The sequence below is a fragment of the Hydra vulgaris genome, chromosome 11 (genome assembly GCF_038396675.1).
Source record: "Hydra vulgaris chromosome 11, alternate assembly HydraT2T_AEP".
Classification (NCBI taxonomy): Eukaryota; Metazoa; Cnidaria; class Hydrozoa; order Anthoathecata; family Hydridae; genus Hydra; species Hydra vulgaris.
This window is the reverse complement of record NC_088930.1, coordinates 26359935-26493477: the sequence shown is the minus strand read 5'-3', so window position 1 is coordinate 26493477 and position 133543 is coordinate 26359935. Positions and strand designations below refer to the sequence as shown.

The 133543-nt window shown below is 27.4% G+C and overlaps 1 protein-coding gene and 3 long non-coding RNA genes across 5 annotated transcripts; 2 read left to right on the top strand and 2 right to left on the bottom strand.

The window, feature by feature from the left end:
* Window positions 1-1754: 1754 nt before the first annotated feature.
* On the bottom strand, window positions 1755-25314 carry LOC136087544 (uncharacterized). Its single transcript, XR_010641862.1, has 2 exons — window positions 24932-25314; window positions 1755-1841 (listed from the first exon to the last, which is right to left on the bottom strand). It is a non-coding gene; the product is annotated as an uncharacterized LOC136087544 (long non-coding RNA).
* A 26768-nt stretch (window positions 25315-52082) lies between these two features.
* On the top strand, window positions 52083-96770 carry LOC100213067 (peroxisomal trans-2-enoyl-CoA reductase). Of its 2 annotated transcripts, none has more exons than XR_010641861.1 (7): window positions 52083-52570; window positions 60287-60452; window positions 70688-70769; window positions 71142-71238; window positions 80679-80823; window positions 87093-87207; window positions 96684-96770. XR_010641861.1 is itself a non-coding variant. In XM_065810605.1 (7 exons), exons 1-7 carry the CDS (start codon window positions 52325-52327, stop codon window positions 96743-96745), a joined length of 876 nt encoding a protein of 291 aa, XP_065666677.1. In that variant the 5' UTR covers window positions 52083-52324; the 3' UTR covers window positions 96746-96770. The 2 variants fall into 2 exon arrangements, 1 of the variants encoding a protein (XP_065666677.1); XM_065810605.1 differs by having other exon boundaries at window positions 80679-80786.
* Window positions 96771-106171: 9401 nt separating this feature from the next.
* On the bottom strand, window positions 106172-116514 carry LOC124814131 (uncharacterized). Its single transcript, XR_010641643.1, has 3 exons — window positions 116422-116514; window positions 116040-116284; window positions 106172-106302 (listed from the first exon to the last, which is right to left on the bottom strand). It is a non-coding gene; the product is annotated as an uncharacterized LOC124814131 (long non-coding RNA).
* A 2425-nt stretch (window positions 116515-118939) lies between these two features.
* LOC124813480 (uncharacterized) lies at window positions 118940-125287 on the top strand. The gene is made up of 3 exons (XR_010641642.1): window positions 118940-119073; window positions 120929-121167; window positions 125130-125287. It is a non-coding gene; the product is annotated as an uncharacterized LOC124813480 (long non-coding RNA).
* The last annotated feature ends 8256 nt before the right edge of the window (window positions 125288-133543 follow it).

Sequence of the window (133543 nt, the reverse complement as noted above, 5' to 3'; positions counted from 1 at the left end):
TAAACTTAAAACAATGCCGATGACTACTGTTACTAAGGACAGTTTTAGATCCGGCAGTCTTATGGTTGTCCTTCCTGCATTATATTTAGATATCAAACAATTTTTAATTTTTTCACAACAATTTCTCCACTGCATATTAAAAGAATGAGGGTCTACAGAAACAAGCATATCAAGTTTTACAAAAATATAGCTTCATTTCATTCTCAAAAATATCGATCGCACAATTTCATTTGTATGAAATTATTTTGTTACTACAATATATGCGTCATTTTCAATGCTACAACAAAGGTATCATTTTTTCCCTATAAAATAATGATTTATAGTGCGTGCGTGTGCGTGTGTGCGCGCGCGTGTGCGTATGTGCGCGCGCGCGTGTGTGTGAAATTCAAATTTATTTATACAAGTTTTTTTTTCTGGTTATATAAATATAAGTTTGAAAAAAAAAAGATTTTTGCATGTAAATTGTAAATATTGCCATCAATTAAAGTTCAATAGCTAATAATTATTCTGTCGTAATTAATGCAACAAGTGATAATTTCCGATCTATATATATATATATATATATATATATATATATATATATATATATATATATATATATATATATATATATATATATATATATATATATATATATATATATATATATATATATATATATATATATATATATATATATATATATATATATATATATATATATATATATATATATAGGAGTATTTTTAATATTATTCAACCTTCAAAAAAAACTAATATTTAAAAAATCTAAAAAATCAAATCAAAAAATCAACGATTAAAGTGTATTGGTTTACTATGAGGTTGTTTAAATAACAAGATGAAGTATTTTAAATATGATATGCATTATTTAGCAAAATTGAAAAGTTACTCAACAAGAAATGATAATTCTCAATATGAGGATGTTATTTTTGCATTTAAATTTATATATATATTTTTAGTTTAGGTAAAAAAAAATTTAAATTATTTATATCTTTTAACGGTTTATTTTTAATAGAAAAAGAGCATTGTTAGTTTTATTTTTAAGCAATTTTTTTTTTTTGAAATAAAAAACTAAAGAAGTAACACATTGTTAAATAAATTGTAATATTATTGGTATTTTTTAGAGTTTAATTCATGTAGAAAATTGAAAAAACGCTGTCGACGATTTTTTAAGATCACTTGGGTTTTAAAATCACAAAAAAAAGTGACTTTTTTTTAAAAAACAACGAAGTTTTAGTTATTAGTTCAGTTTAGATGAAAAACTTATTTTAATTTTAAAAGTATATTTTAGACAGTATATTCTATATAGAAAATATATACCAGAGCCGTGGCTAAGCTTCCCCACAACCCCAATAAGCGGAGGAGGCTGCAAATTTAGGGAGCCCATTCACAAATGTAGGCATTTGGCTATATTTGTGAATGTACACCCTAGCTATAACTCACGAACCATATAAAATATATGGTTCGTGAGTTATAGTTGCTCAATGTAGGAATTATGACGTCATAGTTTTTGAATAAATATTTTTTCTATGAAATCATAAGCATGATATATCGTTAGAAATATAATGCTAAGTAAAATAGTTTGTAATTTATAATGGAAAAAAGTTAGTACTGGATCAAGGAGAGACTAGGTGTGAGGGAGGGGTTATAGCCCCAGCCCTTTATACTTTGTGGTTTCAAATTTTAATATTATTAGGTCCTTTTTTTTAGACTTTTTTTATACTTAAGTGCAACTTTGCTATAAAAAAGACAACTTTTATCAAGATAGAGATTTTTTTATAGTTTTCTCCTTCATCACTGATGTTATTGTTTTCATGTTCCTCCTCAATGTCTAACTTTACCTAAATTAAAATAAGATATCAAATAAGAACAAAAGAACAAAACTGCAAAACAAAAACTATTCATTCAAACTGTACATAATTTTAATAAAAAAAGTCATAAAAATAAAAAAAACTAATACTGCCATCCTAAAACAATTATTATTCTATATTTATGACTAAAATTAAAAAAATATATATTTTTTTTTAAATAGCTCAAGACTATATTTTACTGAGCATTACATTATATTTCTAAAAGTAAATCATGCTTACAATTTGAAGGAGAAAAAAAATTTCGAGAACTATGTCATCATAATTCTTACTTTGAGTAGCTCATAAAAAAGCTCATATAACTCATGAACCGTACGTTTTTAAACTTTGCGTAAGCAAACATTCTACTTGGCATTAAATTATCTTTTAAATGTGATATATAACTAATAATTTTGGTGATATAAAAAAATTAGTCAATTTGCCCAATTTTGTATTTGAAAAATAGGCCCAAAATGGCATTTCCTGTTCTCAAAAATACTAGGCTTCTTTTTTTTTTCATTGCTGTTATCCTAACTAATCTATGCGCAGAAGCCTAACTATATACGACTTTTTTTCAGGTATGGGGGCGTTTTCAACTAATTGCACCATAGCAACATCTTAAGAGCCGTTGTCTGAGAAATCTAGGCAAAGTCTAGAAGTGATGTCTTCAAAATGTCTTCATTTTCAGATATTTTGTAAAAAACAATTAAAGTAAGTCTTTAGTAAATTTTTTTGGAAAAATTATTATTTATTCCAGAGATATTATGTCCCAAAATTTGGCCCATTTTGTGAAAATATTTGCGCAAGTAGTGCAATTGCTACTTTGTGGAGCAATTTTAGCAACATGAATATAACAGATACATTTCATTTAAATTTTTCTTCTAATCTGGGTAGATTTCTACAGTAAAAGTAAAAATTCAACATGGTTACGTTTTTGGTTGTCTAGAAATCATGGTCCGAAACCACTAAATTTGAAATTTTACCCTAACTTTGAGCTCTAATATCTTTTAAGGCCATTACTTGCACGTAGTTTTCTTAGATATTTTTGAAAGGCACTAGAACATACATTGATTATATGGAACACAAATCATGTGCATGCAAGGACCTGGGGAGAAGTAACCTGCCAAAAGTCACTTTTTGCGTTCAACGTGTCTTGATAAATTACCCATAACAACCGTGGCCTTAGGTCTGCCATAAACAGTGTAAGTTATTTAATTTTCTTAAACATGCATCTTTCAATATCTGAAAAAAAATCCATGTGTTTGAATGATAAAAAGCCTACAGAAGTCCAAGAAGTAGCCTTATTTCGTTAAATTTTTGCTAAAAATTTACCCTAGTAACGGTATAGATATGCTTCGCAACGGCTACTTTACAACTTAAATAATTAGTACTGTAATTAAAATTTTTGATATAATACATTTTATAACGGAACTGTACATGAGCACTTAACAAAAACTAGTTTTAAGTAAATTAAATTAAAGTAAATTAGTTTAGGTAAATGGTCAATTAAGAAAAAAAGTCTATTTCACTGCCCTCTATAGATGACAGTAAATCCTTGTTGATGTACTCTGTCAAACTCTTGCCAAAGTTAGAAATGATTTTCATTGTTTAAAAAACCCTTATACTAAGTCAGATAACCCATCAACTTATCATGGCAACTTCTACTGAGAAGCCATTTACAAAGTTTGCAAAGCAAAATAATTCTTTCTTAAAAGGTATGATTACAATAAGCTGTCATGTGGAAAAGATCAATGTGACAGAGAGTCAGCAGGAGCGAAATGTGTCATAAGAAGTTTTGTTGATGCTGGAAACAATTTTTTGACTGCAGAAGATATTTATGAGGCTCTTCATAATGGCAAAGGAATTCAACATGTTGATGTCGCTGAAGTTACAATAGACTCCAAAGCGTCTACTTTATCGGGATCAAATCTAATTCTCAACATAAACAGTTATCATTATTTTCAATGTTTCTCTGGTCACATGATAATATAGAGATACCTCCGAATTATTAAAGGTAAAAGATGGAACTATACTAATGTGACATTCCATTTTTCAGTTCAAATTGTTAAGCGCTATAATTCAAATTGCAAAAGTTATATTGCACCATCAGTTTCCAAAACAACGTGTTAAAAGAAGTGTTAACACTCTTAGGTTTTGTACACAAATTGGTTGTGCTGAATAATTTTATGATACTGAATTATTAACAGAACACATGCTTTAAGAATATCACACTTCTCGATCTGTGGCAAAATCTATGGTAGACAGGGCGAGCCTTTCCTATGTCAACAAAATGAACCTAAATTCGAGCCTTAATTCTTCTGATCACCTGCTATTTTCCCATTCTATCATTAAACAAGGGATTGAAGACTTCACAAACATCACTGGATAGGCGTTACCAAAAAGAAAAATATTTAGAAGCTCTTCAAAGCAAAAAACATTGCTAATGCAGATCTTTATGGCTGGAGAAGAACGTGGAAAGAAAATGAATCTAGAGCAAGTTCACCAGCTGCTGTAGACAATTTTAAAGCCAACTAAACAACTCAACAAACTTAATCATTATTCATTTTGCTATTTTGAGATCTATTGCGTTGAAATACAAAATTATTAGTTAATTAACTATATTAATTAATTTCAAGGAAAAGTTAGGAAGCAGCAATGATTAGACGTTACTTTGTCTTTACCTCAACCATTAGGTGAATAATGATGACATATATGCTTCTTGTATGGAATATTCTGCTGCAGCTGGAAAGAACTGCTTCAAGTGGCCAACTAAAAAAAAATACCCTCTAATATTTATCTCTTCACGTTGGTTGTAGAATTGATGCACCAACACCAACTAATCAAAGACGAGATTATTCTCTCTCAAAAGACAATATTGACAACGTGCAAATTCAGATTGGCAATTAATAAACTTCTTAAAATTTTTTATTTGTTTATAGTTCTTAGAAAACTGTATTTCTCATCAATTTTAAATGGAAAACAAGTTAGTCTTAAAGTTTAATGATTCTTTCTTTCATTGACAAAGTTAAAAAACTAGTTTATATCAAGTGTTCATGTACAATTTCGTTATAAAAATGCAATCTATCTAAATTTTTAATTACAATACTAATTATTAAAGTTGTAAAGTAGGCGTAGCTAAGCATATCTATACCGTTACTAGGGTATTTTTTTAGTAAAAATTTAACGAAATAAGGCTACTTCTTGAACTTCTTTTTTCATCCGAGCACATGGATTTTTTTTCAGATATTGAAAGATGCATGTTTAAGAAAATTAAATAACTTACACTGTTTATGGCAGACCTAAGGCCACGGTTGTTATGGGTAATTTATCAAGACGCGTTGAACGCAAAAAGTGACTTTTGGCAGGTTACTTCTCCCCAGGTCCTTGCATGCACATGATTTGTGTTCCATATAATCAATGTATGTCCTAGTGCCTTTCAAAAATACCTAAGAAAACTACGTGCAAATAATGGCCTTAAAAGATATTAGAGCTCAAAATTAGGGTAAAATTTCAAATTTAGTGGTTTCGGACCATGATTTCTAGACAACCAAAAACGTAACCATGTTGAATTTTTACTTTTACTGTAGAAATCTACCCAGATTAGAAGAAAAATGTAAAAGAAATGTGTCTGTTATATTCATGTTGCTAAAATTGCTCCACAAAGTAGCAACTGCACTTGCGCAAATATTTTCACAAATGAGCCAAATTTTGGGACCACATCTCCAAAATAAAAAGGAATTTTCAAAAAATAATTTACCAGTGGCTTACTTTCATCTTTTTTCCCCAAAATATCTGAAAATGAGGATAATTTGAAGACATCGCTTCCAGAATTTGCTTATTTTGCCTAGATTTTTCAGACAATGGCTCTTTAGCACTCGAATTCTTTTGTTGTTTCGGTCCAAAATTATTAATAAAACTTGGTAGTAAGTTTTTTCGATGAAAAAAGTTGAGATATTTAGAAAGGATTTATAAATAAAGAAAAATGCCATGAGGAAGAAAGTTATTCTATGGGATCATTTCAAAAATATTTGTTTTGCGAGTTTTCTCTGTTTGTGGTTTTTCGTGGAAATTTTTAAGATTTATTTATTTGTGTATAAGTTAGTTAGTATAAGTAAGTTATCTGAACTAGAATCTAATTAATCCTTCAAGAACTTAAGAAATTGACTTCCTTGTGTTATAAAAATAAAATTTCGCAGAAGTCCTAACCCTTATGCGGATACAGAATGCAAACCCTTCTAAAAAGTTCTTGATATCACTCCATGTTCTTGCAAATTGAATGTTGTTCTTTGTAATTATAAAAATATCAAGTATAAAAAAGAAAATTGTTCCTCATATTCTATGCACACGTAGCTCAGATAAAAAGATATATGCCATATAACTGTTTATGATGAGTAGATAAATAAGATAAAAGAAAACTACTTTTTAATTAAACAAACAGTTTATTATTAGTATGACAGTATAATAAGTTTCATGAGCTATTGATCACTAGTATTAACTTGTATTTAGATTCCTGTAGAAATCAGATTACAAAAGATCAGAGAAAAAGGTTTGTCCAAAGTGATAATTTCAACTTGGCTCAGTTGATTATAAATGGTCTAGAAACTAATTTTCAAAGAAACAAAAAGTTAAATATGGGAGCATTAAAAAAAACAATCAAGAGTTTACAATCTTAGGAAGTTTCGGAAAATTTGCTAATGAGCTGATAAGAAATAATAGAGAAAGTTCTATTGGAGGTGCATAAGGAACAATATAGAAAGTTCAAATGGAGCGACATAATAAAATGCACTAAATCAGGACAGTTTTCTGATCCAACAATCATGGCAATTTTAGTTTTAGACAAGTTCAAAAGTACTATCATTCTTAAAACTCATTGAAGATAAAATAGAATTTGTTTGCATTGGTATTAATTGTAAGGTTAATAATGAAACTGTAGTTGTAAGGAAAATAAAAACAGAAGTCGTAGTAAAGAGATCAACAGAGAATGAACATCATATGATTGTGACTAAACAACTTTAACCTAACCGTTTTGACAGGGAATATCTTATTTGCTAAGTTTTAACTCTTTTTGGACCAACAGAAAAATTTGAGCTCAGTGCCTGTATGAAGTTCTTAAAGAGTATCATTCTTTAAACATTCTAAAATCAGTTTTAGTAGACAATACTTAAACAAACACAGGTTAGAAGGTAGGAATAGTTCCGGAGTTAGAGAAAAAGTTTGAACAAATACTTTACACTGTTGGCTGTTATCTTTATCCGAAAAAGCGTCGATTTATGTTTAAAACAATGGAAAACTAACTCATCATATTATTCAGCAGAATCGAAAACTTGTTAATATCAATAATGAATTTAATTTAGCTGTTAATTTTCGTGTTTTTAAGTATCGACGTTGTATCAGAAAAAGAAATTTTAGATGATTTAAGTAGTGATCAGAGACGTTTGTATTATTATTGCAGAAGATTTGCGTAGGAAATACGAGTGTTAAATAATAAATTCAAAAAACTGGTTTCCTTCATCATCCTCATTGATACCCATTCCATTGTATCCTTTAAAACAAAACTCAGCGAAATTCCAATGAAAGCTCACTGGAAATGTAGAAGATCACTGGAAATTCACCCAGTTTGCTGGGTTTTTCGCAAATTTTACCACTTCGCTGAAAGTTTGGAAAAACGTCATTTTCATTCCGGTGATCTAAAAGTTTAATGGAAACTTAGTAGACTGGTCTAGGGCCGGATTTAGGGGAGGGCTGAGTGGGCTGCATCCCAGGGGCCCCCACAAATTCGGGGTCCCCACAATTTTATGATATTTAAATTAGAATACAGAAAAAATATTTTATATATATTTACACATATTTAATTAAATAATATTGAACTTTTTTTGGACATTTAAAAATTTTTATTTTACTAACTAATAATAGATGTATTTACGTTTATTGACATCGAATGGTCTCTAAAAATCAAGATAAGATAGTTTATGCCGTCCGCGATCGGTGTGCACCGTCGATTGTAATAATATTAGTAAATGTGACTCTAAATATACACATGTGGGTTTTCGGAAATATAAAACACACATTTCAGACTATCTGTCTGTAGATAAATTATCGTTATTTGTTCGTTGCACTTATTGCATGTCAGATGTCAGTTAACAACAGTTGCATACACAATAGACAATAGTTACAGACTTTATTTGTTTCTTAAATTATAAGTTAACCAGTGAATAGTGTTAAAATTTAGAAATGGTCTAAATTTTAAGAAAAGAAAATCGTCATAACGTAAAGCGAGTTTATATGAGTGGTGCAGATAAACGAAAATTGGCAAAAGAAAAAGATAAAAAAAATACGGAAATAATTTCAAAAACTAGGCGAATGACAGAGTTTTTCATAACACAGCCCAACACAACTTCTTCTTCTTCTGAGGTTCAAAGTTTTACAATTACTATACAAAGAATAAATATTAATTTTAATAATATATATTTTTTATTTTTTATATTTAATAGCATATAATAATAAAATATATGCAGGTTAGGTAGTTTAAATAATAAATATTACAATTAATATTTTTTTCATGTATACATACTAACCTATACTTATCTCTTCAAATTTACCTTTCCTAATTAAAATTGTATAAAATCGAAAAAATTTAGGCCACTTAGGTATATATTAATTAAAAAAAAAAAAAAAAATCGAAAATCAAACACATTAATATTATAAATACAAATTTAAAAAAGTCTTATCAGTTTAATTTCCATTAGGTACATATTTTAAATATTTTTTTTATTTCAGTCATATCAAATTGCTCAACCGCCTCAACTAGTAACTATCGCCGAAAACCCTTCACCTCAAAATATTGTTGAAGAAACAAATGAAAGCTTAAATTTAGATATAGGATTATGGCCTGAAAATATGACTGGATTAATAGATTATTGGGCAAAAGTAGGAAGTTCAAATTTACAAAATTGTAATGAAGAATTATTTATACAAAAATCAAAAAAACAGTTTGATGTAAAGTTTACTCGTAAATGTAATAAATCATTGTTTGAGCGAAAAACTGCTAACGGAGAAATAATTAAGCGTTCATGGTTATGTTTTTCACCATTCAATGGTAGCATTTTTTGTTTTGTTTGTAAATTATTGTCCAAAACACGCAGTCAATTTACTCATGATGGTTTCTGTGACTGGAAGCATGCAGATAATCGATTAATAAGTCATGAAACTTCCAAAGATCATTTAAATTCTGTGATAAATTTAGCTGTTCGTTCAAAAGAATTAGGCCGTATTAACAATGAACTTATAAAACAAAGTGAAGATGTAAAGAGTTACTGGCGTAATATAATTAAGAGAATCGTAAGTGTTATAACATTTATATGTGAACGAGGTTTAGCATTACGTGGTAAAAATGAAATTGTCGGTTCGTCTAAAAATGGTAACTATCTTTGAATTCTAGAGCTATTAGCTGAGTATGATAATTTTCTTAAACAGCATATTGAAAATCATGCAAATCGTGGAAGTGGGCACACTATTTATCTTCTGCTATCTGTGAAGAATTAATAGAAATAATGGGAAATAATGTTTTGAATGAAATAATTTTTCGTATAAAAATATCTAAATATTTTTCAATTTCATTAGATTCAACACCTGATGAAGGTCATATAGATCAATTAACATTAGTTTTTAGATATATTGAAAAAGATACACCAGTGGAAAGATTTTTGGTATTTATGCCAAACCAAGGCCATAAGCTCTAGTATGTATGATGTATGATGTGATATGTATGATGTATGATGGTTTAATAAACTTTTTAAATAAATATGACTTAAACATAAAAAATTGTAGAGGCCAATCGTATGATAATGCTTCTGCAATGAGTGGGAAATATAATGGTCTCCAATCAAAAATTCTGAAAAATAATAAACTAGCTTCCTGGATTCCATGTGCTACACATTCCCTAAATTTGGTAGGAAAAGCAGCAGCCGAGTGCTGTAGTGCTGCTGTTGAATTTTTTGACTTTTTAGAGCATTTATATGTATTTTTTACGGCATCAACAAAACGTTATGAACTACTGGTTAAAGCTCTAAGTTTAGAAAATACCAAAACCCGTATCCATGTACCACAACGAGTTAATACTACACGCTGGTCATGTAGATCTGATGCAACAAAAGCTCTTATACTAGGCTATAAACAATTTAAAAGTACTCTAATTCAAATAGCTTATGACTTTGAACAAACGACAAAAACGCGTTGCGATGCAAATTGTTTATACAACAAATTGTGCACACTTGAAACTGGAATTTACACGGTTTTTTGGAGTAATATCCTTGAAAGAGTAGGTAAAACTAATAAATTACTGCAAGATGCGACATTAAACATTAATACTGCAATATCTGCTATTAAGTCTTTAAAAATTTTGTTTAAGCTAAACGTGATAACTTTGATCAATATGAAAAACAAGGAGCAGAAATTTCGGAAACAACAGATTATTTGAAACACCGTAAACGGCAAAGAAATATCCGTTTAAATCCAATAGATTTTTATGAAACACCCGAGGTAGATTTAACTTCTTCTCAAAAATTCAAAATTCAAAATTTTTTACCTGTAATTGATACGTTTATTTCTAACTTGGATAAACGATAGTCTGCTTATGAATTGGTATACCAACGATTTGGCTTTCTTCGAAAAATAGAACAACTAAGTAACCAAGAAATTGAAAATGAAGCAATTAAACTTGTTAAAATTTACCAGGATGATATTGATGAACACTTAGGAAACGAACTTATTCAATTTAAAGAATTTTATAAACATTTTAAAGATGAAAGCAGTGAATTTCACAATATTAGTCAAGAACATTTAATGTATAAAATATTAATTAATAAGGAAGTAAAAGATTGTTTTCCTAATGTTGAAATAGTTCTTCGTATTTATCTTGTTATTATGATTACAAACAGCAGTAGTGAAAGATCATTCTTTAATTTAAAGCACATAAAAAATAGATTACGTACTTCTATGGACGGAGACAGGCTCAATCAACTAGCGATAATTAGCTCTGAGTCTGTTATATTAAGAAAACTTGATTTTCAAAACGTTATTGATAAGTTTGTACAAATAAAATTAAGAAAAGCTCCCGGCGTTTAATTTTAATTACTTGACATTATTTTTTTTATTTATTATTTTGCATTTAATTACTTACACTGAATATTATGATAATATTACTTAATGTACTAGTTACAGTAACTAGTATATTAAGTAATATTATCATAATATCGAGTATAACTAGTAACTAGTTATACTCGATTTAATTGTTTTTATAATTATTTATTATTAAATAGTAGTTAATTGTTACTAGTATTACTACTACTAAACATAATAATAAATATTATTCAATAAGTAAAAAAATATATTTCCTTATTTATTTATAAGGGGCCCCCACAGTATATTCCGCCCAGAGGCCACCACATACCTAAATCCGCCCCTGGTCTGGTCGCTACATGTAAAAAAAAAAGAAAACTAAACATTTTGAGTGGACATTCTAATTTTTGTATAGACTTGTTCCATATAACTTAAGAAGTTTAAAAATCTTTACGTGCCGCTGGGAAAATGCTTATAACTTTAGTTAGAGACAAAAATAGATGCAACTTATTCAGAAGATTTCAAGTATATAATATTCGCCATGTTGTTTATAAATCGAATACCGCAAAGCATTAATTTAGTTTTTACAAATTTTTGACAGGGGGTTAAAAATTTATAAAATTAAATGTTTTAAATATAGTTACTCAAATCAATGTAATTAAAATTTCATAAATCTTATTTAAAAACAAATTTGTGTGTATTTGCTTCTTAATATTGTATTAAAATTATAAAATGCTTTTAATTTAATAAATCTAAAAAAGAAAATTTGTTCCCGTTCTTTGTTTATTTTTCAAAAACTGTTTACTAAATAAATGAGTTTTATTTATTTTTATTTATTATTATTAAAGTAAATAATAACGACTAGCAAAAAATTGCAGTATCTCAATCTAGTTACTAAAAAAGAAATTAAAAATGCTTGCATACTTCATCAAGGAGAAGTTGGTCGTAATAATAACAAACTGCATGGTTTTACAGAAAATGCGCTTGCGATAGTGAAGAATGCTTGGTAAGTCACAAATTAAATGTCCAACTCAATTTGTTTATTTATATACTTCTTAAAACACTGGTACGGAAAAAATAATAAATCGCATGGATTTGATAATAATACTTTTTTTACTTTAGTCAAATTCAAAATGACTTTAAAATTATAAACATTCTACCTGATACGTGCCTAACAACTCTCTTGTTTCATCAAAGATGTTACGATAAGTATGTGAATATAAAAATATTAAACATTCTATAACATCGGAAAAATATAGTAGGAAAAGTCAATGAGAGTGTAGTCGTTGATGATGCATCCTCATCGAAAAGAGATAGATCACGTAAATTAAAAAACCCTTGGGTGGGAAATGCAAACAAACAAAATTACCATCAGTTTTCACGTTATTTATTGTTTTATGTACTAGTTCAAAGTTAAAATAATTTCCTGTTTTAGGAAAAATTATTGCGGATGAAGAATGTTGCATTTACTATCGCAAGAAGACTAATAAAGATAGGAACGGAGTGAAATGCTTATAAAATGCGTAACGGAAAGTGCAGCAAACATGTTAAAAGAAAACGCTGGAAGTAAAGCTGGCATCCCTCGACTCATTGCTAGTATATCGGGCACAGAATACTGCAAAATATTTTGTTCGGATTTCAACAAGTTTTAGTTTTAAAAATAGCTTCAAACTAAATCTTTATAATTTATTATCTTTTTGAAAACAGGGATGGAAACTTCTCCGTAAGAAGAACGAGCGGTACATTTAACAAAGTTCCATCTGATCAATCTATTGAACAAGCAATTAATCGTGATCAGAAATGCTAAGGGGCAATAAAAGGTTATAGTACGTCTGAAGAAACCATTTAACGCTGGATACTTACAAATCATACTGTTTCAAAATGTATTTCAATTTTAAAAAATGACATGGGAATCGCAACCAAAAAACACACACCAAAAGATCTAAAACCATTAAGAAAATATTTCCACAACGGATGTGTAGAGAGAGCTTTGATACTAATTACAAATTGGGGTCCTTTTGAGCAAAGAGATTCTTTGGTAAATATTTGTTCTGGAATAGAAGCACCTGATGAGTTAAAAGAAAAGGTTCTTTAGAGAACGCATTCAATCTTCAACAGTTTCTTTTTACGCTCCAATCAAAATGTGTCGTCTGCAAACACTTAACAATTTTAAATTGAAAAAAATGTATTACCTTATAGAGAAATCATTCACAATCTCAGCCGAACGAAGCATGTTTGGGAGATGCTAGTTATTGCAAGAAGTAGAGAAGGTCGAACTTTGAAACAAATACTATGTTATTCTTTAAGTCCTATCCAATGGGCGTTGGGATTACCTGATGGTAGCTTCGTCAAAACAAACAAGATGAACCTTCTTCCTAAGTTAATTTACTAGTGTTATTATAGGTATTGATAACTCCTCTTATTCAATTAGCAGTTTAACTTGAAATAGTTGCCGTTAGCCGAAATTATTTGTTTGTTACATAATTGTTTGTTACAAACATATTAGTCATTCTAAAATAATTAATAAATACTACCTAAATACTAAATTTTAGTATTTAGGTAACATTTTCAGTATAAGTTTAGTAATTTTAGCAACTTTTAGGAGCAATAGAAACTCCAGTGGATCAAGAGCACTTTGTGGAAAAAAATTATTAACGTGACGTCATCAGTACCAAATAAAGGCCCATATTTGATCCTTTAAGCACTTTCAGAACTGCTCGTAAGTTTTTCTTTAGATGTTGTTATTTATTAAAAGGTTTTCTCAAGAGATTGTCCAACGTTTGACATTAAAGTTACATTAAACATGTAAGTTTTTGTCAACTCGTAAGTTTTTTCTCAAAATGTTGTTATTTATTATAAGGTTTTCTCAAGAGGATATCTAACGTTTGACGTAAATCTCTATTTTTTACTTTGATAAAAAAAATATATATTAGCGTGACGTCATCAGTACCAAATAAGGGCCCAAATTTGACCCTTTAAGCACATTCAGAAAGGCACATAAAGTTTTTCTCATTTAAGACATCAACCTTAAACTATTTAATTAGTTTTTGTAATGTCCACTTCATTTCCAAGAAAAAATTACACGTAGCGTCCAGACTATAGCGTTGTTTTCCAATAATCAAATAAGTCGCTGGTTTTATAACTAAATATTGATATAAATTTTGCCAACAGTTATAACTTTCTTGAAGTTTGACAGATAAAAATTCTTGAAATTATTCTCTGGAATTCCAGATACACTTATACTCTGGAATTCCAGAATCAATTCAATTCGAGAATCTGCTAGTCTACAATTTTTGCAGAACTTACAATATCCAAGTTTCCAAATTTTTTAAAAAATGATGTCTGTGTTGCACTCTGTGAAAAAATTAATGATGAGCGCAGAACTTACTTTAAAACAGTTATTATATTTTAATGCTGGTGTTACTTTTCGTATTTGATTATAATTTTATATCTTCAGCTTTCATCATTTATAATTAACATAATATTGTTAAGACTACCGTGTCTTAATTTTATTTTATAGAAAAACAATTAATAATAGGTTTTTTTAATTTCAACTTGCTTGAGATTTTCATCTGATCTTTTTTTTTAATTTAAGTCTTGTATTTGTTATTATTGTTTTAGTATATTTTTTAAGTATTAATTATTTTGATTACCGTGTAATCACTAATAGTAACTAACTTTTATTGTCACAAGTTTGGCTAAGTTTATGTTTTAGTGTCACCAATCAAATTTTTTTATTTTAAAGTAACGATTAATTTTTAAATACAAATATGTTTTTGTTTTTATAATTTATCCTTGGTTTTTAAAGTTATTTATGTTTTTACCTGTTATACTGTTTTATGTTTGCTTACTATTTTACTTTTTATTTTATATATTATTTATTATATGTTTTTATTTAATTATTATTTACGTCCTTTATATATTGTATCATTTTTTTTAGCTCCGCAGACCCAAACGGAAAAGAATGCGTCAAGCACTATTTAAGAGACGAACTTGCGATTTTCTTAATTTTTGTTTTGTTTTGATAACTTGACTGTAGAGGACCAAAAGACCGCATTTCTAATTTAGAACTCGTTTATAATTTTTTTGCCTCAAAATATACTAAAATATCCTAATAAATAAAATACTAAAATATCCTAATAAATAAAATACTAAAATATCCTAAAAATAAATATACTAAAATATCCTAATAAATAAAATTTTAAAAAGTTTAGATAAGTTATCAGGAAAAGTAAACAAATTGCATTTATTCGAAAACAAAAAATGTACGTACAGCCTATTGGTTCTCGATTTATGAGATATACATTTTTTTTTTCATTCACATTTTTTTCAAAATTTTTTAAACAAGCTCGGTTAAGCTTATGCAAATTTGCTTTATTAAAGTTTTTTGTAGATTATGTTTTATGATTTAAATCTCTATCAAAACAAAACAAAAAAATGCAATTTTGATTTTTTGTTTTGTTGGTTTAAATGATTAAAATAGAAAAAAATTCGATTTAAGCTTAAATAAATGTAAACCATTTAAATGCATCAAATAACTATCGAGATAATTATCTCGATCGATTTCTATATTTACGCTAGAAACATGCGTAATGTAAAGATCCACAATATGCTTACGTAAACTCGTTTTTAACAAAATCTTAGCCAAGGTCAATAAAAAAAAAACATTTACTTTAATATTAGTAAATTTCCTTTTTATTTTCTTGTTAAAAATTTATGAAAGTTTGTATTCATACTTAAGATGGTTTATTATTTATACATTGTATATTTCTATTTTAAATATCGATATTTAAAATAGAAATACAATGTATAATATTTATAAACATTTTTATTTTTCTATGCTTAATTTGTCTTATTTCGCGCTTATCGGTTTTAAATATTTAAAATGTTTATGAACGTTTTAAAAAAAATATATCCTAAAAAACTACATCCTAAAAAAAAAATACAAGCGAATTTGCTAAACTTCCATTTTTTATATATAAAAATGAAAGTTAACTGAAAAAGATAACTGGAAGCTCGCTAGAAAAGTTCACTGGAAGGTCACTGGGTTTTGAAAATAGATCACTGGAAGTACGCTGGAAAAGTTCACTGGGTTTTGGAACAAGTTCACTGGAAGTTCGCTGGGTTTTGGAACATTTTTTCACTGAAAGTTCGCTGGGTTTTGGAACATTTTTTCACTGGAAGTTCACTGGGTTTTTTCGTATGGGATGATATAGCATCAATATAATCAACAGTATTTCAATAAATGTTACCAGTAACTGAGTTTTGTTTATTAAAGAATCAAAGTTTACTCAAGCTTTAGGAAGCAATGTGCGGAGTATTTGCCATAAATTTCTGCTCCTGATGCTAAATATAGATTTGAAAACTAAATAGTGGTTTTTATCAATATATAATATTGATAAAAACCACTATAATATAAAATATTATTCCAATTTGTAGTTTTCTTTCTAATCATATGTTATTCTTGGCAGTTTATTTTTTTTCCTATTTTTAATTGTATTTTAGTATAAATCCATGATAATTAAACTTATTTGGGAAGTGTTATTCTAATGAACTTTAAAAATTGATTTAAAAAGAATCTTACTGAGTTTGGGGTGCGTTGAGAAAAAAGAAAATGATGGAAAAAGTGTATTTGGACAGATCATATACACTATCATAAAAATAAAGTCTCAAGAAATAATTGCTTACTTAATAAAGCAAGGCCCTTAAATAATCAAGTTTGTTTAAAAATGTTATATATAATTCTCCTTTGTTTATTTTATCTAAATTATATCTAAACATAACTTGGTGCAGCACAAATCAAAACAAAATTAAAAAACTTTTTAAAAAGCAAAAACGCACTATAAGAATAATACTCGATGTAGGCCGTTTTGCACGTTCCCAAGATCTATTAATTGATAGTTTTACAAATATTTATAAAGCTAAATATATTTAATGTCTACCAATTATTTAATTAAGATTTATTATCTTTTAATTTTTAATTATTATGTTCAGAGTTAAAAAAATTATAACGCTTAATATTTGAAGCAGAAAAGTTGAAGCAGATGCATCAGGTTAGCAATAGAGAGCGTCAGGGTCGGACTGGCACTAAGTTATGATTGATTATGATAGAATTCATTATAACATAGGTCTGAAAACTTGAGGAAAGTTCTCTAATTTGATGTTAAAGTATAAAAAAACACATTAAAAAATCTAATATTTGCCATCTTTGCCATACTCGGTTTAACCGAGTATGACAAAAAGAATTTTATCATAATATGATAAAAATCCTTTTCAAAAACAACTTTAAAAAACCCTGGTTTCTTTCGACACTTTAATGCAAAACGCATTTCTGATTGATTTCTGAACCTAACCCTAACCCTGACCCAAACCATGTACATTTAATTGCGCCAATCCCTATTTCTCAGTCGATGTATGGAGGCCCGTAGCAACCGGGGGGTCAGTAGGGGCATTTGCCCCCCCCCCCCCTAATAATTTTTCAAATAAATATTTTTAAAAAAATTTTTTTTGGTTGGGGGGGGGGGGGGTGCGGAGGGCGAGCACTGGATTAGGAGGCCCGAAATTGTTTTAATGATCTTTTTTTTTTTAAGTCATTTTTACAAAATTATTTTTTCGAAAAATTATTGGGTGACAAATGCCCCTGCTGCCCCCTCCCCCGGTTGCTACGGGCCTGTATATACATATATATATATATATATATATATATATATATATATATATATATATATATATATATATATATATATATATATATATATATATATATATACATATATATATATATACACATATATATATATATATATATATATATACATATATATATATATATATATATATATATATATATATATATTTATATATATATATATATATATATATATATATATATATATATATATATATATATATATATATATATATATATATATATATATATATACATATATATATACATATATATAGATAGATAGATAGATAGATAAATAGAGAGATAGATACATACATACATTCATACATACACATACATACATACATACATACATACATACATACATACATACATACATACATACATACATACATACATACATACATACATACATACATACATACATACATACATACATACATACATACATACATACATACATACATACATACATACATACATACATACATACATACATACATACATACATACATACATATATAAACACACACACTCTTGTAAGTATATTTTTAATTTTGTAACTTTACTTATAGTTAAACTTATACTTAAACTTTAGGTATAAATTTCTCAAGAATCTTTTATACTATCTGAAATACAATATCTTCTAGTATCGTGTTGAAATACAGCTATCTGGGTGTCTATTTTAGTATTCCAAATGTTGTTAGAATAAACTGAAAAAGGCAATTAGTTAGCAAATAATATTTTAAAAGATAGTCCTTGATTAATACACACCTATAAGATCAGAAAAAATTTTGATGTCTGGACTCAAATTATATGGGTAAATAAAAATATACTTTTAAATTCAAACGATTTTTTTAGTAAACATAACATGGTAAGCGAAAAATACTATGACTCAAAATGAGGTTTTGATTTTTCAAAAAAAGAAGACCAGATATATTACTGATTTGGGGAGAAATGTAGGAGAGCAGGCGACGACACGGGTTTCGAAGTGGGGAGCACAGTTGTCAATTTCTAAAAAAAGTTATCCATATCTAGAATTTCTAAAAAAAGTTCTCTATGTTGTCGGCCCTGGAGAGTGCTGCTACATTGAATAATTTATTGATAACATGCGAGGGAATGCTGCTACATGGACTGAGGGTTTGGGTTGGGGCAGGTATAGATAAATCGATGTAGCAGCACTCTCTTACATTTCTCCCCAAATCAGTAATATATCTGGTCTTTATTTTTTTGAAAAATCAAAACTTCATTTTGAGTCATAGTATCTTTCGCTTACCAGTAAATATCAAGAAGCTTTTTTCAGATTTCCTTTTGTTTATTTTGTTTATTCTAAGATTATACATATAATGGATTTCAATTTAATTAATAAAATGAAAGTATTTGTGTTGAAGCAATATTTAAGACTAAGAAACCAAAAAATTCAGACATAATATGTTATTACAAGAAATTCTAGAAAAAATCGAGCAATTAGAAAAAAAATTGTCAAGAAAGATGTTTTGATAAATAATCTTAAAAGAAGGGTAAATGAATTAGAAAATAAATTATGCCAAGTTAAATCAAAAGATCTAAATAATTGGAGCGAAGTCGTAAAAAGAAAAGTTAATACAAATCAAGGCTAAAGTGATATAAAAAAAAAAGGTTCTACATAAGGTAAAAAGAACGTAAAAGAAAAAATAATATTATTATATTTGTAGTTAAATTAGCAAATCATGATAATGTTGACAAAAAAATATCTGATGAAAATATGGTAAAATATTTTTTTTGACTCAATAAATGCAGACAAGAATAAAATAAAAGAATGTAATCAGACTCAAAACAAGAGAGACATCAAAAATACCACCAGTTAACATTGAGACGTCAGACAAAATAAGTGTATTATAATTTGCATACATTAACAGAAACAAGATAAACGACGTATATTTTAACTCAGGTATGACAGAATCCGAAAGAGACCTCATTAAGCAGTTAACTTAAGTAAAGTTAACTTGTTAAATGCTAGCCTAAATCAAAACTACTACACTCTAAGAAATTCCAAAATTTTTTAATTCATAAAGAAACCAAAACAATAGCAATCATCAATTTGTTTTTATCGACCTGCAGTATTGGCTGTCCCATCAACATGTAATCATGTATCTAGTTATGTCACGTATTGTTATGCAAATTAATACCCAAATATAATCTTTGTAGTAGATATACAAATGCGACTTCACTAAACAATAAATTTAATTTGTTTTTGTGAAAATGAGAATATCTTAATTGATAGCTTATATCGTCCACCAGATGCTACAGTACTTACAAATCAAATAATCAATAAAATAATAAATATAGCAAAAAAAGTGTTGATTGCAACAAATATTCAGGTTTACTCTTAGCCGAAGACTTCAATTACCCAAATATAAAATGAAATGATGAGAATATCCAAATAGTGTTAAAGAATGATAGACAAGCACAAATATTTTTCGACAATTTAAATGACAACTTTAATTTAGGCACATGTCAGAAAGCAATACCCTAGATTTGATTTTAACCAATGCACCAGAGCATATCTCGATCATAGGCTATAATCCTCTGTTGAGCAATTTAATTAATGCACATCAAATATTGCATCGGAACTACATGTTAGAAAAACCAACTACATCAAAAACTTCTTATGGGAATTCAAAGTCTAACTACAAAGCTGGAAACTATCAAGAAATGAACAATTCATTCCATAGTATAGAATGGTCACATCTTTTTTCTAATAAGAACGTTGATGGATGTTACAAAATCTATGTAAATAAGTATCACGAATTATCTAACAGTTATACACCTTAAAAAGTCCATAAACACATAGCTTTAAAACCACGGATTGAAAAAAAATGAAGACTGAAATCAGACATAAAATAATCTTATGGAACAAATTAACATCAAATAAATCTAAATCACCCATTTTTGTTCAACAATACAAAATACAAAGTAAACTAGTTAAAAACATGCTGAAGTTAAAACATGTTGAATACAAAAAAAGAAAAAGTGAAACATCAAAGAAAGATCCCAAATTATTTTACAGTTATATTAATTCTAAAAAAAAAGTTGACGGGAGAATAGCTTCGATGTCTGATGAATATAATAACACTGTAACAAATAGAGACTCTATAGCAAATATTTTAAACAAAAGTTTTAATTCAGTTTTTGTTAATGAAGATTAGCATAAAATATTAAATATGCTGCAGAAGACTAAAAAAATTCTAGAAGTAAATATAAACAATATAATAACTCGCCATGCTATTGAAAATAAATTTAAAAAATTAAACGTTTACAAAACTGTTGGAGTAGATGGGATAAGCCCATATGTCTTGAGTAAACTCATAGTACTTTCTGTGAACCATTAAATTTAATACACATAAAATCGTTGACTGAGAAACAATTACCTGAATTCCAGAAATCAGCACATATAACCACGATTTTTAAAAAAGGTAATACGAACAATCCATCTAATTTCAAGCCAATCTTATTGACCTCTATTCCATGTAAATTTTGGAATCAATCATTCGAGATAAAATTATGGACTATCAAACAAAAAACAGCTTATTAAATCAAAATCAGCATAGGACAACTGCTGTTTTTGATTTTCATAAACGATTTTCCAGATCAAATAAAAAACTCTATCAAACTTTACGCTGATGATAGAAAAATAATAAACATAAAAAATCCGAATAATTCAATAAGCCGTCAAAATGATGTAAATAATATAGTGGCATCTGGCTCACAAAACTTAATTATGAAAAATGCAAAGTTATGCATATTGGGGAAAAAATCAAAATACTACATTTATAATGACTGATATTGATGGCAATTACAATTATACATTAAGTAACACAGAAGCTGAATGTGATTTAGGTACAATAGTTCAATCGGATCTAAGATGGGACTCACAGGTTGATTCAGTAACTAGCAAAGCAAACAGAACTTTAGGTATCATAAAGAGAACATTTAAATATTTAGACCTAAACATATAAAAAAAGCTCTATACAACATAGACTAAGAAGAGCGTAGTTCAAACTGAAAAAATCTTTTTGCAGAAATACCTTCAGAAATCATTTTTTTCAAAATCGAGTCGTAAATGCATGGAACAATTTACTATCTGAAATAAAAGAAGCTGCTTCAATAAATAACTTCAAAAATATACTAGACAAATCTGAATTCTGCAGAAACTATTTATTAAAACACAAACAAAAAACAAACTGAGCTGTTACAGTGCTTTATGTACTGTTATTGCACTTCGCAACTGTTAACATCAGTTGTTACAGCTATACCTTATTATTATTCTTAACTACATCTGTGAAATCTACAGATGTAGTAACCTCTTTCCAATTATGTAACTTTATATAGCTTTATTTTAACAAGTTTTATGTTATAATTATTAAATTATAATGCATTATAATAACCAAATGTAGTTACATATATGACTTTTTTCAGATGTAATTACATTTGGAAAAAAATATTAAATACAAATGCATTATTTTAACAAGATATGGTTTCATATAAGATTTTTTTCAGATGTTGTCACATCTGGAAAAAAAAATTAAATTTAAATTCATTATTTTAAACAGATATAGTTTCATAAGGTGAAATAGTGTAACATTGACATATCTTATTATGATTTCCGTTATTACTTGCTCTAATAATTACACCCGAGACTCTGCCGTTGACAATTTCTCACTTGTTACTTTACCTCGTTTTGCCGCCATTGCACTAGGTGCTGTAAAGGTGAAGACCTTTATAAACAATATATGGTGATAAAAACTGACCGGTTGCAGAACAGCATACTTGCACTGTGAGCATTGAGTAATTTTTGACAGACCTAAGGGGTAACTTCGACAATCCTGTTAATGTTACCCCAAAACTGAAATGCACGTTTTAAACAAAAAATACTAAAAAATCATTTTAAATGCTTAGCATTTACAAATAACATCATAAAAATACATATAAAATTATATTATAGTATTGTTTAAATTACATTTTAACAAAGGTTTTTTAACAATAAAAAAATTAAGAATAAATTTAATTTGTGTTTGCCGTACTGTGTCGTTTACAATTAAGTGCATAAAAATAGCTATATTTCTTCATTCAACAGATTACTGTCGCGTTGGTTAAAATAATTTAAGCAATAGTCAACTGGTGCCTGGTAAAAACATTTAATATAACACGTGTCAATGTTACACACCTGTCAATCTAACCCCGCGTTACCTTATTTAACGCGACAACGGACGAAAGTCGTTTTATATTGGTAGGATCTGAACATTGGGCACCCCAAAGTAGTCGAAGGACGACTTTGGGTGCCCAATGGGATGGAACAAGTCAACCTGTGATCTTGTGTCTTAAGTTGAAATTTGATAGTAGAAAAAACAAAAAAAGGAGCCAGTGTGACATTCTTTTTGAAAATGATCGATCAACATGCCTCACTAATAATTTGAGGAACTCTTGCATCACAAACATTTGTGGCTACGTGATAAATTTAAGCAATTTTTTTTAGCATGTGTTGCTGCAAAATGCAATTTAACTTTGAGTTTCTAGTTGTTTCTAGATTTTCTGTACAAAAACTTTTCAAGCAATGTAAATATGTGTAAGATCGATTAAAAAAAGTGATTTGCAAGAGCGATATTTAAAAGTTTATTAAGTTGTGCTAAAAAGTTTATTAAGCTGTGCTAAAAAGTTTATTAAGTTGTGCTAAAAAGTTTATTAAGTTGTGCTAAAAGTGCAATTAAAATTTATAGTAGTTAAGTAAAATCCTTGTAAAAAATTTTCTGGTTTATTGTTGGAGCTTTGGTTTATTGTTAGTTATGTCGTTTCCCAAAAAAATTATTGCCCTTATTTTAAATTTCAGTTTATTCATATTAGATTGTTTTAATTCCTAAAATTATATAATACACTGAGAGGTGTAGCTAAAAAATTTCTATGCATCATGAAAAGTGGCTTTGATTGCTAATCACTAAATTTTATTGTAATAGGGGAGGTTTATACGCAACTTAACTTGCTAATCATCCAGTTTTTAAAAAAATTCATTTTTGAATAATTTTTTTTTAAAATAATTAATTTAATTGGTAATATTATAAAATTTGAATAAATTGGATGACAATGCTAATGTTATGTCTTCTGTCATGTATTTATTTAAAAAAAGAAGAGGAAACCGCTCTTTCATAACATCATGTCAATGAAAGAGCCACTTTGTGCTATGAATAAGCTGTAACTTTTTTTGAAAAGTAAAAAGTCTTTTAAGAAAAATAAACTTTTAACTGGACTCTCTTCACTTGGTTTTACATGACTTACAAAATGTTCCATTGCTTTCACAAAATTATTTTCAATCATCCATCCTGAAACATGAGTTAAACCTAATGCTCTAAAAGGCCCATTATTTAACATGTAATCCTTATAATTTACTCTAAAAAAAATTAATACGCCATTAATAAAAAGCATTAGCATTATAAGCATTAATTAAAAAAAGAGTAGTTTCGAGCGCACCTCGTTCTGCTGATGTAACCTGTTCTATTTGTTTTGAGCCTATCGCAGCTATAATTTTTGGAGGAGCTGAAACAGTACTGTATCCTTTTTCATCCGTATTGAAAATTATGTGTGATGAAAGTTGCCACACAAAGAGAAAAATACAGTTATGGTCGGATACTGGTAAGTTAGAAATAATCGAATGGTTCTTTCATACACACTCTTCCCTCATTAATACTTTGTGTACTTGTGTATAAATGAAACAAATAATAGTTTTGAATATTGCAAAAGTACACAATTTTGAATGCTGTCATTTTAGTATAATGTGAAATTGATCCGCCAAAAATATTTTTACTTAGCTACAACTAAGTCCGTATACGCAACTTACCTTGCTCATCATACATTCACGTGATGTAAATGTTGCATAACTTTGTAAAGTATATTCGTTAATTTTAACTTAGCGATTGCGTTTTGATTACGACTTTTGTTTTGCATGTAGAGAGCAAAAATTTTGGAGTTTTTGTTAGTCCGAGGCTCCAATATTTGCATGTTTTTTTCAAAAATATTGTCGTTTGATATAAGCATAATCATGTTCGAATTTGACTTTGCTGTATGTCAGAAAGTTACTTATTTTAAACAATAAATTGAGTAAATTTATTCCAGACAAACGAAATCATAAAAAGCTTCATACATAAAATTAATACTAATGACATAAAAAGTAATAACAATGATAAATTTATAACAAATTATAAAAAAAATCTATACTGAAAATAGATTAAAAATAAAAAATGTTTACTTTGATAAGCCTCCACTGTTAAGCTTATGCAAGACATAATCATAATTTTCAAAGAAGGTTTTGCGGGCTAACCAGGCTCTGCGCCAAACTGTTTTACAAGCTAGACTACTTCTCTGCAACCAAGATATGGTTTATGTTTATGCTGAGAAGTTTGTCTTCTTCTCTCTCGGCTAAAGGAGCAGTTATAGAGATTTCTGATCTACAAGTAATGTTATTTTTTTCTCGTAACTCATGTTGTTTTATTCTGATGTCTATTTTAGAATGTATACCCATTGTAATTTGTAGTATATGCAATAAATTTGTAATACGCAAGAGCTTATAAACAGCTGTAAATAAATTGTAAGAACACGTAAATACATCAGAAAAGAACACTTTCAATTATTCAAAGCTTTAAAATTTAATAATACATTTATTGCAAACTGTGTAAGGTATTTAAAGCGCATGTAATTTGGCTGCCATAACTTGTGACAATTTGTGACGAATTGTATAATATTTTCATAAATGAATTGTAACAGTTCGTAGTAATAATTTGTATAAATGTAATAAGTATAAACATAATTGCAATAATTGTTAAAGTGACAACTAAATATTTTAAGAATAAAAATTTATTTTGGTTCAAAACTCTAAATTTGATGTATCTACGTTTTTTAAAAACTATCCAATAAACCCACGTTGTTTACTTTTTTATAAGAGTTAAGGTTCATACATACGCAGAAAAAAATTGTATGTACGTATACAACTATATACATACATACATACATACATACATACATACATACATACATACATACATACATACATACATACATACATACATACATACATACATACATACATACATACATACATACATACATACATACATACATACATACATACATACATACATACATACATACATACATACATACATACATACATACATACATACATACATACATACATACATACATACATACATACATACAAATAAAAATTCGTAAGCACATGCATTTGTATACAATAAGGGGTTTATTAGATAAACCGCGCCGTTGATTTTAGTGGATTTAATAAAACAAGGATATCTTAGTTAAACCGTTTAAATAACGAAGCAGTTTAATAATCTCAAATAATCTCAGCATATTTTAGTTATGTTGGATAAAGTCAATTATAAAATACAAAAGATAACATCCCCATTTAAAGAAACAATATTGTGTTATTAATTTTGAAGCAAAGTATTGCTCGATGTTTTTGCAAATTAATTCTTAATGATATTTTTGAAATATTGCGTTTTATTTTTCTAAGTTTTAAAATTAAATTTTAAATGTTCTATATTCAAAATGAGTCAAATATGTCGAACAAAGTCTCCTACACGAATAGCATCACGAAAAGGACGCAGAAAAAGAGCAGAAAGTATCGAAGAAACTAATGAAGCAAAACAAGAAGAAAATTCATTAACAACTCCATCTATATGTTATTTAAAACCTTCTAGCGCAGAATCAACTCAAACAAGAGGAAGAACCGATAGTTGTAATGCTAAAACTCGTTCTACAAAACTTAAAGCAAGAAGTTTTGGCGAAACTGTTGATGTGGTGGAAAGTCAAAAGAAAAAAAATATATCAAATAATTTAAAAGACGATGAACTGTCGGAAGTTGGTACATATGTTTCCGAGAATATATTAAAAAATGAATTGGAAAACACAAAGTTGTTTTCTTTAAATAATAGTGACTTTCAAGATAATTATTCAATATGTTTCCAGTCGAAAGAAAAAGTATATCATCCTAAAGATAATTTTTCTCAACCAACAGAAAAGCAAATACACAATAACACTCAGTCTGTTGAAGATTTAAACTACCCCGAAGATTTTTCTGCAGATTATTCTAAATCATCTTCAGTTGTAAACAGTGAATCTGGATATAAAAAGTTATCAAACTTTACAGACAGGGTACAGAGGGAAACTGAGCTAGGGAAAACGAAACAAGAAGGAAAAGAGAAAAATGAAAAAGAACAAGATAAGAAAGAACGAGAGAAAGTAGGAGTTGTTTATAATTTAAAACCAATCGCCCAAAATTCATCAAGAAGTCGCGTCTCTTTATACAAGCCAAAGTCTAAAACTAATAACGAAAAACTGAGAAAAGTTCCCGAAATCATAATAGATCAACACGATTTAAATACAAGTTTGTCTGTGGTCAACAATATAAAAGAAAGTTTAACAGGACGTAATAACGTAAATGAAAGTTCGGCATCTAGCGAATTAAAAGAAACTTCAACAGTATTAAACGATACTCACAAATGTTCAACAGCATGTGACAACATAAAAGAAAACTCAAAAATATGTCTTGATAACGATTCAAAAGAAATTGAAAACGGTTTAAAAGAAATTGAAAGCGGTTTAAAAGAAATTGATAACGGTTCAAAAGAAATTGTCAACGGTTTAAATGAAATAGATAACGGTTTCAAAGAAAGTTCGTCAGTATGTAGCGAAATAAAAGAAAGTACGACGTTATGTAACAACTTAAAAGAAAATTTAATACTATGTAATGATTCAAAAATCACTAAATACGATAAGAATATTTCAAATAAAACACCGAAGTCCTATACACATGGAAAAAATGAAAACGGAATCACAAATAATTACACGTTAAGCAAACAATTAAACTCAAATGTTATTGAGCATATTGTAAAAGAAAATACAAATGATTGTACATTAATTGAAGAAGACAATTTAGAAAGAAAAAAAGCCGCAACGGAAAATTGTCATACAACCGGGTTAATTAACAATAATGAACAGAAGTTGTCAAATAAATATCCGCTATCGAAAGAAGAAAAATCAAACAATTCTTTGTTATCGAATAAAAATGATTCCAAAGAATATACGCTAACAAGAGAAAATATTTCAGACTTAAGCGAAAATAACTTTTCAGAAAATACAAATGGTCACTGTAATGTCATGAAACAAAAATTTTCAAATGATCGTTCCTTTGTTAAAGAAAACAATTCAACTTTTGCAAAGTTTACAAATCTTTCTGATGCCAACGATAGAAAAAACGCATTCACAAACAAATTAACCTTAAACACCGAAAGCAATAATTCTACTGAAAGCGAATTGATTTCTTCTGAGAACAAAAACCCAATTAAAAAAAAGTGGATTAGTCCTTATTTAAGATCAAGAGGGAGTTTGAAGAAATAGATTTTCGAATAAAATATGCGGGTATCTCAAAAATCACTGTTAATTGCATAATTAGGAGAATAAAAATGATTATAAAAAAAGGTTTTAACTTTGCATATTTCGGATAATTAAAATAATATGGAACACTGTTTGCAGAATCATAACAAAAAGTTAAGTAAAAAGCACCGTGTTATATAAAAATATAAAATATATTAAAATGTATTTGCAATTAAACTATTTGTAACTAAATAATTTTATTTTTTTAATAAAATAAAAATAAAACAACACTTTGTTATGCCATTTACGTTGCCAATTCAGTAATTAAGGAATTAGCAATGTATTTAAATTAAAAGATTGGCAAATGTTAAATTCCGGGTAAAATCGCTTGCTTCATTTTTTTTGTGCAGTTTTTTAAATTTTTATCGATAAGGTTTGTGTAAATAACTTATATCCGATGAAAAATAAGTTTATTAAAATACAATTTAATAAAGTTTTAAGTTATATAAAGTTATTTTTAAGCGATTGATGTAATTTTAAGCCTGCGATTAAAGCAACAAACATCGCCAATACAAAGAACATTCTGAATTGCATTAAATATATAAGAATTCATAAATGAATTGTTTTTGTCGGCAAAAGCTATTCTTTTATGAAATATTATGTCTAGTTTATATATCTGCTTAAATCACATTAGATTTAAAAAATACTTATCATAAATAAACTACGGGAATAAAATAGTCGTAATATTTTTATTGATTGTTGTTAAGACTGTGACGTAAAACAGTCTATATTTATTAATATAAATTTTTTTTTCTATATTACTATTGTCTATAAATGCTATAATTTATTTAACATATTTCAAAGTAGTCGTTATGTTTTTTAAAAATATTTTTTATTTTGAAGTTTGCACAAACCAAGAAAAATATAATAGTTTTGTATCAGTCCTTTCAAAAAAATATCATTTATTGAACATTTTCTTGAACAAATCTTGCATATTGAATAACATACTAAAACTTACATTTATATTATATTATATATATACATAAAGTTACAAAACATAAATTGTTCAATAATTGAAAATTATTGAACATATGAACATAAAGCTATAAATTGAAAGTTATCGAATCTGCAATCAATACTGGCCAACAGTTTAAAAATTTAAAATACTTCAAGAATAAAATTTTCTTCCAATCGGAATTGGATGAAAATATTTTGTGTGGAGCGTTGTTACTCAACATTATCAAGTTTATTACCATTACTGCTATCACTGGCAGCATTAGAATCAGGATCTGCATTATTTTTGATTGGTAAAGAGCAAGCCAATTGTCTGCAAAAAACAAATATAAAGTATATGTTCTAGTCTAACAATGTTAGACATTGTTAGAATTATTTTCACTTTAGAATTACTTCAGACATTGTTTCTATTCATCAGTTCTATACTCTATTTAATGTTGAAAAGAATTTAAATTTATTTTAGTGTAAAACAACAATAGCATTCTTGTATTACCGTTTTAATTATAAATCAACAAAAAATTAGAACACATCACTTGCATTGACGTCTTATTGAAAGAGTCCTTGCGGAAGAGCATCCAACTTTATGTTGCACTTTTGAAAGGTACCATGAAAAGAACTAATGTTTCGTATACAAGCATAAATTTCTTTTTATCGTTTCCAAAATACTATACAAAAAGTATCACTTTTCAAATAGCTTCAAGTATTAAGGTGGTCCCCATTTTTTTGACATTTTCTCAAAAAACATATTTTTATTGATTCTTATAAAAAATTTATCGAGGAACTTCAATTTTACTTCTAAAACAATAATTTTTTCATGTAAAACACTTAATCTAGCAATTTTTGTGTTAATATAAAAAAAAAAAAAAAATCAAACTTTTTCGTAAAAATTTTTTTTACAAAAAATTTTTTTTGCTATTCAAGCTTCTCTTCTTTTCCTTAGACATCTTATTGTGTCTTCTTGTCCTTCTAACTGCTTAAAAATTTTAAACGATTGTTTTCTCTGAATCTACATAAACACCTGATACAAAGATATCTCAAATTTTGCTAGTCCAATTGACTTGAATTTTTCACAATATGTTTAATACACTAGTGTCAACAAAATGTACCAAATCATCATTTTTTTATCTTGAAATTCATACGCTTTAAGAAAAGTACCATAAAATTTTAAATAATATTTTTCTTTTCACTAATTTGGTACATTTTGTAGACATCCATATATGAATGCTAACTACAAAATTTGATAGCAATCGGACTATGCAACATAGAGATATCTTTGTACCATTGTAGGGTACTTTTTATCCTTTTTACCCCAATTATTAACGTCATATAAATTTTTTTAATTATTTTTAGTTTATTTTATAGCTTTTTTAATATAAAAAAATTGTTTAGATAATAGAAAACTTTCTATGGTACTTTTTGAAGATAATAGCTTGAGTGGGGATCTACCACCTTAATTATAAGGATAAGCATGATACTTAGGAATTAAAAAAATAATATTTTGCTGTGTAATAAAGTTTGCTGTTCAAATAATACGTGCCAGGGGTAGAACATGCAACACCTTTTTAGCAAAAGTAAAAAATCTTTCTATGTTCTTTCCATTAGATTTATCTATTCTTTTTTCCCTTTAAAAACAATTATTAAAACCGCATTTTTTTTCTAAATTTTCATTTCAACAAAAAGTAAGTATCCGCCAAAGTTTTGAAAAGTACAGCAAGATACACTTTTATTATTATTGTATGTTATTAATTTAAAAACATTTTAAAAGAAAAAACATGGGCAAGATGTTACGTAAAATCAATGGTGCAGCAAAAATATGGAAACGACAAGAAAAATGTGTTGCAAAATTCCTAAATTAACAAATTTTCTCAAAGCAAATGGCAAGAAATCGGATAAACAAAGTACGTAAAATGTGAAGATGAATCACAAGAGTAAAATGTGAAGATGAATCACAAGAGTAAAAAAATAATAAAGACCAATCACAGAAAAGATCATATTCAAGATGATTCCAAAAAGGATAAAATATTACATCTACAATTATGCGAAGACTTAAATAAAAGTACAATAAATTTAGTCAAAAAAGATATAAGTAATAACACTAAGGGTGGTGTATTATTTTCCACTGACATTTCAGATTTTCAGAACAAAATATTAGCACATGATGTGATAAAAATTGTTATATACTCTGTCGACTATGATGACCATGTAAACGAGATTAAATAAAAATTAAAAAAAAAAAATTGATATGAGTCAAAATTTTGGGTACAAGTGTTGAAGCGACTTGTTAGTATAATATTAGTACTTTCTACGAATTATTTAGCTTTCCACGATGACTGCGAATCATTTGAGGATGAATATAGTGGTAATTTCTTTGAGCCAAAAAAAGATGTACTATCTTTTGTCAAAATATGACACTGTTTTGAACATGCTCATTGAAACTATTAAATATTTAAGCCATCAATTTCAGAATGAAATTATTTATCAAGTCGAACACCGGTTAACTCAAAATTTTATTATCTCGAGCCGTTTCATTTGGTCCCTTGAAATCGTCTAACCGATTACTATTAAAATTCTCCCTCACTTTACCGTATACTTGGTATACTAAAAGTTAGTATACAGTATACCTATTTACTTTTCTTGGGATTTTTTTTTGGACTGACTTGACAGTTTAATAGTTTATTATTAAATTGTTATATTATCTTTATGAATTGAATTGTTGTTGGCTATTGCTGTTGTATCATACTTATTGTATGACTTATCATGATTTAATTTTTTTTGGGTTGGAAGTACACAACCAGACAGCTCTTGGGTTATATAAAGAAACATTAAATATGGTTGAAAAGAATAATATAACATTAAATAAATGTAGAGGACAAACTTACGATGGAGTAAATACTATGATTGAGCCTTACAATGGTATTCCGTCTCTCCTTAAACAAGATGAATCTCCGCTGTTATGGTATCTGCTATGCTTAGAGAGAAAATTGTTAAAATTACAAGCATGAAAAAATATTGGCGGGGCAAGAAAAAAACTTATTATCACCGAGCCCCATTCTCACATATTTACAAAAACTGTAATATTTAAATATCTATAGTTAACAAACTATTTATTAAAAAAACAAATAAAAGTAAAATAGATAACAATTCGTTGTCATTTAAAGAAAAATTTAAAGAATCAAAATTTAAGGAAAGAGTAAGATCAAGTGAGTAAGAAAAAATAAATGAGGTATTATCATTTGCTTAAAACTTAAAAAATTAAAATAAGATTTCAAAATAAAAAGTAAATAAATTAATATACACCATAGAAATAACAAATAAATTAGTATACTTCATAGAAATGACGTAAATAAATTAGCAAACGCCATAGAGGTAATACTATAATTAAGGTAATGAAAAAAAAATGTTGATAAACTCAGTGACATAATTTTTGTATAAATTATTTTTTTGTATTTGCGTTTTAATTTAAAAAAAAAATTTTAAATCGTATATATTATAATCCATAAGTAAGAATGCCTGTTTTGATTAATTTTTAAACTGCTCTATACTAGTTTTATGTGTATTTACAATCTTGGGAAACATTTTCCACAAGTAAGGTCCACGATAAAAAACTGAATATGATGTTAGTTTTGAATTATATTTTGGGACAACAAAGTTGTTATTTGAAAGTTTTGTTGGATATTTATGAACTATTTTGTCAAAATAGGATTGAATTATTTTAGGTGATAATCCTATATTTGTTTTTTACATGAACATTAAAACTTGGTGTAAGTTGATTTTATATATATTTAATGCTCCAAATATATGCAGAAGAGGCTCACAATGTACAGTTCTATCAGCTCCAAAAATTGTTTCACGCTTGTTTTTGTTTACCGTACAATTTTTTAAATTTTGTATGGTTTGTACTTGCCCATGCAATATTGCAATAAATTAAATAACAATGAATAAAAGAGAAATATAAACTTTTTAAAGAATTATTGTTTAAAAATGGTTTAGTTTTATGTATCATTGCTAAATTTCTTGATATTTTATTTTCAATACTTTTTATATGAAAATTCCAATGTAAATATCTATCTAGTCTAAGATTACAACGAGAAAGTTTACTGAGTTTTCTCTTTTAATGTTAGTGTTATTGGTTATTAGACTAGGCAATTTAATGGGAATATTTTTCGATTTATTCACTTTGTGGAACAAAATAAATTTGGTTTTATCCACATTTTGAGAAAGTTTATAACTTCTAAACTAACTTAAATTGTTTTCTATTGGTCAAATAACTTTTGAACCAAAGTAAATTGTTATTTTTTTACTCCATAGAGTTCAAGTTTTTTTATTAGTATATTATGATTAAAGGTATGGAAAGCTTTTGACAGATCAATGAAAACTCATAAGGCAAAGTAGTTACTACTGAATGCACTTGATATTTGATTGACTAGTTCAACCACCGCATGTTCGGTTGAATTTTTTTTTTGAAACCAAATTGTTTTGAATACAAAATGTCATTTTCTGATTAAAATGTGATTAAAATTTTCTGATTAAAATGTGATTAAAAGTGATTAAAATGCCAATTGTACATTATTCTCTCAAGAAATTTTGAAAAACAAGATAAAATAGATATAGACCTATTATTAGAGATATTCAAGTCATCTCCGGACTTAAATATCGGCATTCGTGCAATTTTTAGCTTTTCAGGGACAACACCTGTTTTAAGTGAAAGATTAAATATGTGAAATAACGAGGTTTCTATTATATTATATACTGATTTTACAACATTAACGTTAATTTTATCAAATCCAGCACTTTTGTTAGTTTTAAGGTAAAAAAAGGTGGTTTGCAATTCAATAAGTTTTAAATTAGGGTCATCCATAATTTTATCGTAATTTTTTTAATAAGATTCAAATGGTGTTGAATTCATAGAAATTTTTAATGCCAAATTTGGACCAGCATTAGTAAAGAAGCTGTTTAGTTTTTCAGCAATAACTGATTTATCATAAATTGTGTTTAACAATTGTTTTTGTTTTTTTTGCAGAATGTTTCTCGCATAACAATTTCTTTAATTACACTCCATGTTTTTTTAGTGCTTCTGGTGGCTTTACTTAATAGTTTTGCATAATAAAGCTTTCTTGAGTTTCTTTTTTTTTTTTCTTTTTTTTCTTTATGAAGAAAACAAAAGTTATATGAAAAGTACTTGAAAAAAAATATATAAAAGCAAAATGACATATAAAAATAATTAAAATTTATTTAAAATAAATAAAAAAATTTTTAGTAACCCGTTAGACATATATGGAGTTAAAATAGTTTTGGTTTTTAAAACAATTTTTTTTTTCAGGAAATGCTTAATCATATTGCTTGAAGAATTGATTTAAAAATAGATTATATGCGCTGTTAACGTCATGTGACTGTAATATTGATTCCAATCAAGGTTGTCTCTTAAAAGATTTTGAAACTGTGTTTTACCGAGTTTTCATTGATCTGTCACCTGAATATAATGGATTGAGAAACAATACTGTTAAATAATATATTGTTAGTATTTAGGAATGTTGGGAAATGATCCGATAAGTCAGTTTTGATTATGCCAAGAAGCAATGAAACCGCTTTTTGACAACAATTGACCATTGTTAAAAAGGATGCGTTACCATTTGCAGGTATTTTCAAGAGATTTAATGATAATAAATTACAACATCTAGGCACTAATAAAACTCTTATAAGTTACGAAAATATTGTTCCATTATTTATTGACAAACTTGAACTTTTCCGTCATAATCGAATAAATAGAGAATTTTATCAGTTTCCTCAATTATCATCTATAAAAGTTATTGCAACTCCAGAGGGTATTCAAAAACTCAGTAGCAACCTTAATGAACCTTAATCTGACATGATAAAACGTTTTGAAGATATTTTGGAATTTAAAGATGCACGACTGAATAAAAAAACCGTTTACAGCAAATGTTAAGGAAGCTAATGCAAAGTGTCAAGAAGAACTCTTAAAAATAAAATATGATAAAGAAAGTAAGAAGAATTTCGATAATGACGGGAGTTAAAACTTTTAGCAAAATAAAAAAAACGTCTCTCTCATATCCAAATATGTGGACACAGGTATTAAATTTATTGATATCTATCCCTACTTTAAATTTAGTAAAATCAGACTTTAGTTCTGTTAACCATATTATGACTAAAGAAAGAAACCGCGTAAATATGTCTGAAAGAAGAGACCTTCGCTAGTTTCTTACAAAAGTACAACCAGATATTAAATATTTAACTTCGCAGCATCAGACTTATGGATCTCATTAATACTTCAATTAGTTAATTATTTTTAATTACAATAAAAATTATATTTCAAAGTATTAACGAATTAATAAAGAAATGTTTTATATCATTAGTTTTCATGTAGAGGACGTGTGGTACTGTGTGTATAAGGCACTTTGTTGAGATGCTGTAAGCTATTATACATATTGTCTACGATACAAAATTATTGTACTTGTATACTTTAATTTTATGTAACTCTTCTTTATAAATTATTAAAACACAGATGGGCGGTAAAAAGATTTTACTACCAATTGAGATGAAAAAGTGGGCGGTAGATATAAAAAGGTTGACTACCCTGCTCTATTGCAATGAATTGCAATTATGACTTTAGTTAATATGATAATAAGTTTATTAATGTTATTATTAATATTGCTTTTATTATATACTTATTTTCAATGTAATGGTTGTGAGGAAAATAAATTTGTTGTTGATGTTGTTATTTTGTTGTTGTTGCTGTTGTAGAATAAAAATGTCTATTGAAAAGGAACAACTTTACAAATCTATTTATGAAGGATATTTTAAAGCATTTGCAAACAAACCAAGGCAAAAGTCTCAATAACAAATTTAAAAAAATGATGGTCTAAGATTATAACAAAGAGCAAAGTATTACCCGAAATAAATGTTATCCAAATGAAAGCAGATTAAAAGACCTAAAACAAGTTGAGCTTCAAAATAAAGTTGGTATTCTATCTTACTAGACAAAATTACCAAATTATAATACACCAAAAAAGCTTGTGGTTGAATCTAAAAATACTTTTGATGACGCGACTGAAGCAAAAGTTGAAAATATTACTTCAAGTGAAGAGTGTGAAAAAGGATTACAAGAAAACTCCATTTTGTCAAAAGGTTCAACTAAACAAGTTCCAAAAAAAAATTAATTAAAGAATGATTTAAAAAAAAAAAATATTGAATATCTTTTTGGAAAAATAAACTGCAATTTGTTGTCACAAGAGGACTACCAAATGCAAAGGCAAAAGCAGACACTTTTGATAAAAAAAACCCGGAAATCTTATGCTTTGTCAAAAAGCCACTGAACTTCAAACAACAGATTGGCTAAAAAAAAAAAAAATGATTTTAGGAAAGTTTAATTAAAACAATTGTAGATATTTCCATAAAGGATCTATTTCTCATAGTAGGAAAATAACTGAAATTCTTCAAACTGTAAAAACATTAAATGATTTGGTTGAAGAATCAAAGAAACATGTTATTATCTCTTAAGATCAGAAGTTTACTTAAGATTACTTCCAAGTAATCTTAAGTAAACTTCTGATCTTAAGAGATTATAACAAATTTTTTTTACAAAATTGTAACGTAACAAATTGACTGGAGTAAGCAGAAGACGATGGTCTTATCATCTTGCCCCGTTAATTTCAATTATATTTTACAATCAATATCAATAAAATATAAGACAAACACAAATTATAAGATATTTAAATATATATAAATATAAAAACACGTTTAAGTAAAATAGCCACATAAATGTATCTTTATAAATATAAATACAACTAAATACATTTTTATAAATATAACCATAAACATTTCCAGCTATTGTGTAAATGGAAAATAAATAAAAAATTTCAAGACGTGTAAAAGTTTTTTTAAAAGTAAGAGATTTTACAGTAATGTTGAGGTCAAATAACTGTTGTTTAACAACGCATTTAAAATGTTGAAAAGAGTTTATCGTTTTAATTTCATTCGTGAGAAATGAGTTCCACAACTGTGGTCCTCTTCTAGCTATTTAGAATTTGGATTGTCCAAAGACATTTTTGGAATATAGTAGCTCTGCTTAGAATGTTTTGTCTCGTATTTATGATCAATAAGTTGGAAGTAATTATGGAATATTTTTGGGACCAAATTATTTTTTACTTTGATCATAAACTGAAGGATGCTATAGATGTTTTGTTCATAAATATTAAAAAATCTCAGCTCTTTCATTATTTGTTTAGCACTAACATATCCATTTGTAAATATGCGGCATTCATGCTTTTGTTTTTTATAGGCTAAGGCTAGTTTTGATTGGTGCCTTACCCAGGCAACATTGCAGTAGCTATTGTAGCTATAAACAAATGCAAAGTATAAACTTTTTAGACATACTTTATTTAAAATATACTTAGTTTTATGCATAATCCCAATGCTTTTAGATATTTTATTTTCTAACAACTTGATATGCTTTTTCCAGCTAATATCTAGAATGACTCCTAGAAACTTCACAGAAAATGCTCTTTTTAATTTTGTTTTGTCAACTAAAATATCTGGAAGTTTTAATGGTTATGTGTCTAACTTTGATGGTTTTGTGAAAAGAATGTATTTGCTTTTTTCAATGTTCAAGGAAAGTTTGTTGGCCTTCAACCAATCGCTTAGCTCTTCAAGCTTCTGATTTACTGTGTTAAAAATAGTTTTAATATTTGAGTGGGTGTAGAAAGCTTGGGTGTCATCTGCAAAAAGAATAAAATTCAGTATACAAGATGATAAAAATATGTCGTTAATATAGACAAAAAAAAGCAAAGGACCTAGAATTGATCCCTGGGGAAAGCCACAAGTAATGGTTTCAAGGGAAGTGTAAGTTTTATTGTAATATAAAGCTTGTTTCCGATTGTTTTGATAGCATCTAAATCATTTTAGATTTTTATTTTTTATACCATAATTGCTAAGTTTGTATAGAAGGATCTCATGATCCACTTTATCGAACGCTTTTGACAAATCGATAAATACTCCAAGTGTATATTGATTTTTGTCAAACCCATTCAAAATTTCGTTAACTAACTTTATTATTGCATGTTCAGTTGAATGGTCTTTTTTAAATCCGTATTAGTTATTAAAAAGAATATTGTAGTTTTGGAGGTATGAAAACGTCTGTTGTACATTATGCACTCTAGTACTTTCGAGAAGCATGAAAGTATGGAGATAGGCCTATAGTTTGATAAAGTAGAGCTATCTCCGCTTTTATATATCGGAACGACGAGTGCTAATTTTAAGTGTTCAGGAAAAACTCCACTCTTTAATGAGAGATTAAAGATATACAATAGGGAATATTCAATAACATTATAAACTTCTTTAACCACCTGAGAGCTAATGTCATCAAGGCCAGGACTCTTTTTTGATTGTATTGTTTTAAATGCGTTTTGAAGCTCATCAGAAGATAAGTCAAACTCGTCCATTACAAAGTCCACTTCTTTTAAATATGATTTAAATATTTTTTTACTTTGAGTTATTTTATTAGCCAGTGTGTTTCCGATGTTTGTAAAATAATTGTTAAAACTTTCAGCAATCTTTTTTTGATCATTAATAACAATGTTTTTGTTATCAATATTAAAATGGTTTGGCAAGATATTACCTGGAATAATCTTTTCCTTTCCTAATACTTCTTTTATAACATCCCATGTTTTTTTATTATTACCAATGTTATTTTGTAAAAGATTTGAATAATATTTTTTTTTTAGCTTGTTTCTTAAGTTTTACAAAAAGGTTTTTATAACTTTTATATATTTTTTCATTTTTGTAAGTTTTTTTTAAAATATCTTTTGTAGAGTTTTTGTTTTTTCTTGGAAGATTTGATGAGGCCTTGAGAAATACATGGACTTTGTAAGTTTTTGAACTTGACTTTTTCTTCTTGCTTTGGAAATGCTTTTTCATGTGCATTACTGAACTTTATTTGCGTCTTTGTAGTTGATAAGTTGTTTCCAGTTTATTAGCGATAAGTTTATTATTATTGTTTGTATTATTTATTATTATTGTATTGTTTTGTATATTATATTATTGTTATTATTATTGTATAAGTTTATTATTATTATTGTTATTCCAGTTTATCAGCGGTAAGCGGAAAATTTTTATTTATTTCTCTTTTTGTTATATATATTTACACCTGTTCCACAGATAAAATGTTCATAAGCTTTATTTGCGTCTTTGTAGTTAATAAGTTGTTGCCAGTTTATTAGCGATAAGTGACCGCAAAAAATTTTAATACTATTTTCATTTATTTACCTTTTTTTTATTTATATTATTTTGTTTGGTATCCCGTCAGATTTTTCTTTGCATATTGAATTAGAAGTAAAAAAGATTGGAAAATGATCACTTACATCGATTTTTATGATCCCACTTTGAGTGCTATATTTTGAAAAATTATTAGTGAAGATATTGTCTATGAGTGTTTTAGTTTGATGAGCAGCACGAGTTGGTTTGCTAATTAATGGTAATATACTATGTTGATAAAGAATATTTACAAAGCGTTTAACTTGATTATCAGTTTTTATGTCTAAAAGGTTTATATTGAAGTCCCCCATTAAGTATAGTTCTTACCGTTTCTAAATACTGTTCTAAATATTTTTCAAACAATTTTATATTATCACTAGGTGGTCTATATATTGCGGTTAAAAAAAAGCTTTGTACTTTTTTCTTATTATTAATCAGTTCTAAGGTTAATGACACATTCTTCACTACGATGGCTAAAATTTTCTGCTTTTTTAAATTGCAGTGTATTGTGGATAAAAAACATATACCGCCGCCTATACCTTTACCTTTGGTATGATGAATTGATTTGTACCCTGTCAATTGAAGATTCGAATTATTGGAATCTTTATCTTGACACCAAGTTTCTATACGGCATTTTACCTTAAGTTTACAGTTTATGTTATGTAATATAAATATAAAATTTTCAAATTTTTTTTTCAGACTTATGTTTAAAGTTAATGACGTAAATGATGGTTGCGTTGAGCCTATATAACAAGAAACTTCCTCAACATTACAGTAACAAGACGCAATATCAATATCCTCAAAAAGATTTATATCAGGATCATTATTTTTATTCAAAAGTAATGTATTTTTCTTATCAAAAATCTTAAAAGTTTTTGTTTTAGTTATGTTATTTTATCAGTCATTTTTGTTATTAATCTTCTATATCTCTTTTATGATAATAAAAATTATCATTTTTACTTAACTATATCTTTCTTTGTAGATACGTTTTTTAGTTTAATAATTTTATCGTACCTTATTCCGACATTTTTTCCCTTTTCTCTTCTTCGTTTTGCCTCAATTAACAATTTCTTCCTTATTATTGCTGTCTCTCGAGAATAATCTTCATTAATGTAAATGTTTATTCCCTTTAGACGACGAGCTTTTTTTAGAATTTTAACTTTATCTTTATATCTTAGTAGTTTCATTATTATAGTTCTCGTTCATCTTTCTTTTTTGTAACCTGTGCGGTGAGCTCTATTAATTTCAACTTCATTGACTTTTAAAGTATAATAGAATAGCTCTAAAACTTTATCTTCGGTCTCCTCCCAGGTTTCGTTTATACTTTCGGTAATACCTTTTATTCTAAGGTTATTTCTTCTTGATCGATCTTCTAATACCCTATTTTTTTCGCTAATATTTTTTTATTTTTTTATATATCTCGCTAACATTTTTTATAATGGTAAAGTCAGGGTGCCAATTGGATCAACAGCTGCAAAAAAACAAACATCAATGATATTCGGAGTACTTTAGCTAACCATGATTTTGTAAATATTCCTCAACACAAAAATATTCCATCAGTAATTGCTGTTATAATATACATAGCAATCAAAAGTGCAAAGCACCACTTAGACATGAACAGAATTAATCATCTTTCTGCATTTAAAAGCAGCTTGTTTACTGAAGATGGAATTAGTAAATAAGTCATGATTAAAACTATTGATGGTGTGCCAGATGAATATCCAAGGTATAAAAAAATAATTCATTGCGCCAAGATTTATTTCAAAGAGCATGACCTAGATAAAATGTTTGTGACGACCAACGCTCCAGATAGAAATGTCTTTGACTGGGTAGAGAAAAGAGCGGCACCGCTAAGCCATGACCAAGCAGGAAATATACTTCCATTTGATCATTTTGAAACCCATTTTAATTTAATAGGAGAAATAACAGACAAAGTTATGGAGAAGGCAAATTTACTAAAGCTGATGAAGTTCTTGCACAAATTAGCTTCAGCATAGTCAATTATGAGTTTGAAACTAAAGCCGAGTATAAAAGACCAAACAGTAAAAAATGTGTACAGTTGTAATAGAGTGGGATGTTAAACATGTCAGAGAAAGTCAATAATAATAGTAGTACTTATACCACTTAGTATTATAAATACCATAACCCACATTTATGGCATCACAAAAGTTGTAGGTCGCTATCACATGTGGCGCGCATCAAGCTTTCTTGTAGAGGCAGTTTGTTTTATAAACATAAAGATACGCTAAGGCATAAACATAAATAAATCAAAAAACCAAAAAATTTAATAAACACAAACACTGTATGAAACACTTTCAATATGTAAAGGTTTGCATTTACATTTGCATTTACGCATTTTTGATGCATTTACATTTACGCATTTTTGATGTATATAAAATTTATGAGCTGCTAAGTTTAAAACGTTCTCAAAACGAGAGATTTGTAAAATTTATAATTTCAAAGCATAATAATTCTAATGAAATTTCAAATCCTAGAATAAATTTCCATCTAGTTTAAGTGTGATTTTCTGTAAGAATCGATAGTTAAGCTCTTTACCAAAGTGCTATGCAACAACTTTTCAGTTGAATCAATTGAATTGCTTGTTCCATTTACAAGTACTAAAGGAAACTTTCAGCAAAAAATCCTTTGCTGTTGCTATTCATACTAAAAGCTCAATTCCAAAATTTTTTTAAAAAATAACAACTTGCTCTCTAAATATTAGATATATTATCAAAATATTCACCAAATAGTGCCGAAGGCATTTTAAAACTTAAAAAAAACAAAAAAATAAAGTTAATACGTTACAATGAGTATTTCCCTTGATTATTGATTATTGGCTAGTTCAGACCACAAATTAATAAAGTTAGTAGGAATTTTTTTTACTTGTCAAAATATCATGCTTCAAAATACGCAAAAAATGCCGCAAAATCCAACTCAAAAACAAAATTTCATTCTTTTGACGCATTAATTGTGACATGATAATGGATACACCCAGGTTTAGAAAAAAATGTATAAGAAAAACGTAAACATATTTAATTATCAGATAGGAAAATAATAGTTGTGGGGTATAGACATATTTGATAGTTATTTAAAAAAACATGTTGTTTATCAGTAAACATGTTGTTTATCAGTAAATATGTTGTTTATCAGTAAACATGTTGTTTATCAGTAAACATGTTGTTTATCAATTCCTTCTTATACAACTTCTTTTTTAGCAGATTTGTTTATTAGTTTGTTTCTTCAAAATTATTTGTTGCTAAGAAGGAATCACCCTGATGATTTGTTTATTAGTTTCTTTCTTCAAAATTATTTGTTGCTAAGAAGGAATCACCCTGATGATTTGTTTATTAGTTTGTTTCTTCAAAATTATTTGTTGCTAAGAAGGAATCACCCTGATGATTTTTTTATTAGTTTGTTTCTTCAAAATTATTTGTTGCTAAGAAGGAATCACCCTGATGATTTGTTTATTAGTTTGTTTCTTCAAAATTATTTGTTGCTAAGAAGGAATCACCCTGATGATTTTTTTATTAGTTTGTTTCTTCAAAATTATTTGTTGCTAAGAAGGAATCACCCTGATGATTTGTTTATTAGTTTGTTTCTTCAAAATTATTTGTTGCTAAGAAGGAATCACCCTGATGATTTTTTTATTAGTTTGTTTCTTCAAAATTAATTGTTGCTAAGAACGCATCACCCTGATGATTAATTAGAGTCATATGACTTATTTTACATAAGATGTCATCGGAATATACTATGCTCTCTTTCTGATTAGGCCATTTTAAACAATTTTTTCCAAAAGAAACACTTTTTATGCAGTCAGCTACAGTACCAACTTTATCTGAAAATACTTAAACACAAAATTCATGAATAATGAAATTTATCATTTCTATAATAAATTATCATTTAAGCTTTAACTTTGTTATCAATGTTATTAGCCTTTTTTTTTTTAGTTTTATGTAGTATAAGTTTTTGGTTAATAATATATACAAAATACCTTTGCAACAACTCCTGGATACCAAAAGTTTTTGTGAACAATGGCCACTCAATCATCTTTCAACCATTTAACAGAAAGTTCAGTTTCAAGTTTATGTGTTTTTTCTTGATATTTCTTGCCTTCTTCATCTTCATGTTTACTATTATCGTCTACTTTGTTTATCGATGCTGTCAATTTTCCAATTCTTAAAAGCTTACTCCATCTAGGGAACAAAGATTTTATTTGTTGGCTTGAAACAAACACATCAGCTGTAAGATATTTTCTAATCACAGTGTTTACTTCCTCAGGTGACATCTTATTTCCTGTATTTTCTCCATTTATGAAGTATTCATAAACAATTTTTTCAGCTTGATGAAAAAAAGAAAAGTCTTTCTTGTTGGCAATGCTCATCCTAAATTTCGGAACTTTTGAGAATATAAATTGTTTGTTGGAGTCGGCGAGATCTTCACTGATGGGGTAATAGAATTAGAATGAACAGGCGAAGTTGCTTACAACTTTTCACTATAAACCTTTTACTTTATCTAAATAAGAAGGTTGTTTAGGTCTTTTGTGCTGTTCTGTCAACATATGCTCTTTTTACTCAATAATAGTTACAAAAGATTTGATACCAGTCACCTGGCAAAAATACAGTGTAAAAAATATAGTGTAGTGTACCACAATTTCTTTTCTTCATTTTTCCACTCAGGGCTTTTTGCTGAAATTTTCCTTCAGTACTTGTAAACGGAACAAAAAATCAAATTAATGATTCAACTGAAAAGTTGTTGCATAGCACTTTAACTCCATCTCTAATTTTATAGTATCGCCACAAAGTCATGTAGTTTACTTGGAACACATTGAAGTGGTAAATGCTTATATTTGGAGTTTTAGGACTAGTTAAAGTAATATTTTCAATCTTTGCTATACTAACCATACCGTTTGTGACTCCATAACCATATTTCCGACCTCTTCATTAATAATACAATACTAAAAAAGGAAAAAGTTACAAAACTTCTCGGAGTTCTTGTAGACAAAAATTTATCCTGGAAACAACAAATCGATAATATCTCCATCAAAGTTGCTAAAAGTATTGAAATTGTATATAAAGTCGACATATGTTAAATAAACAACAATTAAAACCACTACATTATTTGTTTATCCACTGCTATTTAAATTATGCAAATATTTTATGGGGAAGCGCGCACAAAACTAAACTTAAGTTTCTTTATCAGCATCAGAATCACGCAGCTCGCTTAATTAATTTTGTAAATCGTTTTCCAAATTCAAAACCACTTCTGAGAGAAATGAAAGCATTAATTGTATACGAACTAAATGTTTATAATATTTGATGTTTCATGATTAAATGTAAAAATCCTTTATCTCCTGATCAATGGATCCATTCGGAACTCCGTCTCGTCGGATTTTTCTCGGTTTTTCGGAGTTTCGGAGTTCGAGATGAATCGAGAAACTTCGACGGAACTTCGACAAAGTTTTTAAAGAATATTATTTTTTACCCGTAAAATGATTAAATTCTTATTTTACTTCTACGCTGCTTTTACAAGAGTTCTTGTTGTTTTTAAAATGTAAATGTTCTCTTTGTTCATAACAACACTAATTTACATCGCAAAGCAATTGGTAATGCACAGTGGGCCAGGTGGAGGTGGTGGAAAAAGCCTCAAAAAATTTTTATTCAAAACTATATAATAAAACATAATCGTACTTTTCCATTGTACTATTTCAAAAACTCTTTCGAGTAAAATAGTATCTTTTTAATATTAGTATTTTTTTAAATCCACAAAAATCAATTGCGATATAAAATGTAATGCGTAATAAAATACCTTTTTTTTTTGTCAAAAAAGCAAAAAAAAAAGGCAAAAATTTTTTAATTTTTAAACAAAGATATAGCAAACAGTAACTTTTAAAATATTATGCGTATGTGATATTAGTTAACATATTTTAACTATTCAATAATTTATCTTTACAAAAAAGATATTTAGTCAAGATCATTATTTATAATGTATGCAAAAACTGGTCTTAAAATTACGAGGTAAGTTTTAAACATATAATACTTTTATATTGTACAAGTAGTGTCGTATTGATCAAAAAAATTTTGTCTACCATAAGTCTAATAACCGGCCCACTGTGCATTGTGGCAAAATTGTATAATAAGATGTTATCAGTGATAATAAGTATTAACAATTAATGTTTAATTATACATACCTATTCGAATAAATAACTTAATAAATAACCTAAAATGTGATAACTTATCGCAATTAAAATCAAAATAAAAACAAATATCTGAGGTCATAATCAAATTGATAATTTTTCTTTCATAGAGAAAAATGGTTTCGGAAGCGTGGAATTACTTTGATAAAGTTGTGGTAAATAATAAAAAATACGGAGGTTGCAAAAAATGTCATAAAAGAATTGCTTGTCCAAGAGGCAGCACAAACGGCCTAATTGGACACATCAAAAGTTGCGAGAAAATAGATTTAAAACCATCCAGTTTCGGACTAGTTTTGACCAAGATGTCATTAAACTATCTTCTTGCCAAGTTGACAGCTTTTGATGGAATTTAATTAGGTCCATAACTCAATCTGAAACGCTAAGAATGCTTTTTGAAAATTATGGGCACAGTTTGCCCAAGTCAGCGTCCTCAATTTCAGAAAAATTAATATGTTTCATGCTGAAGCCAAATATTTAATGATCGCTGAATTGGCTGCATTGAAAGCAAAAGGAAAAAAATTTGGACTAACAGGTGACGAATGATGTAGCAGTAGAGGTAGAAGATACTACAGTTTAAATGTTCATCACAACAGAACGTATTGTTTAGGAATGATGAGGTTGCTATCTCCGAGTTCTACCGAAACATTAAACATTTTGATAATGGAAAAATTAAAAGAATTTGGTATAGATAGTGAAGATATTGCAGCTAAAACTACGGATGGCTGTAGGTGGATGGTGAAATTGGGTACCATATTTAAGTTTAATCAGATCTTCCAGAATCATTCAATTCATTTGAGTCTTTGTGATATGCGCTAAAAAAGATTGTCGCGAAATTGAATCAGATATTGAAACAGAAACTTAATCAAATATTGAAACAGAAACGGAAACTGATGGAGGGACTGAAGGAGAGTTTCTTATTGAATATTGAGATCTAATATTGAGAGTTTCTTATTGAATCTAAGAGTCTTTTATTGCAAAATGACCTTGATTTAAAATATCTCTTTTAAAATAAATAATATAAATTATCTAAAAAAAAGTTATTGACACTACTTCTCTTTTGTTGCTGTTTTATTTTTATTTAACTTTTGTTAATTTTTGATATATTGCATTATATTTCAACACTTATATTTATATTGTAACTAACGTGTAAAATGCTTATTATGTACTTTGCTACTTTTTTTTTTATATATATAAGCTGACGATTTTTTTTCAATGTAAATGGGGCTCGATGATAAGACAGTTTATGTCTTCTGCTTGCTCCAGCTCTCTTATTTATTCACACGATTTATTTCATTGTAAATTTTAATATACGGCAAATATATATTAAAGAAAAAAAAAAAAAAAAAAATTCGAAGAATGAGATTGAATATGAAGAAAATATGAAGATTGAATATGAAGAATATCGAAGAAAGTCTACAGAAACTTCGAGTACTAATTAAGTTTTTGAAATATTTATCGTTTCGATATGAAGTTCTTAAAAGAAAAATAAACAAAATTTACGGATCTTTGCATAACAAAAGACTGTTGCTCGACAATTTCACTAGATGGAACAGTGTTTTTCAGATGATTTAAAGATTTTTCGATTGCTTAGAAGTTGTAAAAAAAAACACTCGAAGAACTAAACTGCTTGAACCCGTTAGATGAACTTAGATTTCTTAAAATCGCTGTCTGACTTATTGGAAGTCATTGCTGACGCTGCAGTTCGCTTGGAAAAACCAAATACAACCATTTTGGAGGGTGGCATTGTTATGGAAACATTAGCTAAGAAATTGAAGGTTGTGGAAACTGACATCAGTTCTAATTTAGCAGAGGCGTTAATCTCCAGATACGAAAATCGTAAAAACATTTTGTTGGTATCATTGAGTCGTTATTTGCACAATCCGGATTTTTTTTCAAAATAAAAACCACACATTTTTTTATGCTTCCAAAAAAGATAATGAACTTTATGCTGCAAAATTATTTGATCAACTATTTGCAACAAAAGAAAATAGTCTCCAACCAAAATCAGTTGATCGCGCTAAAAGCAAACAAGGAGAACCATCACAATCAACATCTTTTTTTGCCGAAATTCAAGAAGTTTTAAATCAAAATCAATCAGAAGCTAAAAAGCCAAAAAAAGTCAAGACTTTCACCGATCAGTTAAAAGAATATGAAGTAACTGGTGTGAAATCATAAGCAGTTTTGAAATTTGAACTAGCCATCCATAGAATTCCAGCAACTTCCTCGGAAGCAGAAAGAGTTTTCTCCTCGTCTTCCAGATTTGTAACTAAGTTTCGTAGTTCGCTTTCAGATGAAATTATAGATGTTTTGACCTTTATAAAATATTATTTAAAAAGATCTTCAGAATAAATACTTTTTTTTTTAATTTTTTTTTAATTTTTACAATAAGTATCCCGAAAGGGCATTTAACTGAAAGTTCACGCCTTCTTCCGAACCGATGCCGGTTAGTAAACCATTTATTAGATAAGACTTGTTCGTTAAAAAAATTGTGATAAAAAAAATATTAAAGTATACTAAGAAATATAATAATATATATATTTTTTTTTAAATTATTATGTATTATACGTCGAAATATATAAAATTAAAAAAAAAAAAAATACAAGAACAATGTTAAATTATCAACTAGATTTTAATTTATAACAAAATATTATCGAAACTCCGATTTTTTTCTCGACTCCGACGGAGTTTTTTCTCGATTTCTCTCGTCTCCGTTTTTTCTTGATGTATTTATAAACCTTTATAATGTAAAACCCATAAACAAATACAATCTTCGCAATGGAAAAAATCTACAAGAACCTATCTGCCGAACTAAATTTGAACAACTCATTGTTTCTTATCGTGGTCCTTATTTATGGAATAAAATAGTTTTGATTTGTCTTTGAAATAGACTTTAACTTCTTTAAAACGAAAATTAAAAGAAGTTATCTTTTCAGCAGAAAATATTTTTTCTTGTTTTTAGTTCTTTTGTTTCATATATTTTATCCAGTATATTTATATTTTAAATGCTCAGTTATATATAGTTTATGTTGATTTATTTTTATTGATTAATTTAATTTTATTGTTATTATTATTATATTTGATATTGTACAGGGCTTCATGATAAGATCGTATGATCTTCTGGAAGTCTTGCCAATTATATTTGTAATAAAGCTAATCTGTAATAGTAATTTTTTTTTATTGAAGGCAAATAAATTTTCAAAAAAAAAAACACTTTTAAAAAACTACTACGGCAGAAAAAGTTTCATCTTTTTTTGACTTGAAAAAATCAATGATCGTGTTCGTTTTTCTGGTTGTGCTCACAACACTATCGTTACTGTCAGATGTAGAAGCTGTTGTATTTTCATCAAACTTTCGCTTGTTCAAAACTGTGTTGTGTTTAGAACGAAGATGTGTGTGCATGGGAGTTGTACATCCACCCAATATCTTTAAAACTTGCTTGCATTGCATGCATTTCGCCACCTGATTTGTTTACCCTCGTAGAAAATATTTCCACACTGAATTTGATGAGCTTTCTTTTGAAATGTCCATAAAAGTTTCTTCAGATTTATCTACCATACTTGGGTTGGGATTTAAAACAATAACAATGTAAGTCTACAAAATTTTTGAAACATAAAATTAATATAATGACTTACTTTGTCTGCTCTGCATACAATTTAATTTCTTAAGGTTAATATTTCATTTAAAAAAATTTTTTTAATGCATTTGCAGTAGCCAAAGCCTACTAAAATTTAAATTTTTTGAATTTATAACAATGAAAGTACACAATGCTGCCATCTATAGTAAAAGTTCTTCTAAATTCGAAATTCTAAAAATTTCAAAAAAAAACTTTTGTTTTGTTTTTATATTATGTATTTATTCCGTTTTAAAAATTTTAATTTTTATTACTAAAAACTGTTGTATTATACTACTGAGGATGACAACTTTGTTGTTGAAAAACGTTTTTAGTAATAAAAATTAAAATTTTTAGAACGGAAGAAATACATAATATAAAAACAAAACAAAAGTTTTTTTTGAAATTTTTATAAAAACAGTTCTAAATAACTTCAAAAATAAAATAAGAATTAAATAATCGAAATTCTAAATTCGAAAAATCCGAAATTCGCGTTTTTGAATTCCGGATTTTTAAAAATTATAAATATGACGGAATTTCGGAATTCCGAAATTCCGAAATCCGGATTTGGATTCACTACTGTTGTTATACATTTACACGAGTTTTTCAATTTCGTCTGGAATATCTGTTTCGGTATTTTAATTATCTTCAAGCATTTTCAAAAACTCTTCCGATTGACCGGGTGCAATAGATTCTGGACATTTTTTTCTCAAGGTCTCTTCCATACGTTTATATTTCTTTCGCATTTGTTGGATTGTGGATTCATTGATAAGTTCAAGTTTTCTTTTAAACTGGACTTTAATTAGACTGGTCCCACGACAAGCTATGTTATCTTCTCTGACTTTATTTGAAGTATTAAGTTCTTGATTTTGTAAAAAAATATAAGATATAAAATCAATACATGTAGGTCTTGATGTAGATTCATGATCAGTTTTTTTTTTTTTTTTTGCCTTTTTCAACAGTGTTCCTTTCGATGAAGATGACGATGGAATTGATTGGAGAATATGAATTATACCAGGAATACATGTTGTTTCTTCCCTGTTTGTAATTTGTAATCAGGGTGAATTTTTTTTTTCTAGTTTCCAATCTATTTCTAGTGTGTAATGTTAAAATTTTTGTTTAAACGATTTTCAATTAAAGATTTTTATTTCAATCAGCAGCTAACTCATAGTTCTTAAGACCTTAAAATAATTTCATTATTTTACAACCTTTATTTTGATTCAAAATTTTGTTAATGGAAACTAATTATTAGGATTTACAAGTTACAGTTGCAAACCCATTTAGTTACGTTTAGGGTCTATTTATTTAAGTTAAGGTCCACAACTATTACATTTAAAAAATTAACATGTGTCGTAAGAAATATTTTTTGCAGAAATTTAATTAAAATGTCTTTAAAAAAAGTAAAAAAGTATATAGATTTATTGTTATATAAAATAATCATACTTAAAATCATACTCAAAAAACATATTTAGATTAAAAATTATACTAAAAAATTATGATTGAGAAAAAAGGAAACATACTGCATTCAAGCGCTCAAAATATAGAAACAGATAGAAAACATTTATACTATTTATAAGTTATTTTTGTTAACTATTGCAATACCCCATAAGTATTTGTTATAAATAAGGTAGATTAAAGGTCAATACAAGTTTAAAAAAACTAAATTTTAACGGTAAACTCAGGGCTTTAACCATTATCATGTCACAATCAATGCGTCAAAAAAATAGACTTTCATTTTTGAATTGAATTTTGCGGATAAGCCTTTACTTCCCAGTTTTTTTATTATATCTTTAGATACTTTTAAGTACGAAAGTTTATAATAAAAAAAAAAACAAAAAACTATGAGGTAATCACTTTGAATTTGAATGGCTTTGAATTAAAACAAAGATAAAGAATGACAGAAAAAATCATTTTTCGCGTATTTTGAAACATGATATTTAGACAAGGAAATAAAATTTCTTTACTTATTTTAATAATTTTTGGTCTGAACTAGTCAATAAACAATAATCAAGGTAAATACTCATTGTAAAGTATTTACTTTTTTTTTTTTTCTTGTTTAAAAATGCCTTCGGCATTATTTAATCAATACTTCGAAAAATTTAGTCAAACTGTGACATCTAATATCTAGAAAACCAATTATAATAATATTTTTGCTCCCAAGCTAGTTTATAATAATCAAGCGGCCGTGGCACAGCGGTTTGAGCACTTGCTTTAGAAGCAAGAGATTCAGGGCTCGAAGTGAGCTCGGTAAGAAAGGAGGCGTGAACTTCCAAGTTAAATGTTCATCTGCGGTGCTCTGTGACAAGACAGTTAGGTATTCTTTGGGCACCTAAAACAAAAAATTAAAAATCAGCGCAATTTTTGGCAGACCATATTTATATGACTTAAACCTACAAAGGTTTGATGTTTAGAACTTACCTGGAAGTTACTTAACTTTTGCAGCGTGGCGCATTGGTAGCACACTTGCCTAATTTTATTTTTATTTTGTTATTTAGCTTAGCTATTTAATTTATTTCCGTGGCGAAAGTTTTAGTTTCTATTCGTATTTTATAACATTATTATAATATACGAATAGGTAACTCAATTTTATATTAGTATTAGCAATCCTATTACGCATATACTATATAAGAATAGGCAACTCAATTTTATATTAGTATTAGCAATGTTATTACGTGTTGCCTTATCTCTTCAAGACATAACTCATGAGTTTTGATATCGATCTTCGGCATTGCTTAAGAATATTTGTAAAAGTAATATCTCATACTTGCCATGAAATTTATTTACTTTTCAAAGTTTACAGTAAATTTAAACTCACTTTTAATCATAAAAGGAATAAAATTTAGTGGTGTTGTTAAGTTTCTAGGATGTGGATTAGTTATTGCGGGCGGACCTCTTAAACCAATCGGCGTGCGACTCGGAAATAAATTTTTAGGGGAAAAAAGTTTGCAAGACACCGTTAAAACCCTGTAATCCGCCCTTGTAAAAGACCCGGGGCAAATTTGTTTTTGATTGCTTAAATGGCATTTTTATATATTTTAAAATATTTTAAAAGAATTGAGATTTATAATTGGTGATAGGTAACTTTATCGGATTTTTTACTATTTGACGTTTGGTAGCATCAAAAAGTAAATCTTTACCTTCGGTACATTACTTCATATCCATCAATGGCAACAAAAATTGTAAAATCTGTATTTCGCAGTAATCTTTTTCTGGGAAATATAGCGATTATAACAGGTGGTGGGACAGGAATTGGAAAATCAATTGCAAAAGAGCTGTCAGTTCTTGGTTGTAAAGTTGTTATTGCTTCAAGAAAGCCTAGAGTATTGGAAGAATGCGCTCGTGTTTTAAATTCAGAGCTTTGCGAAGAACTAGTTTTCCCATTTCCATGTAACATAAGAAAAGAAGACGAGGTAGTATTTTGCTTAACGCTTTTTTTTTAACTTATAATTTTATAATAAATGACTTATATATATAGTGTATGAATAGTTTCGCGACAATAATACAATTTTATGATATATAGATTAATTTTATTAAATTTTAATTAGAAAGTTTAAGGACAATTTAGGACAGAATTAGGTAAAAGCTATTTGATCTTTGACCTTTACTTGATGTTAGTGTACATCAACTGTAGGCTTTAACTTTTTAATGGTTTGAAAGTAAAAGCCTACAAATGATGTGCACTAAAATCAAGTAAAGGCCAAAGATCAAACAGCTTTTACCTAATTCTGCCCAATTGAACAAGTTTATCATGGCAAAATAAATTACGTAATTAAAACAATTACTCTTTTACATTATTATTACATAATATAATATAGTATTCTAAATATATAATTTAGGATAAATTTTCAACTAATGTCGTTAGTGCATTTTTGTGCAATGTCATTAGTGCATTTTTGCAAGAAGAATTTCTTCATCAGTAATGAAGAAATTCTTGCAAAAATGCAGTTGGAACTCTTTCAAAAGCAATCAATTTTTTATTAACTGAACAGTTTTTTATTGACAGAACTGTAAATGATAGTTGTTTTAAATTAAGTGTGATTTGACAACAAGTAGATCAATAGATTTCTGTTCGCCTGACAAGAATATTTGATGTGGGCCACATTTGTTGTTATATGACAACCATGCTTCTTTCTTCACTGATGCACTACAGACCCATATTGCCGTTCATAAAATGTCTAATTTACACCTTCCACTTATTCTTTATTTGTTTTCAATAAGTTATTTTTAAGTTATAAATCTTTTATTTTTTATTTAACTTATATTTTTTATATTTTTTTATTTAACTTATACTTATAATTATAAATATAAGTTAAAAAAGAATAATAAAGTTAAATAAAAGTTTTAAGTTATGTAATATATTCTCAATGTTGTTGAAAGAAATACGGTTTTTTTAAATATACAATAACTCAAATGTTTGACCTTGACTAGTCATTGAAAATTGTCATTGAATAAGCAGAACTGACATGAAACTGATGATATTTTAGAACAAAAGGTAAATTAGAATCTAACAGAGCCATCTGAATTTGAGAAACAAATATCTTTTTACCAACAGAAACGCCTGTCAAAACTTCTTCATAAATATAATTATTTTGAAGAATAGAAGTAGAAGAGTCTTTGAGTGCTATTGCATAACCCAATTTTGAGATCTAAATTTCTAAGTAACAAAATTAAGCAACCGATTTTCAATTTTAAACAATGAGGCATACCTGGAGGAGTTAAGCTGTTCAAAAACTCAACAGGAAAATTGTTACTTTCATTAAAGTCATCAGTCTCAATTTGATCAGCATTTAAATAAGCTTTGACCTCTCCCCGGTAAATGTTCCAGCACTTGTTTATTGATCAACAGTTCATCTATATTAGTAGGTTTTAAAATAACTTGTTTAGCATAATTATTTTTTTCAGCATCTCCAAATATTTTATCAACAATTGAGTTGTTTTCTCTAATAAAGCACTGATGCATTATTACAATGAATCCTTTAAAATTTTTCCTGTTTGACAGGTATTGTTACACTCCCTAGTTTTAATTGCCATTGGGAAAATTATCCTTCCCCATCATGTACTCTCATTCTTTAATTAATGCCAACTTTTGCACTCATTGTTAATGTAAAGAACATTTTATACATGCTTCTACAATTTCAGGTGGTTGCTCTCTTTTCACAACAGGCAGTATTTGCCTAATATTGTTACTAACATGAGTGATTTTCCCTCCAAATGGAAAATTGTTACAAGCATTTTAAAACTGAAACTGAGCGACCTTCTATAACTGCTTGACAATTTACTTTATTTTCTACTTCAGCCATGTTTTTAAATGCAAGAAAAAGTTGTATTTGTAGGTGAAGATGGTGCTCCATCTGCTTCTCAGGAAGTATTCAATCATGTAAGCAAAGATCTTTGCCTCCTAATATTACTGCTGCAATAGGATAATAGATATATTGACAATATTTTAGGAAAATATTTTTATCTGGCCTGAGATTACTAAAATAGTGAAAAACACATTCTGAAATATGGTGGTTCATGATTTACGATTAAACAACATTAGCTGTAAATGAAGCAAAAGAAAGACAGGCATTATAATTTTTAATGTATTTAAAAAAGTTCATATTGGCGTTATGATCTACATAACTTCTTATAAATAATTCTTGTAAAGCTTGCATAAATAGTGAAAGTAGTGGCAGATCTTCATATTATGGCAATATAAAAAATGTGTTTCATAATGAAACTTTTTAGCACCACAATGCTGATAAGTTTGATTCATTTTTCTAAATAATTACAGTCTGGAATAGTATGACTTCTTGCTACACATTCTTCCTTGTCTACTTGTTGATTAGTTTCACCTTATTTGTTGATTAATTTCACCTTAATTGCTCTTCAACTCGCTTAGCAGCATTTCTTACATTTTGTATATGGTTAAGTATATTTTGAGCCTACTTCTTTTATTCAACAAAGATTATTTTTAACTTGCCACAATATCTTTATTTTGGTTTAAATTGACTTCATGTTGCATGGCAGCATTTCTCAAATTTTGTTGTACATTAATTTCAATCTGCCTTTGCTTGTTAGCAACTAAAAACCTTTTATGACTACTTGTACTTATCCCACAAAAGATTTTTTTCAAAACACCACAGATGTTGTTTAACAAAAGTCATTTTAGTGTTTGTATTACAAGCTTCAGTCTTTTATTAAACAACGAAAATGGCTCCCATACCAAAGCAGGTTGGTTAACCTAGTAAAAGTCTGGGAAATAATATATCTATTGAAGCAGAAGAGACAGTATTCAGATCAGGAAAAAAACATTTATTTGAATCAATACATATTCCAGCTATTGCTGTAAACAAAAATAAGCAGGCATTCTTCTCGTTTAAATCATTGGATGGTTTATTTTTCCTTAGAAAACTATGAACTAGGAAAGCTACCATTGAATAGTGCTGGATTGCAAAAATATTTTTTTGTTTAAGAACACGATCCTAGAAAAGAAAGAATGGGGATAAACGCTTAAGTCATGTTTGTCTATTATTTGTCTTGTATTCGAATAGTTACTGTCTATATTTAATATAATATACTATATAGGCAATAACTATACATAACATAATAAATACTATATAGGCAATAACTATACATAACATAATAAGTATACATTACATAAGTGTTTAATAAGCGTATTTACTGTTATTTTAATTTTCATTTCGATTTAAATATTAGCAATATTATTCATTTAACTTTTTACTAAAGAATAGTAACTTTCACACTCAAACGCCTTTTAAATAAAAGAAGGTAAACTTAATGATTAAAAAATATATATAATTAAAAATTTGCGTTCATTAAATAAATTACATTTACTAAGGATTTTTTTTTAATTACAGAAATCGAAGTTTATAACTAAAACTTATTAAAACTTACAATAAAAAAACTTAATAAAACTAAAAGTTATTATAATTGTTATTTTTATTATTATTAAAGAGAAACAAAACTTTCTAAATAAGTGTTCATTTTGTTTTTTTTAATTTTTTAAAGCAAAATAAATCTTAATAAGTAAAAAAAAAAATGTTGAAGATAATAAAATCAGCAATGCTGATTTTATTATCTTCAAAACTTTCTTCCGAACTTTTTTCAAATAATATGGAAGAAGATAAAGGAGTTGTGAAAAGAGAAAAAAACCATCATTGCAAATCTGCAATAATGCAAAATTTCAAAAAGAGAACTGTTAAAAGAAACATGTACAGTTGCCAATGAATCCGGTATTAGTGAAAGACAACAGGTACCTATTTTGGGAAAGGTTTTCGCAGTAGGTGGAGCAGCTTTAAATGATATTACACTTTTTAAAACATTAGTTCATAGAGCAAAATCAGCTTACTGAATAGAAGAATTAAATCAATTGAAGAAACTTGGGTTACACATTAATTTTTAGAAATTTATTGGGATGGAAAAACTTTCAAGCAAGCTACTGGAATCAGTTAAACGCAATGTTGTTTAGTGATGAACCTAGTTGATAAGTGAAAATTAAAAGCATCTGTTGTTGCACTTGTTTATGACACAACGGCTGGAAACTGTGGAGTGTATAATGGAGCTGCAATTTTAATTGAGAAGCAAATTAGTTGTTCTCTACTCTGACTTGAATGTAGACAGCATATTCAAGAACTCTTTATAAAAGCTACATCCAATGCTATTTGTGGTTTGAATAAATCACCAAGAGTTCACCTGTTTGAAAGGTTCAAGGAATACTTTCATAACCTTAACAAGAATATAAAAGAACTTAGAGTGAGACTGGCCTCATTATCAAAATAGTTTGTTATTTCAACAAGCACTTAAAGTAAAAAAATGGGCAATTGAATGCTTGGAGAGAAAAAAATATTTCCCTGTGAGGGCTATTGAGAACTAGTGAAGCTTATTCTATTTTTTTTTGGTTGACATATTAAAAAAGGTTTCCACATTCAGTATACTGTTTCTGATCATCCTGCAAAATAGAAGCTAAAAGTCATTTATTATACAAAAATAATCCTACTCTTTTAACCATAATGATGAAGAAGCAAAAAAAGTGAAGAGGATGAGTACATTTGGGGTGCTTATCTGAAGAGCTAGTATTTTTTTCCTTGACTCTGTGAGTTATGCAGACTAATGGTTTAGAAACTTATAAACTTACCAAAACCTAAAGTATTCATTTCTTACAAACCAAAGCCTCTAATTATTATTAAAGTTGATGAAGAAAAATTATTTTAATTGTCTTTCGTTGGCAAAAAGTCAGGGTTGCCTTTTCAATCTGTTAAAATTAAACAAATCCTAAGTAAACTAAACATTCCTTTTATGATGCTGAAAAACATCATAAAAGCTTTAATGGAGCATATTACTCAATGAAATCAATTGAAATAAATTTTCAACAAACAAAAAAATAACATTTTAGTAACGTGAACAATTGTATATTTATTAATATTTCAATAAATCTTGTATGGGATGCATACAAATTGTCATAAGTTAATCAAATTTTATATAATTATTTCTTAATGATTAATCATTAAATTGTGTTAACCCCACTAAGAAACAAATAATGGATAAATATGTTACACAACATTTGTGCAATCTGTTAATCTAACTTCCAATGTTTTGTGGAGCATCTAAATATCATAAATTGATCAAGTTTTGTGTACTTCTTAATAACACTGATAAACAAATAAAATTTTATTGTGCATATCTTGTTAACTAGGTGGTTTTTTAAAACAAATTAAATATGCTGATTTCAAATATGCAAACCATTTTTCACCATCACGTCAAGTTGTAAAGATATTTGGGTTCAAATCTTTAGTATTTAAGGTAAAGTCCCTAATATTGTCGAAAAAAAAGTTATTCAAAAGTATGTTAACCTGGGTCTCAAAAGAAGCGTATTTTCATAGAGGTTTTAAAAATGGTATTTGTTTGTAATAAAAATAAGTACTTTTTGTATTATTGCTGAGAAACATTTTGTTAAAATTTTTTATAAAGTCTTTAGCATTTTTTCACATAATTTTTTTTGTCAATAAATTTTAAGTAAAATATTTATCTTTTCTAAAATCTCTATGAAAATACGCTTCTTTTGAGACCCAGGTTAACATACTTTTGAATAACTTTTTTTTCGACAATATTAGGGACTTTACCTTAAATACTAAAGATTTGAACCCAAATATCTTTACAACTTGACGTGATGGTGAAAAATGGTTTGCATGTTTGAAATCAGCATATTTAATTTGTTTTAAAAAACCACCTAGTTAACAAGATATGCACAATAAAATTTTATTTGTTTATCAGTGTAATTAATAATTAAATTGTGTTAACCCCACTAAGAAACAATAACAATTAGTGGATAAAAATGTTGTACAACATTTGTGCAATCCATTATTCTAACTTTCAATGTTTTGTTTGGATCTAATAATCATCCTAAATTTGTAATTTTTGGTATTTAGCGCTTTTAGATCAAATGTTATCACTGGTTAAAATTAAAAAAAAGTTTAAAATGGATTACCCTACCATTACAGTTTATATATTTTTATATTTTAAACCATTATTATTATTAGCTATTAGTATATAAAAAAGTAACAATAATAAAGAAATCTCCAATTAATCAACTTCTAATTCAGGAAGTTTTTACTAATATACATTTATAACTATGTATAATTAACCAAGTGTTTATATTAGTCTGCATTATTACCTGTGTTCATACAATAGCATAATTAGTCTTGTGACTCATTCCAGTCTGATTAATATAAGTTGTTTTTTTATAAAAATGAAGCAACTAGTTGGCTCGTTGACTTCTTAGATTTTCTTGAAATTTTCAAGGATATTTTCAAATTGATTTATAAAAAAACCCAGAAAGTTTGAGACCATAATTTAAAGTGATTCAAAAGTTATTGTGGTTTGAAGTTTCATAAAATGCTAACTTTGAGAAGCAAAAGATCAATGTTCAAATAAGCTAGTGACATATAGCTTTTTGAAAATGGTTTATAGACTTATATACTTTCAATAAGTTAAAAGACTTCAATGAGTGATTATGCCTAAATGAAGATATCTTTAATTTAAAATAACTTTTGACAGAAAAAAAAAGTGCTATTAGAATTGGTAGCTATTTAATAAATTGAATTTTTCAATTTTGGTTGGTCTTTGTTAGTTATTTAAAACTTGAAATTTGTTTCTTTGTGAACCCTGAATTCAAATATCTTACTTATTTTAGCTATAAAAAAAGTAGATTTATGATTTAAATTAAAATATTTAATACCTTATTATTATTACATTAATATTTAATACCTTTGAAAAATTAAAATAGTTTTCAATAAATTAAAAGACTTGAATGGGTGGTTATGCCTAAATGAAGGTATCTTCAATTTAAAAAGACTTTTGATAGAAAAAAAAACTACAAAAACGTTATAAAATCTATTAATGAATCTATAATAAAAATATTATTTCATTCTCTACGACATCTGTTTATCACTTTCATGTCATCTATGCTAAAAACAAAATGATCCATCTTGCTCAGGTATTTTATTGCTAAAATAAGAGTAATAGTTGAATTCAAATGAACAAATATTTCATATATAACCACTACCAGAGACCAAAAAATGTTATTTATTAAATAAATATCAATTCTAACAGCAGTTTTGTTTTTTTGTGTCAAAGGCCATTTTGAGGTAGTTTTGGGTAATAGGAAAAAGTTGCAGATATTTTAAAAGCTCAATTTCTTTCATTCATTAAAACTCAGCACTTCCTCTCATTTCAAACAACTTTTTTAACTGCGTGAAATTGCTTCATTCAAGCATAGAAAACTTTGAAAAACATTTTACGAAACTTCATACCACAATAACTTTTAAACTGCTTTGAATTATGGTCTCAAATTCTCAGGTTTTTCTTATGAAATTGTTTGAAGATATCCCTTTAAATTTCAAGCAAATCCAATAACTCAACTATTTCAAGTTGCTGATTTTGCCTCAATCTTATAAAAAATGACTCTTAAATTGTTGAAATATAGAAGTATTGTCAATTTTATTAGCTCTTTTATTTGAATATGTTAACAATTTATGTATTTCATCCTTTTAATGATTTTTTATTTATCATTTTGTTGATTTGTAGATTTGTGATACATAACACTGTAGTTATAAATGATTTTTTAGGTCAAAAATTTGATGCACTATACTGTTTCAAAGTTTGGTAAATTAGATTTTCTTATTAACAATGGTGGAGGGCAGTTTATATCACCATTTTCAGAAATCAATACTAAAGGATGGAATGCTGTTGTTGATACAAACCTAAATGGAACATACTACTGTCTAAGAGAAGGTGTTCTTCTTTATATGTTTTATTTATATTTCTCTCAACTATTCAACTCCAAACTTTAACAAACAAGGTCATGCATAAAAAAATAAGTTAAGCATAGTACTTCCTAGGATGTGATGGGTTTGAACCAAAGGATCCAAAATCAAGAAAAAACAGAGTTGGGAGAAATCGAGAAAAAACTCCATCGGAATCGAGAAAAAATCCGAGTTTTGATTATGTTTTGTTATAAAATAAAAAATTAAACTATCATGTTGATATTTAAACATTCTTCTGGTATTTATTTTTTTAATATTATATATTTCAATTTATAATTCATTATAACTTTAAAAAAAAGTTTTTATTTTTTTATTTCTAAGTTCTTAAATATTTTTTTTATCACTATTCTTTCACGAACAAGTTTTATCTAATTATTGGCTTAAATTCTGTGGATGCTAGTTCTAATTTCAAAATTGCTTCAGATTTCACATCTGTTACTTTATATTCTTTTTAGTGATCGGTGAAGGTCTTTACTTTTTCTGGCATTTTAGCTGTTGATTGATTTTGCTTCTTGAATTTCAGTAATAAGGGATGCTGATTGTGCTGGTTTCCTTTATTTACCTTTAGCACAATCTTTTAATTTTAGTCAGATTTTTTTGCAAATATTTGATTAAATAATTTTGAAGCAGAAACTTGTATATCTTTTTTCAAAGTGTGAAAAAATGTGTGGTTGTTATTTTAAAAAATACCAGAAATTATACAAAAAAAAATTGAATTTTTTTTTGCAACATAGTGAAAAAAATAAGTTTTAAAGTAAATTTATTTCAAATGCAATTAAAAACATAACAAGAAGTAATTTTTGCTTAGAGTTTGAATTTTTTAAGTTTTAAAGCTTGTATATTTTCTTTTTCATAAGGAGTTGTTTTCTTTTTTTGTTAGTTTTTTAAATTTTTTTCCTAGTTTAGCTTAGCATTTCTTTTTTCAGCACATTTCTGAAATGTGTAAATCATTAAAACATTTAAACATTTGTGGTCAAGTCGTCAACAAAAAAAATCGTTTGCGTGGTCAGCAATACCGTTCGATCGCATGCCATTCTGTCTATGCCTGGAAAATCAACAAAATCTTTTTACGATTTGCATGTCTGGAGTATAGCACCTAAGGAAATTTAGAACTAATGTCAGTTTAAACAATCTTTAATTTGCTAACTAACGTTTCCATAACTGTCACACTCCAAAATTGTTGTACTTTATTTTTCCAAGCGAACTGCAGCAGCAATGACTTTAAATAAATCAGACAGCGATTTCAACAAATCCAAGTCAATGTCATTTAACATTATCCAGCAGTTTAGTTCCTCGAGTGTTTTTTTTTTGCATCTTCTAAGCTGTAAAAAAAACACATCCAAAAATCTTTTTATTATCTCAAAAATGCTGATCCACCTAGTACAATTGTCGAGCAGCAGTCCTTTGTCATGTAAAGATCCTTTACATGACAAAGGACTGAAGATTTTGTGTATGTTTCTTTTAGAACTTCATATCGAAACAATGAATATTTTAAGAACTTAATTAGTATTCGAAGTTTCTTTAGACTTTTTTTGATATTTTCTTCATATTCAATCTTTTCCTCCAAGTAATTAATAAGCAATTCACCTTCAGTCTCTCCATCAGTTTCTGTTTCTACTTCAAATCCAATTCAGTTTCTTTGCAGTCCTCAATTTTGTGACAATCTTTTTTAACGTAATAAAAATTATTTAAAATAAATTGAATAATTCTGGCAGATCTGATATGGAAACTTAATTATGGTATCCGATTTCAGCATCCACCTACTGCCACCCATAGTTTTAATTGCAATATATCACTATCTAAACCAAATGCTTTTAAATTTTTATATTATAAAAAATGTTTCAGCAGAAATCGGAGATGGCTATTTCACCTTTCTTAAACAATACGTTAAGTCGTGGTGAAAATTTAAATTATAATATCTTCTACCTCTATTGCTACACCGTTTGTCACCTGTTAACCCTCAGATATTTGTTTTTAATTCCTTTAAATTAAATAACTTAGCTTTGAATTAACTAATGTTTAATTACATTTACCTTTTCAATAAATTAACTGGTACTATATGCTTCTGTAAAACTATGTACTTGTTTTTATTTATATTGTGAATATAGTTATAATTATTGTTAGTGACTCTTTTGTTGTTGTTATTATTATTAGTATAAATGTTTTTAGATGTTTCTAAGTATTTATAAGATTCATTTTAATTATATTTTTATATAATGATAGTTTATTAACACTAATAAATTTACTAATGTTTTATTTTTGGAAAAAATTTTAATGAAAAAACTTTTTTAATAATCTAATTTTTAAGATAATTGGTTGATTCTGAAAAAACTAATTAAAAAATTGCATTATCTACCAATTTCTCATATTTTAACATTAAGAAAAAGTTGAAATGTAAAATAAACTTTTTTATCGATTAAATGTTGTTAGCTTAGAAATAAATGTTACCATTGTTCTAAGTTGGCCAATGAAATCATTTGTTGTTAGTTTAATAGTTCTGATTAATGGCATAGCTGGCTAATTGTGGTTTTAAAAAGTCTTTTTACATTTTTTGTTCCATTTTTACTTCCATCCTATTGACAGTGTAATAAATTGATTTGACATTGCGTAAAAAAAAAAAACTTTTTATAGACTCATCAAAAATTAATTTAAATTGTGTTCTGTTATGCAAAGGATATTCTTATAAATTTTTTAGGCTACATTTTATTAATTCTTTGAATTTTCTTTGAAATAAATTCTTTGAAATTTCTTATGCTTCATTATCTATTGCGCATTCAGTCCACATAAATCTTGACACTAAGAGAGAATTGCATTTTATACTTTAGTAGGCTCAAAAAAGATTTACACTGCAAGAAAAGATTAAAAATGGTGATTATTTTATATATAGTTGTGCAAAAAAAGTTTTCTAATTTATCTTAAGCTAAACTAAAATTTGTTTTTAGTCTAATATTTGTAAAATGAAGTTTGATGCCAGCTTTAAAACAATGATGAGTACAAAAGTAAAGGATATTATTTTTAAAAGTTCTTTTTTGTTGTTGGTATAGAGGTAGTGTGAAATGATTTCACAATAAACTATAGATATGTTGCCTGATGAAACAGTACTATAGATATATTGCCTGATAAAACAGTTCTTTAGATGTGTTGCCTGATGAGCCTCAAAGTCTGTTTCTTGCATAATTATCTTATAAACTTAGATGAAGTGAGTAAGGAGCAGGGGGAACGGTATCATCGGGAAATAAAAGGAATAGAGAAGCCAGGGGCAGTAGAATATCATCATAATGGGTGATTACTGTTGATCACTTTACATAAACATTACTGTCTAAAAAAAAGCAAAAAAAAAAATGGTCCAACAAATTTATCGACCAATATTCTCATAATCAAACATCAGTAAAGTTATGCAAAAACTAATAAAAGATAATGTAACAAGTTACATAAATTCACATAAGGGTAATTCCATGTCAAAGGACCCAGACATTTTTACAAATGTCATCCTATATATCAGATTTTGCTGATTTCTTTACAGTTGAGAGTACTTAGTAAAATAAGAGTTGAACATTTTTTTTTCATAAATCAATCATTAGGCAATTTTTTATACACCTGATTTTGATGCTCAAGAAACTCATGTGGCCTTGACGATATCAAAAAAAATATATTACATTTCATTTTATATTCATTGATCTTTCAAAAAATATAAAGATTTTGATCTGAAAGTATATGGATTTCCATATATGGATAATGGGGCATGGTCCCTATTTTTTTGTAGTGGAGTATTGCAATTGATTATTCACCACCTTCCAGACTAGCTGGGGCTCTGAAACTTTTGGCATTTCTGTAGTGCCGATAAATGTGCGTGGGGGTCATACCCCACTTTTCTCAAAAAAAAATTTTTTTTTGCATTCTTTATAAAGTAAAGATAACTTTGAAAATATTGTCTTCAAATTTTATCCATTCTGTATTTAATGATTTTTCTTAAAATGTTTTAAGAAAGTAATATATTATAAGATTTTTGATTTGCAAGTATATGGATTAAAAACAGTCATCATCTAAAATAATATATATATATATATATATATATATTTATATATATATATATATATATATATATATATATATATATATATATATATATATATATATATATATATATATATATATATATATATATATATATATATATATATATATATATATATATATATATATATATATATATATATATATATATATATATATATATATATATATATATATATATATATATATATATATATATATATATATATATATATATATATATATATATATATATATATATATATATATATATATATATATATATATATATATATATATATATATATATATATATATATATATATATATATATATATATATATATATATATATATATATATATATATATATATATATATATATATATATATATATATATATATATATATATATATATATATATATATATATATATATATATATATATATATATATATATATATATATATATATATATATATATATATATATATATATATATATATATATATATATATATATATATATATATATATATATATATATATATATATATATATATATATATATATATATATATATATATATATATATATATATATATATATATATATATATATATATATATATATATATATATATATATATATATATATATATATATATATATATATATATATATATATATATATATATATATATATATATATATATATATATATATATATATATATATATATATATATATATATATATATATATATATATATATATATATATATATATATATATATATATATATATATATATATATATATATATATATATATATATATATATATATATATATATATATATATATATATATATATATATATATATATATATATATATATATATATATATATATATATATATATATATATATATATATATATATATATATATATATATATATATATATATATATATATATATATATATATATATATATATATATATATATATATATATATATATATATATATATATATATATATATATATATATATATATATATATATATATATATATATATATATATATATATATATATATATATATATATATATATATATATATATATATATATATATATATATATATATATATATATTAATATATATATGTACAGGGGTGATTTATATATATATGATTTTAACAGAATTTTACATTTTATAATTTAAAACTTTTTGAATTTAAAAGAAAACAGACAGAGCAACATTGATCTGTCAGACAACGACAATTGAAGAATACAAGTTGATGTTATCAGAGACAATAAACAAGTTAACACTCATTCCTACATTGCAAAATGTCAAGCAAGATACCTTAGGCAAAAAAAGGAAAATTTTGTAAAAGACTGCTGTATTTTCTAAAGTAATTTTGCAGAAAACTACGCATTTACGATTCATGATGAAATCCAAAGTTACAATTGGTGCCAATGTCGATGCATGTTACCTTTGCCCTCTATTTATTAAACGAAAATGACCAGCTTAAAGAAAAATAATTTTGCTTCATGTCAGAAGAAGCAAATAGTTTATTATTTAGAAGAAAATTATCCTAATCTTCAAAGATTCTTTATTTTTTAGATGGTTGTGCTGCACAGTATAAAAACAACAAAAACTTTTACAATATCTGTTTCCATAAAGTTGATATTGATATTGGTGCTGATTAGGAATTTTTTCATTACAAAAAAATGGGCACTTGCCCCTGTCTTGGGGCCCTGAAAGCAAATTTAACATGCAGATTTATTGGCGCTAAAAAACTGACAAAATTTTTAGAACTCCAGCTAGTCTGGAAGGTAATAAAAAATCAATTGCAATATTCAGCTACGAAAAAGTGGGAACCATGCCCCATTATCCATACATGGAAATCCATACACTTGCAGATCAAAATCTTTACATTTTTTGAAATATCAATGAATATAGAATGGTGTGTAATATTTTTTTTTGATCAAGGCCACATGGGTTTCTTAAGCATTAAAAATAGGTATATAAAAAATTGCCTAAGTTTATTTAAATTAATAATTACAGGTACTTAATAATAATTTTTTTCTGACAATTTTTAACCTGACACTTTATTAAAGTCATCTTTGAAGGCCAACACTCTTCTTCATATCCAGTAATTTCTGGGGCAACTCAAGGTTCTATCCTTGGTCCTGTGTTGTTTTTTATTTACATTAATAATCTTTTTGACAACCAATATCGATGAATGTCAATTTCTGAATCCTCTACTTTACATCTAAAGTGGCTCTTTTTGTTAATGACTCAACTTGATGCTTTTGTCTTGACAAAAAATCTTTTTTTTTAATTGCCTAATACTGGCAGTCAATCTTGAATCTGATCTCTCTTCTGTAACAGTTTGGCGCTTGCAATGGTTTGTGCATTGTAACTTCAAAAAAACTCAGCAGCAACTCACAATATTGTTAACTTTCCTATATTGATCAATGGCAACCCTTTCACTGACTCCTCGAAATCGAGAAAATTTTTTCGACTCCCTTCCCCCCTTTTCCCTGACGCCGCTTTGTGGAAAGTGTTAGTATAAAATTGTATTTTTCTACATTAGATCGTATTTGTTATTTTTTTTAACATAATATCTCTCATATTTAAATATTATCTTATAATTTTCTCATTTGGCAGATTTCAAAATAGCATAAGTTACTGTCTTAATTTACAGCTTAAGTTATTATTTAAAATTTGATTTGCAGTTATAGTGTAATGGGCAAGTAACGTTTTAATACAATTACAATATTACTTTTAGTAATTGTTTTTACTTGACATAAAAACAATTACTAAAAGTAATATCATTACTTGATACTTAAAAAAGTAAAAGTGAAAAAGTAAAAGTAAAAACGCAAATATTACAATATTTAAACTGCTTTAATTAGTTATAGAAAACTATTTAATATGTTCATGCTGACAATAAAACACATGTTATTTTTAAAGAGTATTGAATTGTTATTGTAAAAAGTTATAAAATATGCTATAATGTTTGCAATAATCACTGGTTTAATTTTTGCAATAGAATGTTTCTACTTTAAAAACTGTTTTCAAGAAACAAAAAAAAAATTAACTATTGAAAATATGATTTAAATGAAATTTTATTCCTTACTTGCACTATGTTCTAAATCTGATATTGTATATCATATCAATAGTTGCTTAACTGAGTTACTGTAGTAACTTAACTTGTTGTTTTGATTTAGTTTATATGTAGATTTACTGTGATGTACTTTATCCATTCAGTAAATCAAAGTAAATATAACTTTAAAATATTATTGGCTTCAAAATTCAAAAGCGCTTTATGTTGAATGAAAATCTCAGCGCGAGAGAGCAAATGATCACACTTCTATTCAAAAGATAAGTTTAGCATGATGTACTTTATGACCCCTAATAAAAAAAAGATATTACTTTTGGTTCAAAAAAATGCTACATTAGAAAAGAAAAAAAAAATCGCAAATATATTAAAAAAAACAACAACAACAAAAAATGCGAAGGTGTGAAAAGCAGTTTATCACAATTTGCAATATGCCTAATTTGAGCCCTGGGTTGTTTCTTTTTATCATGCTTGCCATTTTCTTACTTGTGATTTTGTTCTCTACCTCTACACATTTTTTATTCATCCTTGTTTTTGTATTTGGGTTGGTTCTTCTAATAGTGCTTTTTCTCTTTAAAACCAAGTCCAAAAAACACATTGTAAATGTAGTTGGACCTCCTCTATCTGCCAAGCTTGAGCCACTCTCCAATTTTCATAAGGTTGATGATGTCATAAGGTTGATGATGTCATAAGGTTGATGATGTCATAAGGTTGATGATGTCATAAGGTTGATGATGTCATAAGGTTGATGATGTCATAAGGTTGATGATGTCATAAGGTTGATGATGTCATTAGGTTGCATCTTTTTCTTTTTTCTGCAAATACTATTATGGTTGCTGCTCAAACTATCATCTCTAGTTCCATCAACCAAAACTCATTATCCCTTGACCCGTTATTTAGAAAAGTTGCATCCTTTTACTGTATCTGTCCCTTCATGCTCTAAAAACTTTTATTTATCTAATTTTTTTCTTTACATCACAAGCACATCAATGCTTTACAACTCTCTTCCATTTTCATATTTTTCTGACTTTAACAATCTACAACTTTTCAAGTTTTTTGTCAACCATTTCCTAGCTCTTTAACAATATTCTTTGTTTTCTAGTTACTCCTAACCTTTTAGTGGCTGTTTACAGCCTTTTGTCGCCTTTTTGGGAATTAATAAGTATTAAAAAAAAAAGTTCAAAGAGTAGGGATCTACGCAGTGCTTTTTTTGTCATAACTTTGTCATAAATTTTGTCAATAACTCATCTGTATTTTTCTTTATATGTCAAAAATAAAGAAATTAGCATATAAATTTGTAAATAAATTTTATATATAGTTATAGCCGTGGGCTAGGCTCCCTACACTTCCCAATAAAGGGAGATTGAATTATTATTTAAATCCTGACTGTAAAGATTTTTACACAAACAATTCCTAACTATTAGAATTAACTATTATTAAATAAATTAAATATTATATAAAAAATTATAAAATAAAAAATTTAAAATATTTAAGTTATAAAAAATATATAGATTGTTAAAATTCTCTTTAGACTACAATTAACATACAATTAACACTACAATTCCAATTAAGTACTCTAAAATAGTTTTTTGGGGTCATACCCTAGTCCTTCAGTTTTGCAGGCCTCCGCATTGAGGGCACCCCTCACTAAAGTAAATTTAGCCATTATTTTGGCAATCATTAATGAAATTCTTACTTTTTCATTATATGACTTTTCCAATAATTATTTTTCTTATTTTGTTACCTATATGATTGACACTATTAAAAGAGGTTGTATTCTTCATTCTACAAAGGGACGCACCCTTTGTAGAATGAAGAATACAACCTCTTTCGACTCCTTTAGTTTCTTTCTGATCAATTTCTATTTTAAAAGAACTGATTTCCTTTTGCAACGTTATATCCAGTTTGAAAACTGTTTGCTATTACAATTTTCTCACCTTTTTTTTTGCTGTTACAATTTTTTCTGTTTAATTAATTTTTTTATATCATTTTTTAAATATATTGATTTATTTAAAACTTTAAAATTCAAATGTCCATAAGTTGTTTTAGATTAAAATTAATGAAATTCATTAGTGACATAATAAAATTACTGTCGCAAATTAAGAAAATAAGTTACTGTCAATTCTAATTAAGCAAATTTGTTTTAACTTTTAAAAATATCAATTTTGAATCAGAATTAAAAAAGAAAAAAAAAAGAAACAATTGATTTTGAAACGCATTGCTGGAATGTTTTCAAATCTTCAAAAAATGTTTTACTTAATGATTTTTACAACGATTTTCATTAATTTAATGAAAATAATTTCTAATCTGATATTTTTTGAAATAATGTTTAATATTTAAAAATCAACTCTCTCTTTCTCTCTCTCTCTCTCTCTCTCTCTCTCTCTCTCTCTCTCTCTCTCTCTCTCTCTCTCTCTCTATGTATATATATATTTTTTTTTTTGTTAATTCACCTCCTCAAGGCCAAGAAGGCGACTACAGACGAGGATGCTACTTATTTATGGTATAACCTTCTCTCAAATCTATAACTCCAAAACATGGACCTTGACGAACAAGGCTGCTGTGTGGAGAAACGAGTTGAGTGCGGTACTACCAGGGACATGGTGGGGATTGAACTCGGAACCTCTCGCTAATGAAGCGAGCGCTCTACCACTACCGCATTAACATATATATATATGTATATATATATATATATGTATGTGTATATATATATATATATATATATATATATTTATATATATATATATTTATATATATATATATATATAATATATATATATATATATATATATATATATATATATATATATATATATATATATATATATATATATATATATATATATATATGTATATATATATATATATATATATATATATATATATATATATATATATATATATATATATATATATATATATATATATGTATATATATATCTGGATTTATGTATAAAATATTTTAAGTATTATTTGAATTACCTTTTGAATTTTTATTTAATGTAGATCTTTTTTTAGCATATCATGCATGGATGGGAAAAAATGGAGGAAGTATTGTAAATATAGTTGTATCAAATTTTAATGGAATGCCTGGAATGTCGTAAGCTTTAATACTTGTTAAAATCTTAAAAGAATGATGTTAATACACAATCAAGTGGATTCTTCCTGATTCCTAACTTAGTATAACACTATTAAACTTGTTTCAATTAAAAAAAAAAAAAAACAGCGTTGATTAAACATAAAATAATATAGTGTTGTACAATTTTTTGTTGGAATATATAACTCAGTAATTGTGAAACTGTTAATAATTAAACTTCAAACACTCTGCACCTTCAATACCCTACATTTTTAACACAAAATATGCTTACCCTGCATGCTTAAAATGTTTAAATATTAATATTAATTAAAACCTAGAGCAACCTGTTGGAATTTTTAAAAACTAATTATCTGATTTTTCTTGTTATTTATGTAGGCATTCTGCTGCAGCTAGAGCTGGTATCATAAATTTGACTCAAACTTTAGCATTAGAATGGGCTGAAAATGGCATACGAATAAATGCAATTGCACCAGTAAATCTTTTTATTACTATAATATCTCTTTTTAGGTTTTCAAGCTTAAAAAGTTCAGGGAAAAATACTTTTCTCAAACTACTATTTTGAAATTTTTCAGTTTAAATTTCTAGTTTTAAATTTCTCATTTTAAATTTCTGTTAAGTTATAGAAAATATAGCAAATTAAATGTTTTTTTTCTTTCTTCTCAAAAAACAGTATAACTTACATTTTAAATCGGCTAAAAAAACGTTTATTATGTGGTGTGGCATTGTTTTTATGACCTATTCAACAATTAAATTAAATCTTTGTTATTTAGATTCACAATATAGTTTGCAAATGTATATATTCAAAATAAGAATAGAATTACTTATTTTATGTACGTTTTTTATTTGTAATATTTTAATCAGAATAAAATAAAATACTTCTTAAGTTATGACTTCAATTTTTTAATTTGTCATCAAAAACCACACTTAGCTTTTTTTTTACTTTTTTGCAAAATTTGGAGATTTTATTGCAAAAAAACTTCCTTATGTGAAGTATCAATGATATTCTGAAAAAATCAAACATGTGCCGAAGTACCTTACATCATTAGTAAATACACGGTTTTCAAGTGTTCTTTAAATAAAAATCATTATCACTTAAGAAATAAAAAGGTTTTTTCAAATTTACCAAAAATGTTGATTTTGTAACATATGTGGTTTTTGCATATCACGATTCAATATTACTTATCAAATCAAAAAAATTTTTTATTAATATTTAAAAAATTTTTGTAGAAGTTTCATCTATAGTTTATTGCATTAATCTTATTTTTTTGTTCGTATTTTGTTTCTTCGCTAAGGAGGAAAAACTATCAGTTACTCTTTTTTTAATAAGACTGATGGAGCTTTTTCCAGAAATCCTGAAAGCAGAGCAAACTCTGTCAACTGATATCAATCTGTTCTGCTTTTCCTCTTTGTTGTTGTAATGATGGACATATTGTTGCATCATGCTGACAGCTCTTTCCGAATGGTCATTGACAACAATGAGGCCATTGGCACAACTTTCAAAAATTTTAAACCAACACTGTGTATGCAAGTATTGCGGTGGAAGTGAAAGGCAGTTTCTCATTTTTTTTTTAGTTAAACCACTAAAACTAAACATAAGGGAAGAAAATTTATCTACCAAAGGGTTTAAGCTTAATGGATCTTTCTCAGTATTAGCATTTTTTTCTATCTCTTTTCTGTTGTCTTTATTTTCTTTGTTTTTATTTTTAAAGTGTTCAGTCTTAGACATTTTAAATGAAAGAATTGCAGCTGCAATTTTTTGTTTTTCATGTAAAGGCATACTACTTGGCATAAAAACAGACCACAAACTCCATGATAAGCTTGATTTCTTTTTTAAGATCATTGTTTTTTGAACGAAGTCAAGTTAAGAAAATAAAAGCTGCATTTTCAGATAATAAATTGTTTTACCAAGAAAACAGGCATCATGGATATCTCCAGTTTTCCTAATTTTATAAACAGAAGGTGATATATAAGTCACAACTAATTCAGCCAGCTCTCTTCTGTCTTCACATTTATCTTCTCCTATCCCATTATCATTCTATAAATGCTTTGCAAAAATTTATAGAATCTTCAGCAGCCTTTTCACTTATACTTCCACTCACCTCCTTCCAGTTAAACTTGCACAGATCACTTGGGGCATAGCTAAAATTAGGATGTTCAAGTAGGCTCTTAAATTTAAAAAAAAATAAGTTTTCTGGTCCTGTAGTCAACTCATTTGTTGTATGTTTCCGAAAATGCACCATTCTTAATTCTGTTATGTGATGCCTGCATGCTAATTTTAAAAAATATTTATTTAAATCGTTGGATATATTTGTGATTGAACCATTGCTTGCAGTTGTATCAAAACAAAGACCTCCTACTTTTGATTCTAGTTTATATTCCTTTAGTAGGCTCATAATACTTGTATATTAATCGTCACCAGAAGAGGAAGTTAAAGGAGGAACACCTAGTAGGTGTGTCTAACCCTCAATGTTCACAAGAACTGCCAGCCTGTCAACCTTGAACTTTTTTCCTGCATTAATTTCATAAAGAGTTTTTCCATCAAAATGTATAACATATGGATAAGGAAAAGCTTCTATTGCATTTTTTACATCCTCTTTTGTTAAGGTTGACATTTTCATTTGCTAATTTCATTTTTCTAAAGGCTGTTGGTTTACTGCAATGTATATCTGTAAGTTCAACACCAGCTTCATTTAAAATGGCACTTGTCACTTTTTGCAAAACATTTCGAGAAACATCACTTAATGTAGCCATTAGGGCAACGTTCCCGGCATACACATCTATTGGAATTTCTGCAGTTACTGTACAGTTAGATTGAGATGGTTCTTTATGATAATAGTCACTAGGCTTAAAATCAGAATCATAAGATGAATCCGAACTCAAATCAGAATTGAGTTTAATTTCATAATTAGATTTTGCTGATTGCACATCCTTCCTTCTATTTTTCTTTCTAATACTCTCTGCTGTCTACAAGCATAAAATAATATAAACTATAACAAAATGTTTTATAAGAAAAATACCACTTAATACTTTCAATTGTAAAGTTTTACCTTTCTACTAAATTTCTTATTCTCTGTCCCTAGAATAAACTTTCTTTCTCCTTCCTGATCTTCCAAAAACATCAAGTCTTCAAGCTTATCCTTGTCAGACCTTTTTTTGTCGGTCTTAATAATGTTCTTAAAATCTGGCTTGCCTACCTGAAAAACTTTTTTTAAGTAATTCTCAAAGTTTTTCTAATTTGTTAAATCTTTAGAAAAGCCTCTTTTTTCGTTTTTTTTTAAATTAGAATACTGCTCGCCAAGTTTAATATGATTTTCGAATAGTTGAGTGTCACTAACAACTTCTTTTATCCAGGGTTTCTTAACCCTAGCTAAAACACAGTTCCAATCCAAATTTTCACAACTTTCAAAATTTTTACGAAGCGAGCACATAACCAAACTGATTTTAGGCTGTATAGATTGCAGGTATGCTAGATGTTGTAGTATTTCCATGCCTGTTGGAAGTTGAGTATCTAAATGCATATTTGTTTTTGTTCATTATATTTTAATGAGATAATTTAGATCACTCTGTATCTTAAAATATGTCATATATATTAAATTGCTCAAGTTTCTTATAATTAGAAATTACCTGTAACTTCTGGTTTAGCTGCTTTAATAATGAACAATTTCTTTTTTTTTATTAGATCTTAACTTAAATTTGTTTTCAAACTTGCATGTTTCGTTTCCTTTATACATATTTATCGCATGTTTAATATTTATCATTATCATTAATCTAAATCTAAACCAAGAGTATATTTGTAAATATTATAAAAACCTGAAAAATACTTGATATATTATTTAAGTATTTGCTATATTTTATATAGTTTTATTTCACTTGTTAAATGATATAATGCAACACATATATTTAATTTGTGTTTCATATTGCTACTTATAAAATTACAAATATTATAGTTATAACTTAAGAACGTATTCTTTTTTTTGGTAATGGTATTAAAAATACCTAAAATGAGTAATTCTATACTCATTTTGAATATATACATTTGCAAACTATATTATGAATCTAAATAACAAAGATTGAATTAAATTGTTAAATAAGTTATAAAAACAACGCCGCACCATGTAATAAATGTTTTTTAGCCAATTTAAAATGTAAGTTATACTTTTTTTTGAGAAGAAAGAAAAAAACCATACTTTTTTGATCAAAAATACAGATATTTATCTAAACCCTGAAAAAATTTGTTATAAATATTTATTGCAATTATTTTGCCCTCAGTTTTTGCCTATTAGGGTGCCTCATAAGATAACATCTTTTGAAAATGTCTGCTGATACCCCCTAAATGTGTTTTATGTAATAAATTAAAACTAAATTTAAAAAATTTTTGAATAATAAAAAATTTTAGGGGTTGCTCAAGACCCTTTAACATCAGACGGGTCCCTAATATTTTGAAGAAAAAAGTTTCTTAAAAGCATATCATGTTGGGTCTCAAAAGAAGTGAAATTTTATAAAAATTTCAAAAATAATAAAAAAAATTGATGAAAAAACAAATTAAAAAAGTTTATTTAAAAAACTATGAAAATATGTCTTTTTTTATTTTTTGTTAAAAAACAATAGTTTTTAAGCAAACTGGACCCGATATCCAGTTTTGCTCACCCCTAGTTATAGTTTATATAAAATTGTTACTATTGACATCAGTGGTTGAATGGCTTCTTTTGCTTTTAAATTTAAAAAAAGACTTCCAAAACACTGTTTTGACATATTGGCCTCAACAAGATTAATCTCGCTGTTTTACACATTTTTTATTTTTTGTATTTCTAGTGCCTCTCTAATTTTTCTTTCAAACTGTTTATTTTCTACCCTTAATGTTCTTGTTTTTTCCCAAATAATATCTTCTTTGCAAAAGATTTTATGAAATGCTAATGCAGGTTAAGAAGGTTTCTTATTGTCAATGCTCCTCTGATGTTGATGCATCAGCATATTTACCTGCATTTTGAAAGGGGTGGTTTGTCTTTTTGAAAGACAAAGTGTCACTAAGAGCCATTTTTAACCACAACAGTAAGTTTAAATGTCAAACTATATGAATTAGGGCCCTGCAAATCGATTTGATTTGCAAATCAAGTGTTGCTTTGATTCGAAATTTGATTAAAAAAAATGATTCGTGTTTTTCAAATCACTATTTATTTTGTGAGTGTTGTTGTTTTTCCAGATATCCAACAATAAGATGCTATCAAAATGTTTTTATTTATCTCAGCCAGAGTAAAGTAATTGTAATCAAAAGTAATTGTAATACTGCTTCTAAACAACTGCTGAAAAATTATTCCAGGCAAAAAAAAAAATTTTAAGTTGTCTTTTTTTTGTTGAAAAAAGATGCTTAAATTTGGATTTCCTCATATGGCTGATACCATTCATGATTCGATTCGTAAATTAAGACCCGCTTCGATTCTAGATCCGCTTTGAATCAAGGTTCAATTTGAAACTAAAAATGCCAATTTGCAGGGTCCTAATATGAATACATATATATATATATATATATATATATATATATATATATATATATATATATATATATATATATATATATATATATATATATATATATATATATATATATATATATATATATATGTATATATATATATATATATATATATATATACACACATATATATATATGAATATATATATATATATATATATATATATATACATATATATATATACATATATACATATATACATATATATATATATATACATATATACATATATATATATATATATATATATATATATATATATATATATATATATTATATATATATATATATATATATATATATATATATATATATATATTCAAATCCCTCTTCCAAAACTCCTGAGGTGGCAACCTATTAAATTTTCCTCTCAAATTTGAGTAGGCTACTCTTTATTTTTTTGATTTTAATTAAATTCTAACTCTAAACTCTAAAACATGAACATTATTAAACTGTTGCACAGTGGGCCAGAATTCACTTTTACTGGACAAAATTTATAACTAATTTAATATTAGAGCTAATTTCACTAAAATTAGTATGAGTACTATGTAATATGAGTAATATGATGTCTGCACTTTTTATGAAGGTAATATTTTTTTATTTTGTTGCTATGGATACCTTTATTTTGTTTAGCATCAACCTATTTTTGTTATCTGCAGATATTTTATAAATGTTATATTCACTAAATTTGACATAAGGGAAGACCAGGGCTAGTTGGCTCGGTTTTTACTCTATGAGCTCTGTAGCCCTAACAACACATTTTTTTTGAAAATATTAAAGTGTAGTCTCAAAGAGTATGAATTTGGGTAACTTATAAAATTTGCATTCATTTACAAAAAAAAATTCTTGGGGCTTTTCCTGGCCCTCAAAAAAAAAAAAAAAATTGCATCAACTTACCCCACCACGGGGTAAGTTGGCTCAAACAATAAAAATGATTATTTATGTACTCTTAAGTGCAAAATTATTAGAAATATTTTTACTATCAATTTTGGCAACAAATTTAAGCCAAAAATTTAGTATCACTTTTAGCTGGTACCAAATATTAGTACGTATAACAGCCAAAACAGTAGCCTACTGTTTATCTGTAAAAAAAAATAACTAACAAAAACATTGTCAATTTTAAATTACATCAATAAATAATAAAACAATAATATCGTTTGAAGATTGTTTAAGTAATTGTAAAACATCTGTATGAAATGCTTTTTGATTTGTTTGGTGTGATGTTGATTTACGCAGTGATGAAATAACAGGATCACTGGAAACTAGGAGTCTATTGATGAGATCAGTATTTGTTGCTCTTCTGGATGTTTTTCGGCTGAAATTTTCGCGATAAGATTTGAAGTCTTTATTTCTAGCCTCATGAGCTTCCTCTGACATAAGTCCCATGGGTAGTAAGGCTTTTAATTATGTCATGTCCATATATCAATACTTTGCGAACTGATTGAGCCATGTAATACCATGGATAAAGGGACACATATAGTCTAACAGTGTCAAAACAATAATCCTTGAATTTTAAGCAGTCTATTTCATATCCTGAAGAGAGCGTTACCAAGATAATGTAAAATCTGAATATAAGGTTTTAATCAATACCCAGAGTTTCAGCTGTTTGTTCATATGTTGCAAAAGCACGCCTTGAGGTATTGCCATCATTGCTTGTTCCAGAACCACCACTTTTAGGGAAATCAACAACAAGTCCCATTTTGTTCATAAAATCAGTCTGAATCTTTTGTTTAGCTACAGATTACTTTTCTTTGTGCTCTTTAGGTCTTGCTTGCCACTTTCTTGTTTCTTTTTTATATGCAATGTGCAATACCATCTCAAAAAATCGAATCCATGCATTAAGACTGGAAAGACCATATTTGAACTTTCTGTTAGTATTATCTATATTAAGGATATCAAGACTATTCATATTTTTTGGAGAGACACCACACACTGAACAGCATTGATATGAGTTGGTTTTTTCGGATAATATCGTTTAAACCTTCCCATCAATTGTTGTAAGTTCAATAATACAATTCAATTCAATAGAAGATTCGCAAGCTTCTAATAAAATCATACCCAAGCTTTCTATCTCACTTTTAATGTACTGATCTTCTTCAATCACAGATTCCTTGGACGACTTTTGATTTCTCCAAATAGGCACCTTTTCGTTGCTATTGTTAAATCCAGTCAAATCCAATGGGACTAGTAATAAATAATGATTCTTCACAGTTTAAATCTCTGCTAATGTCAGGTTCTGATAAAACTTGTTTATAAATGCTTTGGCCAGTAGCACCATCAAAACCAGCTTTACATACGAGTGTTGTTGTTTTTATTGCTTTGTTGTTCAATATCAAGTGCCTTAGCACAGGTTCCTGAACTGCACAGATTCTTTGCAAAGTATGAATCATTAAATCTTTTAAAAGAACTGAAGCTGAATAGTCCTCCACTGTTATATTTGCAGGATAACATTTCCATTTTGCATCTCTGACATCATTGTAAGCGGGGTAGATGTTATATTCTTTCTCCAAGGCTCTGCTTCTAATCAATTGATAGGAAACTTTTGTCAGACTTGCATCAATTATTAAAGCCAGTGCTTCGTCTGCTGAATATTTAGTTGCTTTATCTGTATTTGAAATATTTAAAACGTTCTTGGCAGCAATAACAATAGATTCATCTCTAAATTTTTTATTATCAGCAAAAAATAATTCATCAGATGAATGAGATTCAATTAAACAAGATACACGCTATTTTTTAGTTTTATTAGAACTATTATCAATGCAACTGGTTTTCGACCACGTCTACTTGCAGTTGGTTCATAGTTTTTTTTTCTGAGAATTAAATATTCATTAAACCAGTTCACAAACCTCTTTTTAACATTTTTGACAGTATAGTTAGCAGATTTCAACTTTTTTTTTATACAAGTAAACACATCGTTGAACAGCATGTCTAAAATCAATGTCTTTAAATTCAGCAAATTTTAGCTGAATAAATTTCAATATACATTCAGTAATATTTTGTTTTGAAATACTAAGATTGTTTTTTTGGAGAAAATTATGAATGTCTAAGTTTAATAAAACCATCTAAATAATTATTGTAACAAGCATTTTGTATTTAAAAGTTTAATGTTACAATATATATCCTGCGTGGGCTAATTATTCTTGTTAGTAATTGAGTTACTACAAGTGTTAGTAATTAAGATTAAAAGTAATTAAATTACTGTTAGTGTTAGTAATTATATTACTAACAACTACCAAAAATATGTTGTTGCTAATCTATGCAAAGTAAGATATCCATAGCAACCAAAAAAAATTAACTTCATACGAATTGTGAATCTCATTTTAATACATACCCCCAATATTGTGTACTTGGAGCAAATAAAATACTGTTAAAACAATGTTAATGTAAAAATGAGTTGTTCTATGCAAAATTTATTACTATAGCAACCAAGTAAAAACATATAAAATCTGAACGGGAATTTAAGGGGATGAGCAATCAATTAAAACTTGAAGCATCATATAGCTCAAATAAATATAAGACATGGCAAATTGTGGTAATTATTAGTTTTTAATTATTAGAGTTTTTTTTTTAATCTGTGATTTTCAAAGTATAACTGAGATAACATGCTATAACAAATTTATTTCACACATTGGTTTTTCTTATCTCTAAATACCCAAGAATAACATGTACTAATTTTTTGTTTCAAAAGCGTAGATGTTATTGAAATGTAACACAACGTTGATGTCACCGTTAATTACTTATTTTTTATATATATATATATTTTTAATTTCAATATTTAAATGCTTAGAGTCCTGGTAACTAAGGGATTTATTATAAATAAATTGTCACTAAATTTCTCTTAATATATATAGATACTAAAATTAAATAAGTTTTCAAGATTAGACAACTAAAATTTTTCCTATTTTGTCCACCTACTGGCCCACTGTGTGTTGTGCAGAAAAACAGATTGAATGCAGTACGTCTAAGAAATGCGGTAGTGGTGTAGTGGTAAAGCACTCGCTTCATAAGCGAGGGTTTCCGAGTTCGATTCCCACCACGTCCCTGGTAGTACCGCGCTCAACTTGTTTCTCCGCGCAGCGGCCTTATTTGTCAAGGTTCGTGTTTCAGAGTTATAGAGTTGAGAGAGGGTTATAACCATTATTAAGTAGCCTCCTCATCTGTAGTGGCCTTCTCGGCCTTGAGGAGGTGAATAAAAAAAAAAAATAAAAAAAAAAAGAAAAGAAATGAATGCTTTGAATCTTGAACCTCTTGATTGTGAAACAAAAGGTTTTCCATTCTACAAAAGATTCTTCTACTTTTTTCTTCTACTCTACCAAAGGTTCTTCAAGTCTTATACCACATATATTATATTAGTTAGTAGTACATTGTATGTGTTTTATAGGGTTGTATTTATTCTGAATCTGCTGCAGCTAACTATCAAAATTATCCTAACTTGTTTAAAGATGTTGTCAATCTTATTCCACTTAAAAGGACCGGAACTGTAGAGGAGGTATCTTATTTTTAAAGGGACCAGAACTGTAGAGGAGGTATTTTTAAAGTTAATGATAAGATTTTTGCTGCTTTTTTTTTATCTCGGTTTTTTATGTGCATCTTGCTGTTTAATGAACAACATAATATAGTTGTATTCTATGGTATAAAATTTATTGGAGTTTTATTTAGACTTTTTTTTAAAAGTAAATAAAGAATATTAATTTTTTATATTCTGTCAATATTCAATAATTTTTTATATTCTTTTTTATAAAGTTCTGCATATTTATAGAATAAAAGCAAGCAATTTTGCAAGCTTTCAATTATAAACAGGATTAAAAACTTGTTTTAATTAATCAGTGAAATCTGTTTTTTGTTTTTTTGGTTTTATGGCACAGACCCATTTTAATGGTTGCTTATGTAGTTATGTAATGATCACAAGCTAATCTACATTTTTTGAATGCAAACTCCCCTATGGACCCCATGCAAGCCACCTTTTTAATCTATTAAACTATTAAACTATTGCGCTTATTATTTTTTCTGAAATATAATTTAAAAAAAAGGCATTCACTTTACAGTATTAATTACTTTATGCACATATTACTATATAATATATATGCAGACATAATTTGATATTATAATTACCATATGCACACATTTGATGCTAAAATATTTGATACTATATTGAAGTTAATAAACATAGTAAAAAATTTGTAGCTGAAATATTATTATAAATGAAAAAATGTATATATTCTACTTTTATCTGTTATATAGCTAAAAAAATCTTGTATACTGAGTTAGCTCACCCAAAAGTTACTATATGTATGTTTGTGTTGTGTTAAAACCTCTGGTGTGGTGCTAGCTCAGTGAAGTACCAGTGATTACAACCATATAACTGACCATTTACTTCAGTTTTAAGTATCCCCTTAGAGAAATATTTTTCTCAATGTATATTGATGTATATCCTGAGCAATATGTTAGAATTCTGCTTAGAGAAGTAAATTCTTTTAACTACCTTTGGTCAGGTTAGGTTCAGGATTATCATGATCACTCCTCTATTGGTAACATGTAATCCAGTACAATCTGCTTTGTATTCTGTCTCCTTGTAGGGTTTGCTTTAGGCAAAGGCTTGGAGAAGTAAACTCCTGAATAGGAAACTAAAATTGTTTCCTGCCTAGGATGATGAACGCTGGATCTTTGTGCTTCCATGATAATGGCTATGCAACTCTTATTATTATCTTCTAATGCAGCTCTAAAACTCAGTTTAATGGTTCTGAGGCTGGCTGGTAATATCGTTTCCCAAACTTTGTAGCAGTTTTAGAGAGGCTTATTAAATCAAGAGCTGTAAAATATCAGAATATTAACAGTACTGTGTTGCGCATGGATGATGTCCTTGTTGTACTTTTAGTCTGTCAAGACCACATAAGTAGTCTTTTGTTATGACTTTATTTTAATTAGCAGAACTGAAGCAACTACATGGCTTATTGTTTGGGGTGCTATGCACTAATGACTTGATTCAATCTATGATTGAGTCAAGTCATTCATTGACCAAGTCAAATTTTCTAATAACTTAAAACATGATTAAAGTACTTAAAATATTAAGCATAGAAAAAAATTATCACCACACTGAGTTTATAATCTTTTACTAACATTCGTGGTCATCTAGCTAACTTTCTTAAGAAAAAACTTTTTATTATTGCAAGAAATCATGTAAAAAGGTGCTGTCTGTTTACTAATTCTCAGTTGACTAAATCTTGTATCTTATCTCAGAAGTTAGGCTTTAGAGACTTATGGAAAATCTTCAACAGTGTCATTAACATTATTAACAAGTTATTAATAAAAGTCAAACTTTCCATCTCTAATTTATGAGTCTTATTTTATTGCCTCTGCCAAGTATAAGAACTATTTGCAAAGAACTTTTATCTCAATTCAACTCTTGAATCCCAGCCATATTGTTCCTGCCATTCCAGTTAAACAGGTTACCCTGTTGTTAGACATTCAAATCATTTCAGTTTCCGTTGCTAAAATCTCAATTAAACTCTTCTAAAGTTTGTGGTCCAGACAACATTCTTGTCATAGCTTTTTAAAAGTGTTCTCCAGAACTCTCTTCACTCTGACGCCTACAACTATCGTCCTATCAGTCTTTCCTCTATTATTGCCAAGGTCTTCATAATCAACAAACTTCTTATATCACATCTTGAGCCTAATAACTCTCTGACAATCAATGCCATTTTCGACCTTCTTATTCTACGACTGACTTGCTAACTATAACTAAAAAATTCTATCATGCATTAGATGGTGGTGAGGAAGGGCTATTGCTCTTGACATATCAAAGACTTTTGATAAAGTTTAACATTTTGGTCTTTTCCACAAGCTTGTTTCATATAGTGTATCTTGGAGAGTTTTTGAGATTATCAAATCATTTCTTTCTAACCGCAGTCATCCTCAAAGTCATGATGACTCAAAGTCATCCTCAAAGGCTAACACACTTCTTCTTTTCCGGTAACTTCTAGTTACCGGAAAAGAAGAAGTGAACCTAGATGACCTCAAGGTTCTTTCCCTGGTTGCGTGTTGTTTCTTATCTACATTAATGATCTTACTTACAACCTTACATCTGAAGTGACTCTATTTGCTGAAGACTCAACTTCATACTCCTGTGTCTCAACAAAAAGTCTTTCTATCTTGCTTGCCATTATCTTACTCCTGATTCTATTCTCTGCCTCTACAAATCTCTTATTCTTCCCTCTATGGAATACTGTTGTTATATTTGGGCTGGTTCTTCTAATGGTGCTCTTTCTTTTCTAGATAATTCCAAAAATGTGTTGTAAGCATTTTTTGACCTATCTGCCAAGTTTGAGCCATTCTCCCATCGTCTTATGGTTGCATCTCTTTCTCTTTCCTACAAATGCTATCATAGTCGCTGCTCAATCAAGTTACCAACTCTAGTTCCATCAGCCAAAACTCATTCTCACTTGACTTGTCATTCAGTGATGTCGCATTCATTCACTGTATCTGTCCCTTCATGCTGTAAAAACTTTTGTTCATCTAGTTTTTTCCTTGCACATCAATGTTTTAGAACTCTCTTCCATCTTCATTTTTTCCTAATTTATACAACCTTCAATTTTTTAAGTCTCCTGTCAACTGTTTCCTTTCTCTTTGTCACTATTCTTTGTTTTCTAGTAACTCCTAACTAAATAGTGGTTGATTGCAGCCTTGTTAGGAGTAAATTAATATTTAAAAAAAATGCCATGCCAACTCCTAGCAACAAAGTTAAACTAAAAAGTTCTAATAGAGATGGTCGGATCCCAAAATTTTCTGTTTCCGATTGTAATCCTGATTCTCAATTTCTTTTGCAAATCTTATTATTTTAATTACACAATGCAAAGTTTAAACTATATTAATGTTATTAAAATAGTAACTTATGTAGTGAACACTTATGACTTTAAAAGTGCAAATATCAGAAACGGTTATGTTTGTACAGGTGGTAATAATAATAACATTATTATTCAGTTGGTACAGGTGGTAATAATAATAACATAGTAATAAATAATGATCAGTAACAAATAATGAATAGTAGTAATAAAAGCTGATGTTTTAGAATTTACATGTTAGCACTGATAGTTAAAAACATGTGCAACTGTTAGCACCGATAGTTAAAAACATGTGCAACTGTTAGCACTGATAGTTAAAAACATGTGCAACTGTTAGCACTGATAGTTAAAAACATGTGCAACTGTTAGCACTGATAGTTAAAAACATGTGCAACTGTTAGCACTGATAGTTAAAAACATGTGCAACTGTTAGCACTGATAGTTAAAAGCATGTGCAACTGTTAGCACTGATAGTTAAAAACATGTGCAACTGTTAGCACTGATAGTTAAAGACATGTGCAACTGTTAGCACTGATAGTTAAAAACATGTGCAACTGTTAGCACTGATAGCTAAAAACATGTGCAACTGTTAGCGCTGATAGTTAAAAACATGTGCAACTGTTAGCACTGATAGCTAAAAAATGGCAGGTTCTTGTTCAGAAGCATTAGCATTGATGAGTTGGTTATATAATGGCAGCACCTGGAGCATATGTGTTTCATTTTTGATTTTCAGCAACTGTTATTTCATAATAATGTTTTGTCTAATATAAAAATCTTGTTTTTAAATCAGACATCAATAATTGTTGCAATCACATATATGGGTTCTTTTATGCAATCTACATAAAGTTGAGCTGTGTGTGAATAAAACTCACACAGGGCTTCCTTGATGCAATCAAGGAAGCCCTTTGTGATATATGCAATAATATATGCAGTTAACATTTACATGTTAACTGCATGTATTATTTTGATAATTTTTTGTGGCCACTTTTGATTAACTTGTAATAAGCATGATAACTTTAGAAATTTAAAGCAGATAAGAACCAAACTGTCCTATTCTTTGGTTAGAAACTCTTTGTTTTGTTGAGTAGTGGTTGGGGATTATCATGTTATCAATGGAATTGCAACTTTTTTTTATCATTTAAACAGTTCAGCATATGGAAAATGCTATTCTGTTGAGTTTGCTCCTTTTGAATAATAGGTGGTCCCAAAATCTCCTGAGATCTCAAAAGTTTGTACAAATTTACCAAATGCTTAAAATATCTTTTCTTGTACAGCTGTTAGTGAAGAAAGCTCATTGTTGTAAAACTTCAATAACACAAACATTTCTTGTATCTTTCTATTTCTTACTATTCATTTTCTTGCTCAATGAAAAGAGATTTAAATGCTCAAGAAATTCTTAAAAAGTTTCTTTAGATGTGAGGGGCTGAGTTTAGAAGAAGAGTGTCTTGTTTTAGCAGTGTCATGGGACTTTCAAAGGTTGGGTTAAGACTGGATCTAGAGAAAGATCCTGCAGTAAAGCTATCATTGCTTACTTTAAGACTGTCAATGCTAATTCGTTATTTTTCTAATTTTCCATATCAGATGTTGTTTAAAATGAAAAAACTGTCACCATCCCTGTGTATGACTGTTTTGCGAAAATTGCAGAATTAAAGTCATTTACCTTGATTGTAAAACACTCTCTGCTTTTCATTTATTTCATACCTCTCATACCTGCTTTTTGGCATTGTAATGAATATATATATATATATATATATATATATATATATATATATATATATATATATATATATATATATATATATATGTATATAGAAAATAATTATTGTTAAAAATGAGATATAGAAATATTTAAAGGGTTATTCATAACACAGGGAGAAAAATTAAACTAACATCACACTTTAATTTCTTTATCAAAATTTTTTCATCTGTGTGTGATCAACCCCCTTTTGTAATAAATTCTCTTTGTTTCACACAAGTTTTATGATGAAAACTTTTCTGCAGATAAATATTTTTCTGGGTTCTTATCTTTACTAATTTTTTAAGATATTAATAATAAATCTTCATTGAAAAAGAATCACTGTTCTTACAATTTATCGAGAGTTGCTGAAATTGTATCAGAATAAGTCCACCACTTGTTTTTAAACTGTAATTAGAAGTTGTATATATATATTTTTTTACTTTAAAAAAAATTATATGAAGTTTTTATTTTTCTGATACTGGAAATCTGAAATTGATATTTTTCACTTTAAACATGTATATATGAAACTTTAAATATGTATAAATTTAACTAACCAACTATTGGTCAAACTTTTTAAAATTGCGGGTGTTTAGTATTTTTAGAGCCAATCCAAATTTTTAAATCAAGGTTATATTACACATGTAAGAGGGAGAGTAAAAAAAGAAGCAATTTCTATTGGAGAGTTCAAATCAAAATTGTTATGGAGAGTTCAAAATACTTTCTTATTATATTGTTATTGATATTAAGTGAGTAAACTAGCTGTTTTACAGAAAACTGTTGTTACCTCTTTTTCGCTTTTTAAAAATAGTTGATTTCTGCAAGCTGATAAATTTTATTAAATACCTTGCAATCCATAGCTAAGATGTAACTAGGCAATATTTTTACCTTTTCCAGCAAGCTAGATAGTTTTTTAGTATGTATCTGATAAAATCAAATTTGCAAAAACTTTACAACTAAACATTACAAGTTTTTACATACTTTACAAAAAGATTTTTGATAAGAGAATAATTTTCAATTTAAAACTTTAGTTATCTTGTTTTTAGTTAGTTATTTTTAGTTATCTATCTTAAAGCAATTTCTCTTGGAGAGTTCAAAACACTTTCTAATTATATTGTTATGGATATTAAGTGAGTAAACTTTTTACAGAAAACTGTTGTTACCTCTTTTAGAATCAAGTATTAATTAAAAATTTAAACATAATTTTGCATTTTTATTACAGGTTTCAGCATTAGTTTGTTTCCTTTTATCACCTGCAGCTTCTTTTATCACAGGCGATATTCTGAAAATTGATGGTGCTCAAAGTTTGCACAGGCATAGTTTTTATGAACCTAAAGGTATAAAACATTTTTTTATGTGACTATATTTCTATTTTTATAAATGCCTATATATATATATATATATATATATATATATATATATATATATATATATATATATATATATATATATATATATATATATATATATATATATATATATATATAGAGTGGTGCACTTTCAAATTCTGTCACCATAAGATATACAAAATACAAAAAATTGTCAATAGTCATAGCAAAACTGTTCAACAGTTAATTTAATTTTAATGAGTTACTTTCGATGAATGGACTTTCTCAAGGAACTGTCAATAGGCATTCATTTTTACTCAGAGTTAAAGTTTTGGAATTTAGGACTTCTCCAGATCAATAGATGTTTACCTGCAGAAAATGTATCATAGTTTTAAGTGACAAAATAAATCAGTATGGTTTGTCATTAGAGAAGAATAGTTTTTTTAACAAATTACATTACAACAATTATGCAGAAAAAAATTACAAAATTTTTTATTACAATTTTTTATTAAAACAGATTACAAAATACGGGGAGTTTCTGTGAATATAGCAACTAAGTTTATGTTTGACAGGCTTATTAAAATTAAGTCATTACTGAGAAAAGAACTTCTTAGTGCATTAAATGAATGTATGACTACAAGAAGAACAGAGTTTGATTTAATTTGTTATCTACATAATATTTGTTGTCTACATAATGGGCTGTTTATAAATGATGTCAGTGATTTTTTTTCAATTTTTTAATCCCCCTCCCCCCTTTGTCAAACTGTCAATTTTTGGCCAACCCCTTTTATATATGATGTCACTTTTTGTAACATCTTCCTAAAATAACATTAAAAATATGTGTAATCACCATTGATTTTTTTCTGGTTAAATTATACATTTATATATTAGTAGATCTCAGCAAATTATAGAACAGTTGATATCTCAGCAAATTATAGAACAGTTGAAATTTCGTGAAATAATAAACAAACTAATCGAAATAAGCAAATTTTATTCTATATCTATAATATAAATTCACTCACTCATCATCTTCCCATGGGTTGTTGAAGTATCTTTGATTGAAACAGTAGGTAGTAAATGCTCTCTGCGAACTAAAAGGTTATCATCCTCTTGTTTGCTCTCTGCGAACTAAAAGGCTATTTTCCTCTGATTATAATCAGATCCCTTGTGTCAACTTTATTTTCATCTAATCATTCAGCAGTTTCCAGATTCTTCTACAATGCGACAACTACCATAAATTCTGTCTAACATTTGCCAGTGATGCGAACCCATGATGGTCAGACCCTTTTGATAGGAGGAAGTGTTAAAGGGGAAGAATGGATAGAATCATGCTTTTTCAGCATAACATAGACAAAGTTAATATTGTGCTTTTTACAGATTCTATCAGCTAGGCCAGACTGAATTGATGGACAAAATGCATCATACTGAAGTATTAGAAATCATTTGGCAGGTCAAGAAAGAATACTTTCAATGTTTAATGTGATGAGCATAAACAGAGATGATGGAAACAACTCTTTAGCTCCTAGGTGGTGTATGAAATCATGCTCTTATTAGAGTAAAGTTAGAGCTTCTTATAGTCCGACAACAAGAACGATTTTTGCATTTTACAACTTGAGTAAAATATTGACTAGTATGAAGATGATGGGCAGTCTAACATTTATCTTGTAATAAAAGGTTCCTTGACTCTAGCTCTGATTGCTCCAAATTAATATACTCTGCAACTGTTGGTTAACTGTAAATTTTTAGGTCAAACCAGTTATCTGCTAAACCATGTCTGGCAAAAATAAAGTTCTTTTTTTCTAAATCTTCATCTATTGTCCTGCTTGATTTTAAAAAATATATTGGTTATTATAGGTTAAAAATTATTTTATATGTTACAAATTAATTTTTGTCAATGAATATTTGTAATTACCTTGAGAATTGAGCTCCATAATGCTTGTGCAGAAGAATCACCCCAGATAATTCTCCGAAGTGGTGCCATTTGTCAGTCGGCTTGGTTAAATGCACTGCGTCATGGAGCACTCGTCAGGATGAAAAGAATGTCAATGTTATTTTCTTAAGAATGCACCTGTTCTTTGGCTGCTGTAATTCCAATTGGCACTCAAAAAGGCTTTTTCTTCTTGGCTAATGAAACACACTTCATCTGGTTCCAAAATAGAACAAACTTTTTTAACATATTTTATAGTTGAACTGTAGAAGAGTCCATCAACATGTTTTAAATGAGAATCATTCTGAGCTCTGATCAACCTAACAGGGACTGTTTTGATGTGTCTTTTGCCTTCTGATGTTCCTTAACTTCTTGCAAGTAGACGAGTATAGAGGGTGCTCTTGCGATTGATTGTGAATCAATTTTTAATCATCTTGGATGTCAATTCATAGTGGGTTTTAATGCTTTAAACAATAAAGTGATATATTTGGATATTACTTGACATTACTTGGCAGGAAATGGGATTAATTTTATAAATTATATTACCTGGAAAGCCTCTGACTGACGTCTTTCATCAGCGTACAAACCATGACAGCAATATTAATAAACGCATTTAAAAGAAGATCTATTTCTAATGACAGTCAACCAGGTTTTATTTGGATTTTCAGTTTCTTCAAACAGATTTTCTCCATTCTAGCTTTTTTCAGTTTCCTTGTTTTCTTCTGTTGAGTTTGATCATACTTTTTATTAATTCTTTCCCTTTGGTTAGATGAGCTAGTTTCCTCTTTTTCTTTTTCAAATCATCCTCTTCAGCTTCAGCAAAGAATTCACTTTTCTTCCTAGTCTTTAGTCCAGCAACTTCACAGTTTAAAACTGCAATCTCAGAACTGATACAATCTTGAGCCACTTCTTGTTTTTTTCTTTTTCTTTTACTGGTCAACAAATTGGAAGTTGATGGACTTTGTTGATTATTAATGGCAGATTGCTCATTGGTGGGTTCTACAAACTTGTCAAATTTAAACGGAATATTCATGAGGACTGACTGTTTTAAAGTATTGGCCCAAAATGACAGTTGCTTGCTCTTGAACTTCATTGCCTTTTCTTTGAAGGAATTGATTATATACATTAACCTTGATTTAAGATCCTTATGCCCGAGTTTTTCCTCCTCTAATGAGTTCATAGACTATGGACTTCTTATTGAATATTAGCCTTCTTTTTATCCATCAATAAGTTAAGCAATGCGGCTTTATTCATATTTGTATTATTGATTTATCAGTATTGTTTACATCACATTCAAAATAATGATTTTGCTCCTGTCAGCGCAAGCTCTTTAAAATAATTTCTTCAAGCTGCTTAACAGGCATTTTTATACAATATTGTAGATGTAAATACCTTTAAAATCTGTTTGTATAAACTTTTAAAATGTTTTTTTTAAATTTACATCATTTTGGTCTCAACACCAACCCCCTCCCCCCATTGTCAATTATTCTCAAACTTTTCAGTACCCCCTACCCCCTATATATACTGACATATTTATGGAAAGCCCCTAAAACTCTTGATATTAGAAATGCAAACTTTATAAATTTCATTTTTTTTTCTTTTTCCAAAAATCATTTTAATACTTTTGTTTTTAAATTTTAAGATTTAACCAATTTAACCCTTAAACAGTTTTTTTGCTTTATAGTCGCTATTATTCCAGATTTTTTTTTTGAAGTGGTCTCTAAATGTCCCATGTTTTTGAAAAGTATCGTGTTTTTTTTACTAATAAATTAAAAAAAGTTTTTTACTATTTTTAACACTATTAAACACTTTAAAATGTTGTTATTCAAGTTTAAGAATATATAATTATATTATATAAACTTTTTTGTTTGATATTTGGCAAACCATAGCTGCACAAAGTCCTACATCACATTCATATTTTGAATATTTTTAAATTTTATGTGTGAAGCATACCAGGCAATAATCTTTCATTATCAATTTCATTAATCATTCATCAAATATATCTTTTCATTAATCATTTATCAAATAAATAATTTTTATTATCAAATAAATCTTTTTAAAGTAAGTGCTTTTTTTTTGATAATGATTTTTGAACTGAAAGAACTTCCTTATCTACCATATTTAAAATTAAAGTGAACACGTGTAAAAGTGAAATATTGCTATTAATTACTGGTGAACAAGAAGAAAATATGAGGTAATGCTTAAAACCATAATTTTACAGCATGGACATTTGGGAACCACTTTCAGTTTGCGTAGTATTACAGCATGGACATTTAGAAACCACTTTAAGTTTGCGTAATAATACGGCATGGACTGTTAAAGAGTTGATTGTAATAAATGAGTTTAATTAAGTAACAAAACAAACTTTTTTTTTTTTTGAATACTAGTTTTAATACCTGATTTTTCTTATTTTGCATTGTTTTGTGCACTGGTTTAGAGGCCTGGAAATGGATTTCTTTTGAGAGAACATTACTAGGAAAAGTTTTAAATCATCATCAGTGTTTGCATCAGTGTTAAAACACTGTTTGATGTATTGTGGTTGTCTTGAATGGGAACTTGTCATTGTGCTTCCATTGGACTTGAAATCTTATGAATTGATTCCTGACTGAGACCCTTAAGAAATGAAAAGATAATTTAAAGCTTCAATTACCAACTTAAGAATGTGATGATGCAACCAAGTCATTTCATATCAAATCTATTGGTACTATCAGATTTCATGTAAAAAACACAATCCTAAAGATTTTAGTTTGATTGGTTAATCTGTTTAAATGGTATGGTTGAATTAATATTAACCAATATTAGCAAATTCTGGAACTTGCTGTAGATTTTTTTAGGAACTTCCTAGTTAAAATATTTTCCACAGTGCTCTGTGATAAGACCGTAAGGATTAAGAATAACCACGAGAGAAAAAAAAAGTGTGATGCTTTCGTATATTAAAAGAAAAGCTAAAAATAACACATGAGTTATATAACATATTCACATAAAACACAAGTAAATTAAGTTGCTTATTTCTGATTTACACAAATCACAATAAGTTTTTACATAATAAAGTTTTTAAGTTTTTTTACAAGAAAGTAAAAATTCAAATATTTACGAAGAAAAATAATCAAGAAACTTATTTTAATCTCCAGAAAAAATATAAATGGATGCGCACAATCCCTGGTGCCAAGCTATCATTGTTTTGTACTAGATAGAGAGAAATAGCTTTTCTAGAGAATCTCTGGTACTCATAAGCTGAATAATGTTAACTTGGTAAAAAAAACCCAATAAGTTAATTAATCTGGTAAATAACTAATTAAATTTAAAATAGACTAACTAATTAATAACTGTATTTAACTGAATATAAATAATATGTATAAATAACTAAATTTAAAATAGACTAACATTGCATGATCAATTTAGTGTTAGGTTTTGTTATAAAACAAACGAGTTTTTTATCCATTAAGGTTAGAATTGTTTGTAACTACAATCTTGCTAATAATGGTTATGACACTATTGTGTGTTATGTAAATTAGATGTTTACTTAACTCATTTACATAGCTCAACATATTTGTGTTTTTGATTTACACTTAATATACACTTTGTTCTGATGATTTTTAATATATTTATACACTTTGTTCTGATGATTTTTAATGTATATATACACTTTGTTCTGATGATTTTTAATGTATATATACACTTTGTTCTGATGATTTTTAATGTATATATACACTTTGTTCTGATGATTTTTAATGTATATATACACTTTGTTCTGATGATTTTTAATGTATATATACACTTTGTTCTGATTATTAGTTTTTCTTTTTAATGACTTACTTTCAAAATTTAAAGCAAATTTGAGATTTGCTTAAAATTTTGGGAAGACCATGCACATTAAAAAGCAAAACGATTTCAGATGGAATGTCATTCTTCTAAGGCAAGTAATAATAGAATTATATTAGAACTGTCTATCTGTTAAGCATGCCATTGTTCTGTGATTTTTATGCAGGTTTTTTAAGCTGCAAATATCAACTGATACACTTTTCTTTTTCCTTTTTCCCTGAGGAGCTGATACCCAATTAAATGTCTCAAATTTTTCAATTGTCTTGTCCTTTTTACCCATTGGAGTATAGGTTTTAGCTCAAAATTTTGCAGTTAGTGTCTCTAACAACGACAACATCAAATATTTATTTTTTCATCATTTAACAATAATAATGATAATAATAAGTTACCAAAGTATAACAAGTATAATAAATAACAAGAGTAATAAAAGTTATTTGTAATAATAATAATAATAATAATAATAGTAATAATAATTTATATTAAATAAAAATTAGCCAAGAGTGTCTCAAAAGTAATTTAAAGTATTTAACTTCATCTTAATGCTTTAGGAGGTTGACGACCTAGGAGTAGACATGATATATATATTAATATTTTTATATTGGTACATATTTTTGTTATGAATCTGAAAAGAAATTAATTATTTGTTTATTATGTATATCCTAAGAAAAAATTTGTATTAACAAAAAAAAAAGTATAATTATTTTAAATAAGATTTTGTCAATAAATAAAACTCAATGCTCATAGACAAACTCCAAATAATTTTCATTCCTCAAGGTTTACACACAGAAATTTTTATTCTGAAGAAACTCAGCCATATTGGCTCCCATGACAATTCCTAATTTATTATTTTTGCTTTTTAGTTAACTACCTCTTTCGTATGATTTCCCATGTTTCATTATACATGTGATGTATAATGAAACATGGAAATGTAGTTTTTTTTCTTTTATATATCTTCACGAATTTTTTTTGAGTAAATCATTTCTTAAAAGGGCTTGACGAAATGTGGAAAATACTGTTTGTATGGCAAGCAATATGCTTAGTTCCAATATGCATGGTTGTTGGAGTAAAGTATGAATTTAAAAAAAAAAAAAAAATAGAATATAATATTTAAAAAAAGGTTTCTATAATCTTTTTTATTTACGATTTGAAATAAAAAACGAGTTTGTTATTTTTTTATTTCTTCCGAATTTATTGTTTTCGCAATATTAAATAGAGTATTTATATCACTATTTATTGTTCACATAATTTTGAGGGCATCAAATTGAAAACTGTAATTTAATAAATTATTGCATTCATATGTTATAAAACTTGGGAGAGGTGTATCTATGTAAATACATTATTGAAGCTCTTAGATAGAAATCCTCTAGCCATAGGTCTTAGAAATCCTCTAGCTACTGAACGAGCTCTTTTTTTTTTTTTTTTTAACTTGGCTCAAACACTATGACGGACTTTTATCGTATTGTTATATTAAGTGATCAGTACTACCCACATCTTTTGCATTATTTTCTTTTGCTTTTAGTTTGAATTTTTTACTTCTTTTATTTACATTTTTTTCTTTTTTAAATTCACCTCCCCAAAACTGCAGAGGTGTCTTCAAATCGAGAAGGCCACACAATATATACATACATGCATACATACATACATACATATTTGTATATAAAATATACATATATATTTTATATATATGTATATATATATATATATATATATATATATATATATATATATATATATATATATATATATATATATATCATATTTGCAACTCTCTCAACCCTTTGACATACCTTGTTAAACAAAACTGCAGAGGTTGAATGAAACAAAACCGCACTAACTTACAGTTAATAGATTCGAGGTTGAGCCTCGAATCTATTAACTGTAAGTTAGTGTTCTAATGTTCTAATAATGATATATATATATATATATATATATATATATATATATATATATATATATATATTTATATATACATATATATATATATACATATATATATATATATATATATATATATATATATATATATATATATATATATATATATATATATATATATATATATATATATATATATATATATATATATGTATACACACACACATATATATATATATACACACACACACACACACATACATATATATACACACACACACACACACACACACACACACACACACACACACACACACACACACACACACACACATATATATATATATATATATATATATATATATATATATATATATATATATATATATATATATAAATTAATTTCAATAATATAATATTACCTAATGACAATGATTAAATGGTATATTAGATTAAATGGTAATAATAGTAAAAATAATATTTATAATAATCATAAATAATAATAACATGTTATTTTAAAAATAGTAATAGTAATATAGTAATTATAATAATTTAAATAAATCGGTATAACTTTCCATACAACAATCGTTTATACATACAAAGTTACAGTTACAAACAGTAATAAACTGACGAAATGTAACAACTAACGATGACATAAAAACGGCTACTGCTAAAAAAATTATAAAGATTTAGTAAATATATTAATCATAGTTCTTATAATATAATAACCAAAATATATTGCAATAAGTATGACTAAATAAATAAATGAAATATAAAAAGAAAAATACTGAGAAAATCAAATCAAAAAAAAAATCAAAAACAAAAGTTACAACAAACATTACAAACAAAACAAAAAAATATGTTAAGTTCTTTTGGCAAAATAAAAAAACAAAAAAAAAACATAAAATTAGAAATAATAAATAAAGAAAAAAATAAAATAATACACGTTAGAATAAAACATATATCATAAATAGTTAAAATGAAAGTGTGGTATTGTGAATTATAAATGGTAGTGTGCCCCCCACTTTGAAAACCGTTTCGTCGGCCCTGCGAAAACCATTGATTTCTCGTCCGACTTCCCAAACTTCATGGAAAAAATATTCAAAAATTTTGAAAATTGTCAATGTTGGTTAAAAGGTCGTTGGTTTAAACGTTTTTATTTATTTTAAACGATCGTTTAGCAAAAACCTTATTTAAAAACGACCTACTAGTATTAAACTTTCATTCATTTTTCACAATTAAAATTGCGGAAAATGTTTTTTTTTTTCGCGTTCTAAGCAATAAAAAGAAGCTATTACTGTTTTTTTTTCCTTTCTTTTTCTTTTTCTTTTTTTTGTATTCTCATTATTTCGTTTTACTTTACGGTTTTTATGTATATAAATCAGTTTCCGTTTTGCAATATTATCGGCTATCAACGTTTTGCAATATAATATAGCAAAATTATATTCGAAAACGTAATTTAAGTGAGACACGTCTAGATTTAGTACCTAGGAATTGTCAACTTCTAAAAGAAGTTGATAAGAAGTTTATTGATTAAAGCATTTTTTATCTGGTTAATAATATTTCTACACAATTTAAAGTTACACTAAAACAAAATTTGTTTTATTATTTTTATTATTTATTAGTTACAGCACTTAAAGGTTTATGCCTGTCAAAAATATTTTTAAAGATACCCGGTGCCGGGTACATCAACAAAATGGCCGATTCCGAGTACCCGGTAAAACCGCCCACATACCGGGTCCCCGGGTCCGAACTGGGTACCCGGCAATGTATAATAAATGAAAGTTAAAATTAAGTTTTTATTCGTCAAATTTTTTTTTCTTATTAAAGATTCATTGTTATTATTATTATTTTTTTATAGATCACACGAACAGTAAACCTTTCACTTGGCAAGGTGTTCCTTTTCAACCGTCAAAGTTGTAGTTGATTAAATAGTAATAGATATTTATTTAAAACAGTATATCCCTTATTTTTTTTAAATATTACTTACATAGCTTTGTGAGCGATTAATTCCAATATTTAAATTTTCTATAATTTCTTGCTAAACATAACTACTGTCATTATTTAAATATGTTTCATTTTTTCATATAAAACGAATCTATTTCATTTTTTATTATACTGTTATCCTTAAAATTCGGCCCACTTTTGGCACCTAATATTTCTTTATCTGTTAAGCCATCATTAATTTTTTTAATTAACGCACACAGCTGTAAGATAAGTTGGTTAATTCTTGAATTTCTTTATTAGATTTTTCAATTTCTAAATAACTTTTAACATTTTAATCGTTTCGTTAGTAATTTCAATTCGGGTCTTTCTTTCTTGTGTCATACTTGGGCAATTTTATAAGTTTATATATTTTAAAATAAAATGTTTTTAATTATGGAATAAAGTGATTTTAATTCTGGAATAAAGTGGTTTTAATTCTGGAATAAAGTGGTTTTGATTATGGAATAACCCTGTAATTTAAATATACATAAAAAAAAGTATGAATGGAAATAGGTTCAAAAATCATAAGGCTATTGTCTGAATGTCACGCTATCCCAATGTAGTTTTATCTTTTAAGTCACAAATAATTATAAAAATATTTGTTATCTTCTTAATCAGAACAAATGAACTTCAGAAATGAAACTTACATTAAATTCCAAAGTGACATTTTCTAGCCAAATAAAACTTATATTACATTCCAAAGTGACATTTTCTAGCTAAATATAACTTATATAACATTCGAAAGTGACATTTTCTAATCAAATAAAACTTATATTATATTTTAAAGTGACGTTTTCTAGCCAAAACCCGTAAAACAAAAATTAAAAATTTTGTTTTTTATTAAAAAGAAAAAAATAACATCTATTTTAAAAAAAACTTTATATATTTACGCAAATTATTTAAAAATTTCAATTTTTCTATTTATAAAGAATTCCGTTATCCAATTAAATTAACAACAAGGATATTACTTAAATTTATGCTTTACGTAGAGTATTCTATTGTTGGCCCTAACAATAGTTCAATGACACCAGATAATAGATTTTTTTTTTTTTGTTATCTATCTTCTTTCTAAATGTGCAAATTAAAGAATCAGATGCACATAAAAGACAATGAGTAAAGTCTAAATTTTTTCAAAATATTGCTATAAAATTTTCACGAAAGATTTTCAAAACCTTAATTGGGTACTTCTTGAGACTCTTCACAAAACATATCTAGTGGAAGAGTAAATGATTTAATAACTTCAGAGCCATCAATCAAAATGAAGTGTTTGGGTCATAGGATAAGAAGGGGACAAAGAAGTTGGATCATAGTGTACTAAGGGTGTGTAGACCATAGAGCGAAGCAGTTTCCCAACAGAATATTCTAAATTTTGAGTGATGAGTTAATGTCATAACAAGATATTATTGTAGCCAGAATAATAAAAAGTCTTTTCATAAAATCTACATTTGGGTGACAAATAAACGCATTGAAAAAAATATTTTTTTTCTTTCTTATGCTTTCAACCTTTTATTTGGTTCCATTTAATGAAAAAATGATATTGGGAAATGTTTGATGCGATGTATAGGGATTGCTCAGACAGTTTTTTAATTTTGCAAGGTTGCTCGAACAAACAATTTTTCATATAATTTTTTCACTTATCACATCTATTCTACTAATTATGTTGAGAAACTATGTTGTGGGTTAATCACGCTTAAGCTGTGATCACAGGACAAAAGTTGCCATCTAAAAGTTAAGTTTTTGCGAGCTTATTTTTTTTAAAAATAACAACAATATAAGAGAAAGTGCAGGCCTTGTGGCAGATCTGGTTCTAGACTTTTGGCAAAGAGTTAGAGTTCCGACAAAGCAACGTTATCATGTTATAACACATGTTGATAAACTTGTTAAGAAATAAGGAAAGCTGAAAAAGAACAAAGGCCGCAAATAAAAACTCAGCGAAAAAATGAATAAATTTTTTCTCAAGAAATCGAAGAACCATTTGATATTGTTCATGAAGATGCTTTTAAGTTAATCACAATAGAGGAAGACAAGATGTTTCTTATATTACAAAGAGAAGGAAGAAAAGGCTACAGTTAAGTTGATTGTGAATTGTTCAAACAAGAGCAACGTTTTTCATACAGTAAAAAAGCAAACGAAGAAATAGAAACAAAAGAGCTAAATAGAAAAGAAAAAAAAAACGTGTTCAACAGTCACAGACCCAGTTTTGACAGAATCAGACTATTCTCAGGGTACTGATAATGAAGTAGATTACTTTGTTCCATCAACAGCAAAAAAACTGAAAAAGAGGGAAGAAACAAATAAAATGAAAGTGACTACTCCAGCATTTTGTTCAGCTCTTGATTGTGTAAAAAATCCAAATCGTTTTGGTTCCTTGGTTTTGTCTACAATTTGTCAAGGGTTAGGTGCCAATATTGAACATGTTTTAACATCATATGAATCTCTTCGATGTGCACGTATTGAAAATCGTAAAGAAGTTAAAAAAATAATTAATTTAAAATTCAAGTCACAAGTATCATAATTGTTCATTGGTACGGAAAATTTTTACTTGATTTGAACAGCAGAGATGAAGTGAATCGACTGCCTATATTAGTGACAAGATATGATGTAGAAAAACTGTTGTCGGTCCCAAAACTGGATAGATTCACTGGTGAACAAGTGAGTTATGCAAAATAACAAGCTTTAAAAGATTGGAACATTTCATATGACAAAATTGTGGCACTCTGTTTTGATGCTACTTCAAGCAACACAGGTATATTTTCAGGTGCTTGTACCTTGCTGGAAAAATTAATTGAAATGTCTTTATTATACACAGCCTGTCAATACTCCAAAGCAAGTTGGAGCGACCAGAAGACGCTCCAACTTGCTTTGGAGCGTCTTTTGGTCCAGAGGTCAAGTTGTTTCTACGATTTTGTGATCAGTGGAGTAATTTCAATTCTGAATCTTGGCTCTTAACTGATGCATATCTCAATGTGTATGGTTCGCTTGGATCAGCAGCAATATAATTTGCTGTAAATATGCTGCTAGGAACAAAACAATCTCGCGATGATTACAAAGAATTTTTGCAACTTTCGATATTTTTTTTAGGAAAAACTCCTCCAGGTCAAGGCGTAATAATCTTTCGTACTCCTGGTGCTATGAACCAAGCACGATGGATGGTAAAATCACTCTACTCTATTAAATTATACTTGTTTCAACATCAGTTTCATTTAACAAAGAATGAAAAGAAGAATCTTCTACGGTTTTCAATTTTTTCAAATTTTGATAGAAACCATTATAGACTCATATTCTGTAAGAACTACTTCCTTTGATTTTTTTCTATATATAAATCTAAAGGGTCTTGTAACTAGTTGACAATGGTGTTGGGCATTTTGAAACAACCTATTTTTTGTCATCTTTCAAACAATGTAATTCTAGAATAACTAAGCATGTAATAAAAAACGATTCGTCAGAATTAAGTTCACTCGTATCATCTGACTGTTGTTTACAAACAGATTGCCCTGTTGCACTATCAAAGTCAACTTTGTACATTAGAATTAATATAGTGTCCATCTTTAAGGACTAATAAATTTAAAACAACACTGTAAGCTGAACATGTTCTTGATGCAGTATAAAAAAGAAGATTGTAATGGTACCACTGCAGAGTAATCAATAACCTGAATGTTTTCAGGGTAGCATTTATTTTGAGCCTCTTTAACGGTATGATAAGATGTATAGAGAGTTAAATTGAAGTTTATTGTTTCTTAAATGTGGATAAGTTTCTATTGTTAATTTGGTATCTAGTACTAGCGCTAGTGACTGTTTTGACGTAAGTGATCGTGTCCAGAGACGGATACAGGATTTTTTGGTGTTTGAGATAGCTAACTTCCAGAGCAAACTACAAACATTTCCATGTTTATGTCAGGTGCTTTGAAAATATTGCGATGATTCTATATTACACTAAAACCGAATTTGCATTACAATTAAAAAAAAAGACCCTAAGGACTTCTTGGAGACCCTAAAAAATTAAAAAAAAAAAATTTCACACAAATATATAGAAAGTAAAAAAGTTTACAATTGAAGATTATGTTAAAATAAAGATAGAAGTTATTTCTTCATCGAATGAAATTAAAGGGCTTTTTTGTTACCAGCCTCCAGTCATCGCAATTTTTTGCAAAGCATCATTATTTGACATAAGTAAATATTATATTTATAAACATATTTATAAACATAAAAATGTTTGGAGTTTGCTCCATGCCTAGAAGTTATCTCAAACAGCAAAAAATCTTGGAACCTGAATATGAGATTTTTACTCCCGCGTTTTACTCCCCCGTAAAAATCTCATATTAAATTATTACTCCCATAAAATATTTTGCAGCAAAATGTATTTTCGCAACCAAACCACGGATTTTGTGAATACTTTTAAACGTTTTAATTACCGCGGTTTCTTGAAAAGCAATAAGAAGCGAGTATTTAAACAGAAATATTGAAGTCTTTGTAATCTATTAATGCAGTGCCTTATGTATTGTGAAAATTATCAAATGATGATAATGTCAAAATTAAACCAACTATCAAAGACGTCGAATCAAGCGACACATACGATAATACTCAACATGAAAGCAGTGTAAATGTTTCAAATGAAAAAATAGCAAAATGTGCAACTTTTTATATGAGAAAATCAATTGCAGAAAAGTTTGGAATTGTTAGGAAACACAATGTTGCCGTAGGAAACACAATGTTGCCGTAGGAAACATCAATCTAACTCTTTATCCGTAGGGCATTCATCGAACTAAAGGAGATGGAAACTGCTTTTTTTAGAGCAGTTTCTTTCATCATATCTGGAAATGAAGATGAACATAAACCAATTAGAAACAAAGTTGTTAACCATATGTGTAACAAAATGCAGGATGAAATAACTGGATATTTGAATGTGCTAACTCGAAAGCATATTTGTAAAACTAAAATGCTTGAAGATGCAACATGGGCAACTAATGGGAAGATAATAGGATGTGCTTCATTTATGGAAGTAGATATCCAAGTATACAGCAATTATGGAACAAAAGCAAAATGAATGACCTACCCATGCAGTTTACGGCTTAATAAGTTAAGTGGTTATTCTATATTTCTAGACAACTCAACCGGAATCCACTTTGATGCTTTGATTAACAGTTAAAAATCTAGTGCATTTACTTATGCATTTATTTACTTATGTATTTATTTACTTGTGTATTTATTTACTTATGTATTTATTTACTTATGTATTTATTTACTTATGTATTTATTTACTTATGTATTTCTTTACTTATGTATTTATTTACTTATGTATTTATTTACTTATGAATTTATTTACTTATGTATTAATATCAGGAATTTTAACTATTATTGTTTAGTTTCAATTATTTATTTTTCGCTCCATATTTATTATTATATGTATATATTTGGATATCTACCACCCATAAACAAAGCACATCCTATTATATTCTCGTCAGTTCACAATGTCGCATTTTCAAGCAATTTATTGTCACAAACTATCATGCATCTTAATAAATAAATCTTTATGCAATAATTGAATGCCTAATAATCTCCTCGTGTATCTCTTGCGCGTACGGTTAGAAAATTTTAGTAAAACACCTTTATTGCCAGTTTCATAAAATAGACTGGTCTGAAGAAGCAGCTTTAATAAGAAATTCGCTACATTTTCTTTATTTCTTATTAATTGTTATCTCGTTTTTTTTTATTGATTACGTAAAATTTTATATTTTCGGAAATTATAAAATAAATAATATTGTTAATGACTCAAATTTGCACAAGATACAAGCTACATAAATTATATTTTCTTACATATTCTAAGTTTTTATTACTTTAAAAAAAGTTATAAAAAACAACAAAAGTTATACTATCTTCGTCATTTTTTATTTACATAAAAAATGACGAAGATAGTATAAAAATGGTTTCAATGCCATCTTAATGTTTATTGAGCAAATACTATAAAAAACCTAGAAAGCATCAAAATAAAAAGTTTTTATTTTGATGCAGTTTTTTTTTATTTTAAATTCTCTTAAATTTATTATTATCGATAATTATCGATAAAAAACGCAATTAGGCAAACGAGAAATGCAAAAACGGAAATAAGCAAAACGTCAACGTACTTCATTGAATTTAAAAAAGTATTCGTTTAGACACCTAAAAGGAGCCAATTTTTAAGCCGTGAGATCAATGTTATACTGATGTTTAATGATGTATAAGTTAATTAATTTATATTCCACCGCCTTATAAGACGTTTATGCAGGTTATAACCGCCTTATAAGACGTTTGATACAGGTTGATCCATTGATTTTAAATGATATCTATGAAATTTTTTTTTTTTCTCAAAATTTATAATGTTTCATTGTTAGAAATATTTATATAAAATGCAGACAAAAAAAATTATTTTATCTAAATATTAGGATAATAATTTATAAATTATTTATATAGTAAAAAATATAAATTTAAAGTTCTTTAAAATAAGAAATGGAAGCTTTAAAAAGATGTTAAAAAACAAAATTTTCGATTATTTTTTATTTTTTTTAATGAGGAAGTATTTTATACGATATTTAAATCACAAATGTGACATTTTATCGCCAATTAATTATCTAATAAAATATAATTTCCAGCTTATTTATATGTTGAACGATTCTTGCCAATTTTTAAATTTCCAAATTTCCAAATTTTTTGTATGGTTTTGCCAAACTTTGACCCACAGTGGAGTGTAAAACCCTGCATTTTTCAGAAAAAATAATGCAGGGTTCTACTCTCCACAAATCTTACAATATGTTAAAAAAACAACAGAACAATATCAGAAAAAATTTATCAAACTAGTACAGTGAATTATTTGAAAATAATGATTAACAACAAAACAATTTTGATATTTTTATTTCCTTTAAAATAAATACAGTATCTAGTTATTTATAAGGGTTTACAAAAACCCGCGAAAGATTTTATTAAACGAGTCAATTTAGCAGTAGCGGCTTCAGCATAGGCCGTTGAGGAGGAAGGGGGGGGGCAAACCCCTTCCCCAGCCCTCCCTCAACGATTAATCAACTGGCGCCCCCGAAAAGATAAGTTTCTCATTACAAAATTCTGCGTTTATTTTAAACGGAAATAGAAAAATAGGTAACAACAAACCACGTTTTTTACTATTTTGCTCGCATTTATGGCAGAAAACAAAACGAAGACTTTTGTTTTAAGAAAATATCTCTAATAATCATAATGCACATAATCAATGCGTTTTTAAAAACAGTTCAGTGTATCAAAACTACTGTGACTGTACAGTGACGGATGTTCATAAAACTACAATGACTTTGCAAGCAGTGAGCGACTTTTTTTAAAAAGAGAAAAACAAAAAATTATTAACTACCTGATTTCAACATTGTCGAGCAATTTAAATTTGTTTTATGCGTTAAAAATGTTTTCGGCAAAACCTGTATGACACACCCTCCCCGCTTGAAACCTACTCGCGCCAGCCCTACTTTCAAACATGTGCACACATTAATATCTTCAGCAATGACGACTGAACTACAAACAAAAAACGCGCATCCATTCTTTTAAGAGAAATAGATGACATCATGTTTTTCTAATTTGCCTATACTCTACAAAATTTGATCTACTGTGAGCTTGCTGAAAGTTTTGACTTTTGACTTTGACTGAATTCTCAATAAATTATTTTGCTTCAACCCAGCCGACACAGACGTCCGTAAAACGTCTATACAACGCCTTATAGACGTCACAAGTCCGTATGATGTTTTTAAGACGTCTAACGAACGTTCTGTACTCGCGAATTACAGAGATTTCGAACAATAGATTAAACTAAAGGCAACGCTCGAAGAAGACGATTATTTGCTTTGACAACTTTTTTAATTGACCTGAGGCAGATTCCTTCAAGGGGCTTTGATGGTTGACTTGAACATGGGTGCTTGTTACATATGATAACTCCGCGTTTTTCTATAGTTGAAAGTTTCACAAATTAAGAGTTAGAGATGCTGTAAAACACGTGCCAAGTGCAAGCCATATGCCAAAAGACCAAGGCTAGATAGGTTTTCCATATTAAATCAGGAGATTTAATGATGTCAGGCCATGGAAAACAGGCATTCTAGCGTACCATTTCTGTTGGTTGTTTTTGAAGTAAGTGTTCCACTTATAAAAATTTTGCAATGCCACACTGAGAAGTTTGTATGATTATATATATATATATATATATATATATATATATTTGATTATATATATATATATATATATATATATATTTGATTATATATATATATATATATATATATATATATATATATATATATATATATATATATATATATATATATATATATATATATATATATATATATATATATATATATATATATATATATGAAGACCCCAGTGGAAAAACAGGCGTTGTCACATTTAAAAAATATTGAGAAAGTATTTGTTAATCATTAATAAATGTCTTTATTTAAAGCAAAGAAAAAAAATTTTTGTATAAAAATTACAAAATATTTTGTTTTGAATAAATTTTAAATAAAATAATTATAATATAAATTTTTTTAAATTGCTTAGTTTCATTTGCTTTAAATAAAGACTTTTATTAATGATCAATAAATACTTTCTCAATACTTTTTAACAACGCCGGTTTTTCCACTGAGGTCTTCATATATATATATATATATATATATATATATATATATATATATATATATATATATATATATATATATATATATATATATATATATATATATATATATATATATATATATATATATATATATATATATATATATATATATATATATATATATATATATATATTTATATATTTATATATATATATATATATATATATATATATATATATATATATATATATATATATTTATATATATGTATATATTTTACAGCAATTTATGTGTGAGGTATACAGTGTTGGTGAAATAATTGATGTTTATGCTGTTTGATTTTTAATCAATAGATATACTGTATCAGATGAAATAAAGCATTTGTCAATAAAAATATTTTACAAATTATGTGCTAGGAGTCTGCCACCCTGTAAAACCGAGCTATTACTGCAAATTCTGTGAGCAAACTACTTATCTATCATTTAGAAACAATGCTCACTGAAAAATTCCTACTGTATATTACCCTAATAAAAATTGTTGGGAACAAGAAGGCAACGAGTATCATTTTAAATGGTTTGATTAGTTGCCAAATTACGTCAGAAATTCACCAAAAACTCTCTCATAAATATACATATGAAAAAATTATTATATATAAGTTTTTAGCTATTCATAATAGTAATAATCTTTTTACATTTTTACAGAAACTAACAAAATAACATAAAGAGCTAAAGCATTTACAAAAAGTAACTTAGAAAAAGGTAAATTTGTGTAAAAGTTTTTGTCTGCAAGTGCAATCGAAGAGCTTTTATAACCTTTGTTCTGAAATCTTAAGTTTGTATTTTTGTTGCAGCCCGATGCATCACAACATTCCACCTAAAAAAATTATTTTTAATTATAGTTATATATATGGCCTACTTAAATACACGGCTTTCTATTCTGCTTAAATCGAAAAAAAAAAGAAGGCCATTTGAAAAAACGTGTATTCCATCAAATGGACAAACTTTCTCAAAATATTTTTGCATTGGTCTAATCGAAATATTTACTGAACTTTGTATACTTAATCGAGGCTTCTTTTTAGTAATAAAAATAGTAATGCTGTGTTTATAGAAAACAACAAAACATTTTTAACCTTCATAATTATATATTACTAAAATGATTTTAAAAAGACATGGGTTAGATTTGTCAGAAGAAATTTTGGAATATTTAAGAACTGTACAAGAAATAAGAACACACAAACTCTCAAAAATAATCTTTAAAGGTTTAAAAAAAAAGTTATACACAAACTGATTTAAAATATAAAACAAAATATTTTTCTTTTTTCTTTTTATAAAGGCAAAAATGTCATCTGCAACAATGGAATCACTGACTCTCTTTCTGATATTATTAAAATAAATATTTGAAATATCAGTGTGTATAATTTCTTTTCCACAATTTTGGTAATTTAAACAGAAAAATGGTTGGTCTCTACTGCCATGAACTAATTTTGCTGATTTACTCAAAAACTTGAATTTATCTCTTTATTAAACTTTTTATTTGGATTATCTTCTTACTATAAATAACGTCTTTCAAACTGACAAGGAACCTGCCACCACTTATTTGGCGGTATTGTCTTAATCTTCTTTCTAACTGATCACTTTAAAAATTCAGTATAAATATATAATTATCTTCCAACAGATCTTCTATTAATGAAGCTTGACACAATAAAGTTCTTTGTAGTACTGATGATGTTTGAAGAGATAATGTACATTTCTTAAAGTTTGGAACTTTTGTGCTTTTCCATTTATTTATCAAGTCAGCAAAAGCTTGAAAAAACTTTTTATCATTAATAATAGCAGCATTTCCACGACAACTGATTTTTTGAATTTGTAAATTTGAAAAGCATCTTTATCTATTATAAAGTATTGATATCTAAACGATCAGGAAATAATGTTTTTTTGCCGCTACTACGGTAGTTTTATGGAAGATATCTAAAACAACAGTGAAATTTTGCTTGTTTTTCCCAGGATGGACAACTTTGTTATTTATTTTCGGTGTTTTTTTATAAAAAAAGTTTGACATGAAGATTTTCGTCAATACGAATACATTCCGCAACTTCAGGCATGAGTAATTCATTTTGAATAATTTTATGGAACATGACACAATCATCAAATTTTGAAAATGAATATACTGTTGGTGAATCAGCAACTGTAACAGAATTAAAATCTTCAATAACATCATTTGATAAAAACTTCTGATATCCATCTTCTCGAAAAAAAATTTCAGTTAGTAATTTCCTTGGTATAGTCTATACCAGTTATGTCTATATTATAGACATAACTGGAAGTGAAGCTGTTGCTATGCTAGCCGGGTATATTGTAGAAACAGGCTTCAAGTTATACAACAAACGAAATCATTATGCTGTTGCTCCTTTGTGTATTAAAATTTTATCAAAATGTTTTAAACAGATCACATAGTGACAGCCAAGGAATTTCTGTTTACAAATCTAACCCATTGCTTTTTCAAATCATCATCTTTTGGAAAACCAAAAACTGGAATTACTTCACCGACAAAATAATTAGAGTTAAAACCAACAACACAGCATTTATTAACCATTATTTTAACTTATAAAGAATTAAGTAGCCAAAAATAGCAGTACAAAGTTTGGCGAAGTTTCATAGAGATTGCTATTAATCCCACGCGAAAACTTTTATCCAAATTTACTTACTTAAAAGTTATAGCGCAATAATTAAAATATTTTGATAAAGCTTGTCCATTTGCTGAAATTTACGTTTTTTCCACTATATATATATATATATATATATATATATATATATATATATATATATATATATATATATATATATATATATATATATATATATATATATATATATATATATATATACATAAATATATATATATATATATATATATATATATATATATATATATATATATATATATATATATATATATATAAATATATATATGTATATATATATATATATATATAATATATATATATATGTATATATATATATATATATATATATATATATATATATATATATATATATATATATATATATATATATATATATATATATATATATATATATATATATATATATATATATATATATATATATATATATATATAAAATATAAACTGAATAAAATGTGAGCTTGTAGAAGTTCTTCTGACCATGTCACAGAGATTATTTGGTCTGTCTCCAAAAGATGTGAAACAAATGGTATTCCAGTTTTTGTGAAGAAAATAGGATTATTCACAAGTTTAATTGTGCAACTAAGTCAGCAGGAAAAGAATGGTTTAGGGATCTTTTGAAACGTCATAATAAACTTTCCGTAAGAGTTGCTGAATCAACGTCATTGCATCAAGTCATTGGTTTTAATGGAATAAAAGTTAATCGTTTTTATGATGAACTAGAAAAAATAATGTTTAATGCTAATGGAATGCAGATTATTCCACCATCAAACATATTAAAAATAGACGAATCTGGATTGTCTATAAGCCATAAACCAAGAAAAGTTGTTGCCCTGAAGGGAAAACATAGTGTTAGTGGCTTAACAAGCTCCGAAAGAGGAAAAACAATCACAATAGTTTGTAGCAAATCAGCAAGCAGATTTTTTGTCCCTCCAATGTTGATTTATCCACATTGGAGGGACAAAAAAGTCAGGGTTTAAAAAATGTGGAACATACCCATTTGATAGAAATGTGTTTACTGAAGAAGACTTTGCTGCAGCTAAGGCTGATCACTCGTATGTTTTATCAAAAATTTCAAAACCAAATATTACCTCTGAAATGCAACCTACTCTCGTCAATATGTTAGACTCTGCTGAAGATTTAGATCATATTGATTTTGTCACAGAATTTGTAATTGCTTCTCAAAAAGGTAAATCATTTTAAAAGATGTATTATTTTTACCATCTTCCACCATTTATTTTAAACACAAGTATAATTTTTTTTAAATTAAGCAAAATAATAACTTATCTGTTGTTTTATTAACCTAAAATATACATTTTAACTATTGTTTTATAAATTACATGTTGAATTTTATTCACCTTCTTTTAGTTAAATATTTTTTTTTAGAATCTGCTTCACCAACTCATCATTTACACTTCAGAAGTCATTAGAACTAGCTACCTCTGATGAAACCTCGCAACTTCATGGTGTTACATTTGGATCACTAGCTGGATTTGACATTAAAAATATAAAGGGAACAGGTATAAAAAGGAGGGTAAATCATGCTGAAAAAATTACTGGATCGCCATATAAATCTCAGCTAGAGGAATCTTTAACTTTGAAATATAAGAACAGGCAGCCACGTAAAAAGTGCATTAAAAAAAATAAATCTACACATCAAAAGACGTGTTTGAATAACCTTGATGCTAAAGGTGCAATTAATAAATAACTTTGTGCAATGCGTCAATACAGTTATAGTGATCCTGTTGATCCGTATTTAAAGGATAATTGGGATAAATGCCATAAATGCTGTAGATGGTGGCATGAAACACGTGCTGCTATATGTGATGTTTATGCTAAAAAACCGATATATATATATATATATATATATATATATATATATATATAAATATATATATATATAAATATATATATATATAAATATACATATATATGTATATATATATATATATATATATATATATATAAATATATATATATATATAAATATATATATATATATATATAAATATATATATATATATTTATATATATATATATGTATATATATATATATTTATATATATATATATATATAAATATACATATATATGTATATATATATATATATATATATATATATATATATATATATATATATATATATATATAAATATATATATATATATATATATATAAATATAAATATATATTTATATATATATATATATATATATATATATATATATATATATATATATATATATATATATATATATATATATATATATATATATATATATATATATATAAATATATATATATATATATACATCGGTTTTTGCATCCATTTAAAACAAACATGACATCCATCTAAAACACCATGACATTTAATTTAATTTCATGGAATTTATTTTAAATTTAAAAAGATGTCATGTTTGTTTTAAATGGATGCAAAACCCGCCAAGGTGTACACACATGTATACATATATATATATTTATTCCATTTATTCCAATGCATGCACACATGTATACATATGTATATAATTATTCCATGCTGCTTAGGTACACATTTTTACATGACCTTATCTTATTGATAAAACAATCATAACGTTCATTAAAAACATGCATGATGACCAACACCTTTTTTTGTATAATAATATTTATTTTGTCTGCATCAGTATCTGTGTGTTTAGCTGCTTCGTATACCGGTTTTTTCATCCATTTAAAACAAACATAATTTCCATCTAAAACAACTATGATATTCATTTAAAACACCGTGACAATCAATTAAAACAATCGTGATTTTCAATAAAAAAATTTAACGCATACGCAATCTCAACATCCTATATTATCCACACAAAAAAAAAGGTTTTATTTATATATATATTTATTTAAATTTATTTTTTATTAAATTATATTAATTTATTTTAATATTTGATTTAATTTATTTTAATATTTGATTTAAATGGATGCAAAATCTGGTAACGAGTGTCGGTATATTTAATTCATGGAAGTTATAAAACGAAAATAATATAGTTAGGCTGTCTAAATAAAATTGCAATTTTTGTAAAACTATGTGGTGCAAATTCAAAATTGTGTAATTACTTGCTTACAAATCATTAAATCTGAAAATCGCCCTCTCCTTTATTAGATCGTCTGCATCCCCAAATCGAAAAATATTTAAAGTCGCCTCCCCCCCCCCCCATTCTCCTTACGACATGGTCTGGATCCGCCCTTGCAATCTACCCTCCTAAATGCCAACAAATAAATGGACTGTTTTAAAAATTATTAATGGCAATATTGACACAGTTAAAAAATATGAGTTGCTAGTCTCTCGTTATGAAAGTCCTGCTGCAAGAACTTTTTTCGTAAGTTTTATAAACAGTTAAAATTCATTTTGTAAACGCTAGTTTTTTTTTGTAAACTAAATATCATTTTTTTTTATCTTAGATGCATTTTAGCTTAATTAAATTACATTTGCTAAAGAAAATTGGTGGAACATTGAATAGAGCTGGTAGAAACCAGAAATTGAACAGAGCTGGTAAAAACCACTGCATATGTTATGCCGCGACGTTAATAACTTTGTAATGGCAAAAATAAACATGGATGGTACAGGGAATTTCGGAAACTTCCACTCAAAAAATCCTCTAAATATAAAGTTGTTCTGTGTAATTCCAATTTTGATTTATGAATGTACATTTAAAATGGTAACTATTTTACCCAAGTTTTTTGCGGTTACAAATCAGGAGTAGTAGACGATGTTACACAAACAGGTGCATGATGAACAAGCGCACAGTGGGACAAAATCGAGTTTTTTGAGCCAAAATTATTTTCATAGTTTTTTTTATTAGAATATCAATATTTTTATATATAAAATGCATAAACAAAGTAAACATGTAGGGGAGATGGGGGCGCATTGATCGCCGTAGCAGTGTTTTGAAAATTGCGCAGAACCTGAAAGAGATGTAAAAACTTATTAACTACGAAACACATGTAGAACTATCTGGCTTTTGGAATATATAAATATTTTGATTTAAAAAAATGATAAACATGAATAATTTTAACTTTTAAACAACCCTCTCAAAAGATCAATGTACCCCAAACTATGGGGTACTATGATCTCCGACTTGGGGCACATTGATCTTATATGCGTAATATTATCTAAACGTTTAACACTTCTATAACTAAATCTTGTAAATAATTTAGTCAAAGGGTAATATTGTATAACATATAATACATCTAAATTTTTTAATTATTTTTTAAATATAGCAGTTAAACCCACTAGTCTAATTTTTAATTAAAAAATGTATAAATCACAGCAGCTATAAGCTACCCGCTTTATATACGTTTAAAACTTTACAGCAACTTGAAATTTATAAGAACTGAAATATAAAGACTGAAATAAGAATACAACTTTTAAGTTTACAAAACTTGTTAAAAGTACAATATGATTAAGAATATTTCATCATTTGTGAAAGTCAAGTTGTGAAGCAGCTTTTGGTTTACATTGTTTTTTATTCCTAAGCAAGTAATTCTTAGTTTCTTTCTTATCTTTTGTGGAGACTTTTTGTTGATTTTTGGTTTGCTTCAACATTTTCTTTTCTTTTGACAAACGAATTTCATTTCTGACAGGAGTATCAGTCAAGATCCTTGTTTTTAACTGCCTACTTTTAACATTTTTTTTTCTGGCAGATGCTTTTGGGTAAGGTTTTAAAACCTCAGGTGAGATTATAGAAGCAACACTTGTTGATACTTTGTTTAAAATACTTGTTTCAATATTTACTATAGTTATTTCAGACTCTATGTGATTAACATGTGCTGGTATCATTTCAGATTCCATGTTGTTGACAGGAGTGATAGTAACTGTATCTGGAGCAGCTCTATCTGTAACTGATGATGGTAAACATTCGTCATCTTTGAAAATTTCAGAATTAAATGGCTCAATGCCAGCTACTCTAAATCCTGTCTGTATATTAGATGGTGAGAAAGCTTTTGTATACGGTTCTCGAACTATTGAAACAATATCATAAATGGTCAATGGTCTTGGGTTTGAAACCATCCAATTATCACATGCAGAATTGTAAAACCTTTTCAATGGTCTAAAAACAGTTCTATCTAATGGCTGCAATTTATGGCTGCAATGGGGAGGAAAACTTATCATTGTAATTCCGTGTTGAATTGCAAGCTCCAAGCCTTTAACAGAAATATGACTTTCATGACTGTCGAGAAGTAACAAAACTGGAGATTCCCGAGAACAGCTTGAATATTTAACAAAATGTTTAATCCATTCTATGAAAATTTCTGAGTTCATCCAACCAGAAGGATTTGCAAATCCCACACATCCAGGAGGTCCTTCCTTAATCACGTAATCATGAAACTTTACCCTAGGAAAAATAAATAATGGAGGAATGGAATTTCCAATAGCATTAGAGGCACAACATGCAGTAACCAATGTTCCTCGTTCTGCAGATGTGATTCTTCCAACTTGTTTGCTTCCTCTACCAGCTAAAACCTTTACCGGCTTTTGAACGGTTGTTAAACCAGTTTCATCAACATTATATATACAGTTAGGATTATATTTATATCGATTTCTTACCGTTTTAAGATTTTGAAAAAACTCTCTTACGGTGTGTTTGTTAAAAGCTGTTGATCGAGCGAAGCTCGTTGCTTCAGGTGTTCGTAGAGACAACTCTGGTTGTCTTTTCATAAAACCTTGCAACCAATCAATGCCTGCAATTTTATTTTTGATCCATGATGATGGGCATATCTTATTGTTTTTTAAAGCAAATTCATATGCCAATAATCGCGTTGACCTAGTTGAAAGGCCATAGTTCATTTTTGATGCAATTAGTAAATAACTTGATAAACTTTTTTCATCTTCTGCTGTAAAAACTTGTCTATTGTTGTAGTTAGGCTTGAAAGCTTCATTTGGATTAAGCCTCTTTTTACGACAATATCTTTTTAAAGTCATTCTATCTATGTTAAACTGACGTGCTACAACATTCAGTTGTGTTCCTTCTAAAACTTTATTAACAGCTACTTTCATTGTTTCACTTGGTATAGCAACTTTATTTGTTTTTTTAATTCTATTTCTAACCATTTTAAGATCTGTAAAAAAATATATCAATAAAAACATGTTTTTAATAAATGCTAATATTTAACATAATAATATTATGTTAAATATTTTTTAATTATTATGTTAAATATTTTTCTTTTGATATTATAAAATAATAGTATTATTATTACTAGCTTAAAACATAAGTAGATTTAAAAAATGAAATGCTAAAAGCTATTGTTTGTTTATATATAGTTTTTTTTTAAATTATAAATACAATTCCATTCGTTTAACTGTATTGCTTATAAACAAAAACATGGGGCACTTCGTCTTCTATGGGGCACTTTGATCCTCCGATCAATGGGCCCCGCATAGTCAAAGATCAATGTACCCCAATAGGTATAGGTAACATATTGATAGCAATATCTACTGTATAAATTGCAGCCAAATAAAAATTATATATTATATTATACACCTAACACTTACAAATTTAAAATAAAATTGTTGTTAACCCATACAGACATCTAAATAAAAATATATTTGAATTACAAACTTTACCCTAGGAAAAATAAATAATGGAGGAATGGAATTTCCTCCATTATTTGTTTTCCTCCAATTTTCTTTGATGTAAGCAGTGAAGTTCAAGTTGCTTTGTATTTTTTGAATTTACTTTATGTGGTGATATCAGGAATCAGCACAATTAGCATAAATTTATATGCAGTAATTAGCGGCTATCATCTAACTAAAACGCTGTTAAATTTTTTGCCTTGTAATAATATCAATTTATGAATAGATATGTGGCTCGAAATTTTGGTGCTAAAATAATGAAACTACTTTCTTCATAAAGTAAAATATTTTAGCTGAAAATCCAATCCATTTTTGTTTGAAAAACAATACGTAGAAACATTTAGTTTTGACTTTATTTAAAGATATCATTTTTGTGTAATATGAGCATGCTCAAATACAGCATGAACGGTAGATGTAATTGAAATTCTGAGGGTTTTGTATGATTGTATGGGATTCTGAGGATTTTTGATTTTGAGGGCTTTGTATGACTTGCGTGATTTCTTAAAAAAAAAAAGCTGCTTATTGAGTCTCTTTCAAAGAATGAAATTTTATCTTGATTTTCAATTATAAATGCATTATTCAATTATAATGTATTATAAATGAACCAGTGAATGTTAAAAGGGCGGAAGTCCAATATTGTAAACCTTCGGGAAACTAAAAATTACTGCATTTTCCCTCGTAGTAAATTTTTTTAATGATTTAATAATTATTTTTTTTGAAGGTGAAAACATTATCCTCTTCAAAACAAATATTATTAAACTATTAACAAAAATTACTACGGGGAAAAATGCAGTTTTATTTGGTTTCCCGAAAGTTTTCATAGTTGGACTTCCGTCCTTTTAACATTCACCGATTTAAATGAGTTAAAACAAAAATTGATTATAAGATTAAAAAAGTTTTTTTTACATAACATTTACATGACAGGTATTAAATTAGTTTTAGTAGTAAATGGTCAGTAAACAGTTTTAATTACTCTAAAATTCTTTTTTAAAGCTCTAAAACTATTTTTTTTTTTTTTTACTTCAGTTGTTTTTAATTTTAGGTTTTATAAAGTTCTTAAACTTTTTAAAAAGAAGTTTGCATAGTAAAAAGTTACTATGATTCTATTTTTGCTAAAGTCAATTTTCTGCCTACGGCAGATGATTTTCAAGCAAGTCAATTAATATTGTAAAACTATAAAATATATTTGTCAGTTTGATAATAAACTAAACTTTATTTATTTTAACTAATGAATATGTCTTAATCTAATTTTATAAGAGTTTAAATTATAAACTTTAATTTCAAGTCTCAATTTGATCTTACCGTGCATTTGCTACCATCATTCATCTCCAATGCGCGGCAATGGGATTGACAACTTGAAAACTTATCTCCACAATATTTTGCATAAACTGTTTCAATGGTTGTTTTATTTACACTAATGTACATTTCGAACTCGTAAGAAATAGTAACACATTGTTCTTTTTTTTTATTGCAATTTTTTAGATATTGGACTTGATGACAATCCAGTTTGTAATAAGAAGAACAGGTAAAACATGAAAAGGTGTTACCTAAAAAATTGAAGATATTAAAGTAGAAATATATTTTATTAGATATTTATTAATACATTTTTGTCAAGACCAAACAATTTAGTTTAAATAAATTCTCCGTTTTACTGAAATTAATCATAAAAGATTAAGCAACGTACATGCATTTATCTGCCATAATAACATTAACATCGTTAATATGAAGTTCATTTTTGTTTAGTGTTTTGTTTTTAGTGTAGTGTTTTTTTAGTTAGAAACGTTTTAGATCACTAGTTTTTAGCTTGAGATGAAGTTTGGGCAAGTCAAAAAAGAAAGTTATTTTTTAGCTTTTGAAAATGATAAATAAAGGAAGACAATTCATTTCACAAACACAATTGCCTACTAAACTTAATTTTAATGAGCATTTTTTATTAGGAGTGTGAATAATTCATAATACTATAGGAAAAATTTTCAACAATTTTATTTTCAATTTTATCCTTATTTATAGATTTCTTGTAATAGATTTATTGTTATCTAACATTTATTGTAAATGAAAATTTATTGTGTTTAAGAACTGATTAAGATTTAGAAAATGAGAGAAAATAATAAAAGCATTTAAGTTTATTTGAATTGATAAGTTTCTCACCAATACAAATTGATGAAGAACTCATCAATACAATCAAACTTCCTCATTAGAAGCTGCATTTCTACGGCTTTGCATGACAAGGCCGTTAGGTCATTTTGAGTTCCCATAAAAAACGGTAGTAAAAAAATATTGTCTCAATTAATCAGAAAAAAAGAACCACTTCTTGGTTATGGTGTTTAAGTCAGTTCTTAAAACACTCAGTTTTTAAGTATTTTTTGCACGGATTTCTACAAATGAGAAGCCCTAGAAAAAAATGGGCACAAAAAAACCGTCATAGTGTAATTTGTATTAGTAAAATTTGTGAAGTGTATTGGTAGAGTCATGAATAATAGCTTATATATAATGCTCTTCTTAAAAGAGCATATGTCATTAAGGTAGGATTGCCTACTGATGATACTAGATGGTATCAGCTGTCTTTCTGTTTCAAAATCATAAAATTATATCACAGGTGGCATGCCCACCTTTTCCAATCAACCCATCAATTATAAGAAGACTGAACGGCTTGTTTTCAATCCTTTTGCATTTTGTCAAAGCTCATTTTAAAAAGTATTGTAATAAAATTAAGTATTACATGTATTATTTAAGAAAATCGTTTCGATTGTTGCTCTGTGCATAAAATTGGTTTCATTCTCTTTTGCTCTTGATCAGCCAGTTGTCGGTTTTTTTAGCCCTGTTTTTGTAAGATATCTTCTTGTTTTCATCAAAACTTTTGGATAAGCATATTAGAATACCTTTATTTTTACAGATTTTACATTTTCTGTACATTTCAGTTTTGTTTTTGATTTCTTTTTTTTAAGGCACAAGTTCTGCTGTTCTTATCTTCCTGCAAAAATAATTGAATTCATCATTCGAGTTCCAGGCCCGGTTCTTTAACATATTTATATTTATTTTGAGTTACAGATATGACTTGCCATTAAAACACGAGTTATTAATGTTTTCTTATATAAATTTCAAAATCTAATTTAAATAACAAAGCAGATTTATATTTTTGAACACCATTTTTACCTTTCTACGATTTAATAATCAATACGGCAGCCCTAAAAATACATCCGGTCATAACCTCTCAAAATTGAAGAGGGTTCAAACTTTATATGATAGTAATTTTTAAACAGTAAAAAATTATACTCTGAAATTGTAAATTTATTGATTAATATAAATTTAGCTTAGGATAGTAGAAAAATAATATATATATATATATATATACATATATATATATATATATATATATATGTATCAACTAGTTGCTCTCACGTTTGAGGCAGGGGGCGAAAATTTTGGGGCTTTTCAGTTCTCAATCATATTTTTTTTGCAAAGCATACTTTATTGACATAAGTATAAACATGTAAATGTTTGGAGTTTGCATCATGTCTGAAATTTAGTATCTCAAATACCAAAAAATAATGTATTCGCAATAATGTATGCTCTAATTCTAAAGTTGTTAAGTAAGAAACTTGATCGGGCAGTTACAGAAATGACGTTGAAGCACTTTCAACTGGCTATTCACACAATAATCAGAACCAAATGATCAAAAAGAATGGTTTTCTAATTAAAATATGTACCAAGTATTCAAAAAAACATTTCTTGTAGTTTCAATAACAACTTTGGAAATACTTATGCATCGACACAAGGGTTGTCTTCTTTTCAGATTTAGACTTTTTTGCTATGTCAAATGAAAATATTTTGAAAAAATGAAAGTTAAATGCAATTAGTATATATATTGAATTCAATTTGATATATCTTGAGTGCAGTTTAAAATATGTTATATGCAATAAATTAATCTAATATTAGATACATTATAATTTTAAACTCTGTAATTTGACTTTATATATAAAGATAACTTTGCAAAGAACTTATAAGTTCTTTGCAAAGTTCATTACTTTGTAAAAGTTGAGCAAAAAATAATGCTAACTGTCATAGAAGTCTAACAAAAAAAAGTAAAATTTTTGTCATGAATAATAAATTTCTATTTTTATTAGATAAATGAATTCTATTTTAACAGTCCGTTAAACATTTTAATAAAGTTTTCTTTATTCCAGTTGTAATCATTCTCTTCAAGAAAATCAATAGCTTGTTGATATGACTTGCTTTAAGTATGTTTTGAAAAACATAATAAAGAAATAATTGTTGTTGATGATGTTGGTTTGTTTTATTTTTATAAAACTAATGTTTCTTTTTAAACTTGAAAAAGGTATTTTCATTTTTTACATCCATATATATATATATATATATATATATATATATATATATATATATATATATATATATATATATATATATATATATATATATATATATATATATATATATATATATATATATATATATATATATATATATATATATATATATATATATATATATATATATATATATATATATATATATATATATATATATATATATATATATATATATATTATATATATATATATATATATATATATATATACATAAGCATAAAGTAATTTTTAATTTTTTTTACAATTTTTCTACTTATTTTTCTTAATTTTTGTTTTTACTTTTTTTCCCTTCAAAAGTCGCTCTAGTCGCGACTTTTAAAGGAAAAAAAATTTATACGATCTTAGAGCTCATTTTTATACTACGACGCAAATAGTTACATTCAGATTTATTTAAATATATAATAATTTGCCGTTATGCTTTTTTCAATATTTAAATATAACTTTTAAAACCAAATATTACGACAGCAATAAAAGAACAACTTTCTCTAAAACTTCGAATTAATCAAAAATATAACAAGGAACAATGGAATTATTATCATTCTCTAAGGAAACATACTTTAGTTATTTAGAAAAAACTTTTTTTTAGTTTTCTGAAATTTTTAAGAAGTCTAATTTAATCAAATGTCATAACATGAACCAAAATAAAAAAAAGAAGCTCAAAAAACAAATGCTTATAAATAAAAGTAATAAAAATTTGGGTATTAAATACTAAGTACACAAAGAAGCGTATTCTTTTTAAAAAAGTATTTTATAAATTTTGTATTTTTTTTTTTTTTTTTAAAGTTTTAAAAAAAAACAAAAAGAAAAGAAAAAAAAATACTGCTGAAAATCCAAACAACAAAAACGCTTGAAATTATAAAAACCCTTGAAATTTTAAATATAAACTTTAAAAAACAATTATATAATTCTTTAAGAAGTTTTAAAAAGTATTTTTAATTTAATTATAACAAACACGTGAAAATTTAATAAATATAATTTTTAAATCTTATAAAAACTTACTAATTGTTAGAGCTGTAAAAACTTTTTATTTTTTCCCACTAAAAAGGATTTTTATAGGTGCTGAGGTAAGAGTAAATTTATAATGGCAGTCAAGCCATGCTTGTCCCAACGGACAACCTTTGGAAGTAATATCTTCTGTTCTACCCTAAAAATACTCTAGGCTTAGTCAGGACACAAGCTATATATGAATTTACATTGATCATTTTATTCATCATTTACTTATATGCGATATGTTATTTTCCGAGTTATCTTTAATAATAATCTATAATATTTTATTAATAATCTATAAGACATCATATAAATCAAAAACTTTAATAAAAACTTAGCATAACTTAAATTTTGTGTTTTTATGGGCCTCAACTTTAAAGGAGCAAATAGAAAGCTCAAAACACTAGTTAAAACCAAAGACCGGTCAGTCATCCAGCTAGAAATTGACCAAGAAAAGTTATTATAATTACGGATGATTATTTAGCATAATATAATGTTTTAATTAAAATTAAAATAAGTTTTAAACATCTTTAAAATTAATAACTATATACTAAATGTAATTAAACTTTAAAGAACGGTTTTAATTAACATAATAAGTGAATACATACAAAATGATTCAAATTTTCTGCTACAAAATAGCTCTTGTGGTTTTCACCCTATTGAAGCAGCTTTTATTGCGATGTTTTATTCTGCCTCACTTATAAAAAATTAAAAAATAAATAGTTTCATTTTTTCAAATAATAAACTAAAAATAAATAGCAACTATTTTTGTTTAATTAACATCTTCTTTCAAGATATTTATTAATTTATTTTTAGCTCTGGGACTTCACTGTTACCATTGTTCAGCAACCAATTATAAAACCTGTAACGAATCAAGTATAATAAAAGAATGTCCATATAGTTCTCAATGTGTTACTTTGTCAGTTGAAATGTACAGAAAATCCTGGAACGTATCAACCCTTTCTCAAATATACAAAAAGAGTTGCGTTGTTTCTAAATATGATAGCTGCGAAAAGAACTGTCGGTTCTATAAAAATATAGGAAACTTTTGCGTGGCAAGTTGTTTTATTTTTTTTTATTGTAAACGTTTTGTAAGTTTAGGTTTTATTTAAATGTTATAACTACGTATTACTTTTACTTGATGACAGAAGATTTTATATTGAAAAATACGTAAACTAAACTTTTGGCAAAAAAATTTCAGAGCAAAATATTTTAGCACATCAATTAATACTAAAAAATAACGAAAATCTAAAAACATTTAAAAAAATCATATTTATTTGAGCCGAACATTGAAGTTAAGTTGGTTGTTTCCACGAAATGTAATTATAGTTAGATTGCAGTAAACTTTCAACAGATAGCTTAGGTGTAATAAACATATGGATAGATTAATACAGTTTAATAGTTTTCATTATCAACTAACACTGTAGTGGTCCAGAACTGTCTAAAAATGGTAGACTATTTATGGCTTAAAAATAGATATATGATACACGTTTATAGAGAACCTAGGAATTCATTACCGGGCTCAATTTTAAGTTTGGAGTGGTCATGATCATACAAGTGGTCATTTTAGAGATTGTCAAGGCCGATCATGGGATGTTCCGATGATTTTTTAATTACAATTAATTTTTATTGCGCATTTCATAAACGTCATTAATGATGACCAAAAATAGTGAAAATACAGCAGCAATCAGTTTGTTCAAATTTGAGTTTGGAAAATTGTTATTTAAAGAAAATTTTGAAATCAGTTTTTCAAAATGCATTGCAAAGATTAAATCATTTTACAATAAAAAATAACTGAAAGTGGAATTACTGCATTAAAAGAAGATTTGAATAATCTTAAAAGTAATTTCTCACGACATTGGAGATTAAGTAATTATGATTCTACAAATCTAATGTGCCATCACCCCACTTACTTTGAACAATTTGTGATCTCTCCTGAGTAATTTGTTCAACCATGCCAAGCATCACCATTAAGAAAAAGAGGACGATCATCAAAATCATTAGAAGAATTGTGCGAAAGGAGGCAAAATCAGGCGGCAACTCAAATAGCCGAAGATTCTGAAGACTGCGTTTATGTATTATTAAAAGCTGTTCAAACAGCATCACATAGAAAACGATTTAAATTCCTGAAACAATTGATTAAGATAGTCATTGATAATATTGATAACTAAGATGACGCCAGATGAGGCATTAAATCTTCTTATTGACAATTCATTATCGAAAAATACATACCAAAATTTACGAGTTGAAATGAAAAGTAAAAATGCCAACATCCTTCCAACATATTTTGAAGTCTCTTAAGCAAAGAAGAAATGTCGTCCAGATGAAATCCAATCATCTGATGTGAAAACGTCAATAAAGTTTTGTCACACAATTTCGAGGGTTGTATTATTAGAAGAAGATCAAATTGTGAATTATATGAAATAGGTAAATAAAATTGTTATTGATGCTGAAAAGATCTTCGCTTACGGTGCTGATGGAACAAGTGGTCAAGTTGAATATCACCAGGCGTCATCATCTGTTTCAGTAATAGATGACCACTCATTATTTACAGTTACCATGACACCATTACAGCTAAGAAGTAAGTTAGATAGAGAAATTTTAAGGAAAAATCCTACTCCTCAATCTTTTCGATTCGTGAGCCCCCTGTCTCGGGAATTTACTAAAGAAACAATGGAACATGTTAAGGTAACCTTCCAACAAATTGAAGAGGACGTCAAAAACTTGGCTCCATATCAAACAAATACTGGAGAAGAGTTGCAAGTTAATACATCATCGTTGTTCTTTCCAACTTTATTTGATGGGAAAATTTTAAATTTTTACTTGGCAATAAATCTTCCCAAAGCTGCCCCATTTGTTAATCAACACCAAAGCATTTTAACTACTTGCTAAACTTTGATAATGATCAATTTAAGCCAAAAGGTGATTCGTCCCATATTTATGGTTGCCAGCCTTTGCATGCTACCATCAACACTCTCAATTGCTTGCTTAATTTATTATATAGAAAAAAGTTAGAATTATGCCAAGAAGAATTATTAAAAAATTATTAAAAAAATCTAAAATTATTAAAAAAGTTAGAATTATGCCAAGTTATGCGAAGTTAAACCATGTTATTGATGGAAAAGAAATATCGATTAGAGCATCAGCAAAAAAAGTATGGAGTTCACCACTCGACTCTTTTTCGTTACATAAATAAAGTAAAAAAAGTTAATATGGGAATGCCGCTACCTATTCTTGGTTATAAAAAGTCACGCCAGGTTTTCAATTTATAACATGAAAAAGCTATTGCTTCATATATATCAACAGCTTCTTCATATATATCAACAGCTTCTTCATATATATCAACAGCTTCTTCATATATATCAACAGCTTCTTCATATATATCAACAGCTTCTTCATATATATCAACAGCTTCTTCATATATATCAACAGCTTCTTCATATATATCAACAGCTTCTGATGTTTTGGACCTTATGAAGCACAAAAACTCGCATTTGAATGTGCTATCAAGTATAACATTAATTTTCCAAAATCTTGGTTAAAACTTTCAATGGCTGGTCCTGACTGGATGAGAGGGTTTTTAAATTGACATTCAGGATTGTCTATCAGAACTCCAGAAGCAACAAGTCTTGCGCGAGCAACTAGTTTTAATCGTGCTAATGTAGGTGTATTTTTTCGAAAATTATCTGATGTTTTTGATAATTTTTGAAAAGTTTAGTTTTAAAAATCATTTTTCTGCATCTAAAATTTACAATGTTGATGAGACTGGTATCACCACTGTGAAAAAACCAAACAAGATAGTTGCTCGTAAAGGTATTAAGCAAGTTGGAGCATTAACATCTCAAGAACAGGGGACACTAGTGACAATGGTGTCAGCTGTAAATGTATGTGGCAATAGTGTGCTTCCAATGTTTCTATTTCCGAGAAAGAAATTTTTTCAAGTCAATCACTTTATTCGTGATGGACCAAATGAATGCATTGCTGCTTCGAATGGGTCAGGCTGGATGAATGAGGAGTGCTTTGCTACTTACTTAAACCGCTTTATTCGGCATGTCAAGCCCACATAAGTAAGCCGTGCGCTATTACTTTTAGACAACCATCAGTTTCATTTCAATTAATAACAATGTGTAAAGATAATGGTATAGTTTTGCTTTCCTTCCCTCCTAATTACTCACATAAGTTGCAACCTCTAGATAGATATGTATTCGGACCTTCAAAAAAATGTGTAGCTAATGCACAAGACTTGTGGATGAAACAATGGCCAGGAAAAACAATGAGTATATATGATTTACCAGGAATTGCAAAAATAGCCTTACAGCATTCTCTTAAATAACAAAACATAACTGGTTTTAGAGTGGCGGAATATTCTCATATGATAAGGATATATATTTTCAGATGCAGATTTTGCTCCATCATTTGTTACTGATCGTCCAGCAACTCAATCTAAAGCAGGTATTGATATTAGTATATCAACTTCAATCTCAGATGGCGTTCAAAGTTAGGTTTAAAATACCCAATTTTTACAAACGCTGTGCGCTAAATTTGTATTATAAATTGTAATATAAATTTTTTAAAGTTACTCCTCTGGATTGCAGAATTTTCAAAATCCGTTGGCTATATTAAATCATGCCAAAATTTAAAACTGCCTAAATCAAAAAAAACATTAAGTCTTGTTTTATCGCGTGAGAAAAAGTGCTAAAGTTCATCGCTACACTTTAAAAAGGAAATTTTAAGATATATATGCTGATGATGAATGATAGAATAAAATTTGTTTTTCATAGTTAATAAGAAACATATTATTTTCTATTTAAACTAAACCACACAAAATATATGAATGTTTAATATTGTAACTATGTAAAATTAATTACATATTAGAAATTAATATTGATATCTAATACTTATAATTAATGATAATAATTTAAACTGATATTTTTATTATATTACTTTCTATAGTATTCTAAATAATTTAAACCTTATGTTTTATTTATACTGTTGAGGCTATTATACTATTATTTAGGCGAACTGTTGTCCTACTAATCTATGCAACTCAAAAGAAATAGTAATACCTTCTTTTATTCATCGTAGAAGTCGTTCGTCAGCCATTTGCAACTCCTCAGTTTGTCTAATTGATTTATTAATTGTAGTTTTTCTATTTTTTGTTAAAGAAAAAGTTTAAGTTAATTTAATTTACTTAATTTTGAAAATACCTCAAAGTAATCACCTTTTGTTAAGCCAAGAGCGTTGGCGGTTTAAACCCAATTAACATTAAAATTAGCAAATGATTAGTAATCAAATGTTAGACAATTACAACTGTTTGACAATTACAACTGTTAGACAATTACAACTGTTAGACAATTACAACTGTTAGACAATTACATAACGAGATTTGCTTTAATTAGTTAGTATAAATTTTTATATAAAATTTTAAATTATTATAAGTATTAAATATATTAGTATGAAATTATTTTTTGATTTTAAGAAAATGAAATTATGAAACTATTTTTTGAAATTAAGTTTTGTTTGAAGTCATCATTATAATGATCAGTTTTTTTTTAACATGATCTTTGTGATAGTAATGACTTTTGGTCATTTATTAATTAAAAATTTATATAACATTCCAAAAACAGGGGATTGAAGGCCCTCCCCCTCTTCTCCCTCCTCGCACACATTTATTTAAATTTAAGAATAAAACATAAAGTGTAATAAATATTATTATAAATTAGAGTTAGTAAACGTTTAGTGTTTTTAAATCTTTAAATAAATGTTTTTAATATCAAAAACATTTTTGAAAATAAATTAAAGGTAAAAGCGTTGCAACTTATTTCTCTCGGTACTTCTTATTTTTCTCTCGGTACTTCTTATTTTTCTCTCGGTACTTCTTATTTTTCTCTCGGTACTTCTTATTTTTCTCTCGGTACTTCTTATTTTTCTCTTGGTACTTCTTATTTTTCTCTCGGTACTTCTTATTTTTATAAGCACTTCTTAAATAGCTATGAATATATGGGTAGTAATTCTTTATACTTTAATAGTATGTGTATAAAATGCACTTCCTTACCACTTTCAAGATCATTTCCATAGGAGATGAAAAGTTTTTTTATTTTTCAAGCTACTTTTTTATTGTCATGCTTAGCAAAAAGGCACTAAAAAATGTGTTAGCTAACTAAGTATTCTTATAACAAATCAATTAAAAACGCTAATTAATTTTTTTTAATATTTGAAAAATTTTATATTTTAAAATGTACAACAATAATATATTGTTGTGCAAGCATTAAAACAACATGTTGTTGTACAATTAGGGTTTGGCTTGCTCTAAAACATGGACCGGAAAAATCATTTGTTACGGGGCTCATTTTATTATAGCAGCCTATTTACACTTCTTTTTTAATGTCTTTGAATATTTATAGAGCATCAAAAAACAATTTATAAATATTAATTATATTGTTAAATGCATATAACTAATGAACTTAGTATGTATTATACAAATTAATACATTATATTCGACAGCACATTCCTTAGTATCTAAAAACTGTAATGATGTAATACATAAATGACATAATACAAATGAAAAAAATCGATCATATTTAATATCTTCATAAGTATAATAATCTAAATTATTAAATTTATTTTAGTAAAGAACTATGTTTTACAACTACATCCCTAATGTTGTCGTCTATTAGTTTTTCAAAAATCTCTTTATTTAAATTCATTAAGCATCCAAATTGTCTAATTGCCTCATTAAGCATCCAAATTGATTCAAGCATGACCAAGTTGTCAAAGCATGACCAAGTTGTCAAATGATAATCAATTCTGTAGACGGTTTTTTATATAACTTAAAGTAAAAAACCCTTTTCACACCCTACTTTGGTGCAAGGCAAAGTTAAGATATATTTATAAGCCAGAAATAAATTGCTGTATGATTCAACACATAATCTGGACTTAAACAATAAAACAACAAAGAAAATAATTAAAACACATTTGTTTTGCAACTTATTTGTTAAATTTAATTTTCTTCCTACTGTAATTCTGGTAGCTCAGTTTCTTCATATGTATTATAACTTCCATAAATTTCAGTTAAAAATTTTAAATTCATATCTTAAATTTTAGTAAAATCTTGAAATTCATATCTTGCCGTATAATTCTTAAACTTTTTCAAATTTTCAAGGACTTTTACTAATTTTAAAAAGAGCGTTTTTTTGGTGTTTTTTTGAAAAATGACGAGGTTCTAAATTAAAAAAGTCTGAGCATGATTCTGAACGTTTAGCAAAACGTTGCTTAAGATTAGAAATCACTGTATCCATAGCAATGAACAATAGATTTCTTTAAGTCAATAGCTTTATTATTATCACTATTGTTACATTTGTTATCTTAAATAACTATAATAATATCATTTTTTTTTCCAATCAAATCACTTACCCAATTATTATTATTATTATTATGTATTTCGCCGATAAGAAAAGTTTACAAGTTTATGCAATACAAATATATAAATACATGGCTGGGGCAAGAAGAAGACAAGTTCTGTCTTATCACCAAGCCCCTTTAAATAAAAATGTCAATAATAAAAATACAAAACAAAGTAACTCGTTAAATAAACGTTAAACAAAACATTGCGTTAACAAAACCTTTAACATTAAATTAACCAAACCTTTAGCAGCTTTTAAAACATTTCCAAAAATTCTGCCTTCAATTCTTGGACTCGCTTACAACAAGTTCACCATCTACTGAGCCACTGAAGTATATATTTAATCGGTTGAAAACATTCAATATTTTTGTAACTTAATGGGGTTTTTACAATGTCTGATTAAATACTGACCAATAACCTTGCAAAATTGGTCAATTTACGACTATTTGTACAAATCCCCCAAAAGATTTATTACATTATTACCTTGCTCTGCAACATTGTTGACACATGAAAGATTGCATAAAAATTTTTTTTAACATTGAAGTCCTCAAATTTGTTCCAATTCTCTGATTTGTTTAATTTTAACAGATGAAAAGGCAAAAATAACTTTTCGCCAATGAAAGGCGAAAAAAAAAACAATTAAAAAAGTTTTTCTTTGTCACGCCAAGTAATAATTAGAGGCCTCGGTTTGTAAGAAGTAAATACTTTAGGTCTTGGTAAGTTTATAAGTTTCTGACCTATCGTAGTCTTTTCTGCATAACTTGCGTTATCGAACAAGGAAATAATGCTAGCTCCTCATATAAGTATTCCAAGTGTCATTCAATGAACCTGATGGATCTTTCTTCACTTTAAAGGTCAATTGATTTAAATTTTCTCATCAAATAAAGGAAATGAAGGTGATGACTCAGCTACAGCTACAACTGCTGTTGCTACAGCTACAGCTGAAGCAACAGCATTAATAACAGCTTGCAAAAAGTAATTTCCATTAAAAGACAACTTTTTTTTATTCTTCTTCATTAAGCTTAAAAATATGAGGGAGTAGAAGTAGAATTGAATCAAAAAATAATAAGCTCCACCAATTCTCAGTTATTCTCATGAGGAAAAGCTTTTCTCTTAGAGCATTCCATTGTTAATTTCTTTATTTCAAGTGCTTGTTGTAATAAAAAAAACTATTTTGATCATTAGGTCAGTCCCATACTTTAAAATCTTTTATATTCCTGTTAAAGTCCTTGAGCCTTTCAAAAAGCTGAACATAGTCATGGTGATTTAATTACAGATAGCATTGGATGTTGCTTTTATGAAGAGTATATCGTGTCTACATTCACGTTGGAGTAAAGAACAATCAATTTGATTCTCAATTAGAATTGCAGCTTCATTATTAGAGTTGTAAAAAAACAAAAAAAGATTTTTTTTATCTGTGCTTTTTTTTAAAAAAAAACTTTTTTTTTTCTTTTTATGTTTTACTTTTGTTTTGTTTATTCAGAAGTCAAATAAGGATTTTCCGGAGTCACTTGATCACTTTTATTATATGTTTTCAGCTAAATTCAGTATAGTAAAAATGTTTAGTTTAAATTAATGGTTTTGACTTGGAGTTGTTGATGATTCTGTGTCACATTTTTGTTTTTTGTAGTTCTAAATTATAGGAAATGAAAACTAATTTTGATGTTCGGTCATTTGTAAATCTTTTCCGTTTTTACATCTAGTGCTAACCTGTTGTTGTGAAAATTTTCCATACAGTTGATAATTGAACTCTATCTGAAGAAAAAAAATCTTGAAAATAAATACTTTTCTCTATAATAATAATTTAGTTTGATAAGTTGTGTAATAGCAATTGTATATAAATAAATTTTTAACAAACCTAGTTTTAACTGCTGGAAGTTTCAGTTATTCCTGAATGAATTGTCCTATTTAAGTTGGTGTTTACATTTATGTTGGTGTTATTTTACAAAACTGACAAAAATTTTTAGGTTTTTTTTATCGTTTTTACCACAGTTCTGTAACCTTCACAGTTCTGTAACCTTCACAGATCTGTAACCTTCACAGTTCTGTAACCTTCACAGTTCTGTAACTTTCACAGTTCTGTAACCTTCACAGTTCTCTAACCTTGTTGGGAAGCAGCTATTGATTGAATTTTACTTGTATCAGTAAAAATCAAATTTAGTGTATGGGCCAAGAATCCATAAGGGTAATTGAGAGAAAAATTGTGAACTATTAGATGCCATTCTCTTTTCATATCGGCTGCATTGCCAGCACACAGAACCAGAACTTTTATCGGTCCAACTTTAAGTACTATTTTTTTAATTGTTTTTTATATATTTTTACATTTTTTTATTTTTTTACATATGTTTTTTTTTTATATTTTCCAGTATGACTTTCTGCACCTAAAAAAGTTTGATTTGTGGCGTAGTGAGAGAGTTTGAGACTCTCTCACCACGGCATAAATCAGAACTTAAACCATCTTATAAATTTAAACTACATTTTTCTGGAAAAAGTAATGACAAGTTCTTTAATGGTTGTTGAGGTTTAATTATAAACTCTATTAAGGATGGAATTAGACAACATATCACGGTAGGGTAATTTAAATGTAGGACGCAATTTTGCAAGAAATTTAATTCACAACTTATTTTTACAAAGTCTCAATGACCATTCATTACCATAGAGCACGGGTTAAATCTATTTGTGACTCATCATATAAAATTTTACATCATAATTTTAATTTAAAGTTATTTTTTATTTTTCTATTTACTTTGTACATCATTTATGGCTAGATCATTCAATTCATTTATTTTTTATAATAACTAAATAAATACGTACCATTTGATCATTAGCTATTTTGTCTGAGAAAATATAAGCTGCGGTTTTATTTTTCTTAAGTATAAATGGAATTTTTGTTGAAGGGTATAGTTGTTTAAGGGAGTTCATTCTAATTTATTTTTATTTTGTTTCCAGTTTCCAATTCTTGAGTTGTTGTTTTTCTTTGATTTCTACAAGAATTCAGAGTATGAGCAATGTAGCGGTTGGCATATTTTACTCCCTGCTTTTACTTCTTGAGCGATTAAATTTTCAGTAATAACTTTTTGTATCATTGAACCAGCTTGAATTTTTTTTTTTTAAATGGAACTTGATTTAAATATTTTTTTTTTTTTTGGTCATTACATTTTATACAGTTAGTAATGTGCTTGGCCATTCGAGTGCAATTTTTTGCGAATTTTAGGCTGTAAAATTCGGGTACAACTTGTTTAGTTTTAAAATCTTCAGGTTCTACAAGTGCCTCATTAAATAAAGTAGCGGCTAAATATTCATTTCTGTCTAGCATAATTTTTGCTAAGTTGTTAGTTTATTTATATATATTAACTACCTGAAACTCTGTTTTTAAGGTTTAGACAACAATTACAATTAAAAAATAGTGGTTCGCAATTTTAGGAGTTAATGACTTACTTATATGCAATTTCAAAATAGAACGTTTGAAAAGTATTGAAATGCGATTAATTTATTAATGTTAACTGTTAACTGATAAATGTTACGTAACATCTAGATGTTTTAAAACAAATATTTTGACACGTTTTAAAACAAATATTTTTTTATTGTGTGGCAGTGCTGTGGCTAGTGGGTTGGAGGCCCCGCCACCAACCCACTAGCCACAGCCGCCGTGCGGAGAAACAAGTTGAGAGCAGTACTACCAGGGACGTGGTGGCGATCAAATTCAGAATTATGAATTCTCGCTTCTCGAGGCGAGCGCTTTACCACTACACCACCACCACACTTGCGCAGTTTGTTACTCAAATTTCCAATGTAATTTGGGTAATCTAAAAATTGCTTTGAATTTATTATTTTTGATATTAGGCTACTTTAGATCAAATGTCATCACTATTAAAAAAACCGTTGAAAAAAAAAAAAGTTTAAAATAAACCACCCGATACATTAATCAAGGAAAGAAAATTCAGATAAATAGTGTGTATTGGTTGCAGAATCTGGAAATACATAATATATAATTGGTAAAGTCATTAAGATATGTAAAAGATTAATTGTTGCAAAAAATTTAACCTAATATAGATGGAAACGGATTACCTACGTTTTTAAAGGAAACATCACTTGATCTTAGTAAAGATTAGCAGTATATGTAATAAAATAAATATTATATATATGTAATGAATAAAAATTATTTTTTCCATTAGAGTAGGAAACATTTCCAAACCTGAACCTTCAAATCACATCAGGTGATCACACTTTTGCTAATCGAGTTTTCAGAATTTTTATATCCAAAGTTAAAGAGGACGAAAACTGAAGTGGGATTGAGTTCTATTTCTCTCTATATATAAAAGGCAATGTTTGTATGCTTGATGTTAGCTATAGGCGTCAACACCTCTGGAACAATCAATACCAAACTTGGCACTGGCACTAAGTAGGCCTGAGCGGTGGTTTTGACCAGATTTGGGCCATCAGTGGCCCCTCCGGCCGCTGGATTTGTGCCACCAGCGGCCCCTCCGGCCCCAAGGTTTTCCCAGACATTCAAAGAAAGTTTCCCAGACATTTAAAGAAAGTATTTAAACAACTTAACTTACATTAAACACAATGAAATTTGGAAAAGATAAATTTGGTCAAGTTTAAGTGTGACAGAAACCCGCGCGAAGCGCCGGGTAATCCAGCTAGTAATTAAATAAAAATACAGCTTAAATATTTTTTATACAAAATTGAAATCTTCAAGTTAAAATTATAAAAATATTATTGATTAATGTCTAAAGCACAACAAGTTAAATAACAGAGTTTAGTGTCACGACAAAAAGTACACATATAAAAAATTATCATCAATAGGTTTTGACAGTGTGCGGTTTCAGTGTATGACTTTTTCATCAAAGAATCTTTCTTTAATGCGTTTTTTTTGTTGTTTTGGTTTTTTTTTAAATGATTTAGTCGAATTTTGGATTTTTTTACTGAAATAACTGATAATGCAAATAAAAATAATAATGTAAAGGATGCAAATACCATGATTTTATTCATTATGTTACATTATTAACATTAATGTAACATAAGGATAAATCCTTATGTTACAATAATGTTAATACAAAAAAAGAGTACGGAACTAAATTTTAGTCTAAAATAAAGTATTATTTCTTACAAAAAAAAATAATATTTTTCAAACACATTATCAAATAGATGGTTAAGCGCCAAACCAGCCTATACAAAAAAGTTGAAAAAGTATTTAAACAACTTAACTTACATTAAACACAATGAAATTTGGATAAGATAAATTTGGTCAAGTTTAAGTGTGATAGAAATCCACGCAAAGCGCCTGGTAATCCAGCTAGTAATTAAATAAAAATACAGCTTAAAGAAAGAACTTTTTCAGTTTAGTGGCTTTTGTAGCCACTAAACTGAAAAAATTAAAAGTAATTTTTTGGACTTTTAAACTTTACGTCAAATTATCTGTTCGTTGTATAGGCTGGTCTGGCGCTAAGTCATCCAAATAATCTTAAAAACTGAGAACATAAATTGCAAGAACGAACATTGAAGAATTCAGTGAACATTGAAGAATTCCTTCCATTGAAAAATTGCTAAGATTAAACGTCGTCTTTTTAAAATGCAGCTAAATTCCAAGTTATTTTGTTAGTTATGTGATATTAAATTTTATATGAATAAATATTAAATTGTTATGTATTAATAAGAAGGGCTTCAATATAGTATTTTTAAATAAAAAACAATCGAAATTGAACAATTCTACAAAAGGCAATGACATTTTAAGTAACGAATTTTAGTATAACCTTGGGTTACAATTCGCAGTTTGAATTATTTTGTTATAAAATCATGTGTTTCCAAACTGAAAAACTAATACTTTAACAATATTTAAAGTGCAAGTCTCTAAGTTTTCATTTAATTACCTTAATTAAGCCTTGGGGTGTTAGTGGCGTCCTAAAGTTGTAAATAGGAGACTCTGAATTGCTCAATTTTTTCAACATAACTTTCATTAAGAGCATTGGCAAAACAACCATGAGCAACATCATTGAATATTCCGGGAGGCTAAATAAGTGCTA

Coding starts and splice junctions, on each gene's coding strand:
- LOC100213067 (XM_065810605.1), top strand. CDS start 52,325: ATGGCAACAAAAATTGTAAAATCTGTATTTCGCAGTAATCTTTTTCTG. Junction 52,571..60,286: donor ACATAAGAAAAGAAGACGAG/GTAGTATTTTGC, acceptor ATGATTTTTTAG/GTCAAAAATTTGATGCACTA. Junction 80,787..87,092: donor GGACCGGAACTGTAGAGGAG/GTATCTTATTTT, acceptor TTTTTATTACAG/GTTTCAGCATTAGTTTGTTT.